At 45.1% G+C, this 143,026-nt stretch overlaps 4 protein-coding genes across 4 annotated transcripts; 2 read left to right on the top strand and 2 right to left on the bottom strand.

Moving 5' to 3' along the window:
• Nucleotides 1-52,045: 52,045 nt before the first annotated feature.
• Nucleotides 52,046-67,339, bottom strand: HIF1AN (hypoxia inducible factor 1 subunit alpha inhibitor). The gene is made up of 8 exons (XM_054503966.2): nucleotides 65,900-67,339; nucleotides 65,373-65,623; nucleotides 61,241-61,389; nucleotides 56,942-57,087; nucleotides 55,987-56,093; nucleotides 55,464-55,527; nucleotides 54,796-54,906; nucleotides 52,046-53,951 (listed from the first exon to the last, which is right to left on the bottom strand). The coding sequence occupies exons 1-8, from the start codon at nucleotides 66,074-66,076 to the stop codon at nucleotides 53,907-53,909; spliced, it is 1,050 nt and encodes a 349-aa protein (XP_054359941.1). The 5' UTR covers nucleotides 66,077-67,339; the 3' UTR covers nucleotides 52,046-53,906.
• Nucleotides 66,160-78,173, top strand: NDUFB8 (NADH:ubiquinone oxidoreductase subunit B8). The gene is made up of 6 exons (XM_054503967.2): nucleotides 66,160-67,314; nucleotides 71,599-72,243; nucleotides 72,508-72,634; nucleotides 74,941-75,040; nucleotides 75,459-75,614; nucleotides 77,984-78,173. Exons 2-6 carry the CDS (start codon nucleotides 72,159-72,161, stop codon nucleotides 78,074-78,076), a joined length of 561 nt encoding a protein of 186 aa, XP_054359942.1. The 5' UTR covers nucleotides 66,160-67,314; nucleotides 71,599-72,158; the 3' UTR covers nucleotides 78,077-78,173.
• A 3,712-nt stretch (nucleotides 78,174-81,885) lies between these two features.
• Nucleotides 81,886-115,524, top strand: SEC31B (SEC31 homolog B, COPII coat complex component). The gene is given in 29 exon segments (XM_054436079.2): nucleotides 81,886-82,559; nucleotides 84,906-85,029; nucleotides 85,686-85,809; nucleotides 92,397-92,592; nucleotides 92,805-92,900; nucleotides 93,843-93,986; nucleotides 94,327-94,469; nucleotides 95,464-95,563; nucleotides 95,683-95,825; nucleotides 95,827-95,842; nucleotides 96,387-96,521; nucleotides 99,409-99,633; nucleotides 102,236-102,261; nucleotides 102,547-102,595; nucleotides 102,862-102,960; nucleotides 103,318-103,417; nucleotides 103,924-104,102; nucleotides 104,338-104,464; nucleotides 104,855-105,000; nucleotides 105,704-105,877; nucleotides 106,594-106,755; nucleotides 111,264-111,441; nucleotides 111,825-112,139; nucleotides 112,386-112,444; nucleotides 112,749-112,895; nucleotides 113,173-113,289; nucleotides 114,065-114,112; nucleotides 114,114-114,143; nucleotides 114,374-115,524. Coding segments are annotated over 28 exon segments (3,537 nt in total). The 5' UTR covers nucleotides 81,886-82,559; nucleotides 84,906-84,950; the 3' UTR covers nucleotides 114,554-115,524.
• A 2,900-nt stretch (nucleotides 115,525-118,424) lies between these two features.
• On the bottom strand, nucleotides 118,425-142,775 carry WNT8B (Wnt family member 8B). Its single transcript, XM_054436077.1, has 6 exons — nucleotides 142,548-142,775; nucleotides 123,116-123,149; nucleotides 122,186-122,324; nucleotides 121,059-121,184; nucleotides 120,121-120,263; nucleotides 118,425-119,904 (listed from the first exon to the last, which is right to left on the bottom strand). Exons 1-6 carry the CDS (start codon nucleotides 142,613-142,615, stop codon nucleotides 119,359-119,361), a joined length of 1,056 nt encoding a protein of 351 aa, XP_054292052.1. The 5' UTR covers nucleotides 142,616-142,775; the 3' UTR covers nucleotides 118,425-119,358.
• Between the last annotated feature and the right edge of the window lie 251 nt (nucleotides 142,776-143,026).

The raw sequence follows: 143,026 nt of genomic DNA, 5'->3' as shown, positions 1-143,026 counted from the left end.
ACAGATATTTGTTCAGCTCCTACTATGTGTCAGATACTTTCACATACATGAACTCATTCAATCATAAGAGCAACTCTATGAAGTTAGTATGATTAGCCCATTTTACAAATAAGGAGTGAGAGGGTCAAAGGGGTTAGTCCAGTAACATGCTAGAAGCCACCTAGCTGGTTAGTGGTAGCCAGGATGGGATTTGAACTTGTTTGGTAGACTCTTGGCTTGAGCACTTAACTATGATTCCATACAGCCCTTCAATAAAGAGGCCTCCCTTCAATAAAGAGGCCTCCTTGCCAGTAAGGACATAGACCCCAGGGCCACCTCATGCAGAGCCAGTGCTATCTCTGCATGACTGGCCTAAAAAGTGAAATAAAGGCCAGATACAGTGGCTCACACCTGTAATCCCAGCACTTTGGGAGGCCGAGGTGGGTGGATCACTTGAGGTCAGGAGTTCAAGACCAGCCTGGCCAACATGGTTGGCCTGTCTCTACGAAAAATACAAAAATTAGCCAGGCGTGGTGGCAGGCACCTGTAATCCCAGCTACTCAGGAGGCTGAGGCAGGAGAATCGCTTGAATCCAGGAGGTGGAGGTTGCAGTGAGCAAAGATCACACCACTGTACCCCAGCCTCGGCGACAGAGCTAAACTCCATGTCAAAAGAAAAGAAAAGAAATTTGATTCCCAATGAAGCAGTCTTGCAGGGTGGGACCTAATGGGAGATGTTTGGGTCATGGGTACCACCGTCATGAATGAATTTAATGCTGTTATAGCAGGACTGGATTTGTTATAAAAAGATGAGTTCAGCCTCCTTTTCTCTCTCAACCTCTCTTTGCCCTTCTCCCATGAGGTGAGTGGCAAGAAGGTCCTTGCAAGATGCTAACCCCTCAGTCTTGGACTTCCTAGACTCCAGAATTGCAAGCCAATAAATTTCTGTTTATTATGGATTACCCAGTCTGTGGTATTCTGCTATAGCAGCAGAAAATGAACTAAGACAAAGCTTGGTCCATACAATGTGCTATGGTCTAAATGTGTGTGTCCCCAGTGCAATGGTATTAAGAATGGGGCCTTCAGAAGATGATTACCTCATGAATAGGATTGGTTTCTTTACAAAAGAGGTTGAAGGGAGCTGCCCTGTCCCTTCTGCCATGTGAGAATGCCTCAAGAAGGCACCATCTTTGAAGCAAAAAGCAAGTTCTCACCAAACACCAAATCTGCTGGCACCTTGATCTTGGACTCCCCATCCTCCAGAACTGTGAGTAATAAATTCTCTTTGTTTTTAAATTACCCAGGCTAAAGGTATCTTGTTGTAGCAGTCCAGAAGGACTAAGATGGGATGTAAATAGGTATTACATGAGAAAAGTGTTCTGTGGTCAGATAATCTGGGAAACAGAAGGCTAAACTAATATAAACAGGATTTTAACTTTTATAGACCACGGGACTTCTTAAAGCAATGCCTGGGTCCCTGGTTGGTGACAATGCAAAGCAGCCTAGCCAGGATGCACACAGTGGAAGAAAAAACCTTCCTTACCTTAAACTGCTGAGAATGGGGGTTGTAACAGCCACATAACTCAGTCTACTCTGACGTATGTATCATTTATATGGAGTATTTTCGCTGTTGGAAAATCTATAGAAATAGGAAGCCATAAGGTTTCTAGGACCCCACGAAGAACACATCCATTAGGAGAACTGAAGAGGTGGGTGGCTGGGTGAGCTGCACTTGTTCATTCATGAAAGTCAGGGGATATGAGTCATTCTGCTCTACTCATGACCAGGGAGACAGAACTATATATAGCAGACAAAATATGATGGGTAGTAACTTAGACTTTCAAATGAAAAGAGGTTTAATCATTGATTAATTAATACATTAAATAAACAACATTTATTGAGCACCTACTACATGATAAACCCTATTAGGTGCTGGGAACACATTGGTGAACAAAGGCTCATACATAGGTTTTCAGGGCTCACAGTCCGGAGCAGGGAGGCATACAAGTAATGAGTTAATTTCAGTCTAGAGTTTTAAGAGCTAAAAGGCACCCAACACAGAGAAAAGGCACTCGACACAAATGAGGGATTGGGGGAGCTTCCTAGAAGAGGTGACATCTGAGCTGCGATCCAGAGGATAATTAACAGTAGCCTGGGGCCATGCGCGGTGGTTCACACCTGTAATCTCAGCACTTTGGGAGGTCAAGGCGGGTGGATCACCTGAGGTCAGGAGTTTGACACCAGCCTGTTCAACATGGCGAAACCCCATCTCTACTAAAAACACAAAAATTAGCCAGGCGTGGTCGTGCATGCCTGTAGTCCCAGCTACTCGGCAGGCTGAGGCAGGAGAATCGCTTGAACCCGGGAGGCGGAGGTTGCAGTGAGCCAAGACCATGCCGCTGCACTCCAGCGTGGGTGACAGAGCAAGACTTTGTCTCAAAAAAAAAAAAGTAGCCTGGTTAAAAAAAGGTAAGAAGGAAGGGCGTTTTGAGCAAAAGGAACAACTTTCTGTAGCTGAAGAATCTGTTCCAGACCACAGAAGGGATCCAGCAGGAGACTGAGAGCTCCAGGGAGCGCAGGGTCATCTGTAGGGCACAAGGCAGAGGCCAGAGCAGACACAAATATCAGCTGGGACCTTAAGTCAAGCTCTCCCAGAAAACTCACTTGGAATTCTGGACAGGAGGTGTGCTTCGGGTGACAGGATATAACAGGGCAGCGAGAAATGGCTTCAGGGTGAGAGCAGGGCCTCTTCTTCTAAGGATAAAGAGTCAACCAGGAGGCTAAGCCTGCTGATACCTTGTCCCTGCTTCCTCACCAGGAGACACAGGCTCGGGGGCTTGACAGCTCTGAGGTGGAGGGGTGCGCAGCTGACCGGAGGACAGATACTCGGAGGTGGGGGTGGCGTACAGCTAAGAAGGAGGTCTGGGGAAAAAGCACAGGAGCTCCCCAAGCCCAGCCATGGTGCCAGCCTGAATCTGCCATGCTTGATTCGCTCAGGGTTGAGGTAAGAGATTGAAATGGAAGGCTGGCCCACAAGCCTTGGCAGTCAAGCTGGTTGGTGATTCAGCTGTTAGTATATTGGGGTTATGAGTCCAGGCACTGAAAGTGTAGCTTTGTCGTTTTCCTTTAATTTTGTAATTTAAAAAATTCCAACCAGATTCAGTTGAAATAAAAGAAGCCAGGACTGAACTAAAGAGAGGCCACTGGTGATTGTAATCAGATGTCTGGAATCGATATAGAAGACAAGGACCAACATGTCCCAGCAGAGTGTAAGCTTCCCCAAACACCCCAAACCCCTCTAGGAACATCCTCTCACCTCAGGAAACTGCTAAGAATGAGCCAGTTGGTTTTCGAGGAACACTTTTCTGACGGTAGGAAAATGTTTTCCAGCTTCCAAGCCTTTGCCTATCCTCTGCATACTTGCTTGCATTGGTTGTTCATTGATAAAATAAATATTATAAACAATATAGTGTAGCACACAAAAGCATAGATTTTGGAATCAGCCAGAAGAAACTTGCCTCTACCATCTAGTAGCTATGAGACCTTGGGAAAGTTATGGAACTTCATTAAGCTTCAGTTTTCTTATCTATAAAATAGGATGATCATACTCTCTTCAGGTAATGATTAATTTAGATATATATAGAAGCCAGCCTGGGCAACATGGCAAAACCTAGTCTCTACAAAAAAATACAAAAAAAAAAAATTAGCCAGGCTGGTAGTATGTACCTGTAGTCCCAGCTACCCAGGAGGCTAAGGTGGGAGGATCGCTTGAGTCTGGGAGGTCAAGGGTACAGTGAGCTGTGATAAGAACACTGCATTCCAGCCTGGGCAACAGAATGAGACCTAGTATCAAAAAAAAAAAAAAAAAAAAAGCCAGATTTGTGGCTCTCATCACATCTGTAATCTCAGCACTTTGGGAGAGCAAGGCAGGTGGATTGCTTAAGCCCAGGAGTTCAAAACCAGCCTGGGCAACAGAGTGAGACTCCATCTCAAAAGCAAACAAACAACAAAAACAGCCTGGGCAATATGGTGAGACCCCATCTCTACAAAAAGTACAAAAATTAGCTGGGCATGGTGGTGCATGCCTATAGTCCTAGCTACTCGGGAGGCTGAGGTAGGAGGATCGTTCGAGCCCAGGAGGGTCAAGGCTGCAGTGAGCCATGATTGCACCACCACACTCAAGCCTAGGTGAGAGAGCGAGACCTCCATCTCTTTTTTTTTTTTTTAAAGATACATATAGAAGCATTTAGCATGGTGCCTGGCACAGACTAAGCACTCAATAAGTTTTAGTTATTATTATTGATATTATTAAAACAGAACTTTCAAAACAACCTGCGCATACCTGGCTCACTGGCTTAAGTGACACCATCAATCCTCTGTTACACATACTGACCTAATTAACACTTGTGGCTCATCAAATGTTCGTGGGCTGGGACGCCGTGCACTTGTACTTCCCCATTTGGTTGAATTGCATGCGTACTCAGAGGCATTTTTTTTTCTTTTTTTTTTTTTTTTTTTTTGAGACAGAGTCTCGCTCTGTCGCCCAGGCTGGAGTGAAGTGGCATGATCTCCACTCACTGCAAGCTCCGCCTCCCAGGTTCATGCCATTCTCCTGCCTCAGCCTCCCAAGTAGCTGGGACTACAGGCGCCCGCTACTGCACCCTACTGATTTTTTGTATTTTTGGTAGAGACGGGGTTTCACCGTGGTAGCCAGGATGGTCTCTATCTCCTGACCTCGTGATTCGCCCGCCTCGGCCTCCCAAAGTGCTAGGATTACAGGCTTGAGCCACTGTGCCCGGCCAGAGTCATTTGTTTTTAACTCAGCCTGTTTATGCCAGCTGCACATACTATTCTTATATAATTTAACTAAATGTTACATAAACCAATAAAATACGAGTGCAAAACTAATGGTGCTGTTTGGAAAGATTCCATAACAGCAAGTTGCTTAATTGTTATCAAATTATGTATTGGTGAGACAACTGGAAAAGGTGAGGAACAATCATAGAAAAAACCTAGGAATTTGCACTCATATTGGTTCTCAAATACTTTCCAATTCCCAATCAATGTTAAAGAAATCAAAGCTGAAAATGGCAGTCAGCACATTCTGGGTGTAGCTCATTAAAGAAAGATGAGGCTGGGCGTGATGGCTCATGCTGGTAATCCCAGCACTTTGGGAGGCCAAGGCAGGTTGATCGCCTGAGGTCAGGAGTTCGAGACCAGCCTGGCCAACATGGTGAAACCTCATCTCTACTAAAAATACAAAAATTAGCCAGCTATGGTGGCGGGCACCTGTCATCCCAGCTACTTGGGAGGCTGAGACAGGAGAATCGCTTGAACCTGGGAGGCGGAGGTTACAGTGAGCCCAGATCGCGCCACTGCGCTCCAGCCTGGGCAACAGAGTCAGACTCTGTCCAAAAAAAAAAAAAAAAAGAAAAAAGAGAGACAAAAGAAAGAAAGGAAGGAAGGGAGGGAGAAAGAGACAGAGAGAGAGAGAGAAAGAAAGAGAGAGAGAAAAGAAAGATGATAGTGAAATGCCAATCAGCGCGTCCATACGCAAAGAAAGGTCTTGGTCCTACATGAACAAAGTGGACAGCAAATATTCCTTTATTTGTTTTAAGCTAAAATAAAAAAAATTTATGGTATGTAAAGGCAAACTGTGAAGTGGTCCCAGCCCTCCAGAAACGTAGGGTTTAGAGAGGGAAACTGATAAGAAAGTTATTGATCTTACTGGATTATAATGGAGGTTAATGGGACAGAGGGGAGGGGATGCCTAACTAGAGCAATGGCTGTAGAGGATTCCTGGATGGGCTGGTCTCTAAACCGGCTCTGCTCTCCCTCACATCTATCCCATCCCACAGCTCCTTTCAAATCTTCCTGCAGCATAAAAACTGAAGACTTGCCTTCTAGCTTTGTCCAATGGCCCCCTTAATTTCAGATTCCCCCCACCTCTTTTTTTTAAAGACAGCGTCTCTTTCTTTCACCCAGGCTGGGGTGCAATGGCACAAACATGGCTCACTGCAGCCTCGACCTCCTGGGCTCAAGTGATCCTTTTGCCTCGGCCTCCCATATAGCTGGGACCACAGGCATATGCCACCACGCCTGGCTAATTTTGTTATTTTTATTTATTTATTTATTTATTTTTGTAGAGATGTGGGTCTCACTTTTTTGCCCAGGCTGGTCTTGAACTCCTGGTCTCAAGCAGTCCTCCTGCCTTGGCCTCCCAAAATGCTGAGATTACAGGTGTAATCTCACGCCTATAATCTTATGCCCACATCCAAGTATTGACATCATCTCCAAGAGTGTTAGAGGGGAAATAGCTGTTTTCCCTGGCATTAAAGGGGAGCCTCACGGATCACAGAATGCTTTTGGGAATTTCCATACATGCATTTACTTCAACCTTTTTTGATTCTTTCGATTGTTTGTTTTGTTTTTTTGAGATAGAATCTTGCTCTGTCGCCCAGGCTGGAGTGCAGTGGTGCAATCTCGACTCACTGCAACCTCCGTCTCCTGGATTCAAGCAATTCTCCTACCTCAGCCTCCCAAGTAGCTGGGATTACAGGCATGCACCACCATGCCCAGCTCATTTCTATATTTTGGTAGAGACGGAGTTTCACCATGTTGGCCAGGCTGGTCTCGAACTCCTTGCCTCAAGTGATCCACATGCTTCAGCCTCCCAAAGTGTTTGGATTACGGGTGTGAGTCACCATGCCGAGCCTTTTTGATTCTTGATATACTATTTCAGCTGTGCTCCATCTCTCAGGGTGAGGTCTATGAAGAACTTGTGCAAAACAAGTTGTACTAATTTTCTTTGATTGTTTCTTAAAATTCATCTTTTTATTTTCAGGCAATTTTAGATTCATGTGCAGTTGCAGGAAATAAAACAATACCCTTTGCACAGTTTCACCTGTCTAATGGTAACATCTTACAAAACTGGAGCACAGTATCCCAAGCAGAATATTGACATCAATAACAGCCAAGGTACAGAACATTTCAATCACCACCAGGATCATTCCTGTTGCCATTTGTAGCCACACCTTCTTCTGCCTAGCCCTCACTCCCTTCTTAGCCATTGGCAACCACTAATCTGTTCTCCATTTTTATAATTTTGTCATTTCAAGAATATCATATAAATGAAGGCATACAATATGTAACCTTTTTTATTTTTTATTTTTTGAGACAGTCTCACTCTGTCACCCAGGCTGGAGTGCAGCGACGCCATCTCGGCTCACTGCAACCTTAACCTGGGTTCAAGCAATTCTGGTGTCTCAGTCTCCCAAGCAGCTGGGACTACAGGTGCACACCACCAAGCCCGGATAGTTTTTTGTATTTTTAGTACAGACGGGGTTTTGCCATGTTGCCCAGACTGGTCTCAAACTCCTGACCTCAAGTGATCCGCCTGCCTCGGCCTCCCAAAGTGCTGAGATTACAGGTGTGAGCCACCGCGCCTGGCCAGTGTGTAACCTTCTGAGACTGGCTTTTTTCACTCAGCATAATTTTCTGGAGAACCTAGGTCTAGGTCATTGCATGTACTATTACTTCATTCCTCTTTATTACTGGGTAGTATTCCTTGGCATGGATGTACCGCCATGCACCATTCACCCATTGAGGGATATCAGGATTGTTTTCGGTTTGGGGTTATGATTAATAAAGCTGCTATGAACAATCGTGTACAGGTTTTGTGAGGACATCGTTATAAACATCTAGGAGTACACTTGCTGGATCCTACGATAAGTATATCTTTAATTTTTTTAAGAAACTGCCAAACTATTTTCCAAAGTGACTATACCATTTGACATCCCCACCAGCAATGTGTCAGTGACCATCCCTGCATTCTTGCCAGCATTTGGGATTGTCACTTAAATTGTTTTTCTGTTTTTAAGAGATGGGGTCTTGCTATATCATCCAGGCTGGAGTGCAGTGGCTATTCACAGGTACAATCCCACTACCAACAGGTGTGTATGATATCTCACTGGGGTTTTTTTTTTTTTTTAATTATCCTAATGGCTAATGTTACTGAACACTTTTTCATGTGATTATTTGCCATATGTATATATCCTCTTCAGAGAAATGTCTCTTCATGTCTTTTGCCCATCTTCTAATTGGTTTATTGGTTTTTGTTCTGTTTTTACTGTTGAGTTTTAAATGGTCTTTTAAAATTTTTTTATTTTTATTTTTATTTTTATTTTTTGAGAGAGAGTCTCACTCTGTTGCCCAGGCTGGAGTGCAGTGGGTGTGATCATGGCTCACTTCAACCTCCACCTCCCAGGCTCAAGTAATCCTCCTACCTCAGCCTCCCAAGTAGCTGGAACTACAGGTACACACTACTAGGCCTGGCTAATTTTTTAAATTTTTTGTAGAGATAAGGTCTCACTATATTGTCCAGGCTGGTCTCAGGCAATTCACCCACCTCAGCCTCCCAATGTGTTGGGATTACAGGTGTGAGCCACTGTGCCTGGTCTAAATATTCTTTATATATTCTAGATATTAGTCCTTTGTTGGACATGTGCTTTGCTAATATTTCATCTCAGTCTCTAGTTTGTCTTTTCATCCTCTTAACAGAGTCTTTCATAGAGCTAAAATATTAAAATTGATAAAGTCCAATATATCAGTTTTTCCTTATATGGATCATGCTTTTATTTAAAAAACTTTTTAATATCTTCATGACTTTTTTTTTTTTTTTTTAGAGACAGGGTCTCACAGTGTTGACAAGGCTGGTCTCAAACTCCTGACCTCAAGCAATTCTCCCACCTCGGTTTCCCTAAGCACTAGGATTACACGTATGAACCACCATGCCCAGTTTCTGGCTCATACTTGTGGTGTCAAGTCTAAGAATTCTTTGCCTAGTCCTAGATTCTGATGATTTTTGCCTATGTTCTTTACTAAATGTTTTATAATTTTATATTTTACATTTGTGCACTTGAGTCTGTGATTCCATTTTTTTGTTGCTGTTTGGTTTTTGTTTGTTTGTTTGTTTGTTTTGAGACAGAGTTTTGCTCTGTCACCAGGCTGGAGTGCAGTCTCGGCTCACTGCAACCTCTGACTCCCTGGTTCAAGCGATTCTCCTGCCTCAGCCTCCTGAGTAGCTGGGATTACAGGCATGTGCCACCACGCTCAGCTAATTTTTGTATTTTTAGTAGAGACGTGGTTTCACCATGTTGGCCAGGATGGTCTTGATCTCCTGACCTTGTGATCCGCCCACCTTGGCCTCACACAGTGCCAGGATTATAGGCGTGAGCCACCGCGCCCGGCCTGTGATTCATTTCGAGTTAAACTGTGAATAAGGTGTGAGATCTTAGGTTGAGGTTTTTTTCCTTTTTTTTGGTGGGGGTGGGGGCAGGGGGTAGCTACAGATATCCACTTGCTCCAGCGCCATTTGTTGAAAAGACCATCTCTTCTTCCATTGAGTTATTTTTGTACTTTTGCCAAAAATCAGCTGGGCATATTTGTGTGGCTGTATTTCTGGATTCTCTATTCCATTTCATTAATCTATGTGTATATACCTCTACCAATCTCTAGCTTTATCCTTCTTTTTCAAAATTGTTTTTAGCTATTTTAGCTCCTTTGCCTTTAACAGATAAATTTTAGGATAATCTTATCTATATTTGCAAAACATCTTGCTGTGATTTGCATAGGAATTTTGTTAGACCTGTATATCAACTTAGGAAGAATCAACATCTTTATTGTATTGAGTCTTCCAATTTTTTTTTTTTTTTTTTTTTTTGAGACAGCGTCTCACTCTGTCACCCAGGCTGGAGTGCAGTGGCATGATCATGGCTCACTGCAGCCTGGAACTCTTGGGCTCAGATGATCTTTCCACTTCAGCCTCTTGAGCAGCTATGACTGCAGGTGCTCATCACCATGCCTGACTAATTTTTTGTATTTTTTGTAGAGATGGAGTTTCGCCATGTTGCCCAAGCTGGTCTCGAACTCCTGGACTAAAGCGATTCGCCTGCCTCAGATTCCCAAAGTGCTGAGATTACAGGGGTGAGCCACCACACATGGCTAAGTCTTCCAATCTGTAAATATGGTATGTCTCTTCATTTATTTATTGGATCTTCTTTTATTTATTTCATCAGCATTTTGCAGTTTTCAGTATACAAGTTCCGCATGTTTTGTTATATTTACACCTGAATATTTTATTTTACTTTTGAGTGATTGTAAATAGTGTTTGATTTTTAATTTAAGTGTCCATCTGTTCATTGCTAGTATGTAGAAATACAATCGATGTTTTTGTATATTTATCTTGTATTCTTCAAACTTGCTGAACTCACTTTTTAGTTCTAGAACTTTTTTTGTAGATTCCTTTGGATTTTCTAAGTAGAAAGGAATGTCTTCTTTTCTGATCTGTATGCTTTTTTTTTTTTTTTTTAACGGAATCTTGCCAGGCTGGAGTCCAGTGACATGTTCTCAGCCCACTGCAACATCCACCTCCCAATTTCAAGCGATTCTCGTGCCTGTCTCCCGAGTAGCTAGGACTACAGACATTTGCCATCATGCCTGGCTAATTTTTGTATTTTTGGTAGAGACAGGGTTTTGCCATGTTGGCCAGGTTGGTCTTGAATTCCTGGCCTCAAGTGATCTACTCGCCTCGGCCTCCCCAAGTACTAAAATTACAGGTGTGAGCCACTGTGCCTGGCCTGATCTGTATGCTTTTTATTTCCTTTTCTTGTATTATGGCACCGGTTTAGATGTTCCAATTCGATTTTATCAAACACTTTTTCTGCATCAACTGATATGATTATGTGATTCTTCTTCTTCAGTCTGTTAATAGGGTAACATACATTAGTTGATTTTTGAATATTGGATCAGCCTTTCATCCTTGGAATAAACTCCAACTACTCATGGTATCTAATTTTTATTATATATTCCTGGATTCTATTTACTAGTATTTTCTTGAGTGTTTCTACATTTATTGTGATGAAGAATATTGGTCTGTAATTTTCTTTTTTTTCTTTTTTTCATACCGTCTTTGTCTGATAGTATCTGGGTAATATTAGTTTTATAAAATTAATTGGAAAGTGTTCCCTCTTCTTCTATTTTCTGGAAGAGATTGCATAATGTTGTTCCTTCTTCTTTAAACATTTGTTAGAATTCTCCAGTAAAATGATATAGGCCTGGAGATTTCCTTTTTTGGGGAGTTTTTAAATTATGAATTCAATTTCCTTAATAGAGGGCTATTCAAATTATCTATTTCCTATTGGGAGAGTTGGGGTAGTTTGTATTTTTAAAGAAATTTTTCCAGTTCATCTAAATTGTCAATATTTATATGTGTAGTTTTTCATAGTATTCCATTATCCATTGATGTCTGTAGTGATATCTCTTGTTTTATTCTCGATATGGGTAATTTGTGTCTTCATTCTTTATTTCTTTGTCAGTCTTGCTAGAGGATTATTGGTTTTATTGATCTTTCAAAGAACTAGCTCTTTGTTTCACTGATTTTCTCTATCATTTTCACATTTCTAGTTTCGTCGGCTTTTGCTCTTGTCTTTATTGTTTCCTTCCTCCACTTGCTTTGGATTTCCTTTGCTCTTCTTTTTCTAGATTCATGAAGTAGAAGCTTAGATGGTTGATTCAAAATTTTCTTCTTTTCTAATGCGTAAATTTGGTGCTATAAATTTTCCTGTCACCACTGCTTTAGCTATGACTCACACATTTTAAGATGTTGTGTTATCATTTTTGTTCAATTCAGTGTATCTTTGTGACTATCTCTTTGACCCACGGATTATTTACAAGTGTGTTGTCTTGTTTCCAAGTGTTTGAAGATTTTCTTGTTATCTTTCTATTATCAATTCAATTTTTTTTTAAATTCCATTTGTGGTCAAAGAACACACTCTATATGATTTCAATTCTTTTAAATTTGCTGAGTTTGTTTAATGGCTCAGCATATGCTCTATCTTGGCATATGTCCTATGGGCACTTGGAAAAAATGTGTATTTTGCTGTTGTTGAATGGAGTGCTTTATAAATGTCAATGAGACCCTAATAGTTGATGGTATTGTTGAGTTATTTTGGTTTTCTATCTATTTGGTTCTATCAATTGTTGAGGGTGTGTTGAAGTCCTCAACTATGTATTTGTCTGTTTCCTCCTTCAGTTCTATCAGGTTTTGCTTCACATATTTTGCAACTCTGTTGGTTGGTGCATAGACATTTAGGATTGTTATGGCTTCTTGATGGATTGACACTGTTATAATTACATCATGTCCCTCTCCATCTCACATAATTTTCTTTTCTCTAAGGTAGACTTTATCTGATATTAATGTAGCCATTCCTATTTTGATTCACATTTGTATGATGTATCCTTTTCCATCCTTTTGCTTTCAGTCTGCTTATATAGTTATATTTGAAGTGAGTTTCTTATAGACAGCATATAGTTGGATCATAAATATCAATCAATTCTGCCAATCAATGTTTTTTAGTTTATGTACATAGGTCATTTATATTTAATGTAATTATCAATATGTTAGGGCCTAAGTCTGCCACTTTATTTTTTGTTTGTTTTACTTTCTGTTTTTTATTTTTCTTTTTCCTGCCTTTCTGGGGTTACTTGAACATATTTTAGAATTCTACTTTTATTTTCCTGTATTGTTTTTGAGTGTATCAGTTTGTATAGCTTTTGTAACATATATATATGTATGTACATATATATGTAACATATATATATGTATGTACATACATATGTACATATATATGTATGTACATACATATGTACATATATATGTATGTAACATATATATGTAACATATATATATAGCTTATCACAGTCTATTGGTCATTATAATTTTACCAGTTCAAGTGAACTGTAGAAACTTTATCTCCCTTTACATCCCTTTATCCTCATTTATTTATAATTGCCTTACATATTGCCCCTACATACATCAGATAGTGTTATAATTTTTGCTTCAACAGTCAAACACAATTTAGAAAATTTAAGAGGAGAAGGAAAGTTTATTGTATTTATCCAGTTTTAGCTTACTGTGTTCTTTCTTCCTTCCTGATGTTCCATTTTTTTTTATCATTTCCTTTCTATTTAGAAAACTTCCTTTAGCCATTTTTTAGGGTGAATCTGCTGGTAATGCATTCTCTTAGTTTTCCTTCATCTGAGAATGTCTTCATTTTCCCCTCATTTCCCTTTTTTTCTTTCTAATGGATGAACCTACATGGATTCGTCATTATCACCCAAAGTCCATCATTTACATTAGGGTTCAGTCTTAGCATTGTGCATTCTATGGGCTTGAAGAAATATATAATGACATGTATCTACCATTATAGTATCATATAGAGTATTTTCACTGCCCTCAAAATCCTCTGTGGTCTGCCTATTTATCCCTCCCTCCCCCAAACCCTTGGCAATCAGTGATCTTTTTACTCTTTCCACAGATTTGCCTTTTCCAGAATGTCACATAGTTGAAATTTTATAGTATGTAGCCTTTTCAAACTGACTTCTTTCACTTAGTAATATGCATTTAAGTTTTCTTCATATCTTTTCATAGCTTGATCAATTATTTCTTTTTAGTGCTGAATAATATTTCATTGTCTAGATGTACCATAGGTTATCTATCCATTCACCTAATGAAGTACATCTTGTTTACTTCCAAGTTTTGTCAACTATGAATAAAACTGCCATAAACATTTGATACAGGTTTTTGTGTATTTCAACTCCTTTGGGTACACAGCAAGGAATGTGATTGCTGGATTGTATGGTATTGGTGTGTTCAATTTTGTAAGAAACTGCCAAACTATCTTCCAAAGTGGCTCTACCCCCTTCATTTCTGAAAGATATTTTTGCTGAATATTTTAGGTTGACAGTTCTTTTATTTCAGAAAAATGTGTCACCACTGTGTTCTTCTGGCCTCTATGGTTTCTGATGAGAAATCCAGTATCGTTAAAATTGTCTTTTTCCTGTAGGTAAGGTGTCATTTCACTTTTGCTGCTTTCAAGATTTTTTCCTGCATCTTCATTGTCAGAAGTTGGACAAGATGGTCATAGTACAGATTTGCATTTGTCTTGTTTGGGGTTCACACAACTTCTTGAATTTATTGATTCATATCTTTTGCCAAATTTGGGGAAATTTTGCCATTCTTTCTTTGAGTCCTTTTTCAGCCCTGCTCTCTTTCTCATTTCTTCTGAAACTCCAATGACACAACTGTTAGATCTTTTATCATAGTCCTGCAGTCTATTTTCAGTGTGTTTTCTCTCTGTTGTCCAGATATGGTAATTTTTATTGTTCCATTTTCCAGTTTTCTGATTCTTTCCTCTTTCCTTTTCATTCTGCTTTTGAGTCCATCCATCGAAGTTTTTACTTCTGTTATTATATTTTTCAATTTAATTTTTCTATTGTTTATCCTTTATATATTGTTTATTTGATGAGACTATTTTTTCATTTGTTTCAAAGGTGTTCATAATTGTTTTATAAGCATTTTTGTGGTGATTGTTTTAAAATGTTTGTCAGATAATTCTAATATCTTTGGCATCTATTGTCTTTTTCCATTCATTTTGAGATCTTCCTGGTTCTTGGTATGATGAGTGATTTTTTATTGAAACTTGGATGTTTTGGGTATGTTATGGGACTCTTGATCTTATTTAAACTTTCTTTTTTAGCTGGGTTCCTCTGACATTGCTCTAGCAGGTGAGGGGCCTGATCACAGTAGGGTAGAAGTTCAGATTTCCCATCTGGCCTCTCTTCTTGTTGCTGCTGGACAGAGGAGTTCCAGAGCCCCACCAATGTCTCCACTGATACCTCCCTAGCTGCGAGGGATAGCAGTGCCTTGTTACTGCTACCCATATGGCCTCCATTGACACCAAGGGTGTGTGTGTAAATTCCTGACTCTACTAGGCCTCCTCGGTGATGTAGAGGAAGGGGTGCCTCATCACTGCTGGGTGGGGTAGAGTCCAGGCTTCTCACATGGTCTCCACTGACTTTTGTTCCCACAAGCAGAGATGAACATCCAGGCTCTCTACTTGGCCTTCGCTGAATACCCTGCAGGGAGTTGACATGCCTTACTAGAGCCTGGTGAGGGTAGAAGTTAAGGCTCACCACTTAATCACTCAACTTTTGCTGGCCTGAATGGGGATGGGGCTACAGGTTTTTCTGTGGTGTTTGACTGGAGTAGAGTGGTTATTGTCTAAATATACTCTCTCTAGGCTACCCACTTTCTAGCCCTTTGATTAGAGGGAGAAGGCTTTTTGTTGAGGCTTTCATTTTGCAGGGGTGGGGTGGGGTCTGTACTCAGCATTTCCAGGTGGCTGGCTTATTTTGCTCCAAGTCTGGGATACATAAGATGAGGCAAAAACAAAACCCAGGAAACTCACCAACATGTTGTTCCTTAGATTCCAGGTCTCTGGCTGGTCTGCCTTCTTCTCTACATGTTTCAGAGTCTTCTTGTGTTTGCTTTATATATATTGTCCAGGGTTTTTAGTTGTACTTAGTGGAAAGACTAGAGAAAGTATGTCTATTCCATCTTCCCAGGATGGAGACCTCTTTTTGATCATTTTCATGCCAATCATTCTGCTGATCCTTCAGGACATAGCAGGCACTGTGTAGGCTCTGCAGGGTGAGCAGAAATAAACAGGTCATGGCTCCTGTAAGCCAGAACCTCACTACTCAGTGGGACAGACAGCCGTGTCTCATATAGCTTGACACTTGATCACAATTAAGAGCATGGCTTCAATCAGACAGGACTGAGTCCCAATTCCAGCTCGGACACTTTCAAGCTCTGTGACCCTGAATAAATTAGTTAATCCCTCTGAACTTCAGTCTCCTAACTTACAAAATATGGGAGAGATTAGTCCAATTTCTTTATGTTTTTCTTTTTCTTTTTCTTTTTCTTTTTTAGACGGATTCTCACTCTGTCGCCAGGCTAGAGTGCAGAAGCACGATCTCGGCTCACTGAAACCTCCGCCTCCTGGGTTCAAGTGATTCTCCTGCCTCAGCCTCCTGAGTAGCTGGAACTACAGGCGTGCATCACCACACCTGGCTAATTTGTGTATTTTTAGTAGAGATGGGGTTTCACCATGTTGGCCAGGATGGTCTCGATCTCTTGACCTCGTGATCTGCCTGCCTTAGCCGCCCAAAGTGCTGGGATTACAGGCATGAGCCACCGTGCGTGGCCCGATTAGTCCAATTTCATAGATTGTTGGTGGATTAAATTAAATGAAATAGTGCATTTAAATCACTTTGCATGGTGTCAGCACATGGCAAGTGCTTAGTAAATATTAGTTGTTGCTCTTAAAAGGCAGGCTGGGCCAACTGTAATAATTTTTTTTCAGCCTTGTCCATTGCAGACAGAGGTGTCCCCGTGACTTACTTTGTGCTTACTGCTTCTCTCTTCTCTTTAATCAATTGTGGGAACCTTTTCCACCTGTCTCTTTAGAGGGATTAAGATGAATGGGTACACAGGATGAGGGGCAAAAGAATGTTCGCTTTCTGTTTTATTCATTCATTCCTTTATTTATTCATGGATTACTGCATCAAATTGTTATAGAACACTAACCCTGTGCTTGGCACCATAAGGGAAACTTAAAATCTAGCTGAATAGGCAGCAAAGTAATGATAATTCTGGCAGATTCTAAGTGCCAAAATGATACAATCAAAAATACTCTGAGCTCAGAAACAGGAGAAATCACATTTGAGTAGAAGAATCAAGGAAGGATTCTTGGAGAAAGGGGCATCTGAGTTGCACTTCAATAGATAGACATGGAGAATGGGCATGATATGAGCAAAAACTTAGAGACAGAAAAGCAAAAGATGTCTCCTTAGAAAAACAGTGAAGTTTGGCTATATGTGTATTTGTAAGGGATAGAATGAGAAGAGGCTGGAAATTATGCTGGGGTTACTATTTAGAGCTTTGGATATAAGGTGAATAAGGATTAGAGTTGACTACAAGCAGTCAAATTACAATAGCTTAGACACACAAGGGTTTATGTTACTCTGGTATAATAAGTTCAGACTTTGACAATCTGGGATTCGTATGGCAGTTCTACTGTCACCAGGAACCCAGACTCTGTAGATTCTCAGCAAGTGCTTCCATCTTTAAGGCTGGCCCATAGTCCAAGATGGAGCTGGAGCTCCAGTGCACCAGGCAGGCAGCAAAAAGAAAGGAAAGACAGGCAATCTATCCAACTATCTACCTTCTTTATGGAACTTTTATAGAATCCTCCAGGAAGTGGTACCTAACAACTTATATTTATATCTTACTGGCTGGAACTTAACCACATGGGCACTTATCTGCAAGGGATGCTGAGAAATAAAGTTCTTAAAAGTCTGGGCATATTGCTTTAGATAAGATATGAGTTCTATTACCAAAGATGAAAAAGAGAATGGATACTGAATTGGCAATTGGAAAGTTCTGCAACATCAGAGTAAGGAGTTTAGACTTAATTCGGTAGGAAGTGGGAGCCCTGTGGTGGATTGTTTAGCAGAAGACAGGTACGATGCAAGTTGTTGACTTGAAAGATTAGTCTTGGAGTGTGGAAAACAGATTGCAGTAGAAAGATTAGAGGCAGAGAGATCAGTTAGAAGGCAATGTTACTTGTCAAGGGGGGAAGTCATGAAGATATGCAATAGAAAGTGAAAGGGACAGAGGGGAGACATATTTCAGGAGTGTATTATTAGATTGGCAGCTGATTGGATGTGAGAGTGTTAAAGTAAACCATAGATTGATTTTTCAATGGAAAACTTCAGACAGTTGACCAATGGACATGGAATTGAATGGTAGGGCCATTTCTGGAAAGAGGGAAATCAGTAGAAGAGCTTATTTGAGGCAAGGCAATGAGCTTGGTTTGGAACAAAAGGCTTAGGCAAAACATTTATGTCAATGGTTCTCAACATGTGGTTCCCAGACAAACAGCATCAGTATCACCTGGGGATTTGTTAAAAATGAAAATTCATAGATTAGATGCGAGTCCTACTGAATCAGAAACTGTGGGGTTAGGGCCCAGCAATCAGTGTGTTTTAACAAACACAGATTGTATATCCATATATTAAAGCAATAAACAATAGGATAGTAAATAGAGATGTTTAAAACATTCCATTTACAACAGCATCAAAAATATTGAATATTGGCCAGGCACAGTGGCTCAGGCCTATAATCCCAGCACTTTGGGAGGCCGAGGTGTGTGGGTCACTTGAGCCCAGGAGTTTGAGACCAGCCTGGCCAACATGGTGAAACCCTGTCTCTACTGAAAATACAAAAATTAGCTGGGTATGGTGGCAGGCGCCTGTAATCCCAACTACTCAGGAGGCTGAGACAGGAGAATCGCTTGAGCCTGGGAGGCAGAGTTTGCAGTGAGCCAAGAACGGGCCACTGCACTCTAGCCTGGGTGACAGAACAAGACTCTGTCTCAAAAAAAGGAAAAATTAAATATTTAGGGATTAATTTAATTTATAATGTACAAGACCTGTATCCTGAAAACCATAAAACATTGCTGAGAGAAAGTAAAAGAAGACCCAAATAAATGGAGAAATATGTTCATGCATTGGAAGACTCAATATTGTTAAGGTGCTGATAATCACTAAATTGATCTACAGATTCAATGCAATCTCAAAATCCCAGCAGGCTTTTTTTTTTGTTTGTAGAACTTGACAAATGGATTCTAAAGTGTATATGGAAATGCAAAAACAACTTTGAAAAATAAAGTTGGAAGGCTTACATTGCCTAATTTTAAGATTATAGAGATACTTCAGTGCAGTATGATATTGGTATAAAGACAGAAAAACAGATCAGTGGAACAGAAAAGAGTCCAGAAATAAAATCACACATAGATGATCAATTGATTCTTGAAAAAGTACCAAGGCAATTCCATGAAGAAAGGATAGTCTTTTCAACAAATGATGCTGGAACAACTGAATAGACATGTGCAAACACACACACACAAAAATAAACCTCAACCCTTACCTCACACTGTATACTAAAATTAACTAGAAAAGTATCATAGACCTAATATAAGAGCTAAAACCATTAAACTTCTATAAGAAAACATAGGAGAAAATCTTAGTGATGGGTTTGGCAAAGATTTCTTAAATGTGACCCCAGGCTGGGTGCGGTGGTTCACGCCTGTAATCTCAGCACTTTGGGAAGCTGAGGCAGGTCGATCACTTGAGGCCAGGAGTTTGAGACCAGCCTGACCAACATGGGGAAACCCTGCCTCTACTAAAAATATAAAAAAAAAAAAAAGCCAGATGTGATGGCGCACACCTGTAGTTCCAGCTACCTAAGAAGCTGAGGCAGGAGAATCACTTGAACCTGGGAGGCAGTGACTGCAGTGAGCCAAGATCACACCAATGCACTCCAGCCTGGGTGACAGAGTGAGACTGTGTCTCAAAAATAAAAATAAAAATAAAAAAAAGAAAAGTGACCCCAAAAAGCACAAACGTAAAAAAAAATCAATAAATTGGATTTAAATTTTAAAATGTTTGCTCTTCAAAAGATGTTTTAAAAAATGAAAAGGTGACTGAGCACTGTGGCTCACACTTATAATCCCAGCAATTTGGGAGGCCGAAGTGGGTGGATTACTTGAGGTCAGGAGTTTGAGACCAGCCTGGCCAAGAAGGTGAAAACTCATCTCTACTAAAAATATAAAAATTAGCTGGGGCTGGTGGCACATGCCTATAGTCCCAACTACTCAGGAGGCTGAAGCAAGAGAATCACCTGAACCCAGGAGGCAGAGGTTGCTGTGAGCTGAGATTATGCCACTGCACTCCAGCCTGGGCAACAGAGGGAACTCTGTCAGAAAAAAAAAAAGAAAGAAAGAAAGAAAAGGGAAGCCACATACAGGGAGAAATTATTTGCAAAACATATATCCAATGAAGCACTTGTGTTCTAGAATACATAAGGAACACATTAAAAAAGTACAAAGACAACAATCCAACTTTTTAAATAAGCAAAAGATATGAATAGATACTTAACCTAAGAAGACAAATGAATGGCAAATAAGCACCTGAAAAGCTACTCAATATTATTGCTCATTAAGAAAATGCAAAGTAAAAGATATACCACTACATCCCCACTGGAATGGCTAAAGTTTAAGACTGACCATACTAGATGTTGACAAGAATGTGGAGCAATTGAAATTTCATACACTGCTGGTGAGTGTATAAATGGTGCAACCAGTTTGGAAAACAGTCTGGCAGATCCTCATAGAGTTAAACATATACTGACTATATGACCTAGCCATTCCCCTCCCAAGAGAAATAAAAGCACAAAGATTTTGACATGAATATTCTTAACAGCTTTATTTGTAATAGCCCCAAACTGGAAACAACTCAAGTGTCCATCAACAGGTGAACAGGAATACAAATTGTTGTATATTCATACAATAGATAACTACTTAGTAATAAAAAGGAATGAACTATTGATACATGCAACAATGTGGATTAATCTCAAAATAACTATACTGAATAGAATAAGCCAGAAACAATAAATAGTATACGTAGGATTCCATTTACATAAAATCCTAGAAAATATAAATTAACCTATAGTGACAGAAACAGGTTAATGGTTGCCTGGAGATGTGTTCGGATGTTGAGGGGAGGAAAGAAGGAATTACAAATGAGAACAAGGAGATTCCGAGGGGATGGTGGTAGTGTTCACTATTTGGATTGTGGTGTTGTTTTCATGGATGAATTCATGTCAAAACTTATCAAATTGCTTATTTTAAAGATATGCAGTTCATTATATATCAATGATATGTTAATAATGCTGTAAAAAATACTCCTTGACCCTGCCCTAGGTCTACTGAATCACTCTGTGATTAGGGCCCAGCAATCTGTGCTTTGACAAACACTCCAGGTGATTCTGATACACAGTAAAGTCTGAGAATCGCTAACTCCCAGCAGGTGGTTGAAATAAGGCTCTGGACTAGAGTACAAACTTGAGAGTTACCTGGTTGGAGGTCAAAGGTTGAAGTTGTAGGAAGAGGGGATTTAGAGAGTAAAGAACAGAAAGCAAGAGGTGGAGACTTAGAGAAAACCCACCCTCAGGAGATTGGAGGAGAAGGAGGAACAGGTGACAGAAACAAGGAAGTAGCAGGCTGGGGTTAGGGGAAGGAATGTAACAGATGCCAAAGAAGGGACTTCAGGATACAGAGTGATTAATAGTGATGATACCAATGGGATACCTTCTATTTGCATAACTGCTTTCTAGTTTCCAAATAGTTTTCATGTTCATTAGTGCATTAACTATGTCAAGGTGAGCAGACAAACATGGAAAATGTTGTGCCTGGTAGGCCCCACAGTCAATAAGAAAGAGCCAGGATTAGGAGTCAGAGAGACCTGGGTGGAATCTGGCTCCTTTACTTACTCATGTGTACCTTTTGTCAAGTTTCTTGAACTGAGTCTCTCTTTCTCTATGTTCAAAATGGAGATAAATTCTACCCACTAACAGGCTAGAATCTTTATGGTATGTAAAATACCTGCACCAGATACTGGCAAAGTTGTTAGTGTCTTTACGCTCTCCACCTCCACCTCAACCTCACGATTCCTCATCTTACACATAAAGAAACAGAGGCCCAGTGGGGGTAACTGATGTACCCAAGGTCAGAGGACTGGTAGGCACTCCATGTTTGAAAGCACATTCTTGACTTGGAATCCATGAACCAACTGGACAGGTCCATGGTGGGTCTTGCGGGTTCTGTGAAACTCCTAAACTTATGTGCAGACTGGGTAAGAATGTGATGTATTTTCTGAGCAAGTGTCCATTATCTACAATGGCATCTCCAAGAGGGCCAGGATCTAAAAAGGTTAAGAACATCTTCTCAGAGGTCAGCTGTGTTTATTTTTCCCTAAGTTTCTTGATTCACACCTTCCCATATTCTCAGCCACCCATCTTCCTATCATACATCTTCTTCCAGAACATAGTTTCACTCCCTCTCTGCTGACTGACCAGTCTGCAAACCAGGGAACTTGCTTCATAGTCTCAACACAGATCATTCATTCACTCCCCAAGCAACTGCTGATCACCAGTTCTACACTGGCACAGGGAAAAGACAGATGAAGATCCTCCTTTGAAGGAGCTTACAGACCAGTAGAGGAGATAGGGCAGGGACAGAGATAAAAGGCAGCCTGTGACCAGAAACATGAGAGAAGGAGCACACATAAAGGTCATTTGGGAAGACCGCATTTGGACTGCTCGCAACATGGACCCTTGGGAATCTCTCTATCCACAGGTCTGTCCATTTAGAAATGGGCAAACTTCAGCTTCAGCTTCATTCTTCAAACTGTCACAACCTGCCTACCACCAACTACTTTGATGAAGTACTCATCTCAAAGTCAGCTACCAGGAACCTCTTGCCCTCTTAGGCAGACTCTGCCATCTTTCTCTTTCTTGCTTTCTGTAGCGTTGAGCCGTGCTGGCTGGTACCTCCTCAGGTCTCCTTCTTCCCTTGGCTCTCATGCCAACAGCAGCTCCAGGTTTCCTCCTCTTCTCTAGGGACTCTTCTATTTCACTCACATGCCCCCTTAATGACTGTGTTGCCACAGCTCCATCCGCAGCCCACACCTCCTCCTTCCCACACACTCAGCCTGGCGACCTCATCCAGGCCCAGGGCTCCCTTGACCACACTGGCACTTCTTTTTTCCATTCAGACCTCAGAGGTCAGCTTGGAATATCTGCATCTCCTGCTGGAAGTTCCTCAAGAATCTCAATCTCAACTCATCTACAATGAACTCACCAAATCTCCCTGCCCCAATCTATTTGTGTATTCCCAGAGGCAGCCACCCAAACTGGAAACCTGGAGGTCATTGTGAATGCCATGTTTTCATCACCCCTTTCATCTAAGCAATCGCTAAGTCTTGTGAGTTTTCTTTCTTGAGAGTTTTTCAACTGGCCTCATCTACTGCTTCTGCCTTAGTTGTGGCCTTCATTTTCTCTGCAGTACCCAGCAGTAGCCTTCAAACTCTGCCTTCCAGTGGTCTCCTCCAGCCCCAGTCCAGTCTGTTACAGTGAATAACAGTAACGAATCTTCACTAAGGGCATTTTCACATGCCAGCCTGACCTATACAATCTCACTTCATTCTTGCAACAACCCTAAGAGGCAGGCACTATTATTATTCCCATTTCACAGATGAGGTGATCAAAGCACAGAGAGGTTAAGTAACTTGTTAGCAACACAGCTATTAAGTAACAGGCAGTGCTAGGTTTATTCCATAATGCAAATCTTAATTATGTCATATATTGTCCTAAAATCCTTTATGGGCTCCCCATCCCCTTAATACAACGACTCAAATTCTTTAGCCCAGCAGACCTATCCACCTCTCCTGTGCCATCTTTACCTCTGGGTTTTAGTATATACTTGTCTTTCTGCCAGAAACTCCCTTTTCTCTCTGTCTCCCCTCTGGACTTTTTGTGGCCTGTGTAACCCCTACTCATTCTTCTAACCTCAGCCCAGGCATTGTTTCACACTGAAACCTTCTTTGATGCTCTGCTCTCTCCAGTTTGGGTCGGTGCCTGTGGTGAACACTACAACGTGCCACTCAGATCCCCTTCAATGAGGGACTTATCACCAGTTGCTGGGAGTGCTAGCAGACAGGCCTCAGCTGTCAGCTCCCATAGGAGAATGGCTTCAGTGGAAGAAAGCTCCCTGGCCCAAGGTTACACCCACTTCCTGGGCCCACCCTTATCCCTGACCCATCAGTGTCAGAGTATAAAAGCTGAGCCCTCTGGCCACAACTTGGGAAAAAGCTGAAGGGACATTCCAGCTCCAGAGTACCCCAGAGGGCAAGCCTTGGCCCAACCCGACTCCCTCCTCTCCCTTCCACAGGTTCTTATCTCCAGAGCTCCCTGCATATTAATCTCCATCTCAGAATCTGCTTCCTTGTGAAGCCCCCAGTGCTCACGTCCCCCCAGCTAGGCTCTGAGCTCCCTGCAGACTCTGATAAAGGGCTGGGGTGCTACCAGAAAAAGGCGCAGTCCCCCATGAGCCCTAGCCCCAGGGGTAGCTCTTTAAACATGGGGCAATACAAGACAAAACTTCTGCCTTCATCGATTCACCTGCTCACAGCTTCTTAATTAGATAATTCATCTCCAGGTGGCCTTGGACTTCCTGGCCCCAGGTGAGTCATTAATTTGGTGACTCTTGCTGTCCTCCAGTACTCCCAAGCCCCATCCCCAGCAACCCCCAAACTAGACCGTGAGGCCAGAGCCTTGAATCTGTGAGGTTTCAACACCCTGTCACACACTGTGACCACTTTGAAAACAAGTTACTCACACTAACACCGCTTTCAGCTGTGATAATACGAACACCCAAAGCATGAGCACTCTCGGACCTCACATCCTTGAATTCCAAATTCCAAATCCCAATCCCTGATCCTCACATCAAAGAAATAGCACTGTGTCTTAGAAAAGGCATGACTTTAGAAGCAAATGAATCTGAGTTCAATTCCTGGATCTTCCCCTTATTGGCAGAGACCTTGGGTAAGAAACTTTAGCTACCTTGCTGGGCATGGTGGCTCACACCTGTAATCCTAGCACTTTGGAAGGCTGAGGCGGGCAGATCACCTGAGGTGAGGAATTCGGGACCAGCCTGACCAACATGGTGAAACCCCATCTACTAAAAATACAAAAATTAGCCAGGCATAGTGGTGCACATCTGTTGTCCCAGCTATTTGGGAGGCAGAGTTTGCAGTGAGCCAAGATCGGGCCACTGCATTCCAGCCTAGGCAACAGAGCGAGACTCTGTCTCAAAAAAAAGAAAGAAAGAAAGAAAGAAACTTTAACTACCTGAAGCCTTCATCTCCTCATCTGTGGAAGAGATGCCATGACAATCCCTTCTCATGAGGGTTTGGTTTGTTTTTCATTAAGATACCATCTGTAAGACCCTCAGCACACAGAGGCCACTTGGTACCTGTTAGCTCTTTTCCTCTAAACTTGAGAATCCTGAGTCCACAGAGCCAAAATAATAATAAAATGGTAACTTTTGCTTGTATAGTACTGACTTTATGCCAGGGATTGTTCTAAGCACTCTATTCTAACTCGGTCCTCAACAATCCTGCAAGGTACATACTAGTATTAACCTCATTTTGCACTTGAGGAAATGGGACACAGAGAAGTTAAGTAGAATGTAGCCTTGAGAGCCACATTCAATGAGCTGTCTAGGGGTCAAGACCCTGAGGAAGAGTCATTTAAGGGTCTCAAAGTCATTTAAGGGTCTAAACATCAGCTGAAAGCCTGTCCAGGGAGCTGAAGAAGGCGAAGAATGGGAGCCTGGAGCAAGAGGAATATTTGTGAATCACAGAACTCAGTAGTTTGCCCGAGGTCACACAGCTAGAAAGAGGTCGAATTAGAACTTGGGCAGTCTGGCTCCAGAGTCTGTTATCTAGGTGTGGGAGGGGCCTTATCTGTGAAATGGGATCATCTCCTCTGTAAATGGGAATAATAATAGTGCCTGCCGCTTAGGGTTGTTGTAAGAACGAAGTGAGATTGTATAGGTCAGGCTGGCATGTGATAAGTCCTCAGTGAAGATCCACTACTGTTATTTACTATACCCTGCACATAGTAGGTTATAAGGAAACTTGTTGATGTTGAGGAGGAGGAGGAAGAGGAAGGGCAGGGCAGGGGAGGAAGGAAGATGCCCACTGTCTAGGCAGGTAATGAAGAAGATTGGGGGAACAGGTTGGGGCCACGACCCAAAGGACACTCCAGGGCTTGCTTGGACACACTGGGGCCCAGGGGAATGTGGAACTCAGAATATGAAAGAGTCTTGGGGGTGAGCTGTCCACGAGCCCGGAGGAGCCTGGAACTCTGACCAGGGCAGGGTGGAAAGCACAAGACATGGCCATGAACTTGTTGGTACTGATGTCAACCTTGGTTGTCGGCAGGTCAGTGTGCATGTATAAAAGGGCGTGTTTGGTGCCTGTGGGTCTGAGTTGGAGCCTCTTGTAGGGGCATCAAGGAAGATTTCTTGGAACAGGTGACTTCTAAACGTGGCTTTAAAAGCTGTATTAATATAATGTGGATGGTGGCGAAGCAGGAAACTGCTGGCTGTCAGGGAAGGTGGCCAGTCTTGAAGGTCTTGTGGGGGGTGGGAGTAGAGGAATTGGAAGGGGCGAGTTGGGCCCATATGGTGCAGAGCTCGGAATGCCACACTGAACCATCTTTGCCAGTGGGGCACTTGCTTGGAATAATGCTTCAGAAAGAATAGCCAGGCAACAGGAGATGGGGGGCAAAGATGAGGAGGGAAGCCATAACAGCCAGGAGGAATACCCTGGGGTCACCCTTTGCCTGCATGCTTGTGAAGTCATCTCCTACATTCCCCTGGTCCCCTGACAGATTGATTATCCTGAATGAAAGGAGAAGGGGACCATCAAAGAGTCATCGGTCCCTCGGGGTTTCCTGTTCTCGGAAAGCACGTAACTCTCATCATCTTGCTGCAGTGTAAGTGGGACCTGGAGATGGACAGTGCAGGGAGAGTGCTGACGGCATGGAGAGAGGGCGGAGTCAGAGGAGGAAAGCGAGCCCAAATGCATGGCGTACAGTGCCTATCCTATGAATATTTCTTGATCAGTTGACTAAGAGAAAGAAACACCCAAAGAGAGATACATACAAAGGGAAGAAGAAAAAGAGAAGATACCTCCAGAAGAGGAATGTATCTTATTTCTCATTTGTTTCCCATGGCACCAGCCAGTGCCTTGTACAGAGTAAAAGCTTGATATTTATTTGTTGAATTAAGAGACTCAGAGATTCATAAAGTGGCCAACAACTGAGATGAACACAAAAACGGGGAGAGCCAAGTTTCTTTGTAGGGGGTTGGTGGTCCTCCCTGCCCTTGCAAACAGATGGCATCTGTTTGCCATCATTTCCATGCCCCATAACAAAAATGCAAGTCCCGGCCGGGCGCAGTGGCTCATGCTTATAATCCCAGCACTTTGGGAGGCCAAGGCGGATGAATCACCTGAGGTCAGGAGTTCCAGACCACCCTGGCCAATATGGTGAAATCCTGTCTCTACTAAAAATACAAAAATTAGCTGGGTGCAGTGGCAGGTGCCTGTAGTCCCAGCTACTTGAGAGGCTGAGGCAGGAGAATCGCTTGAACCTGGGAGACAGAGGTAGCAGTGAGCCAAGATCGTGCCACTGCACTCCAGCCTGGTGATAGAGCGAGGCTCCATTGCAAAAAAAAAGCAAGTCCAAAGGCTGGACTCAAGCCTGAAAAGTGAACAGGTCTCAAAGATGACTTACTTCAGAGGTGTAACCCCAGGTCCTTGGAATCCTGGCAGGAAGGAAGACGGAGTGGTCAGGAAAAGAACCCTAGGCCAGGTCTTAGTTGATGGATTTGGGGGAAAGACTGCTTGAGCTCGCCGGGCATGAGGTAGGGGGTGGAAGGAGGTACTCTGCCTTCCCATGGTTCCCAGCTTCTCCCCTCATCATCCCAAACCCAGGCCCTGCTCAGAGGCAGCCTGTGACACACAAGTAAATGCCTTATTATGGGAGGCAGAGCTGAGCCATGGGTATGGGGACTCTTAGAGACAGAAGCAGGTAGATGGGGGAGGAGGAGGCAGAGAGAGAGGGTAGGGGAGAGGGAAAAGGAAAAGAGAGGGGAAGAGGGAGAGAAGGGGGCAGAGAGAGGAGAGAGGGAGGAAGGGACAGAGACAGAGATGTAGAGACAGAATGGTTTTCCCAAACTAGAAAATCACACAGTCAATAGAAACAAGTATGTAACAGGTGCTAAACATAAACATCAGAGGCTCAGAGTCTGATGATCTTTCCAACTGTCAGCTCCTCAGTTTACCTGTTTATCTCTCTGATTAATGTGGCCCCATGGCATCACCAGCACCTAGATTCCTTTCACATCTCTTCTCTGTCATCCTTGGCATGTCAGCTTTTGAACTCAGGCTGAACCTCAGGGTGTCAAAAAGGCTGGAGCCACCCAACACATTACATCTTCACATAGCAAAGTCGAGAATCTAGAAGGAGGGAGGGGGCACATCCCTTCCATCTATCCCTTTTTAAGACTGAGGTAAAATTTCCCAAAAGACTCCGTAATAGACTACCTCCCACATATCAATGGTCAGAATTGTATTATAGGCCAGGCGTGCTGGCTCACACCTGTAATCCCAGCACTTTGGGAGGCCAAGGCAGGTGGATCACCTGAGGTCGGGAGTCCAAGACCAGCCTGACCAACATGGAGAAAGTGCATTTCTACTAAAAATACAAAATTAGCTGGGTGTGGTGGTGCATGCCTATAATCCCAGCTACTGAGGAGGCTGAGGCAGGAGAACCGCTTGAACCCGGGAGGCAGAGGTTGCGGTGAGCCAAGATCGCACCATTGCACTACAGCCTGAGCAACAAGAGCAAAACTTTGTATATAAAAAAAAAATTGTATCATATGTCCATTCCCAAATCACCCATCCAAGATGAATGGAGTTACCATGATTTTCCTAGAACAATTAAGAGTCACCTCTTGGGCAAGTGAAGGGTTCAACTTTCTCCAAAGCATTGGACTTCAAACCCACGAAAGTGGGTTCCTTCACAAAGAACGATGGAACGTGGGGCCTGGCTGCAGGGTAGGCCATCAGCAGAGCTGGCTCCATTCTGTGTCCTGAGCTATGCATCCATCTTCTCTGTGCAACCAGCTGTCCATCTGTCTGTCTATCGATTTGTCTGCCTGTCTGTTGGTCTATCTGTCAGTCACTCCTCAGGACTGTCTGCCTGCCTGCCTATTCATGTCAGTCTGTGTGTCTATCTGTACATCTATTTATCTATGTCTCTATTTGTCTTTTGGTCTATCTAGAAATAAATATATCCACAGTTGGTGTGTTTCGTCAGTATGCCTATCTGTCGCTACCTATCCATCTTGAGTTTCCGTCCACTACTGCCCTTCTCTCCCTTACCTGTCCCATGTTTAACAAGTGGACAGGTCTTTTGTTTCCTTCCCCCCACCACGCCCGCCACACAGAATGGTCTGAAATAACTCATGAAACTCATTAGACAGAGCACAGACCACAGGGCCCCTCATAGCAACAGCGACAGCAGCAAGTTGGCCAGAGTTACTATGTCTCACCTTCCCAGGCCCCACCCAGAGGCTGAGCTGCCACAGTCTCTACCAGTGGTGATCAGGCCCTCCTATACCTGAGATCCCTGAGGGATTCTACTCATTCATTCATGCTTGGACAAATATTGATTGAGTACTATGTGCAAAGCCCTTTGTTAAGTGATGGGGATACGGAACTGAATAGGACAAGCATGATCCCCCCATGCGTGTGCACACACAACTCCTCAAATATACATTTGCAGACATACACTGCCGCGTCAGGTACTGCCAGCCTCTGCAAACATTTGTTGATCCTAGTATGTGGATGGCACTTAAGCCAGCGTCGTTCAAAAGCACATCTTACACACACACAAACACACACGCACAGTGTTTAGTGGCCTGAGGCCCCCATAGGAGGGCAAAGGATTCCTTATTTCTGTTCCCACATCTACTTTTTTTTTTTTTTTTTTGGGAGGGAGTCTCACTCTGTCACCCAGGCTGGAGTGCAGTGGCACGATCTCTGCTCACTGCAACCTCTGCCTCCCAGATTCAAGTGATCCTCCTGCCTCAGCCTCCCGAGTAGCTGGGACTACAAGCACATGCCACCACGCCCAGCTAATTGTTGTATTTTTAGTAGAGATGGGGTTTCACCATGTTGACCAGGCTGGTCTCAAACTCTTGACCTTGTGATCCACCCACCTTGGCCTCCCAAAGTGTTGGGACTACAGGCGTGAGCTACTGCGCCTGACCGTTTTTTGTTTGTTTTTTCTGAGACAGAGTTTCGCTCTTGTCGCCCAGGCTGGAGTGCAGTGGCACGATCTTGGCTCACTGCAACCTCCGCCTCCTGGGTTCAAGCAATTCTCCTGCCTCAGCCTCCTGAGTAGTTGGAATTACAGGCCCCAGCCACCACGCCCAGCTAATTTTTGTATTTTTAGTAGAGACAGGGTTTCACCATGTTGGTCAGGCTGGTCTCACACTCCTGGTCTCAGGTGATCCGCCCTCCTTGGCTTCCCAAAGTGCTGGGATTACAGGTGTGAGCCACCGCACCCAGCCCCACGTCTTGACTCCCTGCATGAACTTGAGTAATCATTTCTTGACCATACAGTGTTCCCTTGTACAAAATGGTGCACACCTGGCCCAGGGATCAACCCCCCGACTCATTCCCCTGGACTACTCAATTCACATTCCTTTACAGCATAAAAGGTGCTTCCAAACTCTCTCTCACCGTGAACATGTCTCTCTCCTTCCTCCTATCTCTGACCACCTGCCTCCTTCATGTCTCCAGAGGTTCTCCTCTGACAGTGCTCCTGGTTCTCGTTCCCTTTGGAGTATCTGGGAATGGGTCTCTGTCTTTGCATGGTGTTTCAGTGTGAATATTGAGTGGCATAAGGGTAGAGTGCTTGAGTTTGTTTCTGAGTATACGTTTGAGCTGCTGTGTATTTGTATGTGTGTCTGCTGCGGGTCTCTGTGTGTTTTTATCCAAGTGTGCACACACGCGTGCGCTCGGCTCCCCTAATATGCTGAACGGGCCATTACGCCTCTTGCATGCGGGGCTGGGGGTGGATGGGTGGGGGGGCAGAGGGAGGCAGCAGGATTCTGTAAGAACATTAAATCCCAAATAAAGTAGAAAATATTTTTTAAAATTACCGACTTCCCGTTTTCTCCGAAATGGAGTGAAACGAGGCTGGTCCCGAGGCGGGGGCTCCGTAGGGCCAGCCACTGGAAAGGGGCAGCGCTTTATTTTTTATTTTTGTAATAAGAGGAACTGAATTAGAAAAAACGGGGAAGAGCAGAGTCAGATTGTTAAAGGATTCAATGAGCTGTGGCCAATGTATTCGAAAGGTGCTTAAGGCAGCAGAGCCGCTCACCAAACACACACACGCACACACACGCTGTCACACACAGTCATGCACAGTCACACACAGCCACACCAAGGCACCACACATGCCATCAAATTCACAACACTGAGACAAAGGCACATTCAGCCACACTCATGTTGGGACACACACAGGGCACAAAGACACACCAACCCCATCCCCACACATCCCCCACACAGCCAGCACACACTCCATCTCAGTCTCCAGGGCAACTCGGATGTACCCCAAGAGACACAAAGGAATCCAGTGCAAACAGTTACACACAATGATAAGGACACAGATATTCACAAGCACACAAAGACTGACACTCACCACTTCTGGATCCACACCAATACATCCACAAAATTCAATACAACTGCCAAACACACATCTACACACCTGTCCACTCACAACGCACTCATGGCAGACAGAGCTCACACTAACAGCCTTGTCCTCTCACCCAGACACCCACTGTGACTGACCCACAAAGAGCCCCAGGCCCCCAGACACATCCACATCATCACACACAGTCACCCAACACACCCGCATTCGATTATTAACAATGACATTGCATACTTAGAGACTTACAGTCAGACATTTCCACCGACTGAAGCCTCACACTCATCCTGTGAAACAGACATCCTTATCTCGACTTAGAGACAAGCAACACAGCACAGGACGGGTAAAGGCCCTACCCAAAGCCGAACGTGAGCAGCACGCCAAGCCAGGGCCCAGTCTCCTGCTTTACCATTTAAATTCCCACACGCAGAGAGCTGAATACACACACACACACACACACACACACTGCCTTGCTCACACATTCTTAGGCACTCGGCCTCACATGCATTAATTTGCGCAGGTCCGGTCCACACCCTGGACAGTAATACACACACAGAGAGCCATCCCTTTCTATGTCCCTTCTGCTTTTCTGTTTCCCCAGCTGCTGCCCTATCCTGCCTGTCCAAGACAGACTGAACTAAGGTGACATTTTAGTGGGAGAGGGAGGTGGCATGGCCCAGGCTCTTCCTCTCAGTTACACCTACGCGTGCCTCTCGCCCCACCAAAAAAACCCACTTCTAGCAGCTGACCCGGCCCGCTCCTCCAGGGCCTGGGAAAGGTGAGCTCTCGCTTCCCTCGCCCCATTCCTCCCACACATTCTAACCAAGGGGACATTAAAAAGTGCTGACAGGGCCAGGAGAGGCCACCTGCCTGCCCGCCAGCCGGGACACTTTCATCTCGGCCGCCTCCCGCCGCAGCCGCCCGCCCTGGCCTTCCCTCCCCCAGGTCCCTCTTTATTAATCTGGCCCTGTCTGGCCAGCCCTGGCCCCCCAGGTTGCCCCCATCTCCCCTCTCCCCTCCAGCTTTGCGGGGGAGGTTCCTGCTCTCCAACATCCCATGCAGAGAGGCTCCACCGCCTGCATTAATCATCCCAGAGGCCATGAAGAGCGCCCCCAACAGTCCGGTGGGAGCTCATTCGGCTCTGGATTTACAGCAGGAGATGGGGTCTCCGGTGCCACCCACAGACGCTTCACACCCACCAAGCGTCACCCGGTCAGGGCACACATGCTGACAGTCATACATTCACACTGCACAGTAACACACACAACCACGCACCACCTCAGCCACGTGATGCTGTCATATCAAGTCACACACAAAACCCACTATGACAGTCACACGTAATGACACCTACAACAGACTTACACCAACAACCATACAAGAACACAGCTACCCATGTGGTCAGTCACTTAGAGCACATGGTTAACACATTCACACACGACACAATTCACCAACGTTGCACACACAGACACACAATCACTCATGATGTTCGTTGCCCATAATGATAATTTGACAGTATCTGCTTCAGAGTGGCATTTAATAACTTAATATTTATTGAATGATACAGTGGCAATACATTCACAGACTAAGATACACACATATGTACCTTAGAGCTGAAATAGATATAGCACAAAAAGTGGAAACAAGCCCTTCTAAGAATGTCCCAAGCAGAACGTGACTAGTCTGAGAAGCAGACCAAAGAAGGAGACGGAATGAAAGGAACCCACCTCCGTCGGGGTTGGGGACAGGGCATTCAGTTACCTTTGCAACTGGAGACATCTTTTTGAAACACAAATCTAATCCTAGAATAAAGCCCCAGAACTACTTAACAGCCTGCACAGCCCATCTGGTATGTGGCCCCTGCCTGCCCATCTGGCCATGGTTCCTGGAGCTCCAGCCACACCAGCCTTCTCTCACCCCTTCACCCCATCTCACTCCCCGCTGCCATAGGGGCTTTGCATGTGCTGCTGCTGGATCTGTTGGAACAATCTTCGCTTTTCTCCTAGTTTACCTTTAGCTTTCAGCTGTGGGTTACTTTCTAACTAAGTTAAATCCCCCATTAATGAGCCCTCTTTATCATACCGTTGATCTCTCCTTTGTGGCACTTCTCACACATGAAGTTTTTCAGTCCCTACCACTAGACTGAAAGCCCTATGAGGGCAGACAGTGTCTGTTTTTGCTTCCCATTGACTCCTAGGACTTGTACCTAATAGTCTTAAGGGCAGACTGTGTACTGGGCACATAGTAGGTGCTCAGTAAATACCTGCTGTGTGAATGAATGAAAAACACAAATTACATTTTTAAAAAACACTAGAGGGAGAGCTTGGCTGGATGTTGATAAGTCCTAGAATGCTAGAATTGGGAATTGGGGGAATCCCAATTCCCAATTTTGCTCCTGCTGTGTGACCTTGGGAGAGTCCCTTCACTTCTCTGGGCCTTTCTCATCTGTAAGTGAAGAAATTGGGCTTTCAGAATGTGCTCCATGGAGCTCTAAGGGTTCTCAGGAGTGTCTAAGGTTGCTATGGGCAAAGGTTAGAGCAAGGGTAAATTTCAGCCAATGGATTTCTGCTTTTCTCTCTCTCTCTCTCTCTGTGTGTGTGTGTGTGTGTGTGTGTGTACATTCAGAATTGAAGGTTCTAAGGTTAAAAATATCCTTGGAAACTCCTGGAGTAGGTGAGCTCTAGCTCCCTTACAGAATATTACAATGCAATAGAGGCAAAAATGGTTCCCAGTCAGATAGCAGAGCACGAGCTGCTTTTTATCTGCAAAGTTATCTAAGTGGACTCCATATCTGCAGACTCAACCGAGGAAAGGAGCAATAAGAATTGAATGAGCCCAATTGGAGGAGGATTCCTAGAGGAGAGGAGTTTTCAACATCCCATGCAGATTCCTAACTCCGGTGACAGACTCAAAGAGACCAGGGAGCTGGTGGGGGAGGGACTCGGGGTGCCACTTCTCAGAAGGGACTGTGATCAAAGCAACAGCCAAGAAAAGGCTAGTCGGGCCTGAATAGCAGTGGCAGATGATGACTGGGGGAAGTGGGAGATGCAGGGTGGCCCACACACTGTTTGAAAGCCCATATGCACTGAGGATGGCAAATAGGAAAAACTCTAAAGTCAGGTCACCTTACGGGAGCAGAGCTTTCTCCTAGGGAAGGGAATGCTGAGGGCAGAGGAGGCAGGGAATCCCCTGGAGCCAGATGAGTGAGGACACGGGCTATTTTTCTCCATGTTCCTTGAGGCCAGGGCAGAGGAAATAGCCTCAAATTGGGGGTCAAGTGTGTGTGTTGCGGGGAGGTGGAAGTCAGAGAATAGAGCCTGGAGAAATTCACTACTTTGGACCTGAGGTTGGCTGAGGTTGGGGGTGGTTCCCTGTGAACCCTAGTTCAGGGAAACGCTCTTCTCCTGCTCCCTTCCCCTCTGCAGGCCTCAGTGTTTCTGCACCCCACCACCGCCCCGCTCTCATGTACACACCCTCTTCAACTTGCTTCCTGAACCACGACTCGGTCCACTCTCCTTGAACTCCCAAATTCCTCCTGCCCCTGAGTCATCTTCACTCTCAGCAGCTCCACTGTTCCTGGCTTCCACCCTGCTACTCTCCCAGCTCCTAGGCCTCTTCCCTGCAGCCGGCAGCGCTGGCAATGCCCTCTCCTAGTTCTCCAACCTCTCGCTGACTCTCCCAGCAGCTCTCTCCTCACTCCCTCCCTCCCTATGCAGAAGGGGCCCAGCCAGGCTTAGGATGCAGGTTTCCAGTGCTTTACCCCTCCGCTTTTTCCTATGACAAATTCATCTGCAAGCAAGACTTCAAATTCAACTAGCAACCCCATAGGAATGGCCCTCGAAGGGGCCCTATTTTATATGTGTATTGAGTGTCAGGGGTACTCAATAGATGTGGAATAATGACTCCCAAATTGGTACTTCAGTCCTAACTTCCAACTGGCATTTCTAGCCCCTCACTAGACAGCTCCCAGACTCCCCAGCATCACCTGAAATTTACTGTGATCATCTTGAGTCCTCGACCAGCCCACCTCTCCCAGAATTCCTTCCCAGGTCATGCACCTGCTAGGGCCAGCCCAGCCCACTCACCACTCCTTCATCTTCACACGGACTTTTCCTTCAAATGTGCCTCAGTGTGGCCTTTTATCTGCACACTCCAACCCCAAACCCCAGACCAGCCCAGGTGTCTTTACCACCTTAGGGTTTGTTCCCAATCCCCAAATGGGCCCCCTTTTTCTCCCTCTCTAACCCAACCTCTTCCCTGGCTGCATGAGTGATCTCCCCAAATACATCATGTCCCTCATCCAGAACCCCATGGCTCTCCACTGCCCCTGCTTACTGTCCTCAGCCTGCCTCACCCCCACCCTCCCCTCCAGGAAGCCTTGCTGCCTCCTAAGTCTGATTCTTTCCAGCCCCTCACAGACCTCCAAGCTCATTTCCATACCTTTTCCAGCTGCTCCAATAGCTGCAGCTGCAACTCTTCTGAGGAGTTAAATCTCAAGCACCCTTTCCCGCTGAACTTCTCCACACTCTCAACTGGGTATGAACGACCACTTTTAACACTCCTGGCTCCTGACACCAAAAGTCAGTAACTCCCCGCTGCCCCACCCCATTGCTCCCTCTCCCCACCCCCACAAAAAAAGTCAGTAGTTCCTCCAGGCCACTGTTACAGCAAAAATGTCCCTTGTTGAGAACCACTGGTTGGATGCTAAGCTCTCGCCTTTCCCCACGGGACCTTCTCTAAATGACTAATATGCCTCAGGACTTTCTTTCACCTGCCTCTAAGTCCTTAGCTTCTGGCTGGAGGCTGTAAGGAGTGATGATGATGATGAGGAGGAGGAGGAGGAGGAGGATGCTGGCAATGGCAGCACCCTCTTAAGCAGCACTTTCTATGTACTAGACACTGTTTCAAATCCTCTACATATATTCATTCATTATCATTACAACCCTATGAGACAGTGTTACTATTATCCCTGTTTTTCAGATGAGAAAATTGAGGGAGAAATTAAGTAACTTGCCCAAGGTCACCTACCTAGTAAGTAGCTGATGAAAAGGCATAGCAGAAAGTCAGACTTTGGAGCCACTTCTCAGAAGGGACTGTTATCAAAGCAACAGAAAAAAAGCCTTTCGAAAACCAACTGTCACCAACTGGCTGTGTGACCTTGGCCAAGTTACTTCCCCTCTCTGAACCTCAATTTCCTCATTTGTAAAATGATGAAATAGTGCCTAGTTCACGGTGATTCAGAGAGGACTCGTGAATATAGAACACTCCTTGGCATGAAGCAAGCACTCCCTTTCTGGACCTCCTCCTGTCCTTCCCTCCACTCAGAGCCTACCTCAGATACTTAAACATCATGACAATGACAATGCCTCACATTTGAACTCAGGCCCTTGAGTCCAGGGTCCAGGCTCTTGACCCCACACACCGCATGGCTGCCCATACTCGTCTATCGGGCTCTCCTGGGCCAGGCTCTGGCAGCTGTCCCTCCCTTCCCCAGGGAGGCCCCTCATTGTCCTCATCGTGTCCTGGCCCCTAGGCTCCTCAGCCTGGCACTGAGCCTATCATCTGTAATCAGGTCAGACCATGGCTTGCTTGCTCCATCCTGCCCCAAGATGCAGCATCAGCTTCACCCAAGGCAAATCCCAGCCCAGCTGCACTGCACCTCAGCCCTACCAGGCAGTACATCACACGCCTAGATTGCTCCTTTGACTCCCAAACAAATTCTTCACAACAGCACTTCCACCCCTCCCTCTGTGTCCGTCCAGGCCAGCCTCACCCTGGCCACCCTTATCTGAAGAAGCCAACCTCAACCTTTATTCTTACTTTTAGGAGATCAAAACCTGGGTTCAGGTTGAACCCCATGACTTCCCCTCCTCCCCATTTCTCTGAGGGTTCAACCTCCTCCAGGCCCTGTCCCCCCTTCCCTCTGGAACTCAGCTCCTTCAAGTGTCTGCTCTCTCTGGTAGCTTCCATCTCCCCCTCTCCAGTGGCCCCTTCTCCTATGTCCTCTGTCTACAGATTTGCTCCTCTCCCCCTGGCTAACAAAGCGTTGCTGCAGTTTCCTTTTCAAAACACCAACCTGTCTCCAGTCCTGTGTACTTCTCAAAGGATAACCTATAGCTGTTTACACTTTCTGTGCCCCCATTTCCTCTCCATCAACTCACCCTCTAACCCCTACCATTCTGCTGACCTCTTCATCTCCAACTCTAATGACCTTCACTAGGGCCTCACTCCTGTCTCCTGCACTCAAACCCCTCTTCAGAGGTGACCCTGGTTCCCACCCCTCCTGTGTCCTTCTTCCTCCCTCTCTCTCACTGAACTCCGCCCTCAGTTCCACTCCTATTTACCTGTGAAATGACTCTCAGGCATGTTCACACCTACCCCCCCAAACCCTCTTTTCTCTCCTTTTCTCCTTGGGTGTTCTCATCTGCCTAATCCTCACTACTACGAAGCTGAGCCCAATCCTGTTTCTTTCCCCTGGGTTCCAGCTTTATACCTCCTGTTGTTGCCAGATACTTTCTGTTGCAGCCAGACCCCTCTGCCCTACGCGCTCACTGTGCTCCAACAATGGTCAGAGCTGTCCTCTTCATCTCTTCACTGCCCTCCAAACCTCAGGAAATTCAGGCCTCTGTAGCTTTGCTCCCCTGTAGACCAACATGTCACAGTGTTCCATCCATATATATATATTTTGGAGACAGAGTCTTGCTCTGTTGCCCAGGCTGGAGTGCAGTGGCACAATCTTGGCTCACTGCAACCTCCACCTCCTGGGTTCAAGCAATGCTCGTGCCTCAGCCTCCCAAGTAGCTGGGATTACAGGCATGCATCACCACACCTAGCTAATTTTTGTATTTTCAGTAGAGACAGGGTTTCGCCATGCTGGCCAGGCTGGTCTCAAACTCCTGGCCACAAGTGATCTGCCTGCCTTGGCTTCCCAAAGTGCTGGGATTACAGGTGTGAGCCACCACACCCAGCCCCAATATATTTTTTCTTCATTTTCATAAATTCATAATCAGGAGGAAAAACACAAAAGATAAATTTTCCCCATTTAAAGATGCAGCTCTAGCTTCACTCCTTCAAGGGGCCTTCTTTTATAGGCTCCTACCCACCTCTGGGCTCCCAGGTGTTCACCATCAAAGCTCACCACCCACCGCTTGACTCTGCTGTGTCTCTCCCTTCTCTAGGCAATGCATGAGTCCTGTCTCCACACCAGGTGCTGGGATCCTCAGAGGCTTACGAAGCTAGGCCTTCACTTAAGGTGTCTACTCTCCAAGACCAAGTTGGGGAAGACGGCATCAGATGGTTTGTAAGTTCTCTTCCAGCTCCAATATTCAAGGATTTGGAATTTGAGGGTTCCTTCTATAACGTTCCTCTGGGGAAGTCTTCAGAGTGTCTTCAGTTAGCAGATATCCACATGTTTGTGAGCTGCTGACAAGAGTGCCCCCCTTTTGGGGAGTTGAGGCCCAAGAGAAACCAAGAGGATCATAAGATACTGTGTGTGGATGTAGGGGTGAGGGAAGTGTCCTGGAGACGAATTCTCTTGAAAATCTCCAATATGCTAACCTTCCTACACACACACACACACACACACACACACACACTGTTCACCTAAACCCCCTGGAGGCAGAAACGTTCCCCTAGAAGCTCTTAAGGAGCATCCTCTTCCCCTCTTTCCCCAAAAAAGGGAATAGTCAGTATCCTGGGGCTCAGTGCCTCACCACAAACCACAAAGCATGGCTGCCCCCATGGGGCTTCACTGGGCATGGCAGCCTCCATTACCCGTCCTCCTGCTCCCATCAGGACAGAACCAACCTCCATCTCCAGCTCTCCAAGAAAAGGCCAATGGACTCCGCCGTTCCTCCAGTTCTTTCCCCTCTCCCACTCCTCCCAGTAGGCTGAGTCCACTCCCTGCAGCAATCCATCACCCTCAACACGTCCGTCCACCCACACCCCCACCTCCCCGCTCCTGAGAGGCACCCACACACATGAACGGTCCTCGGTTCATCTCGCCCTAGGTCTCCAACGCCCATCTGGAGCTTCCAGGGTGCGCCCGGATCCCAGCTCCGGCCGCCTCCTTCCGCCACCCGGGCCAGAGCTGCCTGAAAGAGCAAGCCCGTGTCCTCGGCAGACCCGCCCCGGGCTCTGAGGACGAGATCTCATCCCTAAACGAGGTCAGAGGACCACCGACCTCAGACTCACCTGGTAAACTGGTCACAAATACAAATTCCTGGGCCCCATCCAGAACTGCCGAATTATTCTGGCGGTGGAACCCGAAACCCGCCCTGCCTGCAGCCGCTCCAGTGATCCCAAAGCGGTACAGACCCAGGGCCCCGTCCGACTCCCGACCCCTCGCCCCAGTGCCCCCGAACGTGGCCACCACTCCGCTTTGAACAGCGAAGGAACTCGAGACAGAGCCGAGCTGAGCTGCGGCCAGCCCACGGCCAGTTGGTGGAAGGTCGGGGGCCCCAGGCTCTTCCGCGGCCCCACAGACCCTTGCGTCAGAAGAGTGGCCCCCGGCGCCATGGGCTCCGCGGCCAGGAGGCCACGTGCGACGTCGCTCAGGCCGGAACACGTGGCTCCAGCAGAAGCCACATCTGGATTCTACGCGTGCTGGGCTGCGGGCGAGGTTCTTCCACACCACAGGCGTCTTCTTGCCACCCAGGAGACCTGGGCCGGCAGCTTCCCTGCAGAGCGGGGCCCACGGGCTCCCCGCAGTGGGGAGTGCGAGAAACGCAACTGCGGCCTCGCCGCGCACCCCGCTTCCGCCATTGGCTCAGGATCCCTGCGTGGAACGAGGGCGCCACGCTGCGACTGCAGCAGGGACGGCACATCCCAGGGGAGAGCGCGGGAAATGTGGTGCGTGAGGTCCCAATTTCCAGGTTCCCTCTCACCTCAATGACTCCTTTTATAGCCGCCCCCTCAGGCTGACCTCTACCCTAGACCCCGTCTAACTAATCGCTAATCCCCTGACCTCAGGAAGGCCAGGGATGAGTGTCACAGGCCAATGCCTCTGGGTAGCCATAGGAAGTGAGGAAATGCAGACCCCAAATTTTCCCCTAAATCCTAGAAATATGCTCCAGATAAGTCTTTGCCTGGGTTCAGATTATAGTCTCTTGTCCTTCATTCCAAAAATTTCAGCACCATAGAATCACTGGCAAGTCTCAGACAGTATTCAGGCCCACTGCCATGGTGGCTTCCTATCAAAAATATTCTGTCACTGACCTTAGCAGGGGAAAAGACCTCAGAATTGGACCCAGTGCTCAGAGGTGGCCTGACCATCTCAGAAAGCAGTGGAGTGACACCTCCCTTGATCTGGCTGCTCCGTTTGGTTAATGCAATTCATGGCTGTATTAGGATTTTAGCAGTCACATCACACAGTTGACTCATATTGAGCTTGCAGTCAACTAAACCCCCCAGGTCTTTTCTTCATGAACTGCTGTCAAGCTGGGCCAGCCCCCATAACCGGTACTTTTGTCATTGATTTTGTTTTAACCTAAGTGCAGGACTCTACATTTATCCCTGTTAAGTTTAATCTTGTTGGTTCCAGCCTGTTGAAATCGTTTTGAATCCTGACTCTTTCATGCAAAGTATTAACTGCCCCTCCTAGCTCTATCACCTGCAAACCTGATGAGCCTGCTGCTTCGGTCAGTTGTCAATAAAAATGTCAGAGGACACAGGCCCAGACTGAGCCCTAAGGCATACTGCTGGAGACTTCCCTCTAGTCTAGGCTGACATGGATCCATTAATCAACCCTCACTGGGCCTGGCTCTTCACCAAGCTTCCTAGCCATTTGGTTCAGATGCTTCTGCCACAACTAGATAACACGAGAGGCTTTGTCAGAAATTTGTCAGAGGTTTTGCTGGAAATTTCTCTTGCCCAGGCTGTGGCCCCCACATCAAGCTTAGGCCTTCTTTCTACCCTCCACACCCCACCATCATTTGTTTACTCATAACTTTAGGGGATTAGATTTCCAATGGTGCCCCCTCCTGCATGACTTAATATTGAGCTTCAGGATCACCTTGGGTGTGCCTTTGCTATTTCATATCCCATCATCCTATGCCTCCTCTGAGACCTCATTCTCTTAAATTCTCTCTCCTGCCACCTTCTCTGCCTATAAATGTGCAGTGGCCTCCCTTGCCTAAAAAGCCCTCTACTAGCTGCCTCCTTAAACTGTGGTTGGCTTCTGCCTCTGTCCTTCTTTTGAAAATCCAAACACTTCCAAACTCACCTTTCATGTCTCCTAAACCTTTAGCAATCTGGGCTGCCAATCTCTCAGCTGAGCAACCATATTGCCCAAACAGTGGGCAGTGATGGTGGAGATGGAAACAGAAGATTCACAACCACATCACAAAGATCAGATATGGGGGCTGCATAAAGCAGAGAGCCCAGGACCCCTCACAGACCAAAGTCAGGCTGCGGTCAAACTAGGCAGGTGACCAGAATGTTCACAAGGACTGAGACATGAGGTCAGAGCCTAGGCAAAGTGCCTGGTCACAGACAAGAGCAGTGAACACTGAGAAGCCTGAGCCTGGGGACTTCTTACACAGTTGCTATAGGGGTTGGAATCAGTCCTGGAGCCAGGTCAGCTGGGAAGACAGCCTGGCTGGAGAGGGGAATGATGTAAACAGAGAGGTAGGGCCTACACTTTTCCTGAGCCCTTATTCTAGGCTACCCAGCATCAGTTGCTAGCAACTCCAGAGTGCCTCAAGTTCAGGGCCATACCCTCAAATATCTATGTGGGCCAGACAGGTCACGTGAGTGAGATCTAGGGTACAACAGTGAAGAGTGGAGATTGACAAACTGAAAGGAACACAGCCAAGGGGGCAGTTGCTCTTCAGCTCCAGCCAACTGCTGTCATATGGGAAAGGCGATTTCATTACTGCCAGATCTGATTTTCCAGAGAAGCGAGAAATCTTTTTAGGTGCAAGTTTCTGATCTTCAATGTTGTCAATTTTTTAAAACTTTCAAAAACTTGTATTGGCCAAACAAAACCATGTCTGTGGCCCTCACTGGACTAGTGGTGGCCATCTTTTAACGGCTGCTAGTTACTTGGTACTTGTAGAGGCTAAGTGACTTGGGTATGTGGTATTATTACATTTAGAACCCACTCTCTGAGTTTCTTAATGTCAATGAGAGTAACTTTTGGGTTATATAGAAACAATTTATATTCATAAATTACTTTGGTTAAAAAATATATTCAAGGCCAGGCACAGTGGCTTATGCCTGTAATCCCAGAACTTTGGGAGGCTGAGGCAGGACTGCTTGAGCCCAGGTGTTCGAGATCAGCCTGGGCAATAAAGTGAGGCCCCTGTCTCTACAAAAAATAAAAAATTAGCCAGGTGTGGTGGCATGTGCCTGTGATCCCAGCTACATGGGAGGCTGAGGCAGGAGGATCACTTGAGTCTAGGAGGTTGAGGCTGCAGTGAGCCATGCTTGCCCCACTGCACTCCAGCCTGCATCAAAAAGCAATGCCCTGTCTCAAAAAAGAGCAAACTATTCACCTCTTCAAAGTTACATATCCAAAATCCTATCTCTTTTCTAAGCTTTTAAGTTCTGCTAACAAATTTTATTATTTTGGTTATAAAACAAAAAAGTTTAATGTTTGATCCAACTTACATTTAACTAAACTCCTTTAAACACTTAAATGACATTTATATAATTAATGTATTTGATTTCCTTAAGTACTTAATTTATCTGACCAAGACAAAACCTGATCAAGTACTTATATTTCCAATAAATTAAGTTTATAAATACAGGAAATCTTAAGTCGTTCTAAATGTTCTAAAACTACAGAGAGACTTAGCAATGATTGCACCACTGTACTCCAGCCTGGGCAACAGAGCGAGACTCCACCTCAAAAAAAAAAAAAAAAAAAAAGAAACTTAGCAAAATTTCAACTTAAAATTCGAGTATAAATACACACTTTTTAGTTGGCATTACAAAGCAAACCTGTTACTCTCACAAATGCTCTTCCATATGTCAAGGACTTAAAATACAAACTGCATAGATCCTTACAACAAATAGTAATGATGTGGGGGTTTGATGTTTTTAAACACACCTGTTCTTCATCCTAAGTCCTCCATCATTAAAAGATGCACACCTACCAAGGAAACAACTGATGCCACTGCATGTATTTTGGAAGTTATCTTCTCAGATGACTGAGACTGCAGAACAACCAGAAATGTTGGTTGGGCCACTGACTAGACTGTGAAAGGACCCAGAAAGCGCTATTTGTGGCCTCATAAAGCCCTATCACACGGCCTCCATTACATAAAGAGGCAGTCAGTCAGCTCACATCCCTGAGTTTGACGCTATTCGGGGCCTAACTGCACTTTCTCACAGAAGTCTAGAATCCCATCTAGGCTGTCAGATACCTTGTCTCAGTGGCAAATTTCCTTGGCTCTCAAAACACAAAATGTCTTCTCATCTTGATGATTTCTGCTTTTTATTTCTAGGTGAACCACCGCTCTTAGAGTTTTTGTTTTTTCAAGAGATGGGGTGTCACTATGCTGCCTAGGCTAATCTCAAACTCCTGGCCTCAAGCTATCCTCCTGACTCAAGCCTCCCAAAGTGTTGGGATTACAAGTGTGCACCACTGTGCCCAGCAACTCTTAAGTTTTTCAGATGAAACCTGGTTGAATGCAGGATTGCTGTAACAACTTTGACTTCTGGTCACAATTCCTAAGGTTCTCCTGACAGAATGCTGGCCTCCTCACCCTTAGTTCAGGGTCTTGTCCTCTGCTCCTCATTGCCTATCATCGTTTAGCTTTCCCGTCTAGAACACCCATCTTCTTTCTTGAGACTCTCACCTCTTAGCATCACCCTTTCTGCACTGCACCCCCATGCCAACGATTCCCAGAGGTCCCTACTCCGTCTCCAGTACTGTGGAGTCCTGCTCCCTTCCCCATGATTCTTCCCCATTCACACTCATGCTCCCTCTTAGAGAACTGATCTCTCCTCAGAAAAGGGAAATTTGATGTTACTTGTTCACACTAAGACATGCACAGTTGAGTCCTCCTGTTTATGCTGGGTAAACGATGCTTCCTAAGAAGAAATGGAGGAAAAGAAACTAACATTTATTGAGCACTTACTAGGCATTAAGCTCTGAATTAACTGTTTCACTTGAGTTGTCTCATTCATTCTCAATAGCCACATAAGAGGACCTATTAAGAAATCCAGGGCCAGATGTGGTAGCTCACTACTGTAATCCCAGCACTTTGGGATGCCAAGGCGGGCAGATCACCTGAGGTCAGGAGTTCGAGACCAGCCTGACCAACATGGAGAAACCCTGTCTCTACTAAAAATACAAAATTAGCCAGGCATGGTGGCACACGCCTGAGTCCCAGCTACTCGGGAGGCTGAGGCAGGAGAACTGCTTGAACCCAGAGGGGGTGGAGGTTGCGGTGAGCCAAGATCACGCCACTGCACTCCAGCCCGGGCAACAAGAGCGAAACTCCGTCTCAAAAAAAAAAAAACTCCCGAAACCCCCACTCCCAATATCTCAACAACCAGCATTTATATAGTGCTCAGTTTACATAGTATTTCCACACACATTGGCAGGTCGTCATATTATTAACCAATTTTTTTAAATGAGGGGACCGAAGCATAGTGAGATGAATACCCCCAAAGGCACCCAGCCTGTGCAAAGTCCATTGACATTCTCACTTAGGTTCACTGGCCAGAAGCTTGTGTTCTCTCCACTCAGCCATACTGTGTCCTCCACACACATCCTCCTACCCCATTTCCTTTATTCTTCTGGGAATCAGATGGCAACCCAGAACCAAGGTCTCTGTTCCTGTTCCTCAAGACCCTGCCCTATTAAACCCTTTCTGTCCCCAGCCCAGCACTTCATGGACTTTCAGTCCCTTCTACAACTTTATCTTTTCCATCTTGCTTTTCCTGCCCCAATCATCTCTTCTGTGATTTCACTTCAAGCATCACTATCTTGAGAGTCAGAGTAGGATCAGAAAAGCCTTGCTGCTGTAGTTTCTCTCCAGACACTAGGGAAACACTTTTCAGAGACACTTAGTCTTTATAATAAAACATTTTCCTGAGTGCTTGAGCCAGGTGTTTTAAAAACATTATCACAAGCCCTTATAACAATGCTACAAGTTATGTGCTATTTCCTACCCCTCACAGAGGAAGAGGTTGAGACCCAGAGACACTGACTTACCTAAGGTTAGAATTAGCAAGTGGCAAATGGTGATTCAAACCCAGGAGTCACCTCCAAAGCCTCTGTTCTTGTCAGTGCATCACACAAACCCTTGTGAGAACAATGACCATGCAGACTGTAGGTGGGGTTTTGTTCAAATAATATGATCAAAAATTCACAATTCAAAAACTTGGAGGCAACGTTCTTAAATCCATGGTCCTACCTCCAGACTAGCAAGACAGACTCTGTGACAATCTCTACCCGTCAGTAACCTCTGACTCTTACTAGCATGGCAGCCTCTGTAACAATCTTGTCTCCTGCATCTCTGCGCACATCTCAGGGTCTCCTTCGTGCCTTCTGACTGTGCTGCTGGATCATACAAACCTTCAATGCCTCTTTAGGAACTGTCCCTTTATCTCCTTGGGGAGCAGCAGCTCCAATGTCTTATTTTCACCCAGCATGTTTCAGGTATTTTTAGTATTGTTAAAAATATTTTTGGAAGGTCATTCCCCAGTGATGGCATAGGTGATAGTATCCTTGTAAGCATCAGAGGTTACTGACAGGGGTAGGAACCGGTAACACGAGCATGAGTTGACGCTTATACCTCTGCTCTGCTCAGGAGCTGACAACTAGATATGCCCTGAGACTAGAAACAGGACCTTAGTCAGAAAGCTAGACGGGGAAGAGAGGTAAAGACTGAGAGACACAGAAAGACTGAGACCTTGCTATGGACTGGTCACTCTGCTAAGCCTTACCCTGACAATGTAAATGATGTCTTCCCCATACATATGAACAAGTCAAGTTTCGGGCAGTTTGTCATTTGCCCAAAGTCATGCAGAATGGCAGATCCAGGTATGCAGACTCCACTCTCAACCACTACACTATATTGCACTACATATATTCAAGAGGTAATAAAAACCTGGCCCAAGTTTAGCTTAGATGATGGGTTAAGGAGCACAGCTTTCCTGATAGGTCTGACCTCAATGACCAAGTGAATAGGTTTTAAGTAAACGGAATAAAACAGCAAAATTAGCTTGAGGCAAACAGAAGGTTTCCAAGGCCCAGAGCCAGTTATCTAGAAGGAAAGACGTGACTGCAAGGTGACTACAGAATGGCCTGTAGCCCAGAGGGATGGGTTGGCACAAGCTAAAGAGGTATCTTCCTCACCCACAAGGCTAGGGACCAGGGTCTGAGGCAAGAGGATCTGAGTATTTATAGAGAACTGCAGGGAGACTTGGCTTATAGTGAGGAGGAGAGGTGGCTGGGGGTGGGGATAGACCCAAGAGATTAATGGGATCATGATGTGGAAAGGGCTGAGAATTCCAGCCAGCCATAATACATCTCAGGCTGAAGTCTGAGTAGCTTGATTCAACATTTCTTCCAAGTAGGGTCTGGCAGGGTGGCTCCAGAGGCCAGAACACAAATGAGAACAGTGGAGGGCTACAAATGAGCAAGTCCAATCTACGTCCACTCTAGGACAAATCTGAGAGAGCAACCAAGACTTTCAGATTTCTGTGACTAACCAAAGGGTTTTCTTCTTGAGATCTACCGTCTCACCCATTCCCTGGAGTAAGGCACAACAAAACCCTTAGGCATTGGGAAGCACTCTTTGTTTTGGACTGTTGGACTGGAAGAAAGAGAAGCTAAGGGGGAAACCCCCCAACTCCTGGTTAATTATTCATCTTCCACATATCAGCTTGGACTTATCACTTTCTGCAGGAAGCCTACCATAAAAAAACTGGACATGGTGCGATGCTTCTCCTCTATACACCATAATTCTAACTGCCTGCCTGTCTCCCCCACTGATCTGAGAGCACCACACGGGGACAAACTAATACAGTGCCTGGAACAGAAGTGTTCAACAAATGGTAGCTATTAACATCCCACTCATATTTTTCTGAATTTTGATTGCCCTTCTCCCCTAGAACAATCTTAACATACTCATAAAATTTTTTTTTTTTTTTTTTTTTTGAGAGGGAGTCTCACTGTAGTCACCCAGGCTGGAGTGCAATGACGTGATCTCAGCTCACTGCAACCTCCGCTTCCCAGGTTCAAGTGATTCTCCTGTCTCAGCCTCCCGAGTAGCTGGGATTACAGGTGCCCACCACCACATCTGGCTAATTTTTGTATTTTTAGTAGAGACAGGGTTTCACCATGTTGGCCAGGATGCTCTCAAACTCCTGACTTCAGGTGATCCACCCGCCTCAGCCTCCCAAAGTGCTGGGATTACAGGCGTGAGGTAATCCTCCCAGGTGTCTGGTCCATACTTGTAATTTTTAAAAAATTATTTTCAAAAAAAATTATTGAGAGATGGGGTCTCACTATGCTGCCCAGGTTGGTTCGAACTCCTGGGCTCAAGTGATCCTCCTGCCTCAGCCTCCCGAAGTGCTGGGACTACAGGCGTGAGCCACCACACCTGGCCAACACTTATATAACTTAAATACATGGAAAGGCATGGACTAAAATTGAATCAAGAGGGGCCTGATTTGACTGCTATTGCATTTCATGGTGTGAGGAGACAACAGCTTCTCCATTTGTAATAAAGACGCATTCGGCTCCACAGCTTCTCACAGTGCAAGGGGAGCTCAGACCTGAAACCTTCTCACCCAAGGCCCTGGGCTGGTAGTACAGCAGTAAAGTCTGGCTGCCCAGGCAGAAGAGGCACAAGACACTTCCTGTTTCTCTTCCTCTAGGGTGAGTTTAGGTACTAGACTCTTTTCTGTCTACCCTCAACTCAATATGGTTTATCTGAGGTGTTTCTCGTTTTTCCCTATGCTTTCTTAAGAGAAAGAACCACTGGAAATCTGTTTAGAGATCATTGAAACCAAGTTTCTGAAAAAATCACATAATAAATATAACCACCACCAACACAGCCATTTATTAAGTGCTTGCCAGGCACTGTGCTAAAGCTTTACAAACATTGTTTCAGTTACTCCAACAACCCTGAGGTAGATATTTTCAACATGCCTCCCTCCACCCATGTTATTATAGTTGAGGAAACTGAGGCTCAGAGAGGTTAAGTAAATCAACCAAGGTCAAACCCAGCTGGTCAGTAGTGAAGCTAGAAATTCAAACCAACTATGTCTGACTCCAAAATCCATGCCTTTAAACACTATCCTAGATTGTTTACCACTGAAAGTTAAAGGACACATGCTCCTTCCCAAAATATGAGAATAGATTTTAAGTGTGAAAGCATAGGGGAGCCCATATGTAAATTCTTTAATCAGCTATGGGACTCAAACTCTTGGAGGAGTGAAGAGATAGTCTGGGTATAAGCTGACCACTAGGTCCTCTCATCTCTCCAGCTGCCAGGGCCTTTCTCATTAAGATCTCTACTCCTGACATCTGACTCCGCAATATACTGTTTCCCTTTCAGCAACCACTGGGATGCAGAGGTCAGGCACATTTGGTGATACAGAGCCAAAGACACCTGAGAGAAATTAGGAGACACTCAAAAAAGTCCATCACCCCTGAACTACTGGTCCCTAAGGCACACAGATGCATTTAGATGGAAACCCTCCGTGAAGGGGACATGTTCCATGTCATGTTTGATGCCCATCACCACCCTGCAAAGGGGATATTGGTATCTCCTTCTGACAGCTCAGTTCTTCCGCACCGGCTTCCCGGGCCTGACACCATTCTCAGAAAGTCTCCTCAGCAACCCCTGCACCTCTCCCCTCAACTGGCTCTCTACTACTCTGTAGGTGCCCACCCCTAACCCACCTCTGGAGGCCTCACTGACCACACGCCCCCAGGCCTCAAGACTTCCAGTTTCTGAGGTTTTGCCCAACAGAAATGCCCTCAAAGTGCTCAGCAAGGCTCCATTCATCCATGACCTATGAGGATTAAACCAAGATGGCTGAAGACAAGCAGAAGGGGCTACCACAGTGAGACAAGCTGAACCAGGATGTACAGAACTGACAATGGAAGGGCAAGAACACACAGCAGACACAAAACAAGAGGACTAGCCATGGGCAAAATAAACAGAGCTGTCAAAAATCAGAAAAGGGAAATGGCCCTAAGATGAACAGGGATGACCAGAGAGAGGGATCCTAAAGACAAGTCTATTCAACACTTGCAGCCATGGAGTTTCTGAGGGAAGGACAACTGTTTAGGAAAAAGGGTCTTGGTAAGGAGGCCGCTGGAGAGACCAGGCAGGGGACAGCTGAATAAGGGAAACTGCAGGCAGCTCTGGAGAGGGAGGCTGGAACATCCCTTTAGAGCCAGCAGTTTGAGAAGACAGAGAAGTATGCAGGGAGCGGAAGACAAGCAGCTGAAGGTCTCAAAGGAGAGTAAGACACCAGCTGAAAGGCCAGACTCTGGAGCCCTGAGCTACTTCTAGGCATACCTCATCATCTACCCCATCTGGGTGAAACTGGTCCCTGAGGGTCATTCCCTGCAGCCCCTGCTAAATTCTGTACCAGATTTTGAAGGGTGGAAGACCCAGAGGTAGGGAACCTACTGAGAGGCGAGACACAGCCCCATTTTTGGGAAGTTCCCATTCTGAAAGAGAGAACCACCAACCCACATTCCTTCATCCTTGAGGGATCCTCTCATCTAAGGCACTCACTGCATTCAAGTCACAAAACTGAGGAAGAAATACTAGTGTAAGTTAATACTGTCCTTCAAGTTTGAAAGGACAGAAGAATATGAGAACACAGAGACATGGGAAGAGCCAAGGTGGGCTGCTCCACACCTTAAGACTCATCCTATTACTGAACCTCAGCACTGTTTACACATCTGGCCTCAGAGCCCCTCCACACAGCCACAGCTGCACTGATGTGGGGTTGTGGGGACATCAATGTTGCTAGGAAGCGTAGAGTAGCAAGGCCGTCTCAGGGGAGCCCAGAGGCTTACGAGGAGCCTGGGTAGAGCTTTGCTCTCTACTGGTTTCCTCCTCTCTCAACAGTCCCTAATCTTGTCCACACAGGGTGCGCAATATACATGTGTGGCCTCATAACCTCTGGTTGCTTCATGTAATTTCTTCCCCAACTAAGCAGAAGCTCCTGGGATTTGATAAGGACCAGATTTTCCTCATGCCCTACAGTGCTGGAATGTAACAAGTACTTGTCACAGGGGGGCTATCAGGGGTGTTGACTATTACAAAAACATTTTCCGCAAATGGCAAACACACGTCAAAACTTTTCCACTGTTATTGTTTGCCTTATAGCTTGTACTTGACACCCATCTATTTCTATCTTTGTTGGCTCATGCCCAAAGATGTCTGTTCCTATATCCATCTCAGGCTGGCGACTGGGTCCCTAGTCTTTGTTAAGAAATACAAGCTCTACCCACTTGTTGCAATACTGAAAGAGGATGTAGCCCAGGAGTCTCTGGGGGCAGAGGGAGGGAGTGTCTCCCCATACTGGGCTGGCCCACTGATAAGGATCCTTCCCCTGTCTCCTAACAGATTCAGATTAATGATCGCTCATTCCTAATTGTCAAATTTCTTTTCCTTCATCCTGTGTCTAATCACCAGTGACAGAAACCATTACGCAAATGAGAGCAGACGACTTCCCCCAACTGTTCACGTTGGTAAAAACCTTGTAATTTAGAGCTCTGATTTGTAGGGGAAGCTGGTCTCCCCCAGGCATCCTGGGCATCTGCTCAACTGATGCCCAGAACAGCCCCTCCTCCATCCCCAGAACTCCAACCCCCCAACAAATATTTGACTTTACAAAACACTAGTTTTCTCCATACCTGCTGGTGTGAATAGATGAGCCTGCAGCGTGGCTGACCTCTATACAGGCCCAAAGCCCCACCTTCACTTGCTGTATGTGTGTGTCCCACACTGCCAGCTAGGATGGAGATAAACAACTACAGCAGAAATGTTTCCTCTGTGGCAAGCAGAATTTGAGCCTAAACATCCCTCGAAAAGGTAATCGAAGGGGGAAAACCTCATCTTTTCCTTGGGGGGAAGCAGCAGCTGAATATGAACCAAGACCCTTAGTGCCATCCAGAACTACAGCTTCAGTTCTATAGATGCAAAAGCATGCTGGGAGGATTTATGGGTCCTGTTCAAGGACACACAAGTAATGCAATTAGAGATAGAACTCAGTTCCCCCCACAGCTTCTTCTAGCACTAATTCATAATTTGGCTTCCCAGGCAGTTTTTCCAAGACGTTGTTAGCAGGAGCCCAGAAGAACTTTCACCCTGACCTGTATATTCTGCACCATCTTGGGCTGGGTCTGCCTTCAGATACACCCAGTGGGGTGATATCTTGAGGACAGAACCTGTGGTACAAGGAGGGAGGTAAGGAAGGAAAATCAACATAGTTTGGTGGAAAGGAAGGAGCAAGGGGTCTGCAGCCAAACAGTGCTAAGTTACAACTGATTGTCACTAATCACCTAATCTCTCTGAGCCCATTTATTCATCTGTAAGTGAGAATACCTACCTTGCAGGATAGTGAGGAACAAAGAGAAAAGCACTAGGCACATATTCGGTGTCTAAAAATCAGGGATCACTCTTGTGTTACCCAAGGATCAAGGCCAATCCTGTGAAGGTTCCAAGATTAGCCTTCTCCCTCCCACCCCTTGGCCACCTTAGTGAGACCTATGTCAGCACAGAACTCAGCAAGGACCAGCTGAGTGCACACCTCCTTGACACATCACCCACATCTTTGAGGGCTGAGCGAGGAATACAGCAGACCTGCTGAGAAGAATGAAAATAATCCACTATCTTTCCAAGTGTGGCTGTGGCCAAGTTTTTCCTCCGCTCCTGTGCTCCTCTTTCCCAAAAGAAGTGGAGGGATAGAGATGACTGCAATCACATTTCCCAGCATTGACTATATTTGAAAGAGCTACACTTGATAAGGTACCATGTCTTCATATCCACACTGCATCAGAGAACCCCAGAATGGGGTACTAAAAATAAACACCCCTCCCCAAAAAACACACTCAGGCATGCACACGCATCCACACGCATCCTCTCAGTTCATCAGTGCACTATAAACTGAGCTTTGGGGGTGAGAGCCAGAGCTCAGATGCTGGAAGTAAACCTTTGGCAAAAAAAAAGAAAAAAAAAGAAAAAAAGAAAAAGAAAAGAAAAGAAAACCAGAGACCTTCCAGCTCCTCTTCCCTTCCAGAGAGGTGGCGATGAAGACAGGAGCAGAGGTGTGGAGACACAGGGCCACCACACTGCCCAATCCCAGGGGCCCCACTCCCACTGAATAGATGTGAATGATGGCCCTTCAAGTTGTGCAATCACAGCTGCCCACCTGTAAGCTGCAGCCCTGAGAGGGGTTCCCACGGGTAGCTCCTAACAGAAAAGGAAATTCGACTTCCATGCTCTACCAGTTGCCCTGACTATTGAGGGTGTTGTGGCACATTACAACAGGGTCTGGCAGAGGAGCTGGCTTTAAGAGGCAAGCCTATGTGTTTGCCCGTGCCCTGAGGTGGATCACAGGTAGTGAATGAGCTGCCTGGGCTTGACCCCATTTTATCTATTCAGCCAGGAAGCTCAGCAGGAGTAAAGGATATGGCCTGGGTAGGGAGCATCATAGGGCCTGGAGGCTGTAGCCAGTTAGGCTCGGGCAGGCTGCAGTGAGACCTGGCCAACATATGATGGCTAAAATCCAAGTGTAAAAGCTTAGGATAGGTCAGGCAGTACTTCCCGGGGGCTCACACTGTACTGTCCCACTGGAAAAGGTAAGCAGTGAAGAACCTTGGTAAGTAGGGAGGCTGGCCAGTGTGGATACACACACACACACACACACAAACACACACACAGAGGCTTGTACCCCTAAGTGTGGATACACACACACAGACACACACACACAAACACACAGAGGCTTGCACCCCTAGAACCTAGAGAAGCCACAGCTAGGAGAACTCCCTTGGTACCCAGCATAGGGGCAAGAGCTGGTGCTGAAAGAGAGAAACTGTATGTGTCTGTAATTTGGAACTTATGCACAATCATTGGTTCTTATGTCCCAAGGTCCTTTTATGTATGGCTTGAGCTTGTAGGCCCAGTTAGAACCCTATCTAATCCTCTCTCACAGGAAGGCTATCTAGGCTCTCAAAGGCAAGCCTCCCCTCTCTTTCACCCCATTAGAGTCCCAGTAGCCATTCCCATACCACCTAGAGCTTGACTACGCAAAAACTGTCAGGAGGCAGACTGACCTAATGGTCAGACTAGCTCTGGCCCTGCAGCCCAGATGCAGTGGGGAGTCCAAGAGCATCTCATCTCTCTCTCAGGCTGAGGCACTGAGGTTGCAGGAGATAGGGCTGAGAGCCGGAAATGACAGCCTGACCCAGAAGGAACAGGGAACAGATACATACATGCGTGTGCATGCACACACACGCACACATTCCAAAGTTGACAGACTAACATACACACAGACATGATGACAACCAAAAGCTGGGACTCCACACACTGAATGCAGGACTTTAGGCGGGGGGCAGAGAGAGAAGGTGCTGGGGTACAAGAGGCAAGGGTATGAAGTCCCTCCAAATAGGAGTGGAGTGCCAACTGCCCTGTCTCGCCCCGAACACCTGCCTCCTGGGCCATGGCAAGAGTCCAGTCCATTAAGTGCAGCGTGCAATACTAGCGCTTGGAGTCTCCTGTCCTCATCAATGAAGCGGTGTGGACGGGATAGCAGTCACCTGGCAGGAGGCCTTGACCCCTGGCAGGCTAGTTGTATCGGCCCTTGATCATTGTGTTCAACAAGGGCCCCACCTGTAAAGAAACATGAGGAGCCAATCAGAACTGGCTGTTCCCTGGCCCTGGAATTGGACAGGGTGTATCTGGAGACATCAGATGTCTAGCCAAGGACAGAGACAATGTTTTCATATAATCTTGTGAATACTCTAATCACCTATCTTTCTGAAGGTCAACCCAGTATTCTGGGACATAGCCTTTTCCTCAGGGGTCCATCTTGTACTATTATTCTTCTCTCGCACAACATCCTGTCTCTCACCGTAATCTGCCCCAAACGGACAGACATGGTCAGAGAAGCTAATAATCCCCGAACACCCAAGAGTGTCTGCATGTTTCTCCAGAATGTTAACTGCCTCCATATCCTCCAAAAATGATCACCTGCAACTGGGGCTGATGCTATCTCCCAACACCACAGGTGTCTGTGGATGCTGAGGTTACCTGCAAGAGGCAAGCAAGAACCCTACAAATACAAACCTCCGCCATTTACCCAATGGGCCACTGGCACACCTGCGTGGGAAGCAGGTCTCTCAACATTACCTACAGCAGCCCTGGCACAGCTGGGAAAGTGCAAGGAGATGTGTTAGTGCTCGCTTCCTGTTCCAGAAGAATCCCCTCAGGGGGTCCCCAGATGGCACACAAGCCGCATGGGGAACATTACTACTAGCATGGAACTAATTATAATTGATCTGCCAGTCAAGCCCAGCTATCACCAGAAAACAAGAATTTTTCTGAACATACCCATAACCTCTATGGAGAGAGAGGACACCAGATACTGAAACACAGAAGCTGTAAAGAATGTCGCTCCAATCCTGACTTTCCTTGATCAACCCACCCACTGAGCCACCTTGGGGCAGTCACATACCTCTTGTGGGTTCCCCAAGGCCTCTCCAAGCATCTTCTCAATGTTTCTCATTATGGCCACTTTCTGATGAGCTTTGAGAGGATATTCAATTCTCTTAGGGGTGGGAGCCCCCTACAAAGGAAGCAGTAGCTCAGGAAATGCCTTTAGCAGCAGGCGTCAGTGTCACTCTACTGTTCTTAGTACCATCCTCCCTTCTAAGAAACCCAATTCTTGCCGGCGTGGTGGCTCAGGCCTGTAATCCCAGCACTTTGGGAGGCCGAGGTGGGTGGATCACTTGAGGTCAGGAGTTTGAGACCAGCCTGGCCAACATGGTGAAACCCCATCTCTACTAAAAATACAAAAATTAGCCAGGCATGGTGGTGTGTGCCTATAATCCCAACTACTCGGGAGGCTGAGGCAGGAGAATCACTTGAACCCGGGAGGCAGAAGTTGCAGTGAGCCGAGATCACGCCACTGCACTCCAACCTGGGCAACAGAGCAAGACTCTGTCTCAAAAAATATATTTAAAAAAAAGAAACCCAATTCAATCCTGTCCCTTTCATCTCCCCAGACACCTGACAATCACTTCCCAGGATAGTCAACCATCCCATTCAAAATCATTTATTATACCTACCTCACCCAAGAGCCAGTTCCATCTGGAAAAAACAAAAAAAGCCAACCATATTCACCTTATACCAGAAGTTCACAGTGATGGTAATCCCCCCATTTAGTAATGACTCTATGTGATGCCACCTGCAAGAAAACAAACAGGCTCCTGTTTACTACTGATACTTTTGGCGGGGGCGGGGGGGGAGGTGCGGCAGGGGTGGGCTGCAAAACTAGGTAGAGTCCAGTTATGGAAAATAGTGAAGACAGTATCTTTACACTCATTCTGTGAAAAAAACACACACTGGGGGGTTAGAGGTACTGGTGTTCAGTCTCTAAATACCAAAGAGCCAAGAATAGTTTTTCTAGGCTCAAGCCTCCGAAATCTCTTTGGACTTGAAGAACTGTCATCCTCTCCTAGAGACAGGGCTATCATTCCCCCCACTATCCCCCACAGGTTCAGTACGCTCACGTCTGGATATGCCAACCTTCCTATAGACCACATAAAACCAATCATGCCATAACTCAGAAGCGACACAGACAAGCCTTTCCAGGGAATGGAAAAGAAAGCTCCCAAGAAGCCCCCAGCCCTAGCCCCCTTCTCACCAGTACATTGGGATGTAAAGAACATCACCAGGGCCAACCACTGTTTCGTAACCAACCACATTTTGGAAATTAGGGAACCTCTCGTAGTCGGGATTGTCAAAGTCCACCTAAGAGGTTCAAGAGAAAGAAAAAAAATATCAGTCAATCACCAAATCTTCACCAGTAAAACTACTATGTGCCAGTTTGGCAGTAAAAACAAACAAAAACAAAAAAACAATGCCTTAAAAAAAGTCTTTAGAATTTATATCCAGCAGAAGATATAATGCACATTAAACTCTGAGAGAGAACAATATAAGACAGTCCACATTTGAATGTTAAGTGATAAAGAATCCTAGACTTCAGTGCTCCTGAGGTCAGACGACCTACTCCACAGCTGAGGATATGAGGAATTAGGAATTATCCTCCACCCAAACCTTCAGAAACTTTCTCCCAAAAACATATTCTAACCAGCAAAGACTCCCACATGAAGTAGCTATACAGCTTTCTGAAGAAAGGAAAGGATATCTTTGGCTGGCCACAATTAACCACATACCTCACTTAGATCCAGGAAATACATTAAACAACAAAGCTCAGTTTTATTCACCCTTCTCCTTATCAAAAAGAAATAGCATCCATGACAAAAGCAAACAATAATTAAATCCAATGGAGACATACACATTTTGTTCCATAAACTTATAAGCCAATCAAACAGAGTAACCAGAGTCCATCAGCATCAATGACAGGGTCTGTCCTGAGAATTAGCTCTGTGGGGCTAGTTATACTTACAAACATCTGGTGGCCACTCCAGGGAGCCTGGAATATGGAGCTACAATGAAATTATCCTCTTGGTGTGTTAAGGCAAGAACAGCCTGTAATCCGAGCCTGGCATATCACTACGGGGAAGGTGAAAGACATTCCAGCCTAGGCATTACTAAAATCTAGAGTTCTATACCCTTCTCAGACCACACAAGCTCACCTGGCTCTGTCTGTCACATGGATGATGAACAGGGTATGGGTAGAGGCACTCGAACTGATCCGGAGGGAATAAGATGCATCGTTTGTAACCTTTTATCTGAGCAAAAAAGTTCTGCTGCTCATCATAGTGAGCAGGTGTCACATTTCCTGTAAGAAGAAAGGCATTTTCTTATGCAGAGCAGTGGTTCTATTGCACAAGCTGGTATACAGGACCCAGTGCTAAAGAGAAACCCAGCCTGCCCTCCCAGCTAAGAGTTCCAAGTCAAAATTTAGGCAGAATCAGGGAAATTCCAATTACAACGCTCAGAAAATTAGGTGTTAAGCTTGTATGGTAATAACTCTAGCAAACATCACTGGTTAAGGGTCCACTATCACCTAAGTCAACTTCCCTAAATGAAGGCTGCTGCCCTTACTGGAAGCAAGAGCACATCAAAATGATCCTCAAAAATCAGGTAGGGTAATCAACCATGTATACCGTGTACTCTTCTTGACTACGGCAGGAATTCAAGGGAAGCAAGACAGAAATGACTGGTATCAACAACATATACATGAGGAGTCAACCAGTCATTCTAAGTTATATGATTATGTAGCTCTGTATTTACTTTGGTAAGCTCTGTGGAACTCAAAGATTCTCAACCTTTCCTCCCACTTCAATACACCTAACGGATGCAATACTTGTTTTTTTAAGAGATGGGGTTTCACCACGTTGCCCAGGCTGGTCTCCAACTTCTGGGCTCAAGTGACCTGTCCGCCTCAGCCTCCCAAAGTGTTAGGATTACAGGTGTGAGCCACCACATCTAGCCAAGACAACACTTCTTAAAGCAACATTGGGGCTCACTGGTGCAAGTGATTTTTGTTGGAGGAAAGAATATCAGATGACTGAAGAGAGTGTTGTATAACTTAAATATAGCACATTATTTTAAATGCCACCTTGAATTAGTTGTGCCCTAGTGTATGTTCCATCTACTCCTTTATAACTAGGACCACGTCTGTTGTTTGGCCTTTGCACAGTCCATGAGTTGAACACACACTTTTGCAGGGCGTGGAATTTAGAAAATCTTCCCCAGCTCTGTCTGGGTATGCCAAGACAGATGCTTTCTTAAGTGATGAGAGTCCACGTGCATCCTCAAAGGAGACTTGCTCTCTCATCTCTACCTGAGGGATCCACTTCCATGCACCCTACCACAGGAAACGCAGGCAACAGAAAGACATTAAGAGTCAAGTAAACTGCCGGGTGCAGTGGCTCATGCCTGTAATGCCAGCACTTTGGGAGGCCGAGGCAGGCGGATCATGAGGTCAGGAGATCGAGACCATCCTGGCTAACACGGTGAAACCCCGTCTCTACTATAACTATAAAAAAATTAGCTGGGCGTGGTGGCAGGCGCCTATAGTCCCAGCTACTTGGGAGGCTAAGGCAGAAGAATGGTGTGAACCGGAAGGCAGAGCTTGCAGTGAGCTGAGATCACGCCATTGCACTCCACCCTGGGCGACAGAGCGAGACTCTGTCTCAAAAAAAAGAGTCAAGTAAACCAGAACTGGCTCTTTCTTGGCAGGTCAACCAAGAGTTGGTTTCAAAGGGGCAGGTAAGACCAGCCACAGTGGCTCACGTCTGTAATCCCAACACTTTAGGGGGCCAAGGTGAGAGGATCACTTAGGGTGCCAAGGTGAGAGGGGGCGAGGAGTTCGAGACCAGTCTGGGCAACATAGGGAGACCCCCATCTCTACAGAAAAATACTTTAAAAATTAGCCAAGCATGGTGGCTTACGCCTGTAGTCCTAGCTACTTGGAAGGCTGAGGTGGGAGGATCGTTTGAGACTGGGAGGTCAAGGCTGCAGTGAGCCCTGATCATGCCACTGCACTCCAGCATGGGTGACAGAGCGAGACACTGTCTCAATAAAAAACAAAAACAAAAACAAAAAAAGAGGCAGGTGGTATCAATTCACAAGCTACATGGCTGGAAATCTTTATTAGTACCAGCAGCAAAGGATCCAAATCTGAAGAATGGACAATCAAACGAGAAGAAACCAAGGAGCTAAGTGGTGAATGACAATAAATAACTTCTCTGCTTCCTTGTTCAACCCAGGTTATTCACCATTTACTAAGTACCTACCATGGGCCTGGCATTGAGCTACTGCGAGAAATAAAAATAAGAATGAGACAATGACCCTGCCTCATAAAAAGCTCTCATTCTCCTGAGTGGAGTTTAAGGGCCTCTCCTTTCATTCAAAAGAAAAAAAAAGAAAAAAACAAAACACATTCACGTATTTATTAGTGTATGCATAAATTTCTCTAGCAGAAAACACAAGCAACTAATAATATGCAGTGCCTCCAGGGAGGAAACTGGGAGGCTAAGAGAAAGGGGTGGTTATCACTACATACCTATTTACACCTTTTGAATTCGAACTCCATGAATGTATTACCTATTTAAAACATAAAGTTGAATTTGCCAGGCATGGTGGCTCATGCCTGTAATCCCAGCACTTTGGGAGGCCGAGGCAGGTGGATCACGAGGTCAGGAGATCAAGACCATCCTGGCTAACACGGTGAAACCCCATCTCTACTAAAAGTACAAAAAAAATTAGCCAGGTGTGGTGGCGGGTGCCTGTAGTCCCAGCTACTTGGGAGGCTGAGGTGGGAGAATGGCGTGAACCTGGGAGGCGGAGCTTGTAGTGAGCCGAGATCGCGCCACTGCACTCCAGCCTGGGCGACACAGCAAGACTCCATCTCAAAAAAATAAAAATAAAAATAAAAATAATAAAGTTGAATTTATACTAAAAAAATAAGTTTCCCCTCTTTTACAGGGATAAAAATTGTCTGAATACAGACAGATCTAGTAGAGAAAAGTGGTACAGTTATGTGCCACATGATGACATTTTAGTCAACAACAGACTGCATCTACGATAATGCTCCCGTAAGATTATAATGGAGCAGCCCTATACAGGTATACTGTTTTTTATCTTTTTTTTTTTTTTTTTGGCAATAAAAAAATTCCCAAACTACCATTTTTTATCCTTTATATATTTTTTTCTTTTGTCACCTTTTTCCTGCAGTATTTGATACCGTACTTTTACTATACCTTTTCTATATTTAGGTATGTTTAGATACACAAATACTTACCATTGTGTTAGAATTGACTATAATATTCAGCACAGTAATACGCTAACACCGTGTAGTACATGGTTTGGTCAGAGGCTACACCATATAGCCTAGGCATATAGCAGGCTACACAATCTAGGTTTGTGTAACTATACTCTACGGTGTTTGCACGATGATGAAGTCACCTAACAACACATTTCTCAGAACGTATCCCTGACATTAAGCATCACATGTCTGTATTTCAGAGAGGTCCCTAATATCTCAGTATACACACTCACATAACAGCTGAGGAAGGGAAAAGGGAACTTTTTAGAATACACGAAACTAGCTTAAAGACTCGACATAAGCCGGGTGTGGTGGCACACGCCTGTAGTGCCAGCTACTCGGGAGCTGAAGCAGGAGAATCACTTGAACACAGGAGGCGGAGGTTGCAGTGAGCCGAGACCACACAACTGCACTCCAGCCTGGGCAACAGAGTGAGACTCCGTCTCAAAAAAAAAAAAAAAAAAAAGACTCGACATACATTATTTCATTTAATCTTCACAACTATTTACAAGACATTACCATGTTTCATTTCTTTCCATTTTTCTTTTTTTAAGCGACAGGATCTCACTCTGTTGCCCAGGCTGCAGTGCAGTGGGCAATCATAGTTCACTGCAGCCTCAAACTTCTGGCCTCAAGCAATCCTCCTGCCTCGGCCTCCCAAAGTGCTGGAATTACAGGTATGAGCTACCATGTCTGGTCCTATTATGTTTATTTTTCTTTTTTTTGAGACAGAGTCTTGCTCTGTCGCCAGGCTGGAATGCAGTGGCGTGATCTTGGCTCACTGCAACCTCCACCGCCTGGGTTCAAGCAATTCCCCTCTCTCAGCCTCCCGAGTAGCTGGGACTACAGGCACGCACCACCATGCCCAGCTAATTTTTTTCTTTGTATTTTAGTAGAGACGGGGTTTCATGATGTTGGCCGGGATGGTCTCCATCTCCTGACCTCATCATCCAACCACTTTGGCCTCCCAAACTGCTAGGATTACACGCGTGAGCCACGGCGTCCAGCCCCTATTATGTTTCTTTTAGAGCTGAGTAGGCTGAGGCTTAAGAAAGTGAAGTGGCTTGTTCAAAGTCATGGAGCTAATAAGCGGTGGAGACAGGATTAGAAATCAGGTTCATATGACTCCAAGCCATGCTGCTTTTGAAAGATTTCTTACCTTCCATGCCAATGAGCAGCAGGTTAGAGGTAAGCTGCCCCCAGCCACGCTTTCCCTGTTGCTTATTAATCCAGTTCCAGTTAAAACCCAAGAAATCCATGACAATCTTCCTGCCCACAGTGTCATTGAGCGTTTGCTGCAGATACAACCTATGTTCCCCAAGAAGAAAATCCTATTAGTGCACGCACACACAGCCCCTGGCATGGCCTCTCCACATCTGAAAATCCAAGCCCAAATCCATACCAGCATCTCCCACAGAGAACAGATGTAGTCAGGCAACTTTTAGCCAACATGGATTCTCATACAACTGAATTCTTACTTATCCTTCATTGAGTTATGTTCAACACCAAACTTTTTAATTTACTGTTTTTGTTGTTGTTGTTTTGTTTAAAGAAACAAGGTCTCAATATGTTGTCCAGGTTGGTCTTAAACTCTTGGGATCAAGCAATCCTCCTGCTTCTGCCTCCCAAAGTGCTGGGATTACAGGTGTGAGACACTGCATCTGGCCCCCAAACTTTTTCTTTAAAGAAGTGATGCTTAACCTTTTTTGGGTCACAGAATGACTCCTTTAAGAATCCAAAAAGCAGGAGGGTGAGATGAAAAATAAATTTAAAAAAAAAAAAAAAAAAAAAAGAACCTGGAGAAGAAGTCCCAGCTACTCAGGAGGCTGAGGCAGGAGAATCACTTGAACCTGGGAGGCAGAGGTTGCAGTGAGCTGAGATCGTGCCACTGCACTCCAGCCTGGGTGACAAGAGCAAGACACCATCTCAAAAAATATAAATACATAAATAAATAAAAATTAAAGAATCCACGGAGGTTCCCCATAAAAATGCACATACACCCAGAACTTTCATACAATTTCAGACTCCTAGAAGCCTATCCATAGACCCTAGAATGATGAATCAGTCTTACTCCAGAGATTCGCAGAGCCTGAGACATCTCCTTTGGCCCTTGATGACCACTGTGGTAAATTGTATTACTGTTCACCAAGAGCTGGTTCCCTCAGTGTGGGAGTTTTCTTTCACATCCCCTTGAAGCCATGCTTGCTTATTTAACCTGCTCTGGCCAAGGAAATGTCCACAGAAGTGACTTGTGTTGTTTCCAACTGTAATTTAAGAACAAGTCACCACTACCACATCTCTTTCCCTCTGCCACAGCAACTCCAAAGTTCCAGATAGTAGCTGCTGGGGCAATCTGGGTGCCAGAGCGAGTAAGATGATACAAAGAACAATATGACATTACCCATGATCAACATGTAGTAAGTGAGAAATAAGCCTCTGTTGTTTCTAGCCCGAGCACTGGCTTGAAGCCTAGTTTATCTTAACTGATTCAGCCACCTATCCTGTTGCAGCCTTCTACAGCTAAAGTGAGGAAGACAGCTCATTAGGTAAAGGCCTCAGGCTCCTAACATACCTGAGGAAGGTCATAAGTTACTTAAGAGATATGAAAACCCAGACACACTTGAACAAGCCCACAAGAGACATTTAATAAGTGTGCAAACCTAAAAAAGAGACAGAAGCATCTCTGTCCTGGTCCTGAGATCATTATTTCAAAAGGCTCAAAGAGGCCAGGCGCGGTGTCTCACGCCTGTAATCCCAGCACTTAGAGAGGCCAAGGGAGGTGGACTGCCTAAGCTCAGGAGTTCGAGACCAGCCTGGGCAACATGGCAAAACCTTATGTATTTAAATAAATAAATTGTTTATGAAAAATACACAAAATTAGCTGGGCATGGTGGTGGCAGCACATGCCTGTGGTCCCTGCTACTTGACAGGCTGACGTGGGAGGATCGCTTGAGCCTGGGAGGCGAACGTTGCAGTAAGCTGAGATCATGCCACTGCACTCCAGCCTGGGTGACAGAGCAAGACCCTGTCTCAAAAAAAAAAAAAAAAAAAGAAAGGTTCAAAGGCATCTCATCTCACTGCCCAGAATCACAATGTTTAAGGCAATGTTAATCAGAAATCTTTTTTTTTTTTTTTGAGACGGAGTCTCACTGTCACCCAGGCTGGAGTGCAGTAGTGCAATCTCAGCTCACTGCAACCTCTGCCTCCTGAGTTCAAGCAAGTCTCCTGCCTCAGTCTCCCAAGTAGCTGAGACTACAGGCACGTGCCACCATGCCCAGCTAATTTTTGTATTTTTAGTACAGACGGGGTTTCACCATGTTAGCCACGCTGGTCTCGAACTCCTGACCTCAGGTGATCTGCCTCCCAAAGTGCTGAGATTACAGGTGTGAGCTACCACGCCTAGCCTTAATAGGAAATCTTGATGAGTTGGAAACACTACCTTTGTAGGAACATGAAATCCTCAAGACTCAATGCAACTCTCCCCAAAGATAATAATTATATATTCACCCAAAAAATATGCAAGTAACTTTGAAAGAGTCAGTGATACTCCCCAAATATGAATCCAAACAATATTATGATTACACCAGAATGGTAAATGCTCAAAATAGCTCAGAGGATCCTAATACATTTCACCCCATAGTCACAACAACCTGTCCAATCAGGTTGAAGTGAAGTTGACTGGTGAAGCTGGTTGGTGCTAAAGTCAGCTGATAGGGCAAAACTTCCAAACAATTGAAGATTTTCCTTGAAAACTCTTTAATCACCCATAAAGTACAGATTACACTCATTCTTACGCAAAATGCTCTCACTATGGGACACAAGAAACTTCAAGCAACTGAAGAACCACAAGATTCACATATCTTATGCTTATTCTTGGGTATATGTTCATTCAATGGAATTACACACTCCAACAGCATCATTTAAATCAATCTTTCTCTCAATGCTGGGTGTGTGTATATGGAAGTGTGCGCACACACACAGTGTTAAATTTTAGAAAATTAATGCATGAGATAACTGAACCAATATATTAAGACATCATGGACAGATCGACCACAGTTCATATCTTGGAAACTCTTCTGGTCAAAAATCCCATCATTATGACAACTGCTAAGTGTTAAGAAGAAGAAAAAAAGATATTTCAAATCCATTCACTTAGCCAGACTACTGATAAGGAGTCAGGAACAGGAGTGAGTGAAGCAAGAGACTAGAGAGAAACCCAGGGTTGGACACCAAATGTGAGAGGGTCATTCACCGTGAAGTAGTGAGTGAAAGCAATTCCCCAGAGGCAGTGTTACAGTGTGGGACTGAATACTGTCTGGGACCTACATAAGAGGCTGTCCTCATAAGCAGGAATAAAAGCAGAGAGGAAGAATCACTCTCTTGTGTGTCCTGTGTTGCTGTTGTGATAGGAAAAACAAATTTAATCTGATCTTCCCTAAGCTAGAGAATCCTGACCTTCTTTATTGCAGAATCACAACAAACTATACAACTTTTCATGTTGAACTATCCTCAGTCATCACAATACTTAAGGACAATAGCTACAAACAGGCATTTTCAGAGCTAAATCCAGTGACAAACATTTTTGTTTGGCCCCCTGCAACTTATTTTCTTTAAATCTGATTTAGTTGCTCACATTTAAAGTCAAAAGATTTTAAATAAAAATCCTGATTTTGAACTTCTCTTGAAAATCGGAATATCTCGCAACCCTAGAACTGCACTCCAAAACTGAAGCAAGCAGAGTCAAGTAATGACTTCTCACCATGGTTTTTTGTTTTAGTTTTTAATTTTGTAGAGACTAGCTCTCACCACGTTTCCCAGGCTGGTCTTGAACTCCTGGGCTCAAGCAATCCTCCCGCCTCGGCCTCCCAAAGTGCTGGGATTACAGGCATGAGCCACCCCACCCGGCCTTGGCTTCTCACTTTGAACAGGGCTTATGCCTTCAGCTTCATCACTGATTTCACATAGACGATATTATTCCTTCCATTCACCTGCCTGACCCGTCTAGGCAACTAACTCTTTATGAGGAAGAAGATGGGAACCCAGAGATTCATAGCTCAAGTTTAATCATTCCCTCATCCCTCAAGCTACAGAACTAGCTTGCTGTAGCACCAAGAACCACTAAGAACTCAAACCCCTTAAAGGCTGGAAGACCAGACTACTCCTTCAACAGGAATCTAGAGATGGGAGAGGCCAATCTCTAATTGACCCAATTCTGCCACACCTTCAAACAAGTATAGGAAAGAAAAATGAGTGCCCTAAATCCAACAGAAAATTAAGATTTGGGAATTTACCTCTCTTCCCCTCCTCGCTGCTGTATATCCTGCAGTTTCTCAACAAACTCATGAAATTTCATTTCTTCCCTGTTGGACCTCGGCTTAAAGTTCTGGAAATTGGCCATCTTCTTCTCATCATAGTACAAGAACTTGTGGGTGCTGGCACTGTACACAGAGAAGTCTCCATTGCCAATATTCTCTTGCAGGTATTCAAGGTCCCATTTCAGGGCAGGATACACAAGATTTGTGTCGGTCAGCACCACAGGCTCCTAAATGAAAACAACAGGTGAAAAACACCAAATGAAGTAATGCCAAGGAGCCGGTGGGTTGGCCTCCATGATCCCAACTACTTCTCGACTTCAGAATAATTTCTCCCGTTAATCAGCACGAACCCCTCAAGTTCCGTATCTCCTCGCCTTTCTCTCCATCTTCCCATAGGCCCCAGTCTAGAGCCCTGCCAGTCTCCCATCTCTTTCACCATTCACCTCTGACCTCTCAACCGGGTACCTTCCTCCTCTCCCTTCAGACGCGGCCCCGCCCCCCACCTCATTCTCCATAAGCTCCTCCGCCCGGGGGTCGCTCTGACTCAGACGCGGAATAGGCCTAGTCGGAAAGCTATAACTGCGCAACTGGGATTCATCCCAGGCGGGGCCGAGGGCTCCAGCCTCCTCCCGGGGCTCTCCAGAGCCAGAGGCCACAGCCTCCGCCGCCGTCGCCGCCATCTCCGCCGCCAGGGACGGCCCCCACCGGAACCGGAAGCTCCGCCTATTCCGGACCAAAAAAAAGAACTCCCCCACACACAACGGAAACCATAGAGATGAGCTGCGAGAGAGAGCGGTCCAGAGACATAAAGAAAGCGGAGCCGAGGCCTGAGGGTGCGCCTCCTAATGGTAACATGCAGCTCTACATCCTAGGCTCCACTGTTGACTAGACACTAGTCCCACGGAATAGGGATGACCTGGTAGAGCAAAACACAAAAAAATGTTGCCCCATGTGCCCAAGTCTACACAAGAGTCAAAGAAGGAAGCAAGTATTAAACTTTACACTCATGAATGGGGAGAAAAGCAAACTCTTGACCCACCTAAAGAAGACAGAAGGAAAAGCAGTGATCACATTGGTAGATGTAGAGCAAAGGCTGACTGAAGGCTTAGGCAAAAGATATACAGCAAGTTGAATTCTTTCAAAATCAAGGACAGTTTTCTTTTGTTTAGCATCATTTGATTTTTCTGCCTATATCACCATCTCTCCTACTTGAATATATGTTTGCCGTGAAATGAATGTTATTAGTGGCCAACCGTGGACATCTCATATTTTCAAACAATCTATACTGATTATAAAAGGCCATATTAATTACTTCTATTGCTTACTTGGACAGTTCTTATGGCTGGCTGTGAGAGGCCCAATTCTAAGATGTATCCCAAGATTTGTACCCTACGGTGTACACATCCTGTATACATTTCTCCCCTTAAAAGAAAACACGACTGTGAATATGATAGAGCATCACTCCTGGAATTAGGTTAGCTTATATGACAAGGATGTAATTAAAGTCCCTAATCAATTAACTTTAAGGCAGTCAAAAAGGAGGTGATTTATCCTGGTGGGCTTCATCTTATCACTCTAGCCCTTTAAATCAGGGCTAGAGGTCAGAGACAGAATCTAAGAGATTTGAAGCCACAGCACAGCTGTCCTGTTCACCTTGAAGGAGCAAACTGCCATATGGCAGGAAATGGCAGGTGGACTGTAGGAGCTGAGAAAGGCTCCTGGGTGACAGCCAACAAGAAAGTGGGCACCTTAATCCTACAAATGCATGTAACTGAATTCTGGCAACAACTACCGAACTTGGGAAAGGACACACACGGAGCCTCAGATGAGATCGCTAACCCAGCCAACACCTTGATTTCAGCCTGATAAGACCCTGAGCTGAGGACTCAGCCAACTAGTACCTGGACTCATGGAATATGTGAGAAAATAAATTGGTGTTTTGGGCTGCTAAATTTATAGTAATTTGTTAGGCACTAATAGAAATGAATGCACTGGCTTAACTATGTAATTATGCTACATAGTAACCATGCTACACCAAACCGATAATAGGGCTACCTCTGTGGAAGTGTTTGAGGCTGCAGGTGGCAATCAAGGCTTTCATTTTATCTGCAGTGTTTGAATTTTTTTTTTTTTTTTTTTTGAGCTAGGGTCTCACTCTGTCACCCAGGCTGGAGTGCAGTGGTGCAATCTTGGTTCACTGCAACCTCTGCCTCTCCAGCTCAAGCAATCCTCCTACCATAGCCTCCCAAGTAGCTGGGACTAAAGGCGCATGCCACCATGCCGGACTAATTTTTTTTTTTTCTGTAGAGACAGGGTTTTGCCATGTTGCCCAGGCTGAATGTTTGAATTTTTACAAGAATGTATTAATTCATAACCTTGGGAATTAAAAATAAGTTAGGCCAGGCATGGTGGCACATGCCTGTAATCCCAGGACTTTTCGAGGCTGAGGCAAGAGGATCACTTGAGCCTGGGTGTTCCAGATCAGCCTGGGCAACATAGCAAGACCTCATCTCTACAAAAAATTTTAAAAATTAGCTCGGTGCGTTGATGCATGCCTGTAGTCCCAGCTACTAGGGATGCTGAGGTAGGAGGATTGTTTGAGCCTGGGAGGTGGAGGCTGCAGTGAGCCATGATCATGCCACTGCACTCCAGCCTGGATGACAGAGCAAGACCCTGTCTTACTAAAAATAAAGAAATAAATTAAGATCAAGAAGAGTAAAAGAACTAAAATCAGTAATGAAACAGGGATATTACTATTGAATTTACCCCCCCAAAAAAGCATATAAGGACATACTGTAAACAATTGTATGTCAAAAAATTAGAGAACCTAGATGAAATGGACAGATTCCTAGAAAGGCACAAGCTATAATAGCTGATTCAAGAAGAAATAGAAAATCTGAATAGACCTGTAACAAGAGATTGAATTAGGAATCAAAAACATCCCACAAAGAAAAGCCCAGAAACTGGGCATGGTGGCTTACATCTGTAATCCCAACACTTTAGGAGGCAGAGGCAAGCAAATCACTTGAGCCCAGAAGGTCGTGACCAGACTGGGCAACATGGAGAAACCCCGTCTCTACCAAATCTCCCCAGCCAAAAAACAAAAAAAAACAAAAATTAGCAGGCATGGTGGCACACCTGTAGTTCCAGCTATTCGGGAAGCTGAAGTGGGAGGATCACTTGAGCCCGGAATGTGGAGGTTGCAGTCAACTGAGATTGCACCACTGCACTCCAGCCTTTTGAGACAGAGCTAGGCCTTGTCTCAAAAGAAAAGAAAAGGCTGGGCACAGTGGCTCATGCCTGTAATCTCAGAACTTCGGGAGGCCGAGGTGGGGGGGACCACCTGAGGTCAGGAGTTCGAGACTAGCCTGGCCAACATGGTAAAACCCTCATCGCTATCAAAAATACAAAAATTAGCCAGGCATGGTGGTGCGTGCCTGTAGTCCCAGCTACTTGGGAGGCTGAGGCAGGAGAATCACTTGAACTCCAGAGGCGGAGGTTGCAGTGAGCTGAGATCATGCCACTGTACTCCAGCCTGGGCAACAGAGCAAGATTCTGTCTCAAAAAAAAAAAAAAAAAGAAAAGAAAAAGAAAAAAAAGCTCAAGACCAGATAGATTCACTGATGAATCCTACCAAACATTTTTTAAAAAATTAACACTGGTCTGGGTGCGGTGGCTTATGCCTGTAATCCCAGCACTTTGGGAGCCCAAGGCAGGTGAATCACGAGGCCAGGAGATTGAGACCATCCTGGCTAAAATGGTAAAACCCTGTCTCTACTAAAAATACAAAAAAATTAGCCGGGCATGGTGGCGGGTACCTGTAGTCCCAGCTACTCAGGAGGCTGAAGCAGGAGAATGGCGTAAACCTGGGAGGCGGAGTTTGCAGTAAGCTGAGATCGCACCACTGCACTCCAACCTGGGCAACAGAGGGAGACTCCGTCTCAAAAAAAAAAAGAAAGAAAGAAAACTATAGACCAATATTTCTTATGAATATAGATGCAAAAATCCTAACAGAATACTAGCAAACTCAGTCTAACACCATGTAAAAGAATTATATACTACGACCAAGTGGGATTTATTCCAGGAATGCAAGGTCAGTTCAACATCTGAAAATGATCAATATAACACACCATGTAGTAATCAATATTTTATTGATTAATCATTTATAATCAACATAATACACTATATTAGTAAAAGAAAAAACCCTACATGATCATCTCAATAGACACAGAAAAAGCTTTTGACAAACTCCAACACCCTTTCATAATAAACACAGGGTTCCAAATGATACTGTAAGAAAGTAAAAAAACCTACAGAGTCAGAGAAAATATTTACGAATTGTGTATCTGATCAGGGAATTGTATCTAGAATACATAAAGAATCCTTACAACTCAACAATAAAAAGACAAACCAATTTAAAAATTAACAAAGGGTTTTAACAGACATTCCTCCAAAGAAGGTATACCATGGCCAATAAGCACATGGAAAGATGCTCAGCATTATTAGTCATCAGGGTACTGCAAATGAAAACTGCAACGAAGTACCATTCACAGGCACTTGCATGGTGATACTAAAAAGAGACAATAACAAGTGTTGATAAAGATGTGGAGAAACTGGAACCCTCTCACACACTACTAGTGGGGATGTAACATGTCACAGCTGCTTTGAAAAACAATTTGGCAGTTCTTCAAAAGTTAAACCATAGAGTTATCCTATGACCCAGCAATTCTACTCCTAGGCATATAACCAAAAGAATAGAAAATGTACATCAAGACAAAAACTTATACAAGAATGTTCATAGCAGCATTATTCACAATAGCCAAACAAGCAGAAACAACTCAAATGTCCATTAACTGATAAATGTATAAATAAAATGTTGTACTGTACATTCATATAATGGAATATTATACAGCCCAAAAAGGAATGAAGTACTGATATGTGCTACAACACAGACAAACTTTGAAAACATTATCCTAAGTGAAAGAAAATGGACACAAAAGGCCACATATTGCATGATCCATTTATGCAAACTGTCTGAATAGGCAAATCCATAGAAACAGAAAGTAAATTAGTGGTTGCCAGTGGGTAGAAGTAGGGGCAACGTGCTAATGTGTATGGGTTTTTTCAGAAGCAATAAAAATGTTTTAGATAGTGACGATGATTGCACAACTTTGTAAACGTACTAAAAATAACTATTGTACACTTTAAAAGGTTTTTTGTTTTTGTTTTTGTTTGTTTTTTGTTTTTGAGACAGTCTCACCCTGTCACCCAGGCTGGAGTGCAGTGGCGTGCTCTCGGCTCATTGCAACCTCTGTCTCCTGTGTTCAAGTGATTCTCCTGCCTCAGCCTCCCAAGTAGCTGGGATTACAAGTGTACACCACCATGCCCAGCTATTTTTTATTTTTAGTAGAGATGGGTTTTTGCTGTGTTGGCCAGGCTGGTCTTGAACTCCTGACCTCAAGTGATCTTCCCACCTTGGCCTCCCAAAGTGTTGGGATTACAGGCGTGAGCCACTGCACCCGGCCTAAAAGGGTGAATTTATGGTATGTGAATAATATCTTAATAAAAATAAATAAATTAGATCAACTGTTTCTTGACCTAAATTGGATCAGGGTTTGCTATTGGTTGAATGCAGATGCTGTCCAATTATTCTGAACATCAACTAGTGATGCTCATTTACAAGACAGCAAGTTGCTGTGTAGTCCTTCCCAAAATTTATATATTAAATAGTATATATCCATATTTGTTTACTTTTTATAACTTAAAAAAAAAAGAGACGAAGTCTCACTATGTCACCCAGGCTGGTCTCAAACTCCTGGTCTCAAGCCATTCTCCAACCTAGGCCTCCCAAAGCGTTGGGATTACAGGTGTGAGCCACAGCTCCCAGCTTATATGCATTTTTATTGCTCGGATATATACTTGAGAATGTTTATAGTAATAGGTTCTGCTCCAAAACAGTAGTCACCTGAAAAGTCACTGGAAATACGTGCATATTTATAATGTGTAAGTTATTCAAATCCCAAGTGAAAACATTCATATGCAAACATAATAATGTCTCCAATTCTTCTGTTGAGTTAGAGTTTTTTCATCATGGGCCGGTTTGTAATTTGTTTTATCCAAGTCCTACCAACTCCGAGGCTTTAAGCTGTCTCTGGAGAGCTGCCTCTGGTGATAGGTTTAATTTTACATTTGTTGGGTTGAGGTGACTGAGACATGCAGATGGAAACACGGACTGAAACTAAGGAGCCAATTCAAGGCCGATTTGTGTGTTGCACTGGCGTCTAAGTGAAGATCAACCCATTTGGAGAACAGAACAAGCAAGACCAACAGGTGAATTTGAAGAATGATCATGTTTGGGGATGGAAGGAAGTGCCCGTGAAGGAGAGGAAAACAAACAGCCGGAGAAGAGAGTAAGACAGGCTCATTTCACTAGTACAGCTCCTGGGGGAGGTGGTTAAGCTGTCTACCTGAGTTGCTCAGGTTCCGAGTTCCCATCATCCCTGGATGGGTCTAAGTCAGCTCAGGGAGAAAAAGGACACAACATTCTGAAATGTCAGAGACCTGCCTGGTTTTCTCTTCTTCCCGCTTATCCCTCCCAGCCTCTATCCAACCCTTGGCTTCCCAACTCCGTATTTAAACCCCGCCCCTGTTGAACCCTTCGGCTTTTCTTCACTCCCGGCTTCCTCCGTCACGTTTGGCCCGGCTCAGCCGCCGTGACAGGCCTTTGCGCATGTGCAGAAGGGAAACGTGAAGAAGGTGAAGATGGCGGTGGCCAGGACCGGGGTCCTGGGAGTCCAGTGGCTGCAAAGGGCATCCTGGAACGTGATGCCGCTGGGCGCACGGACAGGTCCGCGAGAACGGGCGAGACCTCAGTGTGGGAAGGGAGTACCTGAAATTTGGTGTATCGGGAGGGAGGATCGTGGATGCCGCGGCGGCAGCCTCCGGGTAGGGAGTGGAGGTGGCGTTGATATATCCAGAAAATGGGGTGGAGGGTCGCGCTGATCCTGCGAAGTCCCGGGCTCGGACCTCTGCAGCCCCTGCGACTTGAAGCCTTCGGAGCGGCTGGAGAGCGGGCTCGCTTCTGACCTGTTTGTTCTCTTCTGCGTTCTAGCCTCCCACATGACCAAGGACATGTTCCCGGGGCCCTATCCTAGGACCCCAGAAGAACGGGCTGCCGCCGCCAAGAAGTATAATATGCGTGTGGAAGACTACGAACCTTACCCGGATGATGGCATGGGGTGAGACAGAGAGGGTCTGCTCGCACCCAAGTAGTGATGGGAGAAGACCGGCTGGGTTGGGTGGCTTGACTGTGACCTTTTCTCCCGAACCTTCTCGTGACCCCTCGGAGTCAATGGAGTGGGTGCTTTTCTCTGTGGAGGGAGGTGGGAGGGGGTGGGTGAGCAGCTGCAGCTGAGAGGACTTCAATTTTCTCCTTGGCTCAGGCTGTTTCCTCAAATGAGGAAGCCCAGGTTTTAATGGCTCCCTCGAGGACCCCCGAATAGCAGGAGCCTTCCTTGGCTCTATCCAGAGCGTCGAGTTTCATTTAGGTTGAGCATCTGCTGTGCTCAGGTGCTGTCGTCCAGGCATGTGACCAGGCTGGAGCTGGACTCCTGTCATGAGAATCTTATTTGTAAACGGAGTACTCTATATTTATGTGTATGTCTCTTTAAAAAAAAAATTTTTTTTCTGTTAGTGCTGTGAAAATCGTAGCAGCTATTAAGCAGATTAAACAGCCAGCCCCCTTACTTACTCCAGTTGATGTTATCCTATCCCTTCCACACTCTTCCGTATCCACACCCACATAACATCCCAATGGTTAATTATCTGAAGTGATTATCATTGCCTTTATTTCCTGTCCTAACGTCACTCTTTCAATCTTGGTTTCAGCAACTTCTATTCTTCTTGTTATACACACATTTTCTGTAGCATATGTCTAGTTGTCATCATTTCCTGTTTTTTCTTTGTTGTGGACAAGAGCAGCCTTGTTCGAAGCCAGTGTCAGATGAACCTGGATTTGTTGGGGAAAACCCAGCTTAGCAAGAGGTCCCATGAGGTGTTTGAGACGTGGAGATGAATGCCAACTGGGTGGTCAAGAACACAGTTATTATGAGAAGAGTGCTTTTCTAATCTGTTCCCTTTTTGTTTTTATTCCAATTAGCTGGATGACTTTGGATTCAGACTCTAAACTTTAATTTTTCATTTTCTATCTAATGAGGGAATCAGAGTACAGTCATATGTCACTTAACAACAGGGATACATTCTGAGAAATGTGTTGTTAGGCGATCTCCTCATTGTATGAACATCAGAGAGTGTACTTACAGAAACCTAGATGGTACAGCCTGCTACACACCTCGGCTTTATGGTATGGCCTATTGCTCTGAGGCCACAAACCTGTACAGCATGTTGCTGTACTTAATACTTTGGGAAATTGTAACACAATGGTATTTGTGTATCTAAACATAGAAAAGGTACATAAAAATATGCTATAAAAGATAAAAAATGGGCCAGGCACAGTGGCTCACGCCTGTAATCCCAGCACTTTGGGAGGCCAAGGCAGGCGGATCACGAGGTCAGGAGGTCAAGACCAGCCTGGCTAACATGGCGAAACCCTGTCTCTACTAAAAATACAAAAATTAGCTGGGCGTGGTGGCAGGTGCCTGTAATCCCAGCTACTTGGGAGGCTGAGGCAGGAGAATTGCTTGAACCCGGGAGGCGGAGGTTGCAGTGAGCTGAGACTGTGCCATTGCACTCCAGCCTGGGCAACAAGAGCAAGACTCCGTCTCAAAAAAGAGAAAAAGATAAAAAATGGTACATATGTATAGGGCAGCTTTATTATAAACTTATGGGACCCCCTTCGTGTATGTGGTCCGTCATTGACCGAAATGGTATGTGGCACATGACTGTAATTGATTGCTAAATTCCCTTTCATCTCTAATATCACATAATTGTGTGACTTTTTTTCTTTTTATTGAAAGAAGTTTGGGGAAGCTGGGGTTTTTTGTTTTGTTTTGTTTTTTCAGACAGTTTCACTCTTGTTGCCTAGGCTGGAGTGCAATGGTGCGATCTGGGCTCACTGCAACCTCCACTTCTTGGGTTCAAGTGATTCTCCTGCCTCAGCCTCCTGAGTAGCTGAGATTACAGGCACCTGCCACCACACCCAGCTAATTTTTGTATTTTTAGTAAAGATGGGGTTTCGCCATGTTGACCAGTCTGGTCTTGAATTCCTGACCTTAGGTGATCTACCCACCTCGGCCTCCCAAAGTGCTGGGATTACAGGCATGAGCCACCACACCTGGCCCAGGGAAGGCTTATATACATTAAAATATTTCAAACTTTGTCATGAACTTTTAAACACAATTTGGACTTCTATGGTTAATTCTGTGCTTAGTGACTAGAACTTGAGCTCTTGCCTTGAGGTTTAGTTCCTTTGTCCTTAGGTGAGGCAGTTATCTCTGTCACTTGGTTTCTCATCTATAAGATGAGGAGACTCTGAATTGTCTGAGGCTGCTCACAGCCCCTTCCAGAAGTTCTTGCTGTCTTTCAGGTATGGCGACTACCCGAAGCTCCCTGACCGCTCACAGCATGAGAGGGATCCATGGTATAGCTGGGACCAGCCGGACCTGAGGTTGAACTGGGGTGAACCAGTAAGAGAACCACATCTCATTTGACCTTCCTTCTCCCTTTGTCTTCTTGGCGATTCTTTAGCTCAGATGGCACTTCTTTGACCAAGTAACACTAAGCTTTTCTGCTCAAGGAAGCAAGGTCCAGTGATGTGAGATCTGAGATTGCATGTGGCACACTGAATGGGACGTCTGGGAATCATGAAACTCTACTGTGAAAGTTGTGCACTTCCATGATTGAGCTGTCCCTATTCAGCAGAACCTAGACAGAGGCCAGCATCTAATCCTGTAGGGCAGTGTGCCTCAGACCTGGTTCTCAGCATATTGCCCCAGGGCAGTAGAATGCTTCTGTCTAGCCTTGTATCAGACTCTAATCACTAGGGACTTGCCTGCATTTTGCAGGAAGAGTAGTATATGACAGCTATTTGTCTTTCTGCCTCAGATGCACTGGCACCTAGACATGTTCAACAGGAACCGTGTGGATACATCCCCCATACCTGTTTCTTGGAATGTCATGTGTATGCAGCTCTTCGGTTTCCTGGCTTTCATGATATTCATGTGCTGGGTGGGGGAGGTGTACCCCGTCTACCAGCCTGTGGTGAGTATCTGAGAAGTGCTCCCTTAGGCACGCTTGCTTAGCCCCATTTCCTGAGGGAGTGAAGTCTCTGGGGTAGGAATCCAATCAATACCAGGCTTGGCTTCCTGGAGTCTTAGGAGATAGAAAGATAGGAGGGCCTTGACCCATTGGCCTGCCACAAGTACCAGAGCACTTCTCCACCCTTACTTCTTGGACCAGTCTGGGTGAGTAGGTACACTTGAAGACTAGATGAGCAATGAGTGTGTGGAAACCGACTAGTCACCAGAGTTGCCATTTGGGGATTATATTTATTAACAATATTTCATTAAGTGATCTTTCACAGTAGAGTTAAGGAATCTTGAGCGAAAATCTTATCCTTTGTTGGACATGTGAAGGGCACTTCCTGTAGTATATTGGAAGCAATTAAGTGTCTACTACAGGCATAGACTTACATTTTGGAGAATGTAAAGGACATAGAAAATGAATTCTCTAGCTTTAAGGAAGTTTAGTTAAGAAAATTTAGATAAGTTACATGAGCAACATTTGAACAGATATATGGGAATTCTGTATAATTTATGTGTATATATGTGTATAGTGAATGTATGTGCTTAGTGGTATGAGTTACTGTCAAGGAGAAGGGCTACCTAGATGCACACACACACGCACGCACGCACGCACGCACGCACGCACGCACGCACACGCTTTGGGTGGTGGGAAGTTGGAGAAAACATTTGGGGCAAGAGAAAACAATGAAGGCGGCCAGGCATGGTGGCTTGCGCCTGTAATCCCAGCACATTGGGAGGCTGAGGTGGGCAGATTGCTTGCGCTCAGGAGTTCAAGACCAGCCTGGGCAACATGGTGAAACCCCGTCTCTACAAAGTATACAAAAAAATTAGCCGGGCATGGTGGTGTGTGCTTGTAATCCCAGCTACTTGGGAGGCTGGGGCACAGGAATCCTTTGAACTCGGGAGGCAGAGGTTGCAGTGAGCTGAAATCACACTACTGCCCCCAAGCCTGGGCAACAGAGCAAGACTCTGTCTCGAAAAAAAAAAAAAAAGAAAAAACAATGAAGGAAAAGGAGGGTGAGTTAGGTAGAGTAGAATAGATGTATAGAATAGTTCCTAAATAACCAGCTGCATTGGTTTCCTGGAGACTTGCTAAAAATCCAAATTCCCAGGCCCCACTTCTTGGTGCTCCTAATTCAGTAGCATCACAGTAGGGTTCTAGAAGCGGTATTTTAAACAAGCTCCCAGGTAATTCTGATGTGCACCTAGATTTGGAAATCACTGTGTTAAAAAATATTGTGAGGTAAGTTGGTCAGTTAGGTTGGGCAGCTTGTATTTCATTGCTAAGGGATTTGGACTTCATGGTGTGATAAAGCATTAATTGAACAAATATTTATGGAGCCTCTACTATGTACCAGATGCAGACTGTGCTAGCGGTTGGGGATACAGTGATGACTTGGTCTGCCTCTAGGTGGCAGGGAGCCATTTTGGGTTTTCGAACAGAAAAGTGACATAATGAATGCTGAGTTCTTAGGAAGATTAATCCAGGAGTAGTCTCCAGGATGTACTGGAAGGAGAGAAACTGAAAGCAGGGAGGCTGCTGTGTTTGCAGTTGGCTGCCCAGTGCTACCTCTGCAGAGACAATCAATGTCCTGAAGGTAGCTGGTATGTCTGTGTGCACTGACACGAGCCTTCCTACCAAGCCCCAGGGGCTCCATGCTGGAGAATGCACGTAGGGCTAGGGTGAGCACTAACTTCACTTCAGGAGAGCAAGAAACAGTGTGGCTCTTCCATTTTTCAGTTCTGTAAGCACATCACCCTTTTCTCCTCCCCTTGAGCTGTGTTCTCTGACAGCTGTTTGTTGGTAAAGCCAGCAGCCCCTAAAGCACGTCCCAGCCTTGTCTCCTCTGTGCTTTCCCCCACCACTGCTCCTGCACGCCTCATTTGCTGGGCCACTTTAGTGGTGGAACCATTAGAGGCTGAGTGACTTAAAGGAGATTGAGTCTGTCTCGACCCCGAGAGAGAGTGGGATGGATGGATGCATTGTCTCATTTAGAAAGCGTTGCCTCTGACTCTGACACACTCTCTCTATTTCTTTACCTCCCTCCCTGTCTTCCTCCCTTCCCCTCCTTTCCCTAACCCCCTTCCCTCCCCCTTTCTCCTTCTCTGTCACAGTGTGGGCACCACTTCTCTTACAATTTAGGCTTTCTCTCTGCCTTGGGCTGAGTGAGGAAGATGAGTGCTGTTCCTGCCTTCCTAGCCCAGCTGGGTCTGACCAGAGGCTACTGTGTACCCATTTACCATGTGTGATTGTTAACTCAGAGTGGGGTGTAGCCAGGAATTGACTGAATGTATGTTCTTGCTGACCTGTGTTTTTTTCCGTAGGGACCAAAGCAGTATCCTTACAATAATCTGTACCTGGAACGAGGTGGTGATCCCTCCAAAGAACCAGAGCGGGTGGTCCACTATGAGATCTGAGGAGGCTTCGTGGGCTTTTGCGTCCTCTAACTAGGACTCCCTCATTCCTAGAAATTTAACCTTAATGAAATCCCTAATAAAACTCAGTGCTGTGTTATTTGTGCCTCATTTCCCCAGGAATAGTCACTGCCTTGAGGAACCTCATCCTTTTCCCTTTTTTTCTGCTTGATGTCTGCTGTCTTCCCTGTTTTCTTATTCTGAAATTTAAAGGATAAGAGGGTGGGGTGGATGGGGGCTTAGGCACAAAATGTTAATTTGTTAATTTCACTTGGGTTGTGAAGGTACTTAAGGGTTTTAGCTGTGTGGAGGTGTTAAGGGTCGCTCCTTTTCCCATTTACAGGGTCAAGGAAGAAATGTTCCTAACTTTCCAAGTTGGAACAAGATTTATTTCCCATAAAAAACCTTTCTAGTCTGGGTCCGGTAGCTCACGCCTATTATCCCAACACTTTGGGAGGCTGAGGTGGAAGGATTGCTTGAAGTTCAGGACTTTGAGACTAGCCTGGGCAACATGACAAGACCCCATCTCTGCAAAAAAAAAATTTCAAAAAATTCGCAGGGCAAAGCCGTGTGCGCCTGTGGTCCCAGCTGTGCAGGAGGCTGAGCTGGGAGGATCATTTGAGCCCAGGAGGGTGCAGTGAGCCATGTTTGCAACACTGCTCCAGCCTGGGCAATACAGCAAGACCCTGTCTCGAAAAAAACCTTGGCATGGCATGGTGGCTCAGCCTGTAACCCAGCACTTTGGGAGGCCGAGGCGGGTGAATCACTTGAGGCCAGGAGTTGAAGACTAGCCTGATTAACATAGCAAAACTCTGTCTCTATAAAGAATACAAAACATTAGCCAAGCTTGGTGGTGCATGCTTGTAATCCCAGCTACTCCGGAGGCTGAGGCAGGAGACTCGCTTGAACCCAGGAGGTCGAGGTTGCAGTGAGATGGTGCCACTGTACTCCAGCCTGGGCGACAGAGCCAGACCGTCTCAAAAAAAAAAAAAAAAAAACCTCTTTAATAATAGTGGTTACTTGGAAAAAATTGTGCTCTAACATGTTTCAAGTATATTACAGGACTGATAAGTGTTTTTGTCCTGTTTGCCTAAGGCTGTGACTGCCTCTGATCTTATTTCCGTTATAAGAATATTCCTTATTCCAAAGCAGCTTCTGAATCATAGCTTCTTAGTAAGTTGACATTACCTGTGTTTATGAATTGGAGGACAGTCAGTGAGTTACTACTGAACATGTTCATAGCTTTGATTACTTTTAATGATTCATCCACACTCCTATAACAGCCTTAGAGAAAAAACTATGTTTTTGAGAGTCTATCTCATTCATCTGTTTTTTGTTTTATTTAGAGATAGGATCTTCCTCTGTTCCCCAGGTTGAAGTGCAGTAGCACAATCATAGCTCTCTGTAACCTCAAACCCCTGGGCTCAAGGGATCCTCCTTACTCATCCTCCCTAGTAGCTAGGATTACTGGTACATACAAACCTAAGTTTCTTATTTTTTGTTGAGGTGGGATCTTGCTATGTTGCCCAGGCTGGCTCAAACTCCTGGCCTCAAGCAGTCCTGCCTCAGCTTCCTAAAGCACTGGGAATACAGGCAGGAGCCACTGTACCCATCCCTCATGTGTCTATTTTTAAGTGAACCAACCCATATTCCTTTGGGGACATATTCTTATGCCAGAAAACCTGTTCCATAGAAAAGCATACATTTAATGTGACCAAAAGAAGCAAGTTCATTCAAATTAGATGTGGAGTCTTAGTTGTGCAGGCAGTGAGAGACCTTTTGTGAGGTCAGGGAGTAGATACTTGTGGAGTGCTATTCTTTGAAGGTCCCCACTGGCTTTTTATCTGTCTTCATTCTCTATAGCATTTGATAATCATTTCCTTAACAAACACCTGTGTGTCTAATATGTATCAAACACTGATAAGCCCTGGAGATATAAAACTGAGCAAGACAAAGTAATCGCCTTCAAATATTACGTAGGAGACCAGCAGTTATAATACAAAGTGAAAATAATTCTTTATCATTATTACTGTTGAGACAGGGTCTCACTCTGTTGCCCAGGCTGCAGTGTAGTGGTGTGATCACAGCTCACTGCAGCCTCTACCTCCCAGGCCCAAGCGGTCCTCTCACTGTAGCCTCCCAAGCAGCTGGGACCACAGGGATGCACCACCACACCTGGCTAATTTTTGTATTTTTTGTAGAGACAGGGTTTCACCATGTTGCCCAGGCTGGTCTTAAACTTGTGGGCTCAAGCAATCCACCTGCCTTAGCCTCCCAAAGTGTTGGGATTATGGGTGTGGGCCACTATGCCAGGCCAAAAAGAATTTTTTTTTTTGAGACATGGTCTTACTCTGTCACCCAGGCTGGAGTGCAGTGGCATGATCTCAGCTCACTGCAACCTCTGCCTCCCAGGTTCAAGTGATTTCTCGTGCCTCAGCCTCCCGAGTAGCTGGGATTACAGGCACACGCCACCATGCCCAGCTAATTTTTTCTGTATTTTTTGGTAGAGATGTAGTTTCACCATATTGGTCAGGCTGATCTTGAACTCCTGACCTCAAGTGATCTGCCCGCCTCAGCCTCCCAAAGTGCTAGGAATTACAGGCATGAGCCACCGCTCCCAGCAAGGATTCTTAAGAGGTGTGAGTTGAGAAAGTGCACTTTTAATTTGGTTTAATCATGTCCTACCCAAAACTTAAGCTTCTGGTTCAAATTTCTTTAGGAGTATTCCATCAGTAACTCTTCTGCCTCCTCTCAGGTTTAGTTTTCAACCCTGTTTACTTTTCCTCAGGCTTCATTCCCTGTTGTGCCAGCTAAGAAGTTCAGGAAATACTTGAGTACTTAGTAGGTAGGAAGCATGGGCTAGGCACAGATAATGCACTGAATTACCTTCTGTCTAACTTCAAAATTGCCAAATCCACATGGAAGGGAACTGGAGTCGTGTCACAATGAGTTGGGCCCCATCATGATAACTGGCCCCCCATCTTTGGAGGTGTATCAGGCAGGAATACAGATAATTCATGCGTTAAGCATAAGTTTCTAAGATTTAAAGCTGCCTACAGAATTTTTTTTTTTTTTTTTTTTGAGATGGAGTCTCTGTCACCCAGGCTGGAGTGCAGTGGCGTGATCTCAGCTCACTGCAACCTCCGCCTCCCGGGTTCAAGCTATTCTCATGCCTCAGCCTTCTGAGTAGCTGGGACTACAGGCGTGCACCATCATGCCCGGCTAATTTTTTTATTTTTGGTAGCGACGGAGTTTCACCATTTGGCCAGGCTGGTCTCGAACTCCTGACCTTTGGTGATATGCCCACCTTGGCCTCCCAAAGTGCTGGGATTACAGGTGTGAGCCCCTGCACTCGGCCTGTCTACAGAACACTATTATTTGGAAGTGGCACAATTTCTTCAACATAAAAAATACATTATCAGCTGGAATATCACCTGTGTTCTTGCAGCTCCAGAGGATAACACCCCTCCTATGTTCCTCAAATATTTCAGGAAGCCCCTGGCCCTGTAGTCTCACCCTCCATACACTTACAGCCCTTAATTCAACCAAGTTTTGGGCACCAGTTTCTGCTGGGCTGCAGTGCAACACTCACTGCCATTTGCAGCCTCGATTGCTTTTTACGTTTTCAACTAAATGGATTCCACTGAGGGCTCCTGGGGCCAGGGCCGGGTCTTCTCCCGCTTCAATACATAGATAATGAGTTAGTATTTTCTCTTTTCAGAGACTGGCCCTAGAGCCTGGCTCAAACTGTATAGACCAGAACTTACTGGTCCAGATCTGACCCACTGCGCAATCACAGGGTAGGTGAGGGAGACCCGGTTAAAAGCTATAATCCTGTTTGGAAAGGTTGTCCGTGGGTCCGTCAGTGTCTCGGGCTCGGCGCCCGCGGAGCGTGTTTGCGGCGGTGCCCTGCCGGGGTCGCGCCGCTTTTGGTCCTCCGCAGCCGCCGTCCACAGCGCCCGGCTCCGCGCGAGAGCCTGCCAGAGGACCGGCTCCGGCCGCCGCGCCTGACCCTTGCCCGGGGTCTTCCGCACAGCTTGGTTCGCCCCGCCGGTCTGGGGTCCCTGGTAGCAGAGATTGCGCTGGGGATCCGGAGCACTGCTCCTTTCTCGGCAGAGCGCCGAGGGGAGCCCGCTTGCTGCGGAGCCCCCGGCCCGCGCCTGCCCTGCCCGCGGGTCCGGGCCCCGAGGGCCTCCACTACGCCTACCCTTGAATTGGATCCGGCTCTACTGTCCCTGCCGCACGGGAACCCCCAGCCGGATGAGGGTCTCCCTGTTCAGCGCTGCCTTGCGCCTTCCCATCCGCCTTGGTCCTGACCTGCCCCAGCCGAGGCCGCCCGGTGTCGCTGCGTTTGGGCTGGGCGGGAAGGCCTGTCATTGCTGACCCTGGCGCGCCGCGCTTCGGCGACAGCGGGAAAGAAGCTGTGCTGACCGTCCTCCCTAGGGACTGGACTGCCAAGGGTAGCTGGTGCCCTCCTGCACGGCAGGTCTGTCCAGCATTTCATTGGTCATCTCCCCATCACGCCCCCATGGCCAATCTGACCCCAGTGGGGGCCCTTTTTTTGTGAATAGATGCTTCTGAACAATGTGAATTAAGGGCCCATTTTCCCAGTTCCTAGACTGTCAGCGATTAAAACACTTTCTAGGGTTTACTTGTGACTAGTACAATGGTTAGAAATACGGGCTCTTGATGCTGATGGGGGTTCACATCCCGGCCTAGCCAGTTGTCGTCTCTGGAAAATGGGGATAATCGTAGTACTTACCTGATAGGACCACTGAGAGAATTAAATGAGATATGCACATCAAATGCACAGCTGCTTATCGCAGCTCCTATTTTTGTTATTAGGGGATCTTTTCCCAGAAACATTAAAATGGCTGTGCCCAGCAGGTGGCACTGGTGACTGTATAGTAGAGTGTTGAGCTGGTCACAGGATACCTGATAGTAGCCACAAGTGTTTAAAGGTCCTTTGGAAATCTTGGCTTAATGGGCAGACTTAAACTTTCTTCACGATGGAAAGTACATTAGAGATTAAGTAATACTATCTCCTGTTTTTGTAGGTGAGACTGATCTGACTATAGCTTACTCAAGCAGGTCACAGCAGGTCCCAAGCTTTCTCCTCAAGTTCAGTGTAATTTTAAAAAATCGTTTCTACCTCTTTGCTAGCCTGTTGGGATGGGACCTTGAATATACATTGGAATTAGATCAGAAACCACAGAGTTAAAATGGATGTCCACATTCGAGCTTTTACCATGTGCCAGACATTCGTTTGGAAACTAGTTACAACATGGTGAACAAAAGCGGACACAGTGTCAGCTCTCATGGAGCTTGCATATTAGTGGAAGAGACCGACAATGTCAATGTAAATAAATATGTAATTATAAATTACTAGGAAGAAAAAAACTGAAGCTTTTTGTGATTGGGTAGTTCACTTATTTGGGGAAGTGAGAAGCTGAGCCCAGAAAGATATGATAAGGAGCCAGTCATGTAGAAAGTGAAGGGAAGAGCATTCAAAGTATAGGGAACAGCATTTGTAAAGGCTCTAAGGAAGGAAAATGTCAGGAAATTAAAGGCTAGTGTGGCTGAAGCACAATGAATGAGAAAAGTATCAAAAGATGAAGTTGAAGTGGTAGGCTGGAGCCTTTGGGCAGGGCTCAAAGAAGTTTGAATTTTATTCTGTGTGTGATAGAAATCATTGAAAGATTTTAAGCATGGAATGCCAAAATTATTTTTTATTTTAGAAGTTCACTCCTGCTGCTGTGTAAAGAACAAATTGGGTAATGGCTTGAGTAGAAAGGGGCTAGCTAGTTGGGAGACTGTTGCAGTACTCCAGGTGAGAGATGATATAATCCAAAAGGCTGTTGGCAGTGAAAATAGAGAAAAGTAGACAGATTAAGATATATTTTGGAGGTAAAATCAGGGAGACTAAATGATGGATTAGAAGAGAATGAGGGAGAAGGAGTGATCGAGAGGGATTTTCAGGCTTCTGGGTTGAGCAGTTGGGTGGATAGTGGAACCATTTACCAAGATGAAGAAAACTGGAGGAAGAACAGAAGAGATTGTGACTTTGCTCCTTTCTGACAAAAACAAATAAAAAAACCCATAAAAGATGGTAGAATAGAGAATTCCATTTTAGACAGACTAAAATGGGAGTTCCCTCCCCCCATTAGGTATCTACTATATCCAAGTGAAATATTTGATTGGAAATTGCATATAAGCGGCTGATCACTTGAGGTCAGGAGTTCGAGACCAGCCTGGCCAACATGGTAAAACTACGTCTCTACTAAAAATACAAAAATTAGCCAGGCATGGTGGCACATGCCTGTAATCCCAGCCACTCGGGAGGCTGAGGCAGGAGAATCACTTGAACCCAGGAGGCAGGGGTTGCAGTGAGCTGAGATCGTGCCACTGCACTCCAGCCTGGGTGACAGAGCAAGACTCTGTCTAAAAAAAAAAAAAAAAAAGAAATTGCATATAAGAACTTGGAGCTTAGAGGAGAGATTTGTGATGGTGATATAAATTTGGGGATCATCAGCGTATGGATGCTATTTAAAGCCAAGGAAATGGACAGAAATCACTGAGAGATTGTCTGGTTTGATGGTTATCACCACTGGACCTGTGGTAGCCATTGTGGTTGAGTATCATTTGAGGTTTAAAGCATTACATTTCAGTAATTGGGTGAATGAACTATCTTTAGATCTGAAGATGGTCATGTATTTGTCACTCTGTGTTGCCCTGAAATGCCCTATCTTGTGATGGAGAAAGACAAACAAGAACTCTTGTCCGCAGATGCTCCCTGGATCTGGCTGTTAAGTTTGCTGGTTTCTGTTTTCAGTGGGCTGAGGGCCATGTCAGTTTTCTGCCACCTACAGGATAGACCATGAAGCTGAAGGAACTTGAGCAGCCAGCTGTCCAGGCATGGAGCCCAGCCAGCCAATACCCTTTGTATCTGGCCACAGGCATGATGACACTGTGCATTAGGATCCACTAGGAGTGCATAAGTTGAGGGGAAACTTAGTATCTAGAATTATTTATTGAGCCTCAGAGAAAGCTCTCAGATCATAGAAAGATAGGGTGGCTCACAGCATAAGCAAGGAGATATTAGGTGTTTTGGGTACCTGAGGGCTTCCTAGGACTATGGCTCAAGGTTAGGTACGTCTTTTTTTTTTTTTTTTTTTTTTTTTTGAGACAGAGTCTCACTCTGTCACTCAGGCTGGAGTGCAGTGGCGCAATCTCGGCTCACTGCAAGCTCCACCTCCTGGCTTCACGCCATTCTCCTGCCTCAGCCTCCTGTGTAGCTGGGACTACAGGTACCCACCACCACGTCCGGCTAATTTTTTTTTGTATTTTTAGTAGAGACAGGGTTTCACCATATTAGCCAGGATGGTCTCGATCTCCTGACCTCATGATCCGCCCACCTCGGCGTCCCAAAATGCTGGGATTACAGGCGTGAGCCACTGTGCCCAGCCAATGTTTTCTTGCTTTTGTGGAGTTACCTTTGAGAAAGGGTGTACCCAGCCCTCTTCTGTTTCTTCTCTTCTTCACTCCTTAACCTTCTTATACCTGAAATCCATGCATATATTGTTGGTCATATGCTGCCTTTTCTTGTGCCTAGGAACATCTGCCCAACAGCTAGATTCCTCCTTCAGCACAAATGGCACCTTGGAAATATTTGAGGTTGATTTCAGGGACCCTTCTCTGGACTTGAAACACAAAGGAGTCCTTTCTGCCTCCAGCAGGTATTGTCTGATCTATTGATGGGTATACAGGGTAGATACTGACGAGGAATCCTGGGAGCAGTGTGTGTTTCTCAGGGCTCATGAGGAGCCAAGTGAGGGAAGAAGGAGCTTTGCCAAGTTGGAGAGAAGTTAACTCTGGGCTTATTTTGCAAAAGGATTTAAAAAACAACCACCCCCACCTTTCCAGTCAGCAGCAATAGCAGTGTCAGGCCGAATGCATGTGATAGAGATGCCTCAGACAAGCCTGGACCCACGTGTACCTGGTCTGTCTTTGAACCCAGAGATATTGGCTCCTTCCTCCCTTGGCTCTTGTGAAGATAAACACCTTACAAAATATCACCCTCTCTGCCAACAAGGAAGAGAACGAATGATCCTCTCCTCATTGCTTTTAGACACTGATTGGTTCTCATGGATTTCATGGCTCTTGCAGGCTTCCAGCGCTAGATACTGTCATTCATTGAGCACATGTATACATGCCAGACACTGTGCTAGGGACTCTGTACATTTTATTTATTCCTCATAATAAACCTAAGTGATAAGTACCATATTTCCATTTTACATAGGAGGGAACTGAAACTCTGAGAAGCTAGGATTTAAGTCAAGGCCTATCTGTGTCCAAAGCCTACCTTCTTTCCATTATTCTGCCCTTCCTCTAAAGGTCTTATAAAGGTGGGGCTTACAATCTGAAGCGATGGTCTCCAAATTTTTATATCATTAGAAAAAATGTCAATATTCATTATACTCAAGTTATATATTCAATATAAATGTATACATGTACTACTATACTGTTTTTGTTTTTGTTTGGAACAGGGTCTCACTCTGTCACCCAGGCTGGACTGCAGTGGCACGATCAGGGCTCACTGCAACCTCCACCTCCTGGGCTCAAGCGATCCTCCCACCTCAGCCCCGTGAGTAGCTGGGACTGCAGGCATATGCCACCACACCGAGCTAATTTTTTATATTTTTAGAAGAGATGGGGTTTTGCCGTGTTGCCCAGGCTGGTCTTGAACTCCTGAGCTCAAGTGATCAGCCCCCTCGGCCTCCCAAAGTGCTGGGACTATAGGTGTGAGCCACTGAACCAGCTGGCTCTACTATTTTTTTTTTCTTTTTTTTTGAGATGGAGTCTCACTCTCTCGCCCCGTCTGGAGTGCAGTGGGGCAATCTTGGATCACTGCAACCTCTGTTTCCTAGGTTCAAGGGATTCTCCTGCCTCAGCCTCCCAAGTAGCTGGGACTATAGGTGTGCGCCATCACGCCTGGCTAATTTTTTGGTTATACTACTAATAAAGTGTAATTTCTATTAATTTTTTTTATACTAGAGGTTACTGGTCTAGAAGGCAACATTCCTTCTGATGATTGATGAACTCCTTGTGCATTTCTTGGTCCCTCTAAGAGATTAGTTAAAATATTGAGGCGGAAGTACCCTCTTTTCACAGTTTAACTTCATAATGAAAAGTTAGTTGTCGTTTTCCCTTTCTTGAGCTCCTGCATCACTTTATGACAGCATCTCTTATTTTGCAGGGGTTTTTTTTTTTTTTACATCTCTTTGTATTTCCAGTACCTGTATCCTTTGAAGAGCAGGCACTTGAGGATTTACTGATGATGATTAGATACTCTTAGCCCCTAACCAAACATTTCAGAAGGGGCCCCTCAAAGGGGTGAGCTAATTCAAGATGTTTATATGCTGGAGCTTAAAAAGGGGGTTCAACATGAGAAAGCTAATAGGAAAAGAAAAAAGGGTGAAGGGGCACTAGTTCTAATCCTCAACAAGCGAAGCAACAGCTTCAGCATAGTAGTGGCTCCTTAGGGCTAAGAGTTCTTAAGAAAGAGGCAGTATAATCTTAGAGACTGAATTTTGAGATCCATGTGGGCAGAGATTTTAATGGCTTTAGTTTTGTTTTGTTTTTTTCCGGAGACAGAGTCTCACTCTGTCACCCAGGCTGGAGTGCGGTGGCTTGATCTTGGCTCACTGCAACCTCCACCTCCTGCATTCAAGCAGTTCTCCTGCCTCAGCCTCCCGAGTAGCTGGGATTACAGGTGTGCGCCACCATGCCCAGCTAATTTTTGTATTATTAGTCAAGATGGGGTTTCACCATGTTGGCCAGGCTGGTCTCAAACTCCTGACCTCAGGTGATCCAACCACCTTGGCCTCCCAAAGTGCTGGGATTACAGGCGTGAGCTACTGCACCCGGCCGAGATCTTAATGTTTTACTCATTGCTCTATCTCCAGCACTTAGAGCAGTGCCTGGCATTATATTTAATAAATATTTGTATTTAATAAATATTTGTTATATGAATGAGTGATATTAGAAACTTTTGGGTTACCAGCCAGGTGCGGTGGCTCATGCTTGTAATCCCAGCACTTTGGGAGGCTGAGACGGGTGGATTGCTTGAGGCCAGGAGTTCAAGACCAGCCTGGCCAACATGGTGAAACCCCATCTTTACTAAAAATGCAAAAGTTAGCTGGGCGTGGTGGCGCACACCTGTAGTCCCAGGTACTCAGGAGGCTGAGGCACCAGAATCGCTTGCACGTGGGAGGCGGAGGTTGCGGTGAGCCAAGGAGATGGTACCACTGCACTCCAGCCTGGACGACAGAGCAAGACCCTGCCTAAAAAAAAAAGAAGAAGAAGAAACTTCTGGGTTACCAAACAGCATTCAAATCCAGCACTTCAGTTACAGTTAGTCTTCAGTTAGTCTTAGTGTCTTAAGAGTTTTTCAAACTGTTAGTTTGAATTTGGGAGTCATGAACTTTACCTCATACTCCTGCTCCACTCTGTAGGGATTTGGGGCCAGTAATCAGAATAAATAGTACAGTTAACCCTACTGATAAGTATTTTATCTCTGCTTTCTTTTCCCACCTCTGTAACTGTGTTGGAAGATTAAATCACATTCCCAAAGACCTCAATCCCAAAGGGATTACCTTTGACACAGCCCTGTTGGGGCCTTTCTGAAGAAATCATCTTAGACACCCAGGGTCTAAGGCACCCATTTCATTCTGTTCCAGTCTAGGTTAGGTCACATGCTCAACAGTCAGTATCATGAGCTATTGACCTAGATGATCAGGGCAGATAGAGGGACACTCATCCTTTGCTTTCTGTCTTCGTCTCTCTTTTTTTCTGTGTCTTCTGCATGCTGTGGCATAAGGCACAGTTGTGTGGGGCTGTAGCATTGGCCATAATACTAATAGAGCTGTGTGACTTGGGCAAATCAAGTCAGTTATCTTAGGTTCCCTCACTTATGTATAAAGAAGAGATTGTACCAGATGACTTCTAAGAAACTAGCTGAGATCTGAATTCAGGTTTCATGTTCAGTCTCTTATTCCCTTTTATTTTCTAGTAGTCTTCCTTCTTTTTCCATTTCTAAACCTCTTCCTGTATCTCTTTTTTATCAACTAAACATGCACCTTTCAAAATCTTCCCCATTCTCTGCCTGCCCTTTTCTCTAAACCCATGCCTCAACCAAATTTGGATCCTGAAGATCCCCTTATCCTCAATATTTGATGCATCAGTGAAATATTATCTACCTAGAAATATTTGACTGAAAGAAAAATGTTCTGAAACACTGGTATAGGTATAGATAAGGGACAGCCTCAAGCTATAAACAGACTGAAGAGAGTGCATGGATAAATGTCTCTGGATGCAATCAGAATCAATATGGATTAACATGTGCAGTGAAGCAAACAGTGTTTGGTTTGTTAGATGAATTTCACTTAAAAAGAAAGGTTTCTGGGAGAATATCACACTGTTTATATCATTGACTGAGGACATAGCTGCTGTGGGTAAATGAGGTGAGAGACCAACGTGTGGTCTGCTGTACCTTACCCTCTCTATACACTGAGTTTCTAGCTCTCTGGAGTGGCCCCCATAACCTCTGGAAGAACCATCCTCAAGTAACATGGAGAAAATAGAGGATCTGTCTTCTGTCATTCTACCTTTATCTCAATTCTAGCTACTTGGGGAGCACTGTGTCCTCTCTTTGGGGGCCTTCTGTAAGGGACAACATCAAGCAGAAAAAAATCATTTGTGTACTTCTCTCAGTTTTCTTGTTCTCAAGACTTGCCTTCTTTCTAGAGGCATTAAGATAATAGAGCATGGGTTAGTTGTTGGATAGACCTGAGTTTATATCCCAGCTCTGCTACTTGCTGTCCTCTTGGACACTTTATCTAACTTCTCTGAACCTTTTTTTTCTACTGTAAATTGAGGATTCATGGTAGATGCGTAGTAGTTTGTTGTATAATAGGCATTCAGAAAAGTAGCTTTCCTCTCAATCAACCAATGCTCCATTCATTCTCCAGCTTGGAGTACTGCCTTAACCACTCTGTTTGACTTCTAGGGAGGCTTGAGTTTCCCAAGTTATTTTGGCTTGAATGTGGACAAACTCTTTTCACTTTAGTTCACTAACATGAAGCTGGGATTTTTTGAAAAGAATCTTACTAAGAAAATGAAAGAATCCAAACCAAAGGAATGAATAAATCATGGAAACAATTTATACAGCAGATATTTCTTTCTTTTTTTAAAAAATAGACATAGGGTCTCGCTTTATTGATCAGGCTGGCTTCCATCTCCTGGGCACAAGTGATCCTCCTGCCCCAGCCTCCTGAGTAGCTGGGATTATAGGTGTGAGCCACTGTGCCCAGCTAGACCACCTTTTTTGTTTTTTAACTTTTTATTGTTTAAAAATCCAAACTTACAGGAAAGTTGTGGGATAGTACAAATCCACCCATCTCTTGTTCCATTTTCATTTGCAGAGTAGAGATGGGAACACTCCCTGAGCACCCTGAACCATCAAGTCGCCTTCCTCACTTAACTCCTCCTAGGTGTTAAGCCCATTCGCCCAGGTTGCTCTCTATCACAACCTATTCAGGCGCCAGCTTTACCCTCGCTAGTGAGGTAGTTAACCACAGAAATGTGCTTTCTATATGCATACAGAAAGAAAATCATTTTGTCACACCCTGTATGTGGCAAACTGAAGTAACTGCCCTCTTCTCCAGCCCTTTGGTGACTCCCCCTTGAGGTCTCAGGTACCTTTTACTCTGCTCTGTATGTCATATGTTCTGACCATGCTGAGGTCGCTGCACTCTCTGCATCTCCATGTGGGTTTTTCACTGGACATACCCTCCGCTGGTTCCTGTGTGACCTACTGTGGGCTTCTCTAGCTACTCAGTTGACATGCCCTCTACCCCTGCTGAGCTCCAGTACCTGGATGACATGGCAGCCTCTTGAGCCTGTATGGAAAAACATCCTTCTGCTATATTAAGATCATTGCAACCTTAGAAAACAGCCTTTCTGGCAGTAGCCTCTTAGCTAGCATTGTGTTGGCTCTGCTGTTTTGCTTCAGATGCTGACCTAGTCTGAGCTGGTGCTCCATACTTTGCTTCTGACCAGTTGGCTCTGCTCCAGTGACTGGCCTAACAAGTTCCTGCCTATCACCTACTCAGTTGCTTTGCTGACTGTTCGCAGGGAATATTTCTTTGCAGTTGGAGATCTTATAACCTCATTTGGCGTGATATCTGGCTTCTCCAAAGTGCTGTGGAAATGTCCTTGGCTAGCAGCTATGAAGTGAGAGACAGACCACCTATGAGGCTTCAGGGATTTCACATGCCTTCCGTAGGGGCTTTGCAGAGGACCCAAACTTGTCTAGAAGGGATCCAGGGATCCAAAGGGATCTTTTTCTCTGGGGCAAGACATTGGCATTTTCTTGTTAGAAGCATCCTCAGAAATCCAGAAAAGTATTTCCTCAGTGGGAGTGTATCCTTTTGTGCCTCTGTCTCCAGGTCTGGCCCTTTGCAGCCACGTGGCCACTCCAGTGGGCCGGCCACATGGGAGAGGCATGGGGTGGGGAGGCCATTGGGTCTTTTCTCATTTCCAGTTTGGAGAGTGAATTGTTGGTCTAGGGAGCCTGCTTCTAATAGTTACAGAAAAGTTTGGATCTTTCTCTCAATAGGAGACAGTATTTTATGATGTTAAGAGCTCAGGCTGTGGAATAAGATGGGCCTGACTTTGAACCTTGACCCTGCTACTTCCTAGCATTTATCCTAAAATGGGGATAAGATTACCAGCTCTGTGTACAGAAATTTTATAACTTCTTTGTGCCTCAGTTTTCTCAATTGAAAATGAAAATAATAGTAATACTTCATGAGGTTGTTAAATATTCAGACAGCTAATACATCTAAAGCACTTAAAATAGTGTCTGATACATAGCAAGTATTCAGTCAGTGTAAGTGGTTGCTATTATTACCTGACTATTTGAGTTGTTAGGATTATGTGAAGTAATCTATTTGAAGTATATATCACCGGCCTATATAACCCCAATGTTAACTTAAAAATGTACATATATATGTATATATATACACCTCCACACAACTCAGAGTCAGTGGCTTCCTGGCTTCTGGTGTAAGGTAGATGAAACATTTTTTCAGAGAAAGGGCAGGACTGGGCGGAGGATACGTCCCTTCTGTCTGGGAAATAAAGGAGACAGGCAAGTTCCAGCTAGGGGTGGGGCTAATGGCAGAAGCTGACAGAGATGCCCATCCTGTGCTTACTGACATGAACCTAAGTTTGTATTGATGCCAGTTCCTCCTCTTTATAGGTTTCACAAGCTGATCTGGGGGAGCTTTGGCAGTGGGCTTCTGGAAAGCTCCGGGGTTATTGCAGGCGGCGGGGACAATGGCATGCTTATTCTATACAATGTGACCCACATCCTGTCTTCGGGGAAGGAGCCTGTGATTGCCCAGAAACAGAAGCACACGGGGGCTGTCAGAGCCCTCGACTTTAATCCTTTCCAGGTACTACATTTCAGTTAGTCAAACATGGCCAAGCCAGGGAGCAACAGATCTGAGTGGAAGCATTCATTTGTGACCTCCAGTCTGTAACTCTGACCCCTTTCCAGGCTGTTTCGGGGGGGCTTTTGATAGCCCCAAATTTGGGCTTCTTTCCTCCTTTCTTGCTCTGTTTCTTCCTAGGGTGGTATGTCTCCAAACACTTTTTATTCATACAGGGCAACCTCCTGGCTTCAGGGGCCAGCAATTCTGAAATCTTCATTTGGGATCTGAATAACTTGAATGTGCCAATGACCCTGGGATCCAAGTCACAGGTGAGCAGCACCCCTACTACCCAACCCTGGAGTGTGCAGCTGATTCTCCTAAGTAAAAGTCTTGAGTTCTGGAGCCAATCGGAGCTCAAGAGATATCAAACTTTACCACTGGAGGGCAATAAAGCTCCACAGACTAACATGCTACCAGCCAGATAAGAGTTAGGATGGCCGGTGGGTGGAGGGTATATATGGGGTAGTTGGTTTGTGCTCATTACTCGTTCTAGGAGTTTCTGGGAGGCAGATGAAAGGTGGGGAGAACAAAAGACACCACAAGAAGGGATGGGAGTGCTGTTTAACACAGTAGAGCTTTCACAGGGTTGGGTAGGGCATTGGGCCCAGCAAAGAGGGAGCAAGAGTAGGACCCCAGACTTACCATTGTCCTTTTTATTGGGGGGGGGGGGGGTCAGCTTTGTTCTCCCTGTATGTGGCTCTCCCATGCAGTCAGGGGTCTGGTCTTCTGTCTTGGAGAGCCTGTCTGTCAATCTGTAACTGGGCCCATCTTTTTGCTTCCTGGCCTTTTCTCTTTCTTCTGTGCTTACAGTACTGTGAGGTAAGTTAAGTTTCAATTTGATAGCATCTTGTTTTTCTCTCGGCCTCACTCTCTCTGAGGGTCTTGGGTATCTGTTTTCCTCCCTCCCTCATCTTCCTCCTTCTCTCCCTCTCTTTTTGTCCTAGACAAGAGGGCTGTTTTTTAAAATCTTGACTCTATCCTCTTAGTAAAACCTTGGGTAGGAGTAAAACTTAGATGTGTCTGCCATCCGCTCTGCTTCTACACTGATACCCTAAAGGATCATCCCTGGAAAATTCAACTCCCAGCTTCGCAACACTGTCTTAGTTTGGGTAGCCCCATGTCTATTCTTGGACTTGCTGTGGGTGGCTGGGAGCAGTGGAACAGCAGATGTCACTTTGTCCAGGGGGTGACAAGTTGTCATCCTGCCTTAGCAGCCCCCAGAGGACATCAAGGCACTGTCTTGGAACCAGCAAGCCCAACACATTCTGTCTTCTGCTCACCCCAGTGGCAAGGCAGTTGTGTGGGATCTCAGGAAGAATGAACCTATCATCAAAGTCAGTGATCACAGCAACAGGGTGAGTATTGGAGGCCAGAACACAGGCTTGGGCTCTGGCTTCTCTCTCCTGCCTAGCAGTTAGAGCTGCTCTGCCCCAGGCCAGAGTCCTGCTTTCAGCTGTCAGACATGTGGAGTCAGCCGCTTAGCACATTTCCTATTGAGAGTGAAAACTTAAGGAAGCTAAACAGAGCTGATCTGGAAGCTTCTGCCGTTCCTTACTTATTCCTGGCCATCACTCTCTGATGCCTGTGGTGTTCCCAGTCACAGAAGAGACAGAAAACTTGCTCTCAGAGTGGTCCCATTTCAACTGGGCAAAAGAGTCAGGTTACAGCACCCATTGGGATCTGCTTTGTTCACAGATGCACTGCTCAGGCCTGGCCTGGCATCCTGACATAGCCACCCAGTTAGTGCTGTGCTCAGAGGATGATCGTCTTCCCTTGATTCAGCTGTGGGACTTGCGCTTTGCCTCCTCGCCCCTGAAGGTGCTGGAGAGCCACAGCAGGTAGCATCTCAGATGTCATCCATATCCTTTGGGAGATGGTGGATATAACTGGCCTGGGTAGGAGGCAATGTATCCCTCACTTTAGCTACTAAACATCCTCCCTGGCTTTAAAGCCATTCCGGTCAACATATAGTCACCCAATACCAACTCCAGCCTTAACCAAGAGGAGGCCCTTAGACCCTGAGGTTATGGGGAGGAGGCTGAGATTCCATCTAAATTCCAGAGATGGGAATGGAATGGGGTAATGAGAAATACTGGAACCAGTGTTTAGTCTCCAGGCTCTGATATGAGGATAACGTTCATTTCTTTAGGTGATGAGCTTGCCTCCTCCAGGATTTCTTCATAAAAACAACTTGACTCCTGTCTATCCTGTGAACAGGCCTCCACAATCTGTTCTTTCTAACCAAAGGGCCACGGTGCCTTTGTATCTCCTTGGGGACTTTTATTTTTTTAGACCAGTTCTTGCTCTGTCACCCAGGCTGGAGTGCAGTGGCGTGATCAAGGCTCTCTGTGACCTCGATCTCCTGGGCTCAAGTGATCCTCCCCGCTCAGCCTCGCAAAGTGTTGGGATTACAGGCATGAGCCACTGTGCCTGGCCTCCTTGGGACTTTAGATGGTTAGGTCTTTACTACCTCCTGGGCTAAAAGCACCCATAGTGATGAGTGTTTTTGTGATTCATACTGATTCATAATCTCTACTGTCTAATCAGTGAAAAGAAGCAGGCCATCCTGCAGTGATCTAAGAGAGGCAGAGTGGTACATTGCATAGTGCACAGGCTCTGAGGTTTGGTTTGGGTTCTGACTCTGCAACTGTTGGAAAGTTACTTAATTTTTCAAAATCTCATTTTCTTCATTTGTAAGATAATATCAGACCATGCATTTTATAGGGCATGGATGGTCTGATATGCCCTATAAAATATATAAAAGACATATAAGGCACCCTACTCATAGTAGGCATTCAACAAATGCTAGTTCCTCTTCCCTTCCCTTTTTAGGGGGATCTTGTCAGTGTCATGGAGCCAGGCTGATGCTGAGCTGCTGCTCACTAGTGCTAAGGACAGCCAGATCTTGTGCTGGAACCCGGGGAGCAGTGAGGTAGGCTGGCCCTTCTGTGGGCATGCTGGGATGGGAGAGAGAGGGTAGAAGAATCTCAGCTGCAGCCATGTGTCTTGGGTTTCATGGACTGTCCCTAATGGTGTGTTCCCTCATATTAGGTGGTATATAAGCTACCAACACAGAGCAGCTGGTGCTTTGATGTGCAGTGGTGCCCTCGGGACCCTTCAGTGTTCTCTGCTGCCTCCTTCGACGGCTGGATCAGTTTGTACTCTGTGATGGGTAGAAGCTGGGAAGTCCAGCACGAGACAGGCTGACAATGTTTGAAGGGCTTGGTAGAGAATGCTGGAGGGAAGGGGCTGTCTCTATTTGTGGGAGAGAGACATATGGCTTGAGAAGCGGAGATATTGGAGATTGGGAGACCAGGGCCCGGGGTTTGGGAGGGCTGCACCTTTGCTCTAGTGCCCATCTTCCTTAAAGGATGTCAGTTTCTGCCACAATGTGAAGAAGGCCTTCACCTTGACTCTTGTTATTGGATGGGCCCTGTAGTATTTCAGGGACAGTGGGACCCCTTTGCTGGGACAGTTATTTCAAGAGTATGACTCTTATCTTTCTCTGTCCTATAGATCCATTTTGTGCCACACTCCATTGTAGACTTTGAATGTAGTAGTCTTTCCAAGAGCCTACTTGCATGGGAGTCCCACCCTCGCTACCACTCACTTCCCCATCCCCTGGAATATGGGAGTCTGACCTTTCTAGGTCAAATTGGGTGTCTCAAGGATTCCTCCCAAAATGGAGTTTGTAGGTGGAGTTCCTGACTAAACTGCCACTTTAGGATGGCGATGCAGGTGTCTTTTCCCCCCAGATCTCCTCTTCCTTCAGCAAAGGCCAGCCTCTCCCCCCACTGCAGGTGCCAGAACAAGTGGCACAAGCATCACTGATACCTCCCCTGAAAAAACCCCCCAACTGGATTAGAAGACCAACAGGTGTTTCATTTGCTGTAAGTGTAGTGGATGTATAGGGGTGTGTGTGTGTGTCTGTGTGTGTGTGTGTGTGTGTGTGTGTGTGTGTGTGTGTGTGTGAAGCCTACCATGTGCCCAGCATGGAGTTAAGTTTTGTAGGAGACGTATTCCCACTGCCTCTGTCTCAGAATGGATCCCACTTTACCTCTCGAGAGAGTTACTATAGCTTCCCTCTCTTCACTTCACCCATTCTGTATCTTCTGCCATTCCTGTATAAAAGGAGCTGACTGCCTTAGAACTCTTGGTTGTGGAGAAATAGCCTGAGATTCCATCCTTTCTCTAACCCTTACATGTCTGGACTGGTAGTAAGGAACTACAAAGAAGGCAAAAAAACCAGATTTTATTCTGTCATTTCTCTGTTCAAAACCTTTGAGCCTCGCATTGCTTTATAGACAAGGCTAAATGTGCACAGGGCTCCACTTACCTTTCCATTTCCATCTCATTCTCATACGTTCTCTATGTTCCAGTTACATACGACTTCTTTCTGTTTTGTAAATAACTCCTCAACTCTTCCTGTCTCTGCTTGTACCCTAACCTTCAGCTTCTCTCCTGGGCCCATTGAATGCTACCACAGCCTTTCAAGGCCCCTCTCTTAAATACTATCTCCTCTTTGATGCCTGTCTTTAACCCAAGTCAAAATTAACCTCTCTCTATAATCCCACAGACTTATACTTTGGTAACGATACATTCTAACTATACTAAAGTTATTTATATACATATATGCATATTACCCTACTAAGTAATAGACTTCTTAAGAATAGGGACTATGTCTTGCTGATTTTTATATCCCCAAAGCAGTGCTTCACAAACTATTAATGTGCATCCACATCACTTGGGGATCTTATTAAAATTCAGAAACTGGTTCATTGAGTCGGAAGTAAGGCCCAAGATTCTGATTTTTCAGCAGGCTCCCAGTTGATGTCCTTGCAGCTGGTCTGAGGACTAGCACTTTGAATGACAAGGCCCTGAAGCACTTGGTACAATGCTTTAAATATTAGGTTTGAATTGAAAACAGATGTATAAAAGTGGAAGTTCTTGTTTTCAAAGCCAACAGTTTTACTGGGGAGGCAAGACTAACACATTCAATGGGCTGTGAGCTTAAAAAGAAAAAGAAGTAGGGAGGTAAAGAATTCTGAGGTCAAGAGGCCTGAATTCTTATCATAGCTCTGTCATTTATTAGCTGGGTAACCTTGAACAATTCATTTAACCTCTCAGGACTTAACCGTTCTTATCGGTAAAACAGGGATAGTGATGCCTGCCCAGAAAATTAACATGAACCACAAATAAGAATATATGTACACACTTTGTAAAACTATCAAGTACTATATAAATCAAAAGTTAAAATGGTTTTGTTTAGCACTAATCTGTGGTGTAGATTTTGTGCTGCAGAAGTCACAGTAAATAAGAATTCTGACTGAGAGAGTTCATTACGAGGTGGATATTGGGAAAAGAAATGGTGAATAGTTAGGGAGTAAAGCAATAGTTATCAACCCCAAATAATCTATACAACAAACCCCCATGACACAAGTTTACCATGTAACAAACATGCACATTTACTGCATTGGATTGAATTTTTTTAACCTAAAGTAAAAGTTAAAAAAAAAAAAGTTGTCTGCCAGGCACTGGTGGCTTACTCCTGTAATCCCAGCACTTTGGGAGGCCGAGGTGGGTGGATCACCTGAGGTCGGGTAGTTCGAGACCAGCCTGACCAACATGGAGAAACCCCTGTCTCTACTAAAAATACAAAATTAGCCTGGCGTGGTGGCACATACCTGTAATCCCAGCTACTTGGGAGGCTGAGGCAGGAGAATCGAGTGAACCCGGGAGGCGGAGGTTACGGTGAGCCGAGATTGCGCCATTACACTCCAGCCCGGGCAACAAGAGCAAAACTCCATCTCAAAAAATAAAAAAAAAAAGTTGTCAGCCTTGGATACACATTGGAATAACCTGAATAATTCAAAAAATACTGACGCCTAGTCCCACCCCCAGAGTTTCTGATTGTATTGTCTGGGGTGTGGCCTGGCAAGTCTGGATTGTTCTCCACGTGGTTTCAATATGCAGCCAACGTTGAGAACTGCTGGAGTAAAAGGGTTTTTCTAAGGTCCTGTTTTGTGCCAGATGCTCTATATAAGGCATCTAATTTGGTGAGAAGGATACTCCAGGTGGGGGTGTTGTGGGTAAAGGCACAGAAGCAGGAACACACCAGGCATTTTAGGGATGTGGAGCAATTGTAATAAACAAGCAGGGAGAGAGATGCTGGGAAAGATAGGTTTGGCCCTGATTTTGCAGAAGTTTGTGCACTGCAGGCAGGGGAGCTTAAGCTCTTTCCTGTGGCCTTGTGAAACCACACAAGCTCCTGAATAGCAGCAGGTTGGTACAAGCAATAGAGGGATAGTCTAAGGCTTAATTAGAGGAGGGAAAAGAACAGAAGGCTAGCAAACTATTTTAGTAATCTGGGTGTACTAGCACTGGGAATGGGATGGAGGGGACCTGCATGAAAGACAGTGAACAAGAATAGGTAGGACTTTGTCGTTGCTTGGCTATAGGGGGTATGAAGACTTTGCTAATGCTGAGGTATTTAGCCCAGGTGACTGGGAGAATGGTGGTACCAGGACAGGTTAGCAGAAGGTGAGTATTGTGTGGTGAAGTTTGAAGCGGGTGGTCCTAAGAGTGCAGAAGTGGTTTTGGTAGGGAGACGCATTGAATACCAAATTCCTGATCCTATTCCACCCCCCAGGAACTCTCTTATTTTATTTATTTCCTAGCCTAGGGTCAGCCATTAGATAGCCTTCTCTGTGAACCTGACTTAGTGTTACTTTTTGGCTTGAAGGTATAACCTTTACCCTTCTTGCTTTTCCTCACCAGTTTGGAGGGAAGCTGGTTACTTTTGGCCTCCCCAGCACCCCTGCCCATCTGGTGCCTTGCCCTCGCCTAGTCTTCATCAGTCAAGTCACCACAGAATCTGAATTCCTGATGCGATCAACTGAGCTGCAGGAGGCCTTGGGATCAGGAAATCTACTGAATTACTGTCAGAACAAGAGCCAGCAAGCTTTACTGCAAAGTGAGAAGATGCTGTGGCAGTTCCTGAAGGTGGGAAGCCTGAAGGCTAGCTGCTCAGAAGTGTCTTCCCAAAGCCTGGAGCTCCAACGTGTGTCAACTGCAGGAGAAGCACAAGCACACTGGGACCCAGATTACAGAGGCCTTAACTCCCATTAGTTTTTCCCCCACACTGTACCCACCATCTGGACACAAAACGTTCACCCTTTACCAGAGGCTCAAAGGCCATTTGGGAAGAGGCTAGGAAAGATGGGGAATACACGAGATGTTTTCCTTTGTTGCTACTATGGCTGATGTCCTAGGTACTTTACCAGGGACAAGGCAAAGACCTTCACGGTATCATGCCAAAGGGCAGGTAAGGTAATGGGAAGGAAGAAAAAAGGGAGAAAAGAGAAAAAGAGGAGAAAGGAAAAAGATTAGTTAGAAGGACACATTGTCATAAGAAGGCTTTGAGTTGGTTTCAAGTAACCCAAGGCAAGTCCCTGGAGTGGGTCCTAGGGTTCAGGTGCCACTGTACACTGGAGGCATGGGTTCAGTTCCAGTTCTCATTTAATTTCAAGTTTCCTATGACACCAGAAGGAGTACTATACCTATCAAAGGAAATGAGCAAGTGAGAGATCTGAAGGAAGAAAGGGAAGTAGCTGACTGGTCAGTCAGTGGGATGATTGTGCAAATTTTTGGAATTGTATAGAAGAAAGCAAAATGGATTGGGCCTGTACCAGGGCATCTGAGAGGGACTTGAAATTTGAGCTTTAGGCATAGTAGAGCTTTGTGAAGGTGGACATCAGGAAGTTAGAGAAAGAGAATTTGAGAAAGATCTTGACTATACAGTGAAGCCAGAGAATGATGTGGGAAGAAAAGAATAAGAAATTATGCTTTTGTCGTAAGCAGGATGCAAGTTCCAGGAATGGTGAGATGGGAAAGAGACGGAGTGGTCAGGAGTTCAGCCTTTACTCCGCTAAACAAAGGAGACAGTGGTACCTATAGGAGAGAGGGACCTATAGGACAGGGCATTCTGGGTTTTTTTGAGACAGAGTTTCACTCTTGTCGCTCAGGCTGGAGTGCAATGGCATGATCTTGGCTTACTGCAACCTCTGCCTCCCGGGTTCAAGCAATTCTCCTGCCTCAGCCTCCTAAATAGCTGGGATTACAGGCACCTGCCACCACGCCCTGCTAATTTTTGTATTTTTAGTAGAGACAGGGTTTCACCATGTTGGCCAGGCTAGTCTCGAACTCCTGAACTCGGGTGATCCACCCACCTCAGCCTCCCAAAGTGCTGGGATTATAGGCGTGAGCCACCACGCCTGGCCAGGCATTCTGGTTTAAAAGCTACCCAAGAGCTGTCCATCATGATGGTTCCTGGTTGGGTGTGGTGAACATTTCTAAGGGAAGGGCATGGAAGGAGAAGGGTGCCCAGAGAGACTATGAGAAAGGTATGGTTAGAAATCATGTTTCAGTGTGGAATAAATTAAGGGCCTGGGACAGCTAATCAAGATTACGGGGGCTTCAGAAAGGTTTGCTCCTTGGTATTTGGGACATTGAGTGGGAAGCTGACTTTGTTTACTGTACCTGTGCAACTTCTACCAGAGGTCTTCTCAAAGAAACATTTAGACTCACAAGGCTGGGGGCGGTGGCTCACGCCTGTAATCCCAGCACTTTGGGAGGCTGAGGTGGGTGGATCACCTGGGGTCAGGAGTTCGAGACCAGCCTGGCCAACATGGTGAAACCCTGTCTCTACTAAAAATACAAAAAATTAGCCAGGGCGTGGTTGAGGGCGCCTGTAATTCCAGCTACTCGGGAAGCTGAGACAAGAGAATCGTTTGAACCCTGGGGGTGGAGGTTGCAGTGAGCTGACATGGCACCACTGTACTCCAGCCTGGTCGACAGAGCGAGAGTCTGTCTTAAAAAAAAAAAGAAACATTTAGACTCACAAGGCTACTGTAGGCTACGCTGGGTAGCAGTCTCCTCGGAAGGATATGGGATAGGGACCACAGCAGGGTAGCATCAGGCAGGTGTCTTCTGTGGGAGCCCTTTCAGCAGTCATGCAGTAATTCAGAGTTCTCTTCTTCAGCCCCCCAGAGACAGCTCAGGTACAAGGAGATGAGACTATACATCAGGCAGGTACGTAAGTTGCCCTGACTTAGAAGCTTCTTGCCTACAAGAGCCAATATCTCTTGTACCAATTCTAAAAGCATAGCTTCCGGAGTCCCTGCAAAGAATCTGTCCAGTTACAAGAGCCACTGCAATCAGGGAAACGCATAGCATGTTGTTCACATTAATTATTTCTAGGTTACATAGTTCCAGTCCAGATGCAAGTTACCAATCACAAGCATATTGCCTAGGAACAGTTGACATTTTACTCTCACCAGACTACCAGGGTAACAGAGCTAGGAAGTCAATGAAAGGTCAAATTCTCATGCGCAAAGGGCAGGGGGCTATGTTAACACTGCCCATAGCCCATCAGTAAGTCAGATCCAGGGAGGAAAAGGGAGAGATGGCATTGGACTGCTGAGGGCACTTCTAGTAATACAAAGAACTATATTGGGGGGTATACTGGCACAGATGCCCAGCTTGTAGGAAGAGCGTCATTTATGTTCATTTAATGGAGTCTTTTCTGTGTTCTGTGGTTTCTTAGGTGACCTTACAGCAAGACTCCAGAATGAACTTGTGGGAGTGAAATGGCACTAGTGATTAATTCTGACTCGCCAGCCCAGAGGGTGGGTGGTGGAAAGGGTGGTAGTAGAAGGAGAGAAGAGGAAAGGAGGAAGGGGAGTAGATATAATGTGTGAATTTTCGCATGTAGTTGAGCGCCACAGTATCTTGAATGTTCCTTTGTTAATTATGTAAATAATAATAGTTTAGAGGTGTGGACCATGGTTATGTTGTTGAATGGTTAATTTTCTAATAAAAATGTGTTTGGCAATGCCAAAAAAAAAAAAAAAAAAAGAAATTCCTAACGCTTTTAGGATACAGTAAAGATGAGCTTCAGAAGAAGGTAAGCTGCTTTTCACATCAGAAACATGTACTTGTTGAAGAGAAGAAGAGAATGTTGCCAGAGTAAACCATCTCAGAATACCTCTTCCTGGCCTTATTATTGCATATGTGAGCATTTTACATCCTGGACTTTGTTTTTTTCTCAGAAAAAAAATAGATCAGGGATCTTAGAGAGTCCAGTTGGTGGGGTATGGAGGTAGGAAAAGAGGATAATGCTTATTTGATCTTACGCTGGAAAGAGCGGTTTTCATAGGTCTCTCCCTGCAGGTGGCCACATGGTTGAAGAGTGACGTGGGGCTAGGTGAGAGTCCTCAGCCCAAGGGAAATGACCTCAATAGTGACAGACAACAGGCCTTCTGCAGCCAGGTGTGGTAGGAGTCCAGTCAGCCTGACGTATGATAACACAGGAAACCTGCCTTTTGGGCATCTTTCCCTTCCTGGCCCTTTTCTTTGCTCTCTGTAAGTGTTTAGCATCTGTAGAAGTCTTCAGACTCCTCACTCTCTTAGAACCAGAGTGAGACACAGAGTCCCTAAGCTTTTGAGCTGGGAGTGGAGAACTGTGTCTTAACCGTGAACTATGGCCCTTCCCAAACCTTACCTGGCTATTTTTTTAGTTTTACCCATTAACAGCCAAATAGTAGAGCTCTGAGAGTTACTAAGCCAGCTCTCTGTCTGTCTTCTGGGTTCATCCCTAAGTAGTCACCTCTGTCCTTCCTCATACAGGCCTCCAAACACACCACAGAGGAAGCCTCTGCTTCCTCAGCCTTCTTTGATGAGCTGGTCCCTCAGAACATGACTCCTGGGGAGATCCCCATCACAAAAGGTACCCTGACCCTGAGGGAGAGAGAGAGTCTCTGCTTAGGACTAGGTGGGCACAGAGGTTTTGGGGTATGGAGGTAGGAAACATTCCCTTCTTGTCCCCTGCCTCATGCCTTCCTCCCACCATCTCAAATGCTGAGTGAGTCGCTTACCAGTTAGAGCTCTCTGTGGTTGTAGATTTTCATGGATAGGTCCTTCCTATGGAAGGCCTTCTACCAACAGATTTTCTTCTATCCTTCTTGCTGAAAGGACTGTGGCCCTGCCCACTGTGATCAAGCACACCTCACACTGTGCTACTGCCACATCAGTTCCCCCCCTTGTCTTGGGCCCTGTCTTTAGACCTGGGCACCAAAATACATTTTATTGCCAAGGAATGAAGCTTGAGGGTTTAGTTTGGAGCCAAGCACGCTGAGTGATATAGAGATATAGAGGGTGTGCTGTGGGCCCTGCAGGGGGCAGGAAGTTGGGGTTTGAGAGCAACTAATGCAGAGGGGATGCTTCTGCCTGCAGATGTTGATGGACTCCTAAGCCAGGTTCTCCTGCTTGGGGAACTGGGTCCGGCCGTGGAGCTGTGTTTGAAGGAGGAGCGCTTTGCTGATGCCATTATCCTGGCCCAGGCTGGGGGTGCAGATCTGCTGAAGCAAACACTGGAGCGCTACTTGGCCAAGAAGAAAACCAAAATCTCCTCGGTAACTGCCCATCATGCAGGAGAAGAAGGGAGGGGATTACTTGGACCTTGTGAGGTGGACACCCACACCTTGGGACCCGTGTTTGAGTGTCTGCCTGCCTCTCTCTTTCTACTCTAACCACCCCCACCTCATCCCTTGCACCTACTCAGTGCTCTAACAGGAGGCCTGTGCAGGAATCCTGCTGCCTATGCTGGATGGATGGCTGATGGCCTCTTTCCTTCTTGGCCCATTACAGCTTCTAGCCTGTGTTGTGCAAAAGAATTGGAAGGATGTGGTGTGTACCTGTAGCCTGAAGAACTGGAGAGAGGCACTGGCTTTGCTGCTGACATACGCAGGCACAGAGAAATTCCCTGAGCTCTGTGGTAGGTGTGGTTCCAGGCTTCAGGATGAAATGGTGTGACTCCAGCATGGAGTCAAAGGATACATGCAGGAGGGAGGTGGAGGAGCAGCCTGAGCTCTGGGAGGCCAGGCAATGTTGTCAGGGCTAGAATCTGGCTCAGCCAGGAGGCAGGGACCACAGTGCATGCCCCTACTTTCAGAGGGGATCCTTTGTTGTCCTCTTTTACCTTGTCTTGTCACACCATGATGTGAGAACTTTCCCCTTCTCTGTACAGCAAGGTGAGTCTCAGTGTTGTCTTAAAGCCACTGCAGCTACTTGTCCCAGGCTCGTGGTCCTCTCCCTGTTTCCAAACAGGAGAAGGAGAGGCACACAGGGCAGCTGTGCCATTAATGAAATTTCCCTCTCTCTGCAGACATGCTGGGAACTCGCATGGAACAGGAGGGCGGCAGGGCACTAACCTCTGAAGCCAGACTCTGTTACGTGTGCTCAGGGAGTGTGGAGCAGCTGGTGGAGTGCTGGGCAAAATGCCACCAGGCTTTGTCCCCCATGGCTCTGCAGGTACCCCTTCTCTGCAGGGTACTGGCCACTCCACACCAGGCCCTTAGGAGGCTAGTGGTGGAGATGTGCAGAGCTAGCAGAGGCAAATCTTCTGGGACAGGCTGGAACCACGGTGTTAGGGAGGAGCGAAAGGTCCTGAATGTCTGGGATCTTCTCCTCTTCCCTCAGAGAAGACTAAGCAGCAGCTGCTTCAGTGTTAGTCTTCATAATTTTTTTCCTATTTCAGGTTTGGTTTTACAGATGTATTCAGTACTTAAGTAATTGTGGCTTGGCCCTTCTATTAGCTACTATGGAAAATTCTGTGGATCTAAACTGCCAGGTGTTCTGTGGGTGACCACAGAAAGTGGGGGTCACAGACTCATGGAGAGACAAAAGTCGCACATGAAACTATTAGTATAACAGAGTCTGTGGTTGGTGATGTATAAGCGGAAAGGGTAAAAAAGCAAAAGGAAGAAGTAGAGATGTACAAAAATCTAAGACCCAGATGGGTCCAGTTAAATCCAATCCTAACAGCTTGGGAGGTGAGGCCAGGTGGCCCTTCTCTGTCACAGTTCTTGCATGTCATCATCTGCTGCCTTCACCTAGGTATGGCCAGGTGCCCTCATCTCTACCCATAGTGGGAGATCCCTGAATGAGCTGTGTGGACTTAGAGAGCAGGATATGCCTCATTGAAGGCTTACCACCCTCATGCTTGTCCTTACAGGACCTGATGGAGAAGGTGATGGTTCTTAACAGGAGCTTGGAGCAACTGCGGGGTCCTCATGGGGTGAACCCAGGCCCTGCCACAACCTACAGGGTCACTCAGTATGCCAACCTCCTGGCAGCCCAGGGCAGCCTGGCCACTGCCATGAGCTTTCTACCCAGTGACTGTGCTCAGGTAAGCGGGGCCATGTGGAGAGAGCAAACCATTTCATTCAGTCATCTAACATTGATTGAGCACTTCCATGTTCCAGGCACTATGCTAATACTGAAGCTCCTAGGATAGATAAGATGGAATCCCTTAAGCACCTCACAATCTACTGGGGGAAGATCAGATGTCGATGACTTATAGTGCCATAACAGAAGCTTATACTAAGCACTGTGGGAGTCCAGGGAAGGGACTGGTTTTTTCCTGGAGAAGTCAAGGAAGGCTTCCCAATGGTTAAAACAGCTGAGCTGGACCTTCAAAGAGAAGTAGCTTACCAGCAGATATAGAGCATTCTAAGCAGAAAGAACAGCAAGGAGGGAGGCATGCAAATGTTTGGCAGGGATTCGGGAACCTTGAGTCATTTCTAAGGGGGCTAGAGTATAGAGCGGGGGTGTCCAAGGGTCAGAATACAGTCGTGGGTGCTTAGTTTCTGTTTCTGGTTGGGCCAGTAAAGCCCCTTCCTCATCCCTGTTTTGCACTTATCACTAGAGACAGAAACCAAAAACCATGGCTTCAGGCTGCTAAAAGCCTAAAACAAAACAAAACAGAACAGAACAACAACAACAACAATAAAATAACACGGGTTGGACAAACTTGGTGTAGAGGGTCAGCTGAAATTTGACTGCTACCTGGGGCCTTGATTGTTTTAATTTCTTGACACAGCTCTTCCTCATTAAAACTTATAGCCACCAGTTCAGCAGCTAAGAGATCGGCTTTTTCATGCTCAAGGTTCTGCTGTCTTGGGCCAACAGTCTCCCCCTTTCCCCTTCCCCCGGATTGTTGTGGGAGCTACCCTCCACTCTAAAGAGACATCATCTTACAGATTGGGATCCCAGCCTTCTCACCAGGTGAGACCTTGTTTGTTCATTCATTTGTTCATTCAACAGTACTTACGTGCCAAGCATGGTTCTGGGCACTGGGAATATATTGTGAACAAAACTGATGAAAATTCCCAACTTCCATAGAACATAGATTCAGTTCTTTTTATAATAAATAACTGTTTATTGAACTACTAGGCTCTTAGGACATAAAGGTGCAAAAATCGTGATACTTGCCCTCAAGTAGCTCATAGTCTAGTGGAAAGATAGATATGTAAAAAATAGCTACAGTAGGCCTGGCGTGGTGGCTCACGCCTGTAATCCCAGCACTTTGGGAGGCCAAAGCGGGCAGATCATGAGGTCTGGAGTTCGAGACCATCCTGGCCAACATGGTGAAACCCCATCTCTACTGAAAATACAAAAAAATGATCTGGGCGTGGTGGCACGCGCCTGTAGTCCCAGCTACTTGGGAGGCTGAGGCAGGAGTATCACTTAAACCCAGGAGGCGGAGGTTGAAGTGAGCCCAGATCATACCACTGCACTCCAGCCTGGCAACAGAACGAGACTCCGTCTCAAAAAAAAAAAAAATAGCTACAGTAAAATTCATAAATACCATGATTGGGGTATGGCAAGGGGCTATAAGATCACACAGATGAAAGTAGTTTACTCTGTATGGTGAGGTTGTGGGGGCAGTCCAGGGAGTGTTTCAGAACGAGTCTGATGTTTGATCAGAGTTTCAAAGATTAAAAGTTTTTAGGCAAAGGAATGAGCAAATGAAGACTGTTTCAGGCACAGAGAATAGCATATACAAAGGCACTGAAGCAAGAGTAGGCCGAGGCCTTTTGAGGATTACTGTTATTTAATTGGGGCTGCAACACAGGTGTTTGTGGCTGTGAAGTGAAGTTAGATGAAGCTGGAACAACAGGTAGGAGTTAGATCACTAAGGACCTAGCATTCTGTGCTAAAGAACTTAAACTTTACAGGGAGGAGCTATTGAACAGTTTTAGGAAGAGTGACCTAATTAGCTGTATGTTAGGAAGGGCCAGGCTGGAGGGAGTTAGGCTATAGTAAGGGATGATGAAGACATGAAATAACTAAAGCTAGCCAGTGAGGTTTGATTTGAAATACTTAGTACTTAGTAGATAGAACTGACAGAATTGCTGATAGTTTGGAGAGGTGTGTGTGTGGTTGGGGGGGACTGAGGGAGAGGAAAGAGGTTCTGGCCAAAGTTCCCCGGGGGGATTGGATACTGTTAAGATGTGAGGCCAGAAGCTTACTAGAGGAGCTGGGGAACAGATTTGGATACAGAGTTATCAGGCAGAAGCTCTGATGGCTCATCTTGTCCCACCTTCAATCCCCATCCTAATTCCTTTTCTTTTTTCCCTCCCTTTCCTCCCTCCCTTTCTTCCCTCACTTGTCTCCCCTTTTCCCCTTCCCCTCCTCTCCTCTCCCTCTCCCTCTCCCCGTCTCTTTTCATTTAAAAATAACTATAGATTCACAGGAGGTGGCAAAGAAATGTGCTGGGATGTCTCCTGCATCCCAACAACACCCTGCCCCATGTCGGCATCTCACACAACCACAGTACACTATCAAAACCAAAAAATTGCCGTTAGTACAATCCATGGATTCAGATTTCAGATTCAGTCTCCACCAGTTTTACATATTGTTATGTGTGTGTTTATGTGTGTTTATGCAGTTTTGTCACATTGTGGTGTGTAACCACCACCAAAATCAAGATACTCAATTTTACCATCACCAGAAGACTCTCTTGTGTTAACCTCTTTTATAGCTGTGCTTATCCCGCCTCCCTCATCCTTGGCTTCACCAATATGTTCTCCAGCTCTATAATTGTTATTTAATGATTGTTACTTAAATAGAATCATGCAATATGTATCCTTTTGAGATTGGCTTTTCTCCCTTAGCATAACTTCTTTGAGATTCATTCAAGTTGTTCTGTGTACCAGTAGTTCGCTCATTCTTATTGCAGAGTAGTATTCCATGGTGTGAATGCACCATGGTTTTAATTTTTTTTTTTTTTTTTGAGATGGAGTCTCGCTTTGTTGCCCAGGCTGGAGTGCAGTGGCGCAATCTTGGCTCACTGCAAGCTCCACCTCCCAGGTTCACGCCATTCTCCTGCCTCAGCCTCCCGAGTAGCTGGGACTACAGGCGCCCGCCACCACGCCCGGAGAATTTTTTGTATTTTTGGTGGAGACGAGGTTTCACCGTGTTAGCCAGGATGGTCTTGATCTCCTGACCTCGTGATCTGCCCGCCTCGGCCTCCCAAAGCGCTGGGATTATAGGCGTGAGCCACCGCGCCCGGCCCCAGTTTTAATTTTTTTAGCCATTCAAACTTTGAAGGACATTTGGGTAGTTTCCAATTTGGGGTATTATGAGTAAAGCTGCTATGAGTATTCAAATACAAGTTCCTAACTGACATCTTTACTAGGTTCAGTCTTTCAGTCCATGAACGTGGCATGTTTCTCCATCAGCATTTTATAATTTTTATCACACCAATCCTGTACATATTTTGCCCAATTCATACTTAAGTATTTAATTTTTTTAATATCAGCTGTCAGCTTATGCCTACTAAGTATTTAATTTTCTCTTCAGCAGTTTAAAATGAAATTTCTTGGTTTCCACTTGTTCATTATGAGTATATAGAAATGCAGTTGATTTTTATGTGTTGATCTGGTTATATCCTGTGACTTTCCTGAATAGTTATAGAAGTTTTTTGTGGATTCCATGGGGTTTTCTATCAGACAGTCATGCTGTCTGCAAATCTGCAAATAGATAGTTTTCTTTCTTTTCAATCTATATGCATTTAATTTCTTTCTTATGCCTTATTGTAGTGACTAGGACTTCCAGTCTCTGTTAAATAAGAATAGTGAACATGAGCCAGGCGCAGTGGCTCATACCTGTAATCCCAGCACTTTGGGAAACTGAGGCAGGTGGATCACCTAAGGTCAGGAGTTGAGACCAGCCTGGCCAACATGGTGAGACCCCATCTCTACTAAAAATATAAAATTAACTGGGCATGGTGGCACATGCCCGTAATCCCAGCTACTCAGGAGGCAAGGCTGGAGAGTCGCTTGAACCCAAGAGGTGGAGGTTGCAGTGAGCTGAGATTGTGCCATTGCACTCCAGCCTGGGCACTAAGAGCGAAACTCTGTCTCAAAAAAAAAAATAAAGAAATATTGAACATGAATGTTCTTGCCTTGTTTCCAGTCTTAGAGGAAAAACATTCAATATTTCAGCATTAAGCGTGATGTTAGCTTTAGGTTTTTCGTAGATGCTCTTTATGAGACCAAGGACATTTCCCTCTATTCCTTGTGTCTTAGTCCATTTTGTGCCACTATAACAGAATACCACAGACTGGGAAATTTATAAAGAACAGAAATTTATTTCTTATGGTTCTGGAGTCCAAGATCAAGGCACCAGCAGGTATGGTTCCAGCAGGTATGGTTCCACCCTCTAGTTCCAAGATGGTGCCTTGCTGCTGTGTCCTCACATGGCAGGCGGCAGATGTGCAAGAGAAAGCAGACCCACTCCTGCAAGTCACTTTTATAGTGGCATTAATCCATTAATGAGGGCAGAGCCCTCATGACCTAAACACTTCCAAAAAGTCCCACCTCCCAACACTGTTGCATTGAGGATTCAGTTTTCAACACATGACTTTGGGGAGCATATTCAGACCATAACACCTTGTGTACTAGATCATGAATCGGTGTTGAATTTTGTCAAATGTTTTTTCTGCATCATTTCTGTGATCATATTATTTTCATTCTTTAGTTTGTTGGTATAGGGGATTAAATTGATTGGTTTTTAAATATATTGGATCAGCTTTGTATGACCTGGAATCAATCCCACTTTCTTGTGGAATATTATTTTTTATATACATTATTTGATTTGCTAAAATTTTGTTGAGGATTTTTGTGTCTAAGTTCATGAGAAATATTGATGTGTAGTTTTATTTTCTGCTATCTTTTTCTGGTGCTGGCATCAGGGTAATACTGGCCTCATGAAATTAGTTAGGAAGTGTTCCTTCTATTTTCTGGAAGAGATTACATAAATTTTGTATTAATTCTTTGACTGTTTGGTGAAATTCTCCAGTGAAATCATTTAGGCCTGGAGATTTCTTTTTTGGGAGCTTTTAAATTACAAATTCAATTTCTTTAATGGTTATAGGACTATCCAGATCTTCTTTCATTGTGACTGAGTTTTGGTAGTTTGTGGTTCTTGAGGAATGGGTCTATTTCTGATAAGTTGTCAGATTTATGAATGTAAAGTTTTCTGTAGTATTTGTTTATATTTTTAATGGCTTCAGGGTCTGTTATAATATTCCCTGTTTCATCTCTGATGATGATTTATATCTTCTTGCTTTTTATCTTTATCAGTTTTTAGATGTTTATCAATTTTATTGATTTTTTTCCTCAAAGAACTAGTTTTTGTTTCATTAATTTTCCCTATTATTTTTCTGTTTTCTATTATTTACCTTTCTCTTTCCTTTCCAAGAGCAGATGGTTTTTTTCTCTTCATAGGTTCCAACTCCATCTCCAAGGCCAAGGGTTTTCACCCCTCAGTCATCACCAGCGATGCCCTTGGCACCTTCCCATCCTAGCCCTTATCAGGGCCCCAGGACGCAGAATATAAGTGACTACAGGGCACCTGGGCCCCAGGCCATCCAGCCTTTGCCTTTGAGCCCTGGGGTAAGGCCTGGTGAATAGTCACTGAAGATCTATCTGGGCAGAGCACAGAGGTCTCAGGAAAGCAATTGGCATGGCCAGCATGGATTTGGGAAGCTGTATGTCTGTCTAGTGAGAGGAGCTTGGAAGTTGAAGTCTGAATTCCTAATGCTATCACTGGCTTCGTACCTTTGGCAATATACCAAAGTGTTGTGTTGCTTATTTCAATGCTATGGGATTGTTTTGAAGGTCAAATAAGGAATATAGTTAAAAGTATTTTGTAAATTATAGATTTCCATATACATGTATTAATCATTTATTATTATTAATTTTTTATTGCAATCCTGTTTCTCCCTGATATGCTCTGAGTTGCTCCTGAAGTTTAGTGACAAATGACCTATTTCTGTTCTACTTCAGCTTCATCTCAGCCACAGCTATTAGGAGGGCAAAGGGTGCAAGCTCCTAACCCGGTGGGATTCCCTGGGACATGGCCTCTTCCTGGTTCCCCTCTCCCCATGGCATGCCCAGACATCATGCGACCTGGCTCTACCTCCCTGCCTAAGACTCCTAGACTGTTCCCTCTGCTTCCTCTGAGACCACTAGGTCCCAGCCGCATGGTCTCCCACACCCCAGCCGCTCCTGCAAGCTTCCCTGTGCCATACCCTCCAGGGGACCCAGGTGCCCCATGCTCTAGTGTCCTCCCAACCACTGGCATCTTGACTCCTCACCCAGGTCAGTCTTCCTTCCATGGATCCCTCTTCTGGGTTATTGCCTCCCCTGCCCCTCTCACTACTTTGGGAGTCTTTCCTCAAGTTAGAGGGCTAGGGCCCTGTTGGGTGGAGGGTGGCCGGGAGTGTAGATGGTCTGCAGAGGGAGGTGTGGTGGACTCCAACTCAAAGAATGCTTCCAGCCTTCAGATAAAAAACTTCCAGTGTTTTTCACTATGCGCCGAAAAACCTCTATCTTTTTATCCTGTAGGACCTCAAGATTCCTGGAAAGAAGCCCCAGCCCCCAGGGGAAACCTCCAGAGGAACAAGGTCAATGCATCTTTCCCCACCCACTCCCTCGCACATTCACCAATGACCACGTTCTAATTCCTTAGAGGATTCAGTCAGTCCTTCCCCTTCTCAGACTGTCCCCACCCTCCTCCCACTTACTCTTCTTTCCTCAGGACCCTCCTCTTTCTCTTTCCCTCTTACACACGTACACCAGTCTCCTCATTTCCCAGTTTCCCACTCACTCTTCTGTTTCCTTGTTCACTATCATTCCTGCCACTCCCCAAAACCAGAGCCATGGAGTCTCTCAGCTTAGACTCATGTGTCTTTCCTTCTGTCTGTTTAGCTGCCAGAGACATTTATGCCCCCAGCACCAATTACTGCTCCAGTTATGAGCCTCACCCCTGAGCTACGAGGGATTCTTCCCTCACAGCCCCCTGTCTCCAGTGTGAGTCATGCTCCCCCAGGAGTTCCAGGAGAACTCAGCCTGCAGGTGACAGGGACAATGCATTCCCCTCCCTTGGGAAACCTTCCAGCCCTCCTTGGGTGCAGGTCATGGTAGATGGGCTTCACTCCTCAAGGCATGTGCTGAGGGAGACTGGGGGCAGGTACCAGGTGTCCTTACTGCAGAGAAAGGGAGGCTGCTCATCTCCCCAACTCTGCTGTAATGGGAACAGTGTGACTGTGAGTCACTGGGGACTAGTCCTTAGGGAAGCCATGAGAAGGACAGCTTGCCCCTCTGGCCTTTCTCCCTGCTTCTTTATCAGCAGCTTCAGCACCTGCCACCTGAGAAGATGGAAAGGAAGGAGCTGCCCCCAGAGCATCAGTCCTTGAAGAACAGCTTTGAGGCACTTCTCCAACGCTGCTCCCTGTCTGCAACTGACTTAGTAAGTCTGAACCTTCTTCACAGTGCCCTCCTCGTACCCCTCGCTGGCTCCAGGACCCCTCAGCTGTGGACCAGTTCCTTGTGTGACTCTCTCCTCACTGCCCCTCACATGCTGTCTCTATCTTGTACTTAATTGATGTCCATGTGGAGCTGGGGAGAGACTTTGAGTCTGGTCTGAAGTCCAGCTCCTTGGTCGTAGGACCCAGCAGCATTGAGTCCTAAAGGCAGCAGGGGTACTGGAAGGGGGGTGGAGCCAGGAGTGAGGAAGTCTGCCATTCCTTTGCTGGCTGTGTTGGCTTAAGCAAGTCACTTACCCTTCTTGGGCCTTCATTCCCTCCTCTGTAAAATGAAGCCATTCTAGCTCTAATATGCTGTGATTTTTTTTTTTTTTTTTTTTTTTTTTTTTTTTTTTTTTTTCGAGATGGAGTCTCGCTTTGTCGCCCAGGCTGGAGTGCAGTGGCGCAATCTCGGCTCACTGCAAGCTCTGCCTCTCGGGTTCAAGCCATTCTCCCGCCTCAGCCTCCCGAGTAGCTGGGACTACAGGTGTCCACCACCACGTCCAGCTAATTTTTTGTATTTTTAATGGAGATGGGGTTTCACTGTGTCAGCCAGGATGGTCTCCATCTCCTGACCTCATGATCCACCCGCCTCGGCCTCCCAAGGTGCTGGGATTACAGGCGTGAGCCACCATGCCCAGCCTAATATGCTGTGATTCTTTATGGCCCTGTGTGGTGTTAGTTAGGGGCTGGGGTTGGAATCCATTTCTTTCCCTGCAGAAGACAAAAAGGAAGCTGGAAGAGGCAGCCCAGCGTCTGGAATGTCTAATGTCTATATGAGAAGCTCTGTGAGGGGACAGTAAGTACAGCTAGCTGTGCTCCCACTGTCTCCTACACTTCCACCATCACCATGGCCACAGGAAGCCCAGTGTCTTTTCTTCCCATAGGTCTCACTGACCTGGTTCCCCACAGAATACGTGCATCTTGCCTGGACTGGGCCCCAGAGCTTAAGTCTTCCCTTATCCCTTCCATGCTGCCAGGGTAGGAGCTGGGTTGGGCTCACTAACCTAAGGGTCATTCCCTCCACAGCTCTCACCTCATGTCGTGGCTGGGCTCCATGAGGTTGCCCCATGTGTGGATGCAGGAAGCTTTGAGCAGGGTCTCGCAGTGCATGCCCAGGTGGCGGGCTGTAGCAGCTTCAGCGAGATGTCCAGCTTCCTGCCTATCCTGAAGGCTGTCCTCATCATCGCTCATAAGCTGCTGGTCTAAACCAGGCAGCCTGTCTTGCTAGGAGGCCACTTCTGCTGTTACATAACTCCTCCCTGCAGAAGAGGGGACTTTTGCAACAGATTCTGTTTGTTTTTCCTGACTCTTTTCCTTGCTGCCAGGTATGTGATGCTGTAGGCTTGGCTCCAAACCAGCTGAGTGCCCGCTTTTTACTCCTTTATGTCTGGCCTTCTAGGATCTGTTCAAGACACTCTCAGGCCTGGAGGCAGGGCATAGAATCAGTTCTTCACTCTCCCTAATACTACACTCTGTAAGGACCTGGGGCAGGATATCTTCTCCCCCAGGGATCTTCTATTTAAGTGGCTTCTGAGAGGGTGAACAGGATTGTTACTTTTAAGCCTACCCCTGCTGTGACCCATCATGTGGGTCTTTTGTTTCTCCCTTCTGTGGTTTATGAGCCTGCCCTTACCTTTTCCCTGCCTCTGACTTCGTATTTCCAGGTCCATATTTCTCTGTAGCCCAGGGTCTGGGGTAGAGCTGACTGCTGTTCACCCTTTGAACAAGTCATGGACGTGAGGGATGGGTGCTGAGCAGAACCAAGAGAGGAAACTTTGGCGCTGTTAAAATGGAATTTCTCATCTGCTGGCATTATTAAGGGTGGGCTAGGTTGGATGGAAGGTGAAAGGGATGAACTGCCTTTTGCTGGAAGCTGTCTTAGGCTGTGAGATAGGAGCAGGGGAACCACAGCCTATGGGGAACTGCCCTTGACTCCACCTATGTTGGAGCCTTAGCACAAGGCCATTCCTTCTGTGATGATAAAGCCCAGTTCTGGAATTGGAGCCATATTAAGGAACGATTCTCTTCCAGCGCTGCTCTTCAAGGGTTGGGGGTCCTTCTCCCTCGCAGCCACCACATGTCTCAGGGCTACCTTCTCCGATTGGATTTGCATTTGTGGCACTGTATTTGATGCAGTGATGTACTTAATGGTGCAATAAAGCTGCTTCGATTTGGTTTCCTCTGTCATCTCCCAGTCATTGCCTCCTCTGGGTTCTATTTTGCCATTACCTTTCTAGTCCTCTTTATTTTTGCTTCCTGCACCCTAGTAAGGCAGGGGAGAGGCTTAGGGAGAGATAAGAAAGTTAAAGGAAGGTGTCCAGTCCCACTGAATTAGGTTCTCTCCTTGCAGCATTTGTGGCCACTCTGCTGGGTGTGTTGGGGGTGGGGGGATTGTCTCCCTTCATCCGTGCCTGGTGTTCAGTTCCAGGGTTTTCCCCACCCCACTTCAGGGCTGAGCTCAGCTATACAAAGGGACTGGGTGTGAAGCCAGGGGATGCTAGCCCTAATCCTGTTGTAGATCCCATCATGTCTGCGGGCTAGATGTGTGTGTGTTTGGGAGGGAGGGATTGTTAGGCAGTATTTGTTTGTAAAGCCACTTGCTCTTCAGATAATACTTGCACTAACTTCTATTGATGAAGCAGTGTGAGCCCTAGCAAAGTCCTTTCCCAAAGTGTCTTTGAAGCCAAGAGCCCATTGAAGGGAAGAAAGGCCGGGAGAAGGGATTAGTTTGTTCAGCAGCTGTGAATTTCAGTGGGAGGTTGATGAACTCCGAAGTCTTTGTTTAAATTAAAGTGGGGGAGAAAAAAGCCACTGCTGGAGCGAGAGCCCCACTTGGGGCCCTGAACTAACACAAGGAGAAGTCTGAGCTGCAGGGAGCTGTGTACTGACTGCGAAGACTTTTCCCAAACACTTTCGGAAAAGGTGTTGTGAGAAGACAAGGGGGCGGAGTGGCGGATTAGCATGTGAAATGAAGTTTTCATTGACTCCAGTGGGGGTAGAAGGCTATTTTAATGGCATTTTGTTCTCCTATTTTCTCTTCTTGAGCTCTTTAGAGATATTGTTTTGCTAAGACAGGCTTTCTTCCCCCTTCTTTCCAGTCTGAGGATTGCCTCTATGGGAGCCAACATAAATATTTCTCCTCCAGGAATGCGGGTTAATTAAAAGGAAATGAATGAGTGGAAGCATCCAATCCAGACCTACAATAGGCGAGTGCCCTGGCCTGCCCTCCCCTCCCACCACCGCCAGCACCACCAGCGCCGAAGACGACCCCGTCTCTGTCTTTGCCCTAACCTGCTGCTAAGGCCAGTTGAGGCTGCGATTCTTTTCAAAAAGAAAAAGCTCTGCCTGTGTGTAGGCTCACAGGCCAGGGATAGGAAGGAGACAGTGTTTTGCCCACCCCAACCAATGTCCTTGTCACTTCTCAGGACCTCCCTCTGTTTCTGTCTTCTGGCTGAGACAGATGGGCTCCTGAAGAGCACACAAGAGGTGGGAAGGGACCTGTGCTCTGCACTCACCCCACAGTAACTTGCTAGTCGGGGGAAGAAGCCAGTCATCTTTCTCAGCATCAGTTTAAATCTGTAACACAAAAGGTTTGACTAGCTGACCTCAAAGATGTCTTCCCAAGCACCAGTTCTGGAGTTGTCTACTTTGTAAAGGGACCACGGCCCTGGCAATTGAGTGTAAGATGAGAACTTAAACTCCATGATGCAGCAATGGTGGTGGTTGTTCACCACTATCTCTACTCTGGTGTTTGTTGAATGAACAAATGAACAAGTGGATATTGCAAAAGGAAGGGAAAAGCAATACAGATCCAAGGCATCTCAGTCATGTTTTCTTGGTAGAACTGGAATGAATCTGGTATCCATTTGGGGATATAAAACAATAACCTATGAAATAATGTTCTGGCAGCATGACATATTTAGAGTGCTGACCTGGAGTTACCAAATATGAAGCACAATAGTTCTGCTTTTATGCTAAGAGACCTGGAGGATGTAGCTTTACTTTACAACATTGTGCTTTTAAATTTTCTGGCTGCCTTGCCAAACTTTCTTCGTGTACATTATCAAGTAATTCTGCAAAGTGGGACAGTTAGGTTAGTATATGCTGCTTCTTGATTAAGGAGGAAAGGTGAGTTGGGAGATTCAGGAGGTTCAGATAAAAGCAGAGGGAAGGCGTGAAGGGCCTTTTGCTGAGAAAGCTGGAAATGAAGCACTAGGAACACCTGAAAGGAAGTGTATCCCCGGTCAGGAAGGGGAAACTCTCCTCAGTAAGTGTTGGTAAGACCAGAAGGTGTGTGGGTGAGGCCAGGGGTTTGGGATCTGACCTGGCCATTGCCTTAGTTTGGAATACGGGAACCCTTGACTCCTACAGGTGAGCCCCTAGAGTCTTGGCTTTTGTTACCTGGAGCCAGCCACACTGCTTTCTCCTACTCTGGGAGAGGAAGGTTGAGGTCATCTAGCATCTGACCAGTCTGCTCTAGAAGAGCTGCCCAGCCTGAGACCCGGGACTGTCCTAGGGCAAGGAAGCTGGCTGGGAAGCCCCTTGGGCTACAGAGGGTCTGTCAGGGATTGGTTCTTCCCTCCCCAAGGTCTTGCTCTGTTTCATAAACAAGTCCCTGCCGTACTCTCTGAGAATAAAACCAGAAGACTCAAGTACCACAAGCAGCAAGCTCATGGCTACTGAGTGAATGTATTAGAAGATTTTTAATATAGATGATTTACTAATCCTTGGCAGCTTAGCCTCAATCCAGATAACTGCTTGGGCCACCAGGGAAGTGAGGCTCTAGGGAGGATGGTATCCTGCCAAGATGGGAGGGAGGAGAGAGCCTACAGGTTGTATCTGTTACCACAACCCACCCCAGTATCCTCAAGAATAAGTGCAGTACCTAGAAAAAGAACACATATCACAATGACTGCAATAAATTAAGATTCAAGGTGCTGAACTTCCTATTAAGCAACAGTTTCATTGCAGGAAGTTTACTCATTGAAGGAAGATATCCAGTGCTCTGAATCCTACCTGTTTGAGAACCAGGTTAGTGAGAAGGAAGGGTCTCAGTTTCTCCTTCTTATGACCTGCCTCTAGAGGTGCAGACCAGGATCTGAAGAGGAAAGTGGCTTTATTTACCTCAGTCTTGGCTCAGAGGAACAAAGATCCTTTGGAGAAGAAGAGGTAAAGTTGGTTGCTAGGAGGAAGTAGGTCAGGAGAAGGGAGAAGTTACCTTTAAAGGGTAGGAAATGACTGTAATCTGCCCTTAACGTATTTCCTAGACCTTTGGGGTATGTATCTGGAGTCCTTCGGGTGATTGTCTAGGAAGGTCATTGCCCCACTAGTAAAGTCCATTCATGACATGATACCACAAGGATGAGTAGCACCCTTGGTGTTCAAGTTAGCACTCCAGAGCTCCCTCTTCCATCTTCAACCTCTGCCTCTAGGAACCAACCCCAAAGACATGCTTTTCCGGGACCAGTTTCCTCAGTTTTTCTGGGAAAGAAAGGAAAGGGAGAAGAGGAGAGAAAGCACTCAAGATTCATGGGGAGTCTGGGTCAGCAGGTAGCAGGGGAGGAGCTGTGCAGAAGAGAGGTGCAGCAGTGGGTGAGCCCTGGTAGCAGACAGTGGGCAAAAGGGCAAAGCTTTGACTTTACCTGGGTCCTGCGTGTCTGAGAAGGGTTCTTCCAGCGCCTAAGGCTTGATAGGCTAGGTCAGACATTAGGGCTGCTAGGAGAGGGGAGGAGGAACACCTGTTCTCATCTAATCCAAGGAAGATCAGTAGCTCAAAGCCTGAGCTCTCAGACCTAGGTGTGGCTGCGAGGATTCAGACAGAGCTCTAGGAGAGCACAGAGGAATTGGGGAATCAGGCTGGAAAGTGGCAAGCTTCGGAGAAATTGCAGTCTCTCCCTGTCAGGATCCCTAGGTCTGGGAGAGCGGGTTCCCCATTCCCTAGTTTCCACAATTACTGGGGTCTCTAAAGGAAGCCAAGAACCAGTGGGAAAAGGAGGGGGCAGAGGAAACCCTTAGGGTTTTCCCCCGGGTTTGTGCGCAGCGCCCCCCCGCGGCCGCTCTGCGCGGCTACAGAAGTACTTGGTGACCCTCCTGCGGCACTGCTCGCAGCGGACTGCGCAGCACCAGTGGAACTTGCAGTTGCAGCTGGACACCGTCTCGGCCCGGCGCTCCTCCACCGCCAGCCCGCAGTCCCCGCAGAGCCGGCGGCAGCTGCGGCGTTCCCAGCGACCCAGGGCCCGCCCGCGCCTTAGGCACTCTCGGCCTTCGGTGCCCAGCAGCCCTAGCGTTTTGTTCTCCAGGCAGTAGTCCGGGGAGTCCTCCAGGTGCACCAGCTCCCGGGTAGAGATGGAGCGAAAGGTGTCGGCGATGGCGCCGCGGCCGGCCGCGCTGTTGCCAGCACCCTGCAGCAGGTCCACCTTGAGTGCTGCGTGGTACTTCTCCTTCAGGTGCGCGCCCACCTCGCGGAACTCGGGCAGCTGCAGCCAACAGGTCTGCGTGGTGCAGCTGCCAGACACGCCGTGGCACTTGCACGTGCGTTTCATGGTGCCCTTCACCGCCTGGGGAGAGAGCTAGGAGTGAGAGGCCCGGGATTAAGCGCGTGGCGAGTTTAACTGCCCCTGCGGGAGTTGCGAGAAGTCAAGTTAGTCTACTGGGCCAGCCCACTTGGTACCTCATTTTGCCAATCTTTTAAATGAACTGAAGAGTTGTCCGCACCTGGAGCTGGTAGTGGATGTAGCCAGCAGCTGCCTATTTCCAAGGGCTGCGGGACTCACCTTGCGGCCAGCCTCGTTATTGTGCAGGTTCATGGCTGCCCGTGCATCCTGTCCTGTTTCCAGGGCATCGACAAACTGCTTGGAAATCGCCTCTCCGAAGCCCACATTGTCACTGCAGCCTCCCCACAGCCAGCCTTGGCCCCCTGGAAAAGTGCAGAGAGGGAGGACAGGTCATTGAGCAAGCGGGTGCAGAGCCTCCTGGGCTGCTGTTTCTAATTGGGTTGGGGGTGGGGGTGGGGGGGTCCAGGATAGGAGAGGATTAAGGTTGGGCGAGTGCCCTGTATCCAGATCAGTTGCCGTCTAGATTTGTTTTTGCCACTTTTACACGCCCACTTCCAGGTTTAGCCAATCACCTGCTCAGGGCTCAATGACATAAGTAGTTGCCGAGTGGATTCTTTGCAAGGTGCTAGTACACTCCTCTGCCAACAGTGCGTCTTCGCATGGGCAGAGGATGCACGTGCCCTGCTGGTGATTGAGGTCCAGAAGGGACAAAATGGTGCCAAAAAGATGAGGAAAGCTCAAGCATTGTGGGGGAAAGAGGGGTACAATTGAAATACGGAACAGCGATGTTGGAAATTGGTCAGGAGGGCACAGGAGATTGGAGACGGCACTGGAGGTAAAGAGTGGAAAGTAGACGGAGATAGGCAACACGGAAGGAAGTTCCCCTTGTTTGAGAGAAGCAACAGAGGAATCCCCAGAGTGTTGTTTCTTTATTATTATGTTTAAATTAAGGAAACTACTCAATGGGAAAAGAAGGTTCTAAGCTACATTTAGCCTGGCTTGTCATTGTAGGGCTTGGGATCAAACTCGTTCACCCATCTTCCGCATGATTTTCTTCATATTTAGAAGAATACAGCTCTTCTTCACCCCCACCAGGCTTTTCATTCTTTATGTGCGTTGAGCTGGCCTATGGTACCCATCCCTACATTACTACTCACCCAGTTGCCCATTGCGGGAGTCATCACAGCCACAGTTATCAAAATCTCCAAGGCTGCAGTTTCTAGTCAGGGTGTACATGACTCCAGCAGAACTGATGGCGTGCACAAATGCTGTCTCCCGATTGGCTAGCAGGAACCAAAAATCCAGAGTTAGAGGGAGGGGTTTCAGCTTAAAGAAATACCGGACATGCTACCTTTCTTTAATAACCATCATTATATCCTCTTTCCCTAGCTCCATCCTATTTCCCCATCTTTATTATTATTTTTTAACTTTTATTTTTTTGCAGAGAGAGGGTCTCACTATGTTGCCCAGGCTTGTCTCAAACTCTGGGCTCAGTCTTCCTACCTCGTCCTTCCGAAGAGCTTGGGATTACAGGCTTGAGCCACTGTGCCTGGCCTTCCCATCTTTATAGTGTATCTTACCCTCTTCCATGGTCTGCCCCATCCCTGGCCTTAGCCCTGCTCTTCTCACCTCCTGTCTTTTCAGGTCACACATTTTATGACCAGGTGGCTAGGGTACTGTTGATACACATGACTGTAAATGATTTAGATTGGAAAGAGCCTGAGGAAGAAATGGGGAGGGAGATGAATCTGAAGGCTAGGTTGTAAAGAACACATCCCCACTTCCTCCTGGAACACTAGGGTCTAAGAGTCATGTGCAGTTAGTCTTGAAAAGAACCTCTGATTGGCAGCTCTTTCATTTACTGGCATGGCCACTCTTTATCTTCTCCATGGGAATCTGGTCTCCAAGTCACTCTCCACTTGCCCAGTATCTCTCTGCTAAGGAAGGGGCTAAGAGGTTTGAGGACTTATGACCCTTGCCTACCTCCTGATGTTACTTACATTGTGAGGAGACCTTTAGCCAACTGGGAGGCCAAGGATGGTATGGGATTGGGAGTAAGGCAAGATCCATTTGTTGAGCAATGAGAGTGTTGAGAAAGAAAGAAAAAACTCTATAGGTGGGAAAAAAGGAAGTAGAAAAGGAAAAGAGAAGATCCCGGAGAGGGAGATGACCTAAGAGAAGAGAGCAGGTGAGGAGTAAGGGTGTCGAGGAGGCAAGGGGCTATCCCTGGGGCTCTAACCTGTGACCAGAGGGTCCAGGGAGCTGTGGCTGAGGCTTTTCTTACCACTGCGAAGCCCACCATGGCTGGACAGCTGCAGGGCTCTCTCAGGGCAGTTCCAGCGGTCCCAGGCAAACTGATACTTGCATTCTTCAATACCACTCTGGGCACCAGCTGCCACACTGCTAGAGTAAATCAGGTAAGCCTGTAGGGACATAGGGGTAAAAATTCAGACTGAACTTAGGAGGCATTTACCCTAAACTGACCAAACACCCCTCTTCCTGCTCACTCTCCCATTCCTCCAAAATAATGGTGGAGTAAGCCTTTAAATATGCTGTCTCATTTGACATCACAAATAACCTGTGAAATAGGCACTATATTATAGATTAGGAAACTGAGGCCCAGGGAGTGAGCTAAAGTAATTTCCCCAAAGTCCCAGAGCTAGCAAATGGCAGAACTAGAAATGAAACTCAGTTTTATCAGATTCTAGTCCCTATTATCCTTTATTCACCTTTCTTCACTATACTATCCTGCCTCTCCAAAATGAGCCCAAATCACTTAATTCATGAAATTTAAGGAGTTCTCATCACATGACCATCTTAGAAGATAACATTTTGGAACTGAAAATGCCCATGAATGTAAAGATCATATAGTACAATTCCAGCATTTTAAATATGGGAAACTGCATCCCACCACGGGGCACTGAGAAGGATGTGTGACTTTGCAGCCTGACACCTATAAAAGGCTGTTGACTTTTATGGCTCTGGAAATTCTAGCCATAAATTCAGTACTCCTGAGTTCTTATCTTGGCTCTGACAGTGGTTTGCTATGTGGTTTTAGATGTGTCCCTAACACCCTCTGGGTCTCAGTCTTTCTATCTGTAATATATACAGCATAATAAAATATGTGGATATAATGAAAAATCTGCATTTATCATCTTTAGTCAACAGGCTAAGATTAGTGAAATCCATATCAATTAAAGGAATTTGCTCTTACCTTTGGACCAGTCATCAGGAAATTGTTCACTGACCTATAAGGGAAAAAACAAAACAAAAACAGAATATAATGCAGAGACACCAACTTGTTTCTGCTTCCAAGAGTGGTAAGAATTACTTCAGCACATGTAATTAATAGGAAGAAAGGGAGACTAGTTTTACCCAGGAAACACTGTGCATAACAAACCTACTAAAGATAATTTACAGCCAGGTGGGGTGGCTCATGCCTATATTCCCAGCACTTTGGGAGGCTGAAGCAGGTGGATCACTTGAGGTCGGGAGTTTGAGACCAGCATGGCCAAACATGGCGAAACCCTGTCTCTGCTAAAAATACAAAAATTAGCGGGGCATGGTGGCGGGCGCCTGTAGTCCCAGCTACTCAGGAGGCTGAGGCATGAGAATCACTTGAATCTGGGAGGTGGAGGTTGCAGTGAGCCGAGATCGTGCCACTGCACTCTAGCCTGGGCGACAGAACAAAATTCCATTTCAAAACAAAACACACACACACACACAACACAAAACTTAGTAGAAAAAACATGAATAAAAGTAGTATCATTTCCTTGCATTGTTAAAGCCAGGTAAAATTTCCAGTACCATATACTTGATAGTAATGGTTGCTGATTATTCTGCCATGAAGTGGGGAGAGAACTAGCATTAACTCCTGACTATGTTCCTTATGCTCTACTCTCAGTATTTTACATGTTGACCTTGTTAAATCCTTACTGTCTCAGGCATTATTATCTCTATTTTGCAAACAGGAAATCTGAGACTCCAGAAAAGTTAAACGTGTTCAGGCTCACCCGGCTAATAAGTGAGTGAAGCAGGATTTGAATCCACGTTCATCTGACTCCGTGGGGCGTTAGAAGGATACTTCTCTAATTAGGAAGAGGTAAAAAAACAGTGGAATATCTCTCTAGGGATTGAGTCATAATAAAATTCTAAAAATAAGTAATCTGATTTGGGAAAATGGTTTGGCTGCCCCTTTTAAAACTAAAAATGGGCTGGGAGCAGTGGCTCACGCCCGTAATCCCAGCACTTTGGGAGGCTGAGGCGGGTGGATCACCTGAATACAGGAGTTCAAGACCAGCCTAGGCATCATCATGGCAAAACCCTGTCTCTACTAAAAAAAAAAAAAAAAGAAAAAAATTGCTAGGCATGGTGGTATGCGCCTATAATCCCAGCTACTCAGGTGGCTGAGGCACAAGAATTGCTTGAACCTGGGAGGCAGAGGCTGCAACGAGCTTAGATTGCACCATTGCACTCCAGCCTGAGCAACAGAGTGATATTCTGTCTCAAAACAAACAAACAAACAAACAAAAAACAAAAACTAAAACTAAAAATGAACTTGTCATATGACTTAGCAATTGCACTCTTGGGCATTTATCGCAGAGAAATAAAGACTTACTTTCACTCAGAAATTTGTACCTGGATGCTCATAGCCACTTTATTCATAATAGTCAAAAATTGGAAACTACCCAATGTCCTTCAAAGGGTAGTTTAAAAAACTGTGGCCAGGTGTGGTGGCTCACGCCTGTAATCCTAGCACTTTGGGAGGCCAAGGCGGGCAGATCACGAGGTCAGGAGATCGAGACCACCCTGGCTAACACGGTGAAACCCTGTCTCTACTAAAAAAAAAAAAAAAAAAAAAAATACAAAAAATTAGCCGGGCGTGGTGGCGGGCACCTGTAGTCCTAGCTACTCAGGAGGCTAAGGCAGGAGAATGGCGTGAACCTGGGAAGTGGAGCTTGCAGTGAGCTGAGATCGCGCCACTGCACTCCAGCCTGGGTAACAGAGCGAGACTCCGAGTCAAAAATAAAATAAAATAAATAAATGAATAAAAAATAAAAAACTGTGGTACCTTCATACCATGGAATATTACTCAGCAATAAAAAGGAATGATCTGTTGATACATGCAACAACTTGGATGAACCTCAAGGAAGTTACGGAGTGATTAAAGTCAATCTCAGAAGGATACATACTGCATGATTCTATTTACATAACAATAGTGAAATAATAGAAATTATATAATTATAGAGCTGGAGGACAGATCAGTGGTTGCCAAAGATTTGGGATGGGGGATGGATGTGGCTGTAAAGAGTAACAAGAGAAAGTCTTGGGAGGGGGATGGCCAAATGTCTTTACTGTAGTTATACAAGGTTACAGATGCCAAAATTGCATAAAGCCACATACATGAGTACATGTACACACAAGTGCATGTAAAAATGGTGAAGTCTGAATAAGCTTCATGGATATTGTACCAACGTTGTAAGATGTTCACACTGGGGGAGGTTGGGGCAAGTGTATATGGGACTTCCCTGTACATTTCTTGCTGTACATGTCTTGCAACTCTATAATTATCTAAAAATAAAAAGTTAAATATATATGTACATACGCACATGATCTGCAAGGCTAAAGACTTGGAGAATGACTTCAGTATAGGCATTTGAAAATCAGAATCTATTATCTTTCTTTTTCCATTATAATGTGAGAAAGTAATACGGGAATCATTATGTATTGTTCCATGAAATCTGGTGTACCCCTGCAATTCTGAAGGCCAGTAAGATGCTGAACATCACCAGAAAGGGGATTGGAAATGAAACAGACCAAGAAAGTTTCTTGTCAGGCCAAAAGAGCTTGGCTGACTTTCTTCATACAAAACACATACAACACCAAAAATGTGAGTAGTTTTTGAAAACCAGTATTAACAAACTAAGAGGCTGCCATATGAGAAGATGAAAAAGATTCTAAACGAGTTGTAATAGAATTTTAGAAAATCAAAAATACTATGAAGTCTAGCAAAACTAAGGCCTGTTTTTTTTTTTTGACGGAGTCTCACTCTGTTGCCCAAGCTGGAGTGGCGCCATCTCGGCTCACTGCAACCTCTGCCTTCCAGGTTCACGCCATTCTCCTGCCTCAGCCTCCCGAGTAGCTGGGACTACAGGCACCCGCCACCATGTCCAGCTAATTTTTTTTTGTTGTTTTTTTTGTATTTTTAGTAGAAACGGGGTTTCACTGTGTTAGCCAGGATGGTCTCGATCTCCTGACCTCGTGATCCGCCCGCCTCGGTCTCCCAAAGTGCTGGGATTACAGGCGTGAGCCACCACGCCCAGCCACTAAGGCCTACTTTTTAAAGCTTGGTAGGCAACCTCTTAAGTCAACTGAAAAGAAGCACTGCTTGATCAGGTGTAGTAGCACCAGCAAAACACAAAAATAAAATTCAGAATGACTTAAATGAATTCACAATTTCCAAAGCCATTATAGGTTTGGACATGAATTTCTGATCCTTAAAGACATGTCGGAGGAGTCAGCCAGGCCCCTTTGCTTTGGGGAAAGGGGCCTGAGCTTGTTCCCACTCAGAAAGGCACTTTTTATGTTAGGAATAACATTCAAAGATTTTGGATATTACCAAGCCTGACAGAGCTAGTTCCCATTTTCCATAAGACAGAAATTATCAGGAAAGAAAACAAAACAACAAAGCAAATTGAGTGACAAAGAAAATGCTTTGCCATAGCCGGGTGAAGAGTCTTCCTGTGAAAGGAGTCTAAGCCGGAACCACACGGAGTTATAGACAGAGATTCTAGAGAATTCTTTCCTGGAAGATCCTACAATATGCAAAGATTTGTATGATGTTCTGGTCTAGCCCAACTGATCAATGAATGAGACTTAATTGAGCACCTGTCATGGAACAACACTATAGGCCTTATTTGGACAACATTCCTGTAAGGTGACTTGTGTTTTTGTTTTTTTTGTTGTTTGTTTTGTTTTGTTTTTGGAGACAGAGTCTCGCTGTATCTTGCTTAGGCTGGAGTGCAGTGGTGCGATGTTGGCTCACTGCAGACTCCGCCTCCCGGGACTTGTGTTTTTTTGTTTGTTTGTTTTTTGAGACGGAGTCTTGCTCTGTCTTGCCCAAATGGGAGTGCAGTGGCATGATCTCAGCGCACTGCAGTCTCCGCCTCCTGAGTTCAAGCAATTCTCCTGTCTCAGCTTCCTGAGTAGCTGGGATTACAGGCGTGTGCTACCACACCCAGCTAATTTTGTAATTTTCGTAGAGATGGGGTTTCACCATGTTGGCCAGGCTGGTCTCAAACTCCCGACCTCAGGTGATCCGCCCACCTCGACATCCCAAAGTGCTGGGATTACAGGTGTGAGCCACCACGCCCGGCCAACTTGTGTTGTTAACCTCCGAGTTATTTGCAGACAAATTTGAACCTTATGGCTGGCTTGTTCATATCCAAAATATCCTATATTAAGAAAAGACTTGGCTGGGCGCAGTGGCTCACGCCTGTAATCCCAGCACTTTGGGAGGCCAAGGCGGGCAGATCTTGAGGTCAGGAGTTTGAGACCAGCCTGACCAACATGGTGAATCCCCGTCTCTACTAAAAATATAAAAATTAGCTGGGCGTGGTGATGCACGCCTGTAATCCCAGCTACTCAGGAGGCTGAGGCAGGAGAATCACTTGAACCCCGGAGGTGGAGGTTACAGTGAGCCGACATCATGCCACTGCACTCCAGCCTGGGCAACAGAGTGAGACTCTGTCTCAAAAAAAAAGAAGACTGTCCTCTAGTGAGTACCAAAGGAGGAGGATCTTGTTCTTGGTCAATGAAACAATGGCATGATTTCCTTTTTGGGGTAAAATATAGATTGCAGAAAACATAGTGAGTGTGTATTGTGAGAAGATGCAAAGAGAACCAAAAAGGAAGGAATTTAAGTGTTTGTATGGGTGCCACCTATATGTGGCAGTTATGTGATTGAAGGAAAGATGCTAACAAACATTGAAGATGTAAATTTGTTTTAAGATATAAATTTTGTTTAACAAATGGAGGCTGCTATATAGACAGAACATGGTAAAACAGTATACTCCCAGATGGAGGTACAAGCTTCCTATTTCCCATGAGGTTGTGCAGTTGCTGACAATATTACCCAGTTTCAGGACCATTCAAAGGGTTCATGACTTCCTGAACCCTCCCAACTCTTCTCAGACCTTTGCTTGAACTCTAGACTTGCATATCCAACTGTATTCTTGGCATCTCTCCTTCAGTGTTTAATATGCATCTCAAACTTAACATGTCTAAAACTGAACTCCTGATCCTCGCTGCCACCACCCAAGCCTACCCCTTCTGTAGTCTTCTCCATCTAAGTAAAGGACGGTTCCTCCTAGTTGCTCAGACAAAAATCATAAAGAGTCACTTTTTTTTTTTTTTTTTTTTAAGACAGAATCTTGCTCTGTTGCACCGGCTAGAGTGCAGTGGCGCCATCTTGGCTCATTACAACCTCCACCTCCTGGGTTCAAGCAATTCTTGTGCCTCAGCCTCCCAAGAAGCTGGGATTACAGGCATGAACTACCACGTCCAGCTAATGCTTGTATTTTTAGTAGAGATGGGGTTTGGCCACGTTGGCCAGGCTGGTCTCAAACTCCTGACCTCAAGCAATCCACCCGCCTCAGCCTCCCAAAGTGCTGGGATTACAGGTATGAGCGCGCATGCCCAGCCGAGTCATCTTTTACTCCTTTCTTTCTCTCACATCCGGTTTCGGTCTGTCCTGAAATCCTGCTAGCTCCAGCTCAAGATATATCCAGCATCTAACCAGTTCTCAACACCTTCGCTGTTATCACCCTGGCTCAAGCTGTCATCTCTTGTCTGGATTATGGTAAAAGCCTACTGATTGACCTCCTTGCTTCTGCCTTTATTCTCCCAAATTTTGTTCTCAAAATGAGTGGTCCGTTCAAAGATTAATACCTTTAAAATACAGATCAAATGTTGCAACTTTCTCCTCAAAATCCTCTAATAATTTCCTATCTCCCATCAAGCAGAAGTGAAATTCTTACTGTGGTTTTTAAGCCCCTACACAATCTGGCCTCCATTTATGCTTCTGACCTGATCTCCTGCTTTCCCCTCACTACTCTTCGCTAGCTGTGCTGGTCTCCTTGTTGTTTCTCTCACCCACCAGGCACTCTCCAGCCTTGGGGTCATTGCATATTCTCTGTTCCTGGAATCCTGGAATGCTTTGTACTCAGATATCTACATAGCTTGTTCCTTCACCTACATCAGCCGTTTAACCACATAACCACATGTGTCCTTCTCCCTGAGGCTTTCCTTCATCATCCTGTTTAAAATTGCAACTCCACCTCCCCCATCCCCTTTCTCTGCTTATGAACACTATATGCTTTACATATATATTTATTTACTGTTTGCCTTCTCCCACTAGGCTGTAAGCTTTATTAAGGCAGTTTTTTTGTTTGTTGGTTGGTCTATTTTGTTCATCAAATATTACCAATGCCTTGAACAGTGTCTGGCAATAATAAGCATTTAATAATGTTTATTAAATGTATTTTAACGTTTGTTGAATGAATGAATGCAGGAACCCACATTTAGGGGTATTAGAAGAAGAAATATCATCTGAGGAAACTCTAAAGGAGCTGCTATCTAGAGAGAGAGGGGGACTTCCTCATTCATGTCCATGGTTCTAACGATCGTGATTAAGTGATATCTCCCAAAGCCTTAACTTTAGCCCTAACTTCTTTCTTGAGATCCAGAGCTACATTTCCACATGAAAGTTAGATTTCTCTACTGAGAATGTTTCAAATTGTGAAGATGGTTTATCTAAAAGCTAACTCATCTTTCCTACCAAACTAGCTACTTCTCCTGACTTTTTTGTTATTAATGGAACCACCATTTTGCCAAGTCTCTACCAATTTGCTCTCATCATCCAATCGGTTACCAGGACTTATGTGTATTGTGCCTCTCATACTTTTTGCTTATCAGCTCCCTCTTTTCTACTCTCACTGTCACAGTCTTAGCTGTGATCTCCCACCTAGACCACCATAGAAGTTCTGACTTCTCTGCTTACGTTGTTTACCCCCATTCCAATCTAGTGTATAGTCTTCAACTAGACCAATCTTCTGAAAGACTGATTCTGATGTCATTCTTCTGCTCAAGAATGTTCTACAGTTCTCCAACTTTTGGTACTCAAGACCCTCCATAATCTGACTACATAACCTTTCCAGTCTCATTTCCCATTAAATATCGCTACTTGTCCAATCCTCTATTCAGGCTGAACCAGTTGCTATTCCTGGGCATCCATGCATTCATGCCTCCATGCCTTTGTTCGGCTGTTCTGTTAAATCTCACCTATTCTTAGTATTTGCAGCCAATGACTCTGAGACAGCTGGATATACACATACAAAATGATTAAGTTGGATTGTTATTGCACAACATATATTTATTTAACATTGCAACTCCCCATCCCCTTTAATTAACTCAAAATATATCATAGACCTAAATGTAAGTGCAAAAACTATAAAACTCTTAGAACAAAGGATGCGTGTAAATTTTTGTGACATGGGGTTCGGCAGTGATTTTATAGCTATGATACCAAAAGCACAAGTGACAAAATAAAACACAGATAAAATGAACTTCTTCAAAATTAAAAACATTTGCACTTCTAAAACCACCATCAATAAAGCAAAAAGAAAACTCACAGAATGGGAGAAAATATTTGCGATGCACGTATTTGATAAGGGGTTAACATACAGAATATATAGAGAACTCCTGAAACTCAACAACAACAAAACTTGATTAAAAAATCAGCAAGGGGCCGGGTGCAGTGGCTAATGCCTGTAATACCAGCACTCTGGGAGGCTGAGGTGGGCAGATCACTTAAGGTCAGGAGTTTGAGACCAGCCTGGTTAACATGGTGAAACCCTGTCTCCACCAAAAAATACAAAAATTAGCCACGTGTGATGGTGCATGCCTGTACTCCCCAGCTACTTGGGAGGCTGGCAGGAGAATCACTTGAACCCGAGAGGCCGAGGTCGCTATGAGCCAAGAGTGTACCACTGCACTCCAGCCTGGGCAACAGAGGAAGACTCCGTCCCAAAAAATAAATGAATAAATAACATTTTTTTAAAACTCAGCAAGGGATTTGAATAGACATTTCTCCAGAGAAAATATACAAATAGCCAATATGCACATGAAAAGATGCACAGTATCACTAGTGATCAAGGAAATACGAATTAAAAAGATGACAAGGATTTGCACCCACAAATATAGCTAAAATGAAAAAGACAACTGTTGGTGAGGATGTGGAGAAATCATACATTGCTGGTGGTATTGTAAAATGGTGCAGACACTTTGGAAAATACTCTGCCAATTCTTCAAAAGGTTAAATATGGAGTTATCATATAAGCCAGCAATTCTACTCCTAGGTATATACTCATGAGAATTGAAAACATATGTCCAACAAAAACTTGTACATTTATTTTCATAGCAGCATTATTCATAATGGCCAAAAATAAAAAAAAAAGTCTATCAACTGAGGAATGGATAAATAGAATATTTTTGTTTTGTTTTCTTTTTTTTTTTTTTTTTTGAGACGGAGTCTCGCTCTGTTGCCAAGGCTAGAGTGCAGTGGCGTGATCTTGGCTCACTGCAACCTCTGCCTCCCAGGTTCAAACAATTCTCCTGCTTCAGCCTCCCAAGTAGCTGGGATTACAGGCATCTACCGCCATGCCTGGCTAATTTTTAGTAGAGATGAGGTTTCACCATGTTGGCCAGGCTGGTCTCGAATGCCTGACCTCAAGTGATCCACCCGCCTCAGCCTCCCAAAGTGCTCAGACTACAGGCATGAGCCACCATGCCCAGCCCTTTATTTTCTTTTGTCTTTTTATTTTTTTAAGTATAAACAGGGTCTTTCTCTGTCACCCAGGCTGAAGTGCGGTGGTGCCATCATAGCTCACTGCAGCCTTGAACTCCTAGGCTCAAGTGATCCTCCTGCCTCAGCCTCTTGAGTAACTGGGACTACAGGTACACATCACTGTGCCAGGCTAATTTTTTAATTTTTTGTAGAGACAGGATCTCACTTTATTGTCCAGGCTGGTCTCAAACCCCTGGCTTCAAGCAATCCTCCTGCCTCAGCCTCCCAAAGTGCAAGATTACAGGCGTGAGCCACCATGTCCAACCCATAATAGAATATTTTTTGACCATAGAAAGGAATGAAGTACTGGATACAAGCTACAACATGGATGACCCTTGAAAATATCATTCTGAGTGAAAGAAGCCAGACACAAAAGGCCATAAATGATATGATTCTATCTATATCAAATGTCCAGCGTAGGCAATCTCATGGAAACTGACTAGATTCACAGTTTCCAGGGACTGAGGGGAGGAGGAACAGGGAGTGAATGCTAATGAATAAAGGGTTTCTTTTTGGAGTGATTAAAATGTTCTAAAATGGATTGTGGTGAAGGTTGCACAAATCCACGAATTGGCTAAAAAAATCATTGATTTGTTAAGGGGTGCCTTTTATAGTATGTAGATTATATCTCAATAAAGCTGTTCTTTAAAAATCTCACTTATTCTTGAATAAGTACCAGTGCAGAAGCCACAACCAGCACGCCTTGAAGCCTCACAGCAACTTTTCTTTGTTTCATATGAAGGTTTCCCTTTCCTCTTTTATACTTGACTATAAGTATGGGCTGCCTTAATTATCTCTGTATACCCTCCAGTTCCTAATCTAGTACTTTGAACATAGTAAGTGCCTGTAAAAGTGAATTGAATACAAGGATTTTGAAATAAAAAAGATAGATCATCAGATGCAGCAGAAAATGTAAGGAGAAAAAGAACTGCAAAAAGATTTTGAGAAATATAAGAAGTCTGTGGCAAGCCAGTGCTCCCACTAATTTTTTAATGTAGTGAGCAGATGACTGTGCCACATTAGCAAATGATCATACTACAAGAGTCACAGAGTGAACACTGAGCATATGTACACAGAGGTTAATGCTATAATCAAACCTTTAGCAAAGTTAATCTGACATACTTAGTGCTGTGTATAATTGTTATTGTGCTTCATAGTAATTAGGCATAAGTGGTAAGCGATTTACATAAATAACTGTGGTTAGTTGTGCTTTTACACTGCCAAGTCAAAATTTTACAATTGTTTCTTCTCCTTGTGTTAGCTGTCCAGTATACGTGTGTGTGTATACACTGATATAATATAAAGTTTAATCATATCATGTAATAATAACTAGCATTTATTCAAGTATGTGAGGAACTCTTCTAAGTGCTTTACCTGTATCATCTTTTTAAATTTCCATAGCAACTCCATGGGGTGGTACTATACTTTTCATTGAGTGTTTATTCTGTGCACATCAAGTACTTTTATTTATTTATTTAGAGAGAGGGTCTTGCTCTGTTGTCCAGACTCAAGAAATCTTCCGCCCAGGCGCGTTGGCTCATGCCTGTAATCCCAGCACTTTGGGAGGCTGAGGCGGGCGGATCATGAGGTCAGGAGATCGAGACCACGGTGAAACCCCATCTCTACTAAAAATACAAAAAATTAGCTGGGTGTGGTGGCGGGTGCCTGTAGTCCCAGCTACTTGGGAGGCTGAGGCAGGAGAATGGCATGAACCCAGGAGGCGGAGCTTGCAGTGAGCCAAGATCGCACCACTGCCCTCCAGCCTGGGCGACAGAGCAAGACTCCATCTTAAACAAAAAAAAAAAAAAAAAAAAAGAAATCTTCCCACCTCAGCCTCCCGAGTAGCTGGGACTACAGGCACATGCCACCATGCTGGCTAATTTTTGTATTTTTAGTAGAGATGGGGTTTCATAATGTTGGCCAGGCTGGTCTTGAACTCCTGACCTCAAGTGATCCGCCCATGTCGGCCTCCCAAAGTGCTGGGACGACAGGGATGAGCTACCGCACCCGGCATATTTTTATTTTGTATTTTTTGTAGGGACAGGGTCTCATTGTGTTGCCAGGACTGACCATGTACTTTGAAGTGTTTTATATATTTTAAGTTCATATAATGATCACAATTATATGAGGTAGAAACTATTATATCTTTCATTTTACAGAAACAGAGACTGAAACATAGAGTGGCCACCCAGCCTCACACAGCTAGGTAAGTGGTGAAGCCAGGACTGGAGCCTAAGCAGTCCTACTCTAGAGCATGCACTCTACCTGCTGTGCTTTTCTGCAGCCCGTATTTCCCTTGCTGTTATTCCCACTGGCTAATCCAGGACTCCTAATTCCTGAAAAATTATTGATAAATATTTCTGAGAGGCCTAAGTGATGTTTCGCACACACTCATGAATACACTCAGTTAATTATCACATTGTCTCTGCTACTTTTTTATCCTTTCATTGCACCAGCCTACTGCTTCTATGTCCACAAAACAGCCACATCTGCCAGGGCACAGGCCCTGCTTTATCTGGGTAGCACGACATCCCCTGGGCACATTTTCTAGGCACTGTTGCTGCTCACACTGGGTTCTATGTATGAAAGAGTAGGGAGAAACAAATACTGAAGGACACTGTAGGCAGAGGTGGGGAGGGGATACAGTGTGTGGCTTCATGACAGGGATATGTTTTGAGAAATGTGTCGTTAGGTGATTTTGTCACTGCAAACATCATAGAATGTACTTATACAAACCTAGATGGATAGCCTACTACACACCCATGCTATATGGTAGAGCCTATTGCTCCTAGGCTACAAACCTATACAGCATGTTATTTTACTGACTACTGTGGGCAATTATAACATGATGGTAAGTATTTGTGTATCTAAACAAAACGTAGGCCCAGCGTGGTGGCTCACGCCTGTAATCCCAGCATTTTGGGAGGCTGAGGCAGGCAGATCACCTGAGGTTGGGAGTTCGAGACCATCCTGGCTAACACAGTGAAACCCCATCTCTACTAAAAATACAAAAATTAGCTGGGTGTGGTGGTGTGCACTTGTAGTCCCAGCTACTTGGGAGGTTGAGGCAGGAGAATTGCTTGAACCTGGGAGGTAGACGTTGCAGTCAGCTGAGATCGCCCACTGTACTCCAGCCTAGGTGACAGAGTGAGACTCTGCCTCAAAAAATAAAATAAAACAAAATAAAATAAAAAATAAAAGACAAACACTCTGAATGTGAATCTGCAGAATTTAGTATTTTCCTCTTACCACCCAGGACTTTTATCTTAGTGCCCTGTGATTTTGTTTCGTTCTGCCTCTCATCACTTTCCCCACAAATCTTTACGTAATATTTCTGGCTTCTCCCCAACCTTTAATCCCATCTCTTAATGTCCGTAGAATGTCTCTGAGTCATCAGCTGGGCATGGTGGCTCACGCCTGTTATCTCAGCATTTTAGGAGGCCAAAGTGGGCCGATTGCTTGAGCCCAGGAGTTTGAAACCAGCCTGGGCAATAGAGTGAGACTCTGTCTCTACAAAAAACAAAAATAAAAATCATAACAAAGATGGAGAAATGGGATGGAGCTCAGAAAAGAGGATATAATGATGATATTTAAAAAGGCAATGAGACCCTGTCTCTACAAAAAATACAAAACTTAGACGGGTATGGTGGCATACACCTATAGTCCCAGCTACTCGGGAGGCTGATGTGGGAAGATCACTTGAGCTAGGGAGGTCGAGGCTGCAGTGAGCCAGGATTGTACACTCCAGCCTGGCCAACAGAGTGAGATCCTGCCTTAAAAAAATTGTCTCTGAGTCATGAGGCTCAGTTTGGTCTACTTTAGGAGAGAGACATCTGATTACTGAAATTGGAGTGCTGGCCCAGGGGAAAGGAGAAGTGGTAGTGAATGAATGTGAACTGTAGATCTCCATCTGAAGATTTAGCACAGAAGGCATATAGGGCAAAGGGCTAAAGGCTAAGGGGAGGGTATGGAGTAGGGAAACTGCCAGGGGCTATAGCTGGAAGGTGCTCCAGTGATGCAGCTTTCTCTTAGAATGAGTTCTGACAGCAGCTTTCCACTCCATAGAACTCCCAAAATGCCTTGGGCTGGGGAGAGCCCAAAGATAGCTCTTCTGAGTGAGTTTCCTTGTGACTGTCTCTGTTCCACAGCATCCACACATCTGACCTGTAGAACACATGTGCACGAGCAGACACAAAGGTATGTTCACACATGCGCCCACACACACAGTTACACAGAAAGTAGGTCTTATTAATAACTGTGAAATAATATCCCATTGGTCCCCAAATTTTCTTCACTACCCTTATCTGATAATACCTGAGGGTATTGAACTTGGAACTATTCACTGTACAATTTGAGAGAGTTAAGTTTAAAATGCAAATATTTTTCAAGGGTGAAAAGCATGACTAATTCTTACCTATTCCAAAGTATTGAAATCAGGCTTTCCTATTTAACTAGGGGAAGGGATTAGGAGATAGAAGTTACAAGGTATCTGAAGTCTTAAAGGGAAGAGAAGTATTCAGACTTTCAAAATCAGATTTCCTCCTACTTAAAAATATGTCAAGAGGGAACAAAGCTGGTATCAGTGGAGGGATCTATTTAAGTATGGCCATAGAACACAAGCCAGATTGCAGAGAGTGAAGAGTTATGACATGAAAATAGCTAGTGCTGACTTGTTGGAGGAGGACGGCATTGAAAGAAAAAAGAGAAAGGAAAAATGATTGCAGTGGAGATTGGGGCCAAAGGAAGGTATTTTTCAAGATGAGTATAGAAAGAAAAATTCAGGAATGTGTAGCTTTTGGTCATATTCCCATAACTATTTCACCAAATCAAAGTCTATTTCTTTCTTCAAAGGGAGTTCAGCCCTGTAAATCATTCTAAAAATGTTTTTTATAAACGTGAATTTTTTATATAATAATGCAATGCCCTAAAATATGAAAAGAGAAAACAAGTCTTGTAAGCCAATTGACAAAAAAAAATTTTTTTTAAGTTAAACAGATGTGACAGTCTTAGCAGTAGTCCTTATATTTAAATGTATATTAAAATCCCACATTATCGCAAATCCAGCCCTTGCCAAATGATTGTTGGCAAAGGCCATGTAATAGCCCACAGGACAACTCTGTACCATGGATCTTTGCAAAAGAAGCTCAGGCAGATTCCTTCACAAGCGAAGCACAAATGTTCGGGGGATCATCTTTTTCCCTGCAACTGATATGTCATTTGTATTTCAGGATATTTTATAGAGCGATAGGCTATCTTCCCTGTCCTCATTTCCTTCCTTCTTTATGTATTGTAGCAAGCACTGCTGAGAAACGCTAAGCTACAGAAAAGCACTTCAGCACTTAGCATCTAAATGAGGACTGTGGCAGGGATAAGCTATACTCACGCTCCTTTCCTTGGTCTCTAAGTGAGAGCTGCTAAGGAACAGCTCAAGCCACCATTCCCAGAAAGCCTGGGATCACGGAAATTTTTTCCACTGTCATTATGGAGGCAGATAATTCCATTTTGTTTTCTGATCTTGTTGCCTTGGTCCCTGCAGTATAGACTTTAGAAAACATTTATGTTCTCAGTTGCATCGATGGAAACAATACCAGTTTATATCAGTATCAAGAAGGTAGGTGTATATGGTAACTTCAAGAATTATCCTGTAAAACAACTAGGTGAACAGCTTAAGGTTGGAAAATTGACAGGCTTTGGCACTTGAGTGCCATTTTTACTGCTTAATGGAATTAAATCCAAATAGATGGTAAAATGTTCTCTCCTCAATCTGATCCAACCACCAATTTCTACTGCCTTTGCTAATCAACCACAGCTCCAACAGAAATAAACACAAACATGTATTTGAATGACTTATTCCCTTTTGCTAATTTGTATTCTTGATCTTCTCCCAAGGGCAATGGGAGAAATGTACAATGTTCCCCAAACTTCGTTCTAATTACTGGCCTGGATCTCTCAGACACAGGACAGATAATCCTTTTGCTATCCCTCTTCTTCCTGTTTTGAACCATGGTAGTACTTGGAAGATTTAGACTAAGAGAATATGCAGTTAAAAATGCTACAGAATGTATAGGTGAAACACGATTGGTCAGAGATTGATAACGGTTGAAGCTGAGTTATTGGGGTTTGTTATATATGCTGTTCTCAACCTTTGTAAAAACATTTTTTCCCCATAATATGAAAATTTTAAAAGAAAACCAATTATTCTGAAAAGCAATAATCTATGGAATCTGGGCTCCACCAGGTGCCTTGGATTAAGGTGAGGAAATACCAGACAGGTTAATGTGGACAATCTATTGGTTCACTACTTAGTGTCCTGGATAATGGAACCTTCAAAGTGTGATACGATAAACCTAAAGAACCTGACTACAGAAAAAGGACTGAGATTTAGAGCAGCAAAAGGTAACTGCAGTTCTGAATGAAGGGGAAATTCCTCCTAATGTAGGGTGGTGTCAATTTGGCCTGGAGAGTTTAAGAATTTCATCTATGGAGCTGCATAGAAAGACTGACCTATTAACCTTCTTATAGGGTCTTATTGGGACTACTGGAATATAGCCCCCATAATGTGCTGGTACCATAGGATGCTGAAGTTGCGAAAACAACCTATTTTTAAAAAGCGAGTTTGGACTGGTCAGATGATGGTGAATTTAAATGATCCCCTTATGATCTGATTTTCTCTTGGCTTGGAGAAAACTCTAACCTAAGAAGCATACAGAGAAATGAAATGATCAATAACAGGGGCTTACAATAAAGATTGAGAAAAACAAACCATAAAATTTTGGCTCATAATGAGACTGAAGCATCTGTCCAAAGTGGATGGTAGTTTCTGTTGAGAGGTCCTGGGAGTGCAGGTATATTTTAAGTGGGAGGCAATGGGGAATGTTATTTATGTGACCCAAGCTCAGTGTTTCCCTCAGCTGTTAACCTAGCCTGATCTTTTACTGAGTAAGAAAAAAAAATCCACTTTCTGAAAAATAAAGGTTTATCCTAAGAAAAATTATATTGACCTCATTCTCTAAGCCATATAAATTCTCCCCCACTTTTCTGATGGAAATAGACAAGCGTCATTGGAGCCCAGAAAAAAAGGAATTTTATTAATAGTCCCAAGAGATAATAGTATCACCCAGTATAGAGCAGCATTAAACCAATTTTCCCAGCTGGGAAAAAGAAAAAAAAAAGGAATATCTTTCCATGGAAGGAGAGGGTTTAGATTAAAACTCCTTTTCTTCTGGTCCTTTTTTAATGCCTCATTTGTCACTATGTAATAGCACACAAAGGAGATCCTTCTTTGTGTCATGTTGTCATCCACCAAAAACTAAAACTAAAACAAAGATGCATCTTAGAGCATCCTTCTTGTCACTCACACAAACTGGTTTCATAACAAGAGCTGTAATGAAGTGTCTTTTCCCAGGATACTCACAGCCTTTGTTGTTATTAATAATTATAATAATAATAGTTATTGTCTTTCATGACAACAGAAATAGAGATTCTGGAAAGAAACACATAGGGCTCGAGTTGTGGAGGCCTTCAATGATAAACCTGGGAATTAAACTTCTCTGGTTATGTCTCAGAGCCCTCAGGCCTTCCTACAGTGCAGCTGCTGATCTAGCCCACCTCAGAGCTACTCCACAAATCCCAGCTTTTTTTTAATGGATCAGGCACTTTTTTTTTTTTTTATGAACTAAGGATGCTATTAAGTGACTCTTTTATACTGGTATTTTTTTTTTCCAGATTCCAAAGCAGTTCCTCACACCTTACTTTTTATTTCTTTAACTTCGGGGATTCCCAGCATCTTTGAGGATGAGAATCCTCCCCTATCGTGACAGTTTTAGTGGATCCTCACTTGATCATATATGGTTTTTTTTAATCTGTTAGTGGGAAAAATTCAACATGGCAAAAACTTATGACAGAACCCCAGTATGAATTCAGTAATTTTTAAATGAGTTTATATTCTATTGTTCATAAAATACACCTAAAAGTAGTAGAACATAGTGTGGAGATCAATAATTTCAGCTTTACACAATGCTTGGTGAGAATATGGATTCAAAGACCCTCCTGCAATAACTGATTCCTTTGCCAATCAGGAGTCCCACATGTCATCATCAGATGAGATTTCAAGAGCCATAGAAAGGTTACTCTATAAGATGCATGTAGAGGACCAAAAGATGATGTTTTTCAAAAGCTGCCTTAAAATCCAAAGATTTTAGGTAAATTCTTGCCCTACTGCAGAAGAGAAATGGACCCTGTTTAAATTCCTGCTGCAGACCTTTGGAAAGAAGTAGAGGTGGTGACTTCTGTTGAAGAATGAGAGCAGAGCTATAGTTTACTTCTGTATCCCAGGGCATCCTTCTGATTTGGTGACTGAGTTAGGTGGGGAGAGAGTGAGAAATGAACAGAACTGGGTAAGATCCACTGTCATTATGACATATCATTTGGAGTAAAATGGGGCCAACCAGTTAAGGTAAAACACTTTCTAGGCCTGCTCATGAGTAAGTGCATTGGATGAGTAAGTGCATTGGATGAGTAAGTGCATTGGATGAGTAAGTGCATTGGAAGGAAAATCAAATTGGTTCATCTCTGGCCACCATTATAATCATCATCATCTGCTTGCCTTATCATGCATTCTTATTCTCTTTCTTTGGAGCCATAAGGATTAAGACAAACAAATTCAAAGAAAATAATTTTCTCAAGTTACTAAAAGACAGTTCTCCTTGGAAGTGTCCCAACTATAAAAAACTGTGGCAAATACTTTTCAAAGAAATCATCTTGTACTGATTTACCTAGTAAAAACACATATTATAGGTGAATGTCATCATTATTCTCTCCTTTTCAAGCCCAGGAATTTCTGTTGATGGACTCTTTAGACAGTAATTTCAGGCAGGCCTACAATTGAACAGCCAAGCAGAAATTGTGGTTCTCTATTTGTTAAATGCTTTTGAGGTCCTTACATAAAGGGTTGATAATGAAGTATTAAGAGAAACATTTCAAAGGCTGTGGTTGGTCAAATTTCTCTGCATGGCATAAAGGGGAAGATGACCTTATGCAAAACCCTGATAGTTTCATTAGAAGCATAATCAAGATTTAATGTTAAATTTAAAAATTGCTTTTCAAATGCCACCACAAACAGATTCTTGGTGAAGTGCAAATGTTTAATTTAAATTGGGGCTTATAGGAAAAAGCAGTTAAAATCTAATTGTATTACAAAGGAGATTTGTACATTTGCTCCTCAAAGTCAGGCAAGGCGAGAAGGGGTTCTTAAACCCTGTTTTTTTAAATTAGAACTTTCTTTCACATCTCTTTTTCCTTTTTTCTTTTTGAATCCAGACACTTGAATTTGGACAGACAAGCAGCCCAGCCACCTTTCAGTGTGGCTGTGTCAGTATCGGAATGAAATGAACATGACCCCCTCCAGCAGGGAAGGGAACACACAGTAAAGGTATTTTTTATAGAACAATTCTTCACACCGCCCTGGTGACTAGGGAAAGGAATCTCGTGTTTCTCTTTTGCTGATACTGAATCAGCTGAAGAATACCATGAACATCAGTAGAAATGCTCTGAAATAGTCTCCTCTCCCTTTTGTCTTTTTGTTCTCATGAGGGGGAGAGAAGAGAGACCTTTTTTTTTAACGTTGAAATATTTAATTAAAATGCCAATTAAAAATGGACTAATTGGTGGTTCTGCTTATAATCAGAAATGTTGCAAATTATTGTATTAACTTGCAAATAGTTTCAGGAAGTTGGCATACTTCTTATCAACACTCCAATAAAGACGGCTACACTCATTTATGATAAAAATATATTTTCAATTCTCAAAGGAAGCTTATCTCAGCAAAGAAATTTCTTTTCTTGCTTCCTCAACAGTTTATGTAGCAATTGGATTTATATCTTTGTTAAATAGATGGTCAAAATGAGAACTGATGAAGAGAGAGACTGAGCTCATATCTGAACTGGAGAGAAACTCCGAACACCCTAGCAACCTGCATTCTGTATGTTATTGTGTACTGGCGTATTTGCTAATGAACAGTTGCATGTATAGATAGTTTATGTGGTTTCCAAGAGCTAAATGAGAATGGTGATGATATTCTTTAGCATTTGTGTTTATAATTTACAAAGCACTTCCATATACGTTATCTGATTTTCTGAACAATTTAGAAATATTTGTAAATTGAACAAATTAAATAAATTTCTCGAGACGTTTAGATTTCTAAAATATCTGGTTTCAAACATGTTTGTTAACCCAATGCCTGCTTAGTGGTTCAAATAAAATTTTTTATGCCTAGGAAATGACAATTTGAGCAATTACTTAGACTATCCTGAAAAAAAACTAAAGTCAGAAAGTACAAAGTAAGATCCCATTGAATTTTGTCTCCAGACTACCTCAAGATCAGATTCAACACACGGTAGAACTTGCTTTGAACTACCTTCCTCCTCTCTACAATGCTGACATCAGGATTTCGTGAAAAGGGCTGCTGTCCATTTACCCCCAAATCACTTTGGTGGAATATTTGTGGAATAGCGATTTATAAAAATAGGAACCCCCCCTCCCATCATTTAGTCCTTTATTGGTAGGGGTCCTAAAGATTCACTAAAATCAGCCATGAATTTAGGAAGAGCCCTACCCCATAGAACAGTTTTTCCTAGGCGAGATCTCAAGGCTTCCTACATTTCTGGAAATGAAATGAGCTTTACCCAACATATTACATACACTTACCTATTCCCAGCTCCAGGTAAGAGTCCAGGTTACTTACCAGCTGTGGCTGAGTTGGAGGACACAGGTGAAAAGAGAGATGTACACAGAAGGCTTTGAAAGAAACATAATCCTCTGGAGTAACAGCTAGAGAAAATTCCAAAAAACTGGGAGATGGGTAAGCCAGACAGAGAAATATTCTCCTCGGTGGCAGTGGGATGGAATTCTCAAAGCCCAACTTCCTTGGTGTGTAAGCGATCCCAAACAGAGTTAAGGGGAGGTGAAATGGAGCTGCCAAACGTCCAAAGAAGAGATTATCTACTTAATTAAAGTTTTTTTTCCCCTCTAAGTCCTTCAGCCAATCAGAACTCAAGTGCCAGAGAAAGATTGAGTCGATCAAAAGAACACTCCAGGATCCTCCCAGACAAATGCAGAAGAAGGGGACCAGGAGAAAGAGGACAAAGAAAGAAGCAGGGGGAAGAGACATAGCAAATCCCCTCCACATAAACACTGCATGGAGTCTCTTTCCTCTCTCTTGCC

The sequence above is a fragment of the Pongo pygmaeus genome, chromosome 8 (assembly GCF_028885625.2).
Source record: "Pongo pygmaeus isolate AG05252 chromosome 8, NHGRI_mPonPyg2-v2.0_pri, whole genome shotgun sequence".
Classification (NCBI taxonomy): domain Eukaryota; kingdom Metazoa; phylum Chordata; class Mammalia; order Primates; family Hominidae; genus Pongo; species Pongo pygmaeus.
This window is presented reverse-complemented; position numbering and strand designations above follow the sequence as displayed.

What these genes read in the sequence shown, in the direction of transcription:
- HIF1AN (XM_054503966.2), bottom strand. Translation starts at nt 66,076, where the DNA reads ATGGCGGCGACGGCGGCGGAGGCTGTGGCCTCTGGCTCTGGAGAGCCC. An exon ending in GCTGCTCATTGGCATGGAAG is followed by an intron (nt 57,088 to 61,240) that starts GTAAGAAATCTT and finishes TTCTTCTTACAG; the next exon opens with GAAATGTGACACCTGCTCAC. An exon ending in CCTTGGGGAACCCACAAGAG is followed by an intron (nt 53,952 to 54,795) that starts GTATGTGACTGC and finishes GTTTCTTTACAG; the next exon opens with GTGGGGCCCTTGTTGAACAC.
- NDUFB8 (XM_054503967.2), top strand. Translation starts at nt 72,159, where the DNA reads ATGGCGGTGGCCAGGACCGGGGTCCTGGGAGTCCAGTGGCTGCAAAGG. An exon ending in GGTTGAACTGGGGTGAACCA is followed by an intron (nt 75,041 to 75,458) that starts GTAAGAGAACCA and finishes TTTCTGCCTCAG; the next exon opens with ATGCACTGGCACCTAGACAT. An exon ending in ACCCCGTCTACCAGCCTGTG is followed by an intron (nt 75,615 to 77,983) that starts GTGAGTATCTGA and finishes TTTTTTCCGTAG; the next exon opens with GGACCAAAGCAGTATCCTTA.
- WNT8B (XM_054436077.1), bottom strand. Translation starts at nt 142,615, where the DNA reads ATGTTTCTTTCAAAGCCTTCTGTGTACATCTCTCTTTTCACCTGTGTC. An exon ending in TCCTGATGACTGGTCCAAAG is followed by an intron (nt 122,325 to 123,115) that starts GTAAGAGCAAAT and finishes ATGTCCCTACAG; the next exon opens with GCTTACCTGATTTACTCTAG. An exon ending in CTCCCGCAATGGGCAACTGG is followed by an intron (nt 120,264 to 121,058) that starts GTGAGTAGTAAT and finishes GCACTTTTCCAG; the next exon opens with GGGGCCAAGGCTGGCTGTGG.